The sequence below is a fragment of the Diabrotica undecimpunctata genome, chromosome 7, assembly GCF_040954645.1.
Source record: "Diabrotica undecimpunctata isolate CICGRU chromosome 7, icDiaUnde3, whole genome shotgun sequence".
Classification (NCBI taxonomy): Eukaryota; Metazoa; Arthropoda; class Insecta; order Coleoptera; family Chrysomelidae; genus Diabrotica; species Diabrotica undecimpunctata.
In genome coordinates, this window is record NC_092809.1 from 90615038 (window position 1) to 90759216 (window position 144179).

At 33.2% G+C, this 144179-nt stretch overlaps 5 protein-coding genes across 5 annotated transcripts; 2 read left to right on the forward strand and 3 right to left on the reverse strand.

Annotated features, from left to right (window-relative positions):
- Positions 1–2320: 2320 nt before the first annotated feature.
- On the forward strand, positions 2321–92337 carry LOC140445567 (D-3-phosphoglycerate dehydrogenase). The gene is made up of 5 exons (XM_072537688.1): positions 2321–2615; positions 20384–20535; positions 61552–61771; positions 80644–80776; positions 91890–92337. Exons 1-5 carry the CDS (start codon positions 2487–2489, stop codon positions 92246–92248), a joined length of 993 nt encoding a protein of 330 aa, XP_072393789.1. The 5' UTR covers positions 2321–2486; the 3' UTR covers positions 92249–92337.
- A 4461-nt stretch (positions 92338–96798) lies between these two features.
- LOC140446532 (zinc finger BED domain-containing protein 5-like) lies at positions 96799–100447 on the forward strand. The gene is made up of 2 exons (XM_072539094.1): positions 96799–97590; positions 100136–100447. The coding sequence occupies exons 1-2, from the start codon at positions 96799–96801 to the stop codon at positions 100445–100447; spliced, it is 1104 nt and encodes a 367-aa protein (XP_072395195.1).
- Positions 100448–133196: 32749 nt separating this feature from the next.
- Positions 133197–134177, reverse strand: LOC140446533 (uncharacterized). The gene has a single exon (XM_072539096.1). The coding sequence runs from the start codon at positions 134175–134177 to the stop codon at positions 133197–133199; it is 981 nt and encodes a 326-aa protein (XP_072395197.1).
- Positions 134178–134222: 45 nt separating this feature from the next.
- On the reverse strand, positions 134223–138378 carry LOC140446534 (uncharacterized). Its single transcript, XM_072539097.1, has 3 exons — positions 137927–138378; positions 137544–137872; positions 134223–136828 (listed from the first exon to the last, which is right to left on the reverse strand). Exons 1-3 carry the CDS (start codon positions 138376–138378, stop codon positions 134223–134225), a joined length of 3387 nt encoding a protein of 1128 aa, XP_072395198.1.
- A 4022-nt stretch (positions 138379–142400) lies between these two features.
- Positions 142401–143576, reverse strand: LOC140446535 (uncharacterized). Its single transcript, XM_072539098.1, has one exon. The coding sequence runs from the start codon at positions 143574–143576 to the stop codon at positions 142401–142403; it is 1176 nt and encodes a 391-aa protein (XP_072395199.1).
- Between the last annotated feature and the right edge of the window lie 603 nt (positions 143577–144179).

A 144179-nucleotide genomic window follows, 5' to 3' on the forward strand; every position in this document is an offset into this window, starting at 1 on the left:
TATGTATCTGTCAGTTTTGACAAGACCAGACATTTCATATTCTGTAAGTTATCTCAGTCAATTTAATAATTATCATTCAGAAACGCATTGGAAGCATGTAAAACGAATATTAAAATACTTAAAGGCTACAAAAGAGTATGGATTGAGTTTTTCAAAAAATGATAATTATTTAAAAGGTTATGTAGATGCGAGTTGGGGGAGTAATTCTCATGACAGAAAATCTTATACTGGTTTCTATTTTCAGTTTTCTGGTGGAAATATTGTCTGGGAAAGCAGAAAACAGAATAGTGTTTCTCTGTCAAGCACGGAAGCTGAATATGTAGCAGTATCGGAAGCTGCTAAAGAGGCTATTTTTTTTAAAGAATCTGTTGTATGAAATGTTGGGTATTGATGAAATTGTTATACTATATAATGATAATATGGGAGCTCAGAAACTAGCAATAAATCCTGTATTGAATAGAAGAACAAAACACATTGATATCCGATATCATTTTGTCAAAGAAGCTGTAAACAAAGGTTTGATAAAGCTGGAGTATTTAGACACAGCTAACATGCCAGCTGATCTCTTGACAAAAAGCTTGAGTCCTGTAAAACACAACAAGTTTTTGAAAGAGATTGGTTTAGTTAATGTAGTGTCAGAAATATTTGTTAAATGATATTTTTTAAATTTGTTTATCTAGTGGGAGTGTTGGATATAGATAAATAAATTTAAATATTTTCTAGCAGTGTCATCTATTGGCTACTTTACTAGTTGAATAATGTATCACTTTCCTTTTTTAGAGTAGTAGCAAAATTACAGTCATAGAGTAAACACGTGTTTCATTTTGTTCATCAAATCTCCATTTTTGTTCCAGAACTTTATAATTTCTCAATACAGACAAACGTAGTAGAGGAAGACCACCTACAGTTGGGCTGATGACATTAGGCGTATCATCAAAAATTGACAACAAAGAGCACAAAATCGCAAAGAATGGAGGAGTTTAAGGGAGGCCTATGTCCAGTAGTGAACGTGATAAATGAAGACTGGATGATGATGATTATAATGATGATAATGTTCTTTCTATTTTCACCATAGTTTTGCTATTGGAACACTGTCATATACTATGTTTACATCTATGGTTAGGTGTATGTTCCGGTGTTCACTTTTTTCTCTATTATTTTCTTTAATGTAAATAAATGATCTACACACGAACGTCCTGCTCGAAACCCACTTTGTTCATCGGCTTCTTGTTGCTTATATATACTTTTATATTTTTTTTTTCAATTAAATCTTAACAACTTCGTAGAATCTGCTGAACGTTAACATTACTGCAATTCCCCCATAGTTATAATTAGAAATGATTAGTTAGTGATATGATTAGTTAGAAATGATGAGTTAAAAATAATATTTTCCACTCGTCTGATATCTTTTGCGTGATAATACACTTATAAAACAGGTGTGTTATCCCCGTCAACTTTTCAGATCCAGATTTTATCATTTTGCCTGAGATATTTCCAGACAAACAAGAAAAAGACAGGCAGGCGATTAAGAAAAAAACATCGTAAGGAAGAAGAGCAGTTAACAGGTGGAATAGTATATAGTGGCACTGGTATAAAAAGTATCATACTATGATGCAGAAATCTCCAGATGGACAGAATATGACTAAAAACGACTCACTACTATATATTTAGATGTTTGGCGAAAATCATGTAAAATATCCAGGCGAGAGAGAGTGCAAAACGAAAGAATAACGGAAATTATCGGATTCGATAAGATAATTGTGCAAGACGTTGGGAAGCAACAGTACTGGAATGTAATAGGAACCCACAGACAGAAGCATATGGAAATTATAGTATTGATCAATTCGCCAACGTTTTCGAGGACGTTTAAATTTAGTTTAAAAATGCTTATATTAAGCTTATAAGCTTATATATATATATATATATATATATATATATATATATATATATATATATATATATATATATATATATTACTTATTTTTTTTCTTTCTGCTGTATTGGCTTCGATCTCTCTTGAGTATGTCGTTGGTTTTATCATCTAATCTGTACCTATCCGTAAAACACGTAACTAAAAAGAGTTAGGAAATACAGTCTTATCCATAAATTTTATAAACATCAGTTTCGATAATTCATTTGGTAGAAATTAATTTGTTGCTTATTCTAATAAAAATAGTAATTGCATGAAGATGCCACAAGAAAATAGCTTCAGAACAATATTCATTTGGTAGGCCGACCCTGAATATAGAAATAAATATCATTAAGTCACCAAATCAAGCAAAGATCACTGTATCCAAGTAGCAAGTATATTAGGACAGTGGGGAGAGTTCATCGGTTAAACTTTTATCAACGGACAATTGACATTGAAACAACACTTTCATCGACACAACTGAGGCAACGCGTAAGTGCGTATATCAATAGTATATTAGTATATCAAGACAGTTGTTTCTACAAGTAGAGTCAGCGCATTTAAATAGTCGTCGAAAATGGATATAAAAACTGTTTTAGTAGCAGATGCAGTAGATGCTACTTGTGTTGAACTTTTAAAAAAATACTCAATACAAGTTGTTTGTAAATATAAGTTGCCTAAAGAACAATTAATAGCCGAAATCGCAGTGAGTATTTGGTTTTAAAACTTTTTTTTCTTAATATTAGTGTTTTAGTAGAGGTAAAATCATATTTAACTTATTTATATTACTATAAAAAATTATACAAACGTTTAGAAAATAATTCTAAAGTACTAAGAGAAATTATTCCTCTTTGTATGTACTATTAGTTTGGTTAAAAATAACATAATATAGACTTAGATTCAGCGTAATTACAATTTCTATAATGTTTTTCGAGTTGATGATAATATTCATTAGACACTAATTACTATTTAAATGGGAATAGGCCACAATTAAAGGTTAAAATACGTTTATTGACGTTTCAATTTCCACTTCGGAAATCGTTCTCAAAATAATTGTGGCTTATTCCCATTTAAATAGTAATTAATTTAAAATGCCACAAGAAAATAGCTTCAGAACAATATTCATTAGACACATTTTGTAATTGAGTCATTTAATTTTTATAGTATGTTTAAACAGAAGATGAGATTCTACAATTGTCGTCTAATAAATTTACATTATTAGCCCAGTCTGGTTAAAAAAGGTCGAAAAATTTTTCGCAGATATATGAAGCGTTTAAGACAGATGGGAGTTACTAGATGACGATTAGATGAAAAAGTATTCGTATTTTTACCTTGCGTTTTTTTTTAAACAATAATTTATGGTCACAATTTAATTTTTTGTTTATGTTTTTTCCCTTATATTTTACATAAACAAAATTTATATCATTTTTTTATATCAAGAATATTTTTATTTTCCGGTTGTTTAAATTAAAATTCATAAATAATTTACGGCGATATTGGCAAAAAGGCAGTTTTTTGCACTAAATTTTTAAATTAATAATATATAATAATTAATAAAATTTATTAATTTTTTTATTAACAAAATAAAATGTTATTAACACATTTGAACATCGAGGAATTACCGTATTTAAAATTTGTGCGAAATTTCCCCCCGATTGGTCAACTAGTTTAAAAGTTATTTAATTTGTTTATCCCTGAGGCTAAATATTTAAACTAAATGATGCTAGACACATTTAGCAAATTTCATAGGATTCTTTAAGACTTAAACTATCTCAGAAGTTAAATGCATATTGCATTTTCATCGAAATTATTTACAAAATAAACGTTTGAAAAAGGGGTATGTTTTTTACTTATAAACAATTGTAATAACTTATATATTTGTTAAGCTACAGACTTGTACGTACAAACATTGGATAGCTGGTAAAAAACTCACATTAAAAAAATCTTCTATGGCCAATAGGAACGAAGTTAGGGACTATTTTTTAAAAAATCATATCTTCATTGTTTATAAACATTAAGGAGTGAAATTTGCACAAAATTTGAATGAAAATCTAAACTTTATATTGAAACTTATAGCTATAAAATTCATCCAATTTTTCGAAACTTACGGCCCTTCGAAACGAAAGTACTTTCGAAAGATCGACACAGAAAGGTAGAGGAGATAATTGTTTCAGCTCCATTTTTTTTTTTTTCGAGATCGGAACTTCAAAAAGAAACAGGCATACTAACATATATAGAACAAAAAAGACTAAAGTGGTATGGACATGTAAGAAGAACTAGCGACAGCAGATGGATAAAGGAGCCCCATAGGAAGGAGGAAAAGAGGACGACGCCGAAAATCCTGGAGGAACGAAGTAGACGACGCCATGAGTAAGAGAGGACTAAACGATGGAGAATGGAACAACAGAGAGAGATGGAAACGGTTGAGCGAGGGAAGGCAGTGAATACTGTAGAATCCCTAAATATATATAACTTCAAATTGAAACACGTACGAAAAATTTACATTATCTCGGCTTCTATTGCAGCTAGAAACTTTTTTTTTTAATCTGGGGTAGCTCGTCGAAATATGAATAACTACATAGTTTTCACTGGTTGGGAAATATGGGAAACCTCGGAAAAATTGAGTCCATTTGAAATTCACCGTAAATACTTACTTTTTTAAATTGGGCCGGAATAGTCTGTTGCAGTATTAATAATGATGACATAGTTTTCATTCTGACACCTGAAATTTAATTTATAAAATATATAAGTATTATTACATCATTGATACAAAATGAAAAAAATATATGTTGATTTATATATATACTGCGACAGACTAATCCAGCCAAATTAAAGAAAAAAGTAAGTTTTTACGGTGAGATATGATTTTTTAAAAAATAGTCCCTAACTTCGTTCCTATTGGTCATAGAAAGCTTTTTTAAATGAGAGTTTTTTACCAGCTATCCAATGGTTTTATGTACAACTCTGTAGCGTAGTTTGAAAAATATAGAAGTTATTACAATTGTTTATTAGTAAAAAAGATACTCCTTTTTCAAACGTTTATTTTGTAAGTAATTTCGATGTAAACGGAATATGCGTTTAACTTCTGAGATAGTATAAGTCTTAAAGAATCCTATGAAATTTGATAAATGTGTCTAGCATCATTAATAGAGCCAGTTTAATAGTTTAAATATTAAGCCTCAGGGCTTAAGAAAGGTAAGGCGGCTGGATTTGATAAAATCACAACAGAAATGATTTAAAACATGGGCGACAAGGGCATTGAACTGCTAACAAAAGTATGTAAAATAGGGCATGGAGTGAGAGCCAAATACTAGAAGATTGTGAAGTGGGAGTTATTCTACACATTTTCAAAAAGGAAGACAGACGCAAATGTAGTAACTACAGAGGAATAACACTACTGAGCATCCCATCCAAAGTATATGAGAGAATACTAGAAAAACGTCTTTTACAAGAAGTCGAGTCTACGTCAAGGAGGAGTCCTAGGCCCCATACTGTTTAACATTGTCTTGGATGACATAATTAAAGAAACTAGAGCAGAAACATTGAAATTATATGCCGGACATAGAAATCTAGAAGCAGCGTGGATCTCAGAGTATGCATACGCAGACGATCTAGTGATATTTAGGATAAATGAAGAAGCACCCAATCAAAATTTACAAGTATGGAACGCTGCACTAAATAAACGAAATTTGAGGATAAATAATAAGAAGACGAAAGTAGTGGTAGGTATGTGGAAAAAATAGAAAATAAACGAAGATAACACTTCACGGAAATACACTTGAACAAGTTGATACTTATACTAGAGAACAGAGGAACTGAAGAAACTGAAATAAGTTCCAGAATAGAAAGTGCTGCTCGGATGTACCACGCAATTAAAAGTACGTTTTTGTCGAAAAATGAAGTATCCCAAAAAGCCAAAGTGACCATATACAAGACGGTGTTTGTGCCGATTTTAACTTTTGCTAGTGAAAGTTGGACGCTTACTGATAAATTGAAATCGAAAATACAGAGCATAGAAATGAAGTTTCTTAGAAGAATAATGGGTATAACCAGGTTAGACAGGATTAGATGAGGCAGTCAGAGAACATCTTAAGGTCCTACCGATTATTAAGAAAATTGAAGAGGCTTATCTGAGATGGTATAGAGATGGTTAGAATGAATCAAGAAAGACTAATTAAAAAAGTATGGGAAGCCAGAAGACAAACCAAGAGACCAAGGGGCAGGCCAATGAAGACATGGGATGATAATGTAATCTCAATCCTAGAGACACGAAGAATCAGCAAAGAACAAGCAAGAAACCAAGCAAATAATAAGAAGCAATGGAGAAAAATTGTACTTCATGCAACTAACTAAAGACATTACACCCGACACCTTAGGGTAAATGGATTTAGGATATATATATATATATATATATATATATATATATATATATATATATATATATATATATATATATAATACATGAACAATATATATATATATATACAATAGCACTAAAGGCCTTAGAGGCCCATGGCTTAAAAAGTTTGTTCTTTCTTCATTTTCGCTTTTCTTTATGTACTGAGATCTTCTCTGGCTCGATATGTGATTTTTCTCCATTCCTTCTTGTTATTCATTTTTCTTTTCTGGCCTTGTAGTCCAATTTCTTCCATATCTTTTTCTACCTCCTGATTCCATCTATTTTTTGGCCTTCCTTTTCTCTTTTTTAAAGTTATAGTGTAGTTCATTACCCTTTTTGAAGTCCTCGTGTTCGGCATCCTTTCTAGGTGACGTCGCCATCTTAGTCTCTGTGCCTTTATGACTCCTATTATGTTAGGTTGATTATATAATTTCTTTAACTCATCATTTGATCTTCTTATCCATAAACCGTCCCTTATTATTCCTCCATATATCTTCCTCAGGATTTTCCTTTCCCATATCTCCAGTAAATTTTGTTCATTTTTTGTCATTGTCCATGTCTCACTGCAGTACGTTACTATTGGTTGTATAGTTGTTTTGTATAACTGTATTTTTGCCTTTCTTGATAAAAACTTGCTTTTCAACATTCCACTAAGAGCATGTACACTTCTATTGCCTGCCATTATTCTAGCTTGTATTTCTTCTTTAATGTTAGGTTTGCGTGATATTATTGTACCTAGGTATGTAAATCTTTCTACCATTTCGAATTCGTATGATAATCTTTCTTCTACTTCTACTTTAAACTTTTGTCCATCCCTGAACTGATCATCTGTCCACTGCATACATTTTGTTTTAGTTTCATTTATGTAAAGTCCCATTTTCTTTGCTGTTTTTACTATTCTCTGTACTATCTCCTGTAGCTCTTTTTTTCCTCTTGCCAGCAACACTATATCATCCGCAAATGCCAAAACTTGGTGTCTTTTATGATATAGGAGTCCTTCTCTATTGATTTTCGCTTCTCGCATTATTTTTTCTAGGCATAAATTGAAGAGTAATGATGACAAAGGATCGCCCTGCCTTAATCTCCTTCGTTTACTATAAATTTGTCCGATACATGATTGTTTACTTTGACTCTGTTTTCTGTATTCTCTAAAGTAAGATGTATCATGTTACGCAACTTTCTGCTAACTCCCAGTTCCTCAAGGGTCTCTTTTAATTCCTTCCTTTTTATTCTATCGTATGCTTGCTGGAAGTCGATGAATAGCGCTATCGTTGGTAAGTTGTGTTCATAGCTTTCTGCTTGTAATTCTCTGATTATGAATACTTGGTCCGTTGTGCTTCTCCCTCGTCTAAATCCGCATTGGTATTCGCCTATTATATTTTCAACTTCTTTTTCTAGCTTATCTTTTATGGATTTTGATAGGATTTTATATACGGTATTTAGTAACGCTACTCCTCTGTAATTACTGCATTCTGTTTTGTCTCCTTTTTTGTGTAATGGGCAAATAATGGCTTCCTTCCAATCTTCGGGTATTCGTTCTTTTATCCATATCTCCTTTATGATCTTGTATATCCAATTATTTAGCAGTTTTCCACCATATTTCATCATCTCTGCTGTTATGTTATCGCTTCCAGGGGATTTGTTGTTTTTCAGATTTTTTATGATTTCCTCGATTTGTTCTTTGCTGGGTGGATTATCTTCTATGTCTTCTAAGTGTTCGATTCTTGCTTCTGTTTCCACGTATTCTCTTTGGTTTGACTTATTATTGCCATTTAGTAATTCATCAAAATACTCTTTCCATCTTTCGGCAATTTCTGTTTCCCCGCTTATATTATTTCCTGCTTTGTTTTTGACGAATATGGGTTTTTGTTGGAAACCTTTTTTTTCATTTCTAGCACCTTGATATAGGTTTTTTATTTTTTTATTTCTGTAATTCTCTTCTTTTTCTTTTAGCTTATTTTCTATGTGTTTTCTCTTCTTTTCTCTCAGCACTCTCTTTACTTTTTGTCTTTGCTCCCTATATCTATTCTTTGTCTCTGTTGTTTCTTTCGTGATCATTTCAATCCTTAATGATTTTCTTATTTCTATTTCTTTTTGGCACTCTATGTCGAACCAGTCTTTCCTCTTTTTATTCTCTTGTTTGTTACATTCTTTTGCTGCTTTGTTCATTATTTGCTTTATGTTTTCCCATTTGTTCTCAGTTTGCTCTTCTATTTGTATCTTTTTTAGTTCTCTTTCCATTGTTTCCTCGTATATGTCTTGCTCTTTCTTTGTTGCTAATCGAATTGGGTTATGTATACATTTCTTTTTTTTTATTTTGTTTTTGTTTTCTGGTATCAGTTGCTTAATTTTGATGCCCACCATGTAATGATCTGAGTCGGCGTCTGGTCCTCTGTATGTTCTTATCTTCTTTATACATTGCTGTTCTTCTTTTTCGATGAGCACGTGGTCTATTTGGTTTTTAGTCTTTCTATCTGGCGATATCCAAGTTTCCTTGTGTATTTCTTTTCGTTCGAAATATGTGCTCATTATGATCATATTTTTTTCTCTTGCGAAATCTATCAGGAATTGTCCGTTCTCATTAGTTTCATTGTGTTTACTATATTTTCCTATTGTCGGTCTAAATACTTCTTCCTTCCCTATTTTGGCATTTGCGTCGCCTAGAATAATTTTCATATCATATCTGGGTATATTTTCGATTGTTCTGTTTAATTCATTGTAGAAACATTCTTTGACATCATTATCTTTTTCTTCTGAAGGCGCGTGAATATTTATGAGGGTGATTTTTTGGTATTTTCCCTTGAACCTGATACTACATATGCGGTCTGATACTGGTTTAAACTCTACTAGTGCTTCTTTTAGCTCTTTTCTTATCATAAAACATGTGCCTAACGTTCGATTCTTTCCACCGCTGTTAAAAAACATTGTATCTTCTATTTCTAATATATCATTTCCCAGTTGTTTCGTCTCCTGTAAAGCTACTATGTCAAAATGGAACTTTTCGATTTCTCTCGCTAAGTGTTTAAGTTTGCCTTCTCCATATGTGCCTCTTACATTCCATGTTCCCAAAAGTAAGTGTTCTTTTCGTAATGTTTTCTTGTGTTTTGGTCCCGTTATCATTTTTTTCCTCTTTTTTCCTTTTTTCGTATTATCGCTAACCTTGTTCTGTGCTTGTTTCGTCAACTTTATTCCAGTAGTACATTTAGTTGCTAGTTTTTTGATGTTTTTTTACATATTGCGCCTTCTTTGTCATTCCACTTCCATTCGCTGTTATTCACCCATATTTTTTTTACTCCAATCTTGACTTCATTTCCTTTATTTCTTTCTTCTTGAGCAATGTTTCTAATTGTTTTCTGTATTTCTCGTTCTTTTGTGGTTGCATCTTCGTTGATATATATTTTGTACTCTTTAATTTCTTTTAACTTGTGCTTTTTTTCCATTATTTTTCTTTTTTCTTCCTGGTTTTCCAATTCAATTAGGCATGTTTTTTCGCCTAACTTGTGAGCATTCCTTATTTTAACCTCTACTCCTATATGTTGTTTGATGAAATTATTGATTGTTCCTTTTAACCTTGCTTGCTCATATGTGTCTATCTTTAGGCCGTACATAACTATGTTATTTATTCGTCGGTGTTTTTCCATAACTTCCATGTTTTTTGTTATTTCCCTGAGTTCCTCCTTGATCTCTATATTTTCTTGTTTTAGTTCTGAATTTTCTTTTCTCAGCTCTCTGTTTTCCATTATGAGCTTTTCTATCGTTTCCTTGCATTCTTGTTGATTTCTTTTTATTTCCTTAATATCATCGGTGAGGTGGCTCACCATTATTAGTAATTGATCAATTTTTGTTGCCTCATTTTTTTTCTCTGGAGTTTTTGTTGGTGTTCTCGAAAACTTCTTGCTCTTTCTGAAAATGTTATCTTCTTCCTCGCTGTCTTTATATCTGTCCTTCCTTTTTGCCCCTCCTTCTGAAAGTGTATCATCACTGTCTAAATTTTTCATATATTTTTCCATTTTCCGGCGCCAAACACTGTCTTCCACCTCAACAGTTCAGAGAAGACAGCGTTTACCGTATTTATTTTATGTTTATTAACCGTTGTTATTTTTCTGTGTCTACCCCGAAAGTCTACTCACAACGGCAACGTCGCAATTTCAAAGGTCAGAGTTTCGTTTCTATGCTTTGATGTTAATTAGGCTTATCAATTACAGCGATCTTACTTTTTATAGGGCCTTGGTGTTTTCGGATGTAATTTCACCGATTTTAAAGTTTTTTTTTTTTAGCACTCTCCTTCACTTAATGTCTTATATTGTTCACTGGATATTTTCAATAATTTATTTCCCGTTACAACTCTCAGAAATTGAGTTTATTGCAGACGACAAATAAAATATTTGTTTACGTTTTGGTTACCGTGTTGCCAAGTGAACAATATAATATAATTAAATAAAGTAAATCAAAATAATATTTCCCTATACTGGGATTTAAATTCATTCGTTTTTTACCAATGAACCTTAACGACATAAAGATTCATAAGAACAATGAAGTTGTCAGCGCTTGCGTTCTGGCTAAAACAGAACCTCACTTTTAAACTATCTAAAAATCAAAAATTTAGTTATTGCCGACAATTCAAAGAATTACCTCCTTTCAAATGTAGTTACATTGGGTTTTTCGATTAACCTTGGATAAGCCTTTACGTGTCAAGTTCAAAGCTACCATACATTTCAAACCTTACAAAAAACTTTTTTTGCACATAATAACAAAAAACACCACTATGTTACTAGCTAAGTTTTTTAATATTCTAATTCTACAATTCTAAGTTACGGTAAGATCAATAATGTTTTAATAGATAATATATGGTAGCTAATTATAATTTATTCTCTTTCAGCCCTGAAGAAGCCAAATTAATTCTCTTTGGCGAAAACGTTCGGCGAAACAATTGATACACATTAGAGTCTTTCTTGCAGATTTCCCCAATATTTAAGAGTTTACTATTTAACTAATCTGCAAAGATTAAATTTCTTTTCTCTCTCTCTCTCTATATATATATATATATATATATATATATATATATATATATATATATATATATATATAATATATACATAATAACTTAATACAACGCTTCCTATACACTACTTATATTTTTAATTTATTGATTCTTATAGTTGAAGTCAAGACAAAGATTTAAAAGAAAGTTTTCGACGAACAATAGAAGTGGAGTTTAATTTGTTTAAATTGTAGTAGAAGTTGGGCTACCCCACTTCACTTCCACGCTGACGTTGTGTTGTTTAGCTCGAGAACTGCTGGTGGTCGTGAGGTATAAGGGGTCATTGGAAAAAGGTAGCTCACGAAGTAAATAATAAAGGGTTACGGTTAGAGGGTAAATTGTCAAAAAACCTTATGCTTATAGTGCCTAAACTTATAGCCGCTTATAGAGCGGCTTTAGACACGTATCTTTGCCACTATCCGGCCAATCGTGACGTGTAAGTTATTATATGACAAGATTTATCTAATAGGATACAATGACATAAAAAAATCAAACATAGCGGCATGCCACAAGGACCTTAAGATTATTTTAATTCAAATTAGGCTAAATATTTTTTGAATAAACAATCACAAATTTGGGGATTAATTTTCAAAACTTATTAAAGTTTTTTGTACTGTTAATAGTTCACATAAAAATCAACTTTTGAGCTAAAGAGACAATATCACAAGTTTTATTATTATTAAATGAATGTATTAAATTCAGATTTAATAAAAGATAATGTATACTTAATTAGAGAATTGCTAGAGATAATTGATGTAAATATATTTCTTGTCCGTTTACTGTGCAATCAGTCAAAAAGAAACCATAAACATATTTGTTCACATATCATTGGCGCGAAGAGAAATATTTCAATAAATATTTACTCTACATGAATATTACAACTATCGGTTATTAACTGAAGAATGGTAAATCTAATAGTAATTGCTTCAGGCGTCTCGTTTTTTGACTATTGTCCAACATATTTGGATGGTTCTCTAATCGTTGTAAACATTTATCACTATGTGGTATATACTATCATTTCACTCACAGTTGGCACTTGTAGGTCTTGTAGTAACCTTACAAACCATGGCGTATCAGTTATTGCTCGTAATAACTTGTTTTGAAATCAGTCCATGATTGCTAGGTTGGATTTTGACGCAGTGCCCCACATTTCTATTCCATACGTCCAAATTGGCTTCGTTATGGCATTGTACGCGCTAGTAGTTTGTTTCGCAACGACAACTGGGACTTTTTTTCAAGTAACCAATAATATTTTCTATATGTGTTACCAAATTATTTTCTTTTTTTCCATATATGTGTTTTCCAGGTGAGTCTCTTGTCCATATGTAAGCCTAAATACTTTACAGTATCTACCGTTGGAAGGGGAGCATTGTCGAGTAATATTTCAGGTGAATCACTACGGCATTTAGTGAATACCATGTGGCTTGATTTAGATTTATTGAGTTTTATCTTCTACTTTTTAACCCATTTCTAGACTTTCTTTAAGTTTTCTTGGAGTTGTTTTGCTGCAACAACGGGATCTGAATGTACCGCCGTGTATGGAACTCTCTGCATGAACCGTGTATGGAACTCTCTGCATGAACCCTTCAAGAAGAAATAACAGTCTACAGACTTTGAAGGACACGATCTCTTCGGGTTAATACAACATACAGTAATTCGTACGCCAGTTTCTCGGAAGATCACTTCAAGCATGCTTCTGATAATCTTCCAATCCAGATTTTCTAGTGCATGGCCTATCTTTTGTAAGGCGAAATTCTTGATGTCATAATTGCACACGATTTTCTTCAAATCAGTTAGAGCACGCCATATATCTTCGTAGCTTGCCCTGTCTGTATATGACCTCCTGGCCATCGTGACCCTAAGACCAAGGACCATCTTCTAATCTCAATACCCTTCCAACTTTAGGCTGCTGGTTTTTTAACTTGTCCAAACGACCGAACTTCTTATAAAATACGGATGAGATTTTAGTCATCTTAAGATCTTGGGCAACACAGTGGGCTAGAGATAAGTTATACGGAACACTAAAAAGATCCTGTTGAACTTCTGTCGTCACGCCGAATCAAGCACTCTTTCTCTCTGCTTAATTTGACATAAATTCATTAAAGCTTGGTCGTCGGTCATCTTTGATCTCATGTTGAAGGGTTCGTGCTTCTTCTATTTCATTTGAGCCAGCATACGGTGCAAGACGATTTATGTGAACTACTTTTGGTTTACCTTTCGGCAACTTCTTAATTCGATGTATTACGTCATTTATTCTCTTTTTAATTTCATACGGACCTTCCCATTGTCTTTGCAGTTTAGAAGACAAGGCTCGACGATATTGTGGATTATAAAGCCAAACAAGATCACCTACTTCATAGCTTTCATTCTTGCATCGAGAATCATATTGATCTTTCATTCTGTCACTAGGTAACTGGATGTGTTGTCGGGCAAGTTTATGAATGTTATTCAATCTTAACTTCAGATGGTCGACATAATCTTCGCTTGCAACATGTTCTTCGGAAGGTCTGCAGCCAAACTCTAGGTCGCAGGGCAAACGAACTTTACGACCTAACATCAGGCAGGTTGGAGTCCGGCCTGTAGTTTTATTCACGACCGAGCGGCAGGCCATTAGGAAGAAATGAATGTGCTGGTCCCAATCTCTTTGATGATCTGATACAACTTTGGACAGGTGTTTACCCATCGTTCGGTTCATTCTCTCGACCATTCCATCTGATTGAGGATGCAGGGGTGTCATTCTGGTCTTATTGACACCAATCAATTTACAAACGTTTTGGAAAAGGGTTGACTCGAAGTTTCGCCCTTGGTTGGAGTGGATCTCCAAGGGAACACCAAATCTGCTAAAGAATTATTTAACAAGTACCTCTGCAACGGTAGCAGCTTCTTGATTTGGTATCGCATAGGCCTCAGTCCATTTCATAAAATAATCCATGGCTACCAGGATATATTTATTTCCATCATTTGTGTCTGAAGTTATTTTACCAACTGGACCATTACTGGTTGCACAATTTCACATTTCCGGCACCATCTTCTTACATCATCTTACAGTTCACACAATAGAACCGTTCTCGAACAAAACCGTTCTAATATCAAAGTGTCCCCCTGATGCACCGTCATGCAACTGACGCAATACTTCTGACACTTTACTTTTAGGTACAATCAACTTCTGTACCATCATCGTTCTCAAAGGTTCTATACAGAAGATCATCTTTTAGCACTAGGCAATTCCATTGGCTCCAGTAATACTTGACTTCTGGACTACATGCACTAATGTCTTGCCAAGAAGGTCTTTCACTTCGACGCATTCAATCCAATACTCTTTTTATACATGGATCATCTGCTTGAGCCTCTTGTAGCTGTTGAGGCTGCCATTGATCATTAATGACGGTGGTTCGTCTCGCGGGGCAAAGTCGTTCTTCTAATTTAAAACAGTGATTACAATTTGCACTGTATGGCCGTCTTGACTCAGGTCTTGACTCAGCATCAGCCAGTCATTTAAGTGACTTTTTCCAGCCCTGTGTTCGATTTGTTCTAGCTTTCTGACTGTTGTATTATTTTCTTGCAATTTACGGCGAATGTGACCTACGTCGCCACTATTCCAACATCTGGTTTTGCGTCTCTTCGACATCATGTTACGAACTACTTTCCGTACGATTTTCTAGACGTTTATCGTTTTGTTCGTCGCTCTCTTCAGAGGTTCGTACTCGATAGTACCGTGAAGCTCGACTAGCTGTCTCGTGTTCCAAGGCAATGGCGAGCGCTTCATCTAAAACTTTCGGTCTTGCTAGTCGTAAAGCTTTCTGTAGTTCACTGTCTCTCAATCCATTGATGAAGGTATCTACAGCAATGTCTTCCAAAATGTTGTCTGGTGCCTCTGAATAAGCTAACAGCACTATACGAGCAACATCTGCTTCAAACTCTTGCAAATTTTCACTTGCTCGTTGAATTCTACTTCTTAGTTGCGCCTTGTAGACTTGTTGTAGATGGACATCTCCGTAACGTTTATCTAGTCAAGTGAACAAGGTCTGGTAACATTTTTCTTGACCCTTAGGAATCGATCTTAGGATATCTGCAGCATCACCTCGTAAAGCAGCTAGTCAAGGAAACAGACTTTTCTTGTTCTGTCCAATGATTGGCTGTCGCAATAGCTTTAAATTGTCTAAGGTATATGGACCAAGAAGACTTTTTATCAAATGGTGGCAATTTGAATCTCATATGATGTGTCGTTTCGCCTCTCGGTGATTCTTCTTTCACTACCAGATCTAAGGCTACTATATTAACTGATGGTAGCACTTTTGTATTAGTTATCATGCTCTCTAACTGTTTGATCTTGTCTTCTACTTTATCGAATGTTTTAGAAACTTCTTCAAATTTCTCATTGTTCTTTCTAGAAGTTTCTTCCATCATTTGAGAAACATTTTCAAATTTCTCGTCGAATCTTCTAAAAACATTTTCAAGTTTCTCGTCGTTTTGTCTACCTACTTCTTTAATAATTTGAGACGATTGAAAATGGAATGTCTCTGGGTCATCTTCATTCTTATTAAGAACATTCTTCAGTCGTTCTTGGAGGATTTTCTTGGACCCGCTGCAGTCTTCATCGCGTTCTTCCAGTTACTCACGCAACTGTTTTACTGAAAGTTCTACTAGCTGCATCTTTGGCCAGGCACACACGTATTTTTAAATGTTTTTTTTACAAAGAACACTACCGAACTACGCGGCTGTTCCCGACGAACAATACTTTTCAAAAGTCTTTTTTTATTTAGCAATCCCTGCTGAATTTATTTCTAAATCTCACACCGGACACCAACTGTACCCTTTTTAAATAAAACGAGCGGGTCTTCAGTTTTAAGTACTAAAGAACAAAAAAAAAATGGTCCCAAGAGTGTGCCTCCAAATTTCAAAATCGATGTTTTTAGTATAAAAAAGTGGATATTTTCTGTGGAATTCTTCATATAGCAGTTTCTGAACATGTGATTTATATTGTATATGAGCCCTAACAACTATATATTGGGAAAACTAAAATACATGCATAATTCAGATGAATCACAATATTTTCCTAATATGTTTAAAACTATGTAATGAGTTAATTACTAATAATATAAGTTCAATCAGCACCACAAAACAAAATATACTTACTCTAGCAGAACTTAATAATAAAAAAATGTTTATTTTGTTGGCAACTAAATATTGGGACATAGATGAAAATTTATTTTTAAAACGGTGTAGCATCGCATTTAGACTTTATGATCGCTCTAATTCGCTTAGATATTGACTCGACAAGGATTTGCACTGTTCAGGGGTAAATTTATTCTAAATCTGCTTTATTTTTGGCTTTAAGTTCGTGTTATGTTCGTAATGGGTTGTTCCTTAGTGTTTGTTTCATTTTATGCCATACTATTTTAATGAAATTTAGGTTAGGACTGTTAGAAGGCCAAGAAAGGACATTTATTTGTGGTTTCCAAACTACTTTTTTTGTAGTTTTGGCCGTATCACAGGCCTCTCCGTTATGCTGAAAAATATAGTTCTCACACATTTAATATCCTAAACCTGAAACCGCCATACAATATCAAATTATCACTCCTTTAGGAATGTTCACGGTATGTTTCAAACAGTCCTTATGAAAAACCTTATGCTTAAAATATTCGGGATCAATCGTCTACCGGAAAGTTTAGATTTTGCTCACATGAGCCTGGCTTGCTTTTGTTTTGCTGTTAATAGTGGTTTTACCTGTAATTCAAACTTTTAAAACTTTAATAAAGATATATGTGTCCACCTGCGATAGCATTTCTTTGATACATTTAATCCAGTTTCGCAATTCTATTTAGCTGTAACTTGTCTTAGAGTATTTCTTATAGTTTTGGAGGACTAGGGCATTTATTTTTTTTATCTAAGATACTTCTTATTTTCCCATAATGCTTATTAAGTTTATCCGCCACTTAACGGTTTATTTTATTACGGCAATAATATTTTTAATCACCAACTCACGAATTTTTGAAGTTGTAGAGATACCACTCACCATTGTATTGAAATCTGTAATGCATTTAATTCACTCAATTTGACAAGAAATTAACTGTAGAATATAGTTTGACGTTTTTTTGGAGTGTCCGGCTGCATTGTTTTCGCGCCTACTTCTCTTAATAGTATTTGGTTTTTAGCAGTTACTTCGTACTGTCCCATTATTTAGTTGTCACCAATTTTTACATAAACTGCGAGGCATAAGTTAGGGATACAGCTTTATATTAAATAAATAAGAATACAACAATTATACAACTGTATAAATCAATTTAATCACTTATCTACATCAAGAAATAACTCTAGTTTTTTGTTTTTTTAATTCAAAGAAATAAATAATTAAATTAAATTAAATTTATAAAATGTGTCTAAAAAATCGAAAAATTACTGGACGCTATTTTTTAGCTGGAATATCTGATGAAAGTCAATACAAAAGATATATTATCTCCTGGTTATCGAAACTTTTAGTGCGTTATGACATTTAAGAAAAAAAAAAAGCGACTTTTTCATTCATTTCAATATTGTAAAAAAACTACGCAAATTCTAAAGAAATAGAGAGAACAAAGGTTATTTTCAAATAGTTTGTCAATTCTTAAAATTTTTCTTTGGTCTGATTCTCTTTATAAGGTCTCAAATTTTCATGTTTTTCAAAAAATATAATAATTTTTAATTACTTTACTTACTAATAATTGATGCAGAATAAAGTAAATTATCATTATACAGTGTGTAAAAGCCAAATGGAATAAATTCATTATTTAGGTTACTGTACATATTTATAAAAAATCCCGAAACACGTCAAATTTAAATTATAACTTGACATTCTTTAACGTGAAAATGCAACTCCTACCCCTTAGAATGACAGGTACTACCCCCAATTTTTTAAAATAGGAAGTATAGGCTTGTGATATATCGTTTGAAAGGTCTTTTCTTTCTCCATTCAAAAATGTTGTCGCTTTCAAGTTTATTAAGATTAATTAAGATAAAATAAATTAAAATCATGTGGTTACCGAAATTCGCTAAAATATACTCAAAACTTATTTCCCGTTTAGGTCTTGATAATGAGAAAATAAACAAAAACCATAGCAATGTGGTTTTTAGATGGTAACCATTAAAAAGCTTTAAAGAATTTCCGTGGCAACGTTATTTTAACACGCATTAGTAAATTGTTTTATTTAAGTTGTCAGTATTTTAATTTAAGTAAAAAGTTCGTTCAATTCAATTCTGAAAAATGGTTAGATTACCTAACGGAAATGCATAAAATAACAGTTTTACAAATGATTGGTTACGGAGATAACACCCGAACACAACAGGAAGTAACTCTCCTATTTCATGAGAAATTTCCTAATTTACCGCCTATATCCCAAGGAACAATAAGTAAAATAGAGAAGCAGTTTCGCGAGTTTGGTCATGTGAGGCAGATAAAAAAAGCAGCTGCCAATGCACTGAGTGATGAACTCAAATTAGATGTGTTGCTTGAGTTTCAGGAAAATCTACATACATCGAGTAGACAGGCATCAACTACATTCAATGCTAGCCATACATCGATAGTAAACATATTAAAAGAAAATAAATTGCATCCCTATAAGATGATACCTACTCAGGAGCTCATGGAAGACGATTTTGATAGGAGAACTTTTTTTTGTGAGCAAATGATGGACATGTTGGATAACAATATTATCCAATTAGAAGACGTTATGTTTTCTGATGAGTGTACTTTTTCACTTAACGGTCATGCTAATCGGCAAAATTGCCACTACTGGGCCACGGAAAATCCTCACTGGATGAGAGAAGAACACACTCAATACCCTCAAAAGGTTAATGTTTGGGCAGGGATTGTAGGAAACAATATCATTGGTCCCTTTTTCATTGAGGGCAACTTGAATGGCAACAATTATTTGGCACTACTTCAAAATGATGTCATTCCAACGTTGGCAAATGTATATCCTGATCCAGGAAACCCTCAAGTTCCAGCGAATACGATATGGTTTCAGCAGGATGGAGCACCACCACATTACCAACTTAATGGACGGCAGTACCTCGATACAATATTTCCCAACCGGTGGATAGGGAGGCGAGGATCGATTGAGTGGCCAGTGCGATCACCTGATCTTACATTATTAGATTTCTTTTTATGGGGATATGTGAAGAGCCATGTGTACAAAACTAAACCTTCTGATTTAAATGACTTAAAAGAACGAATAACGCTTGCGATTAGGTCGATCACGCCTGTTATGTTAAATAATGTTAGAAGACAGTTTTATTTGAGATTAGGATGTTGCCAAGACGTTCGCGGTGAACATTTTGAACATCTACTTCATTAACATTCATAGTTCTTTTTCGTGTTCTACATTTTATTACGTTTTGCATTACATTTTAGTTTTTGATTGTATTGTAGCGAATTTCGGTAACCACATGATTTTAATTTATTTTATCTTAATTAATCTTAATAAACTTGAAAGCGACAACATTTTTGAATGGAGAATGAAAAGACCTTTCAAACGATATATCACAAGCCTATACTTCCTATTTTAAAAATTGGGGGTTGTACCTGTCATTCTAAGGGGGTTGAAGGTAGGAGTTGCATTTTCACGTTAAAGAATGTCAAGTTATAATTTAAATTTGACGTGTTTCGGGATTTTTTATAAATATGTACAGTAACCTAAATAATGAATTTATTCCATTTGGCTTTTACACACTGTATTGTCAATATCCCTAACTTAAGCCGCGCAGTATATTTTAATGATCCTTATGACATTAATAGGATATATAAAATATGTGTTATATAAAAAATATTATTTACGTTTTATGATCATTTATCCTTTCAAATATTAGTAATTTAGCACTATTATCATACTTATTAAAAAATAATAATAAATTAACTATCAAACACCTTGTTATACCTATATACCACCTGAATTTGTTATATATTTTAATTTCTCCCATTATATAGTTGTTAGAACTCGTAATCGCTAGCTTGTTCTGCAGGTATATACATTCAATTTACATGACTTCTTATTTTTAGACGTATGACGCTCTTATTGTCCGATCAGATACTAAAGTAACTGCTGAAGTTATACAAGCAGGTAAAAACTTGAAGGTGATTGGACGTGCAGGAGCCGGTGTAGACAATATTGATATTCCCGCTGCTACAGCTAAAAATATTATTGTTCTTAAGTAAGTATTAAAGTAAATATAAAAATAAAACCTTAAATTTTTAAAAGAATTATTTATCATTTGGTGTTTTGGAATCCCAATTGGGAATTACCTATTTGTAAAATACGCCTCCTGAACAGAGTTTAAAAACATTAAATGTTAGAAATATTGTAGCGTCTTTCAATATGGCTAAAACTTTATGGCTAGTATTAAAGAAATAATTACAAAATAAGGAACAACAGAGAAGCTAATCACAAACGTAAATAAAATGATTTTGTTACAATTGCAGTGGAGAATATTGATTTATATATTTCTTTAAAAATCAAAATCATGAGATAAAAATCAATATTAAAAACCAAATATACGAAAGGCAACGAATATCAGCAGTTAAAAAAAATTTAAAAACTTTAAGATTCGTTTAAAGGAAATACACTATATATATATATATATATATATATATATATATATATATATATATATATATATATATATATATATGTATATAACACTATTAATAAGAAAACACATTCTTTTATCTTACATTACCAAACGCATTAGATATTAGATTTGGATTGTGACAGAGAAAAATGAAAAGATCAATATTAGTACAAATTCAGTAAGCAAGACTAAGGAAAATAGCATATGTGGAAATAATACATATGTGGAAATAAATTGAATGTGACAAAAATGGAGGATAGTTCTTATAGTTCAGTTGTCAGAGATTTGATCTCTAAAAACGAGATAAGACAAGAATTTGTACACACACACACGCAGTGATCAACCCTGCCCCTAGGAACATGTGTATACCAATGTAAGAATGGGATCCACATGTCCGAAGATCAAACCGGTCACACCTCGCTAGTCGAAGTGGTACCTATCTGACCCCCAGGCTTTTCCACCACCCCTCCTCATCGTGTGACTTACGTGAGGAGGCTTATGATCTGAAATTTACTTAAGATGCCCTGGGTAATAGGACATCCTCGGTTTTTAGTGAATGTGGTTATGCCACCTAACTGTAGGGGTAGCCACATCTAGGCTTTTCTCCCTATTTACTTTACTGACTCTATTGATTTTACTCTAGCTTTACGTCGGGACTTGAAACCCTAAAAAAAAAAGAAAGAAAAAAGGGCGTGTGTTCCGACCATAGAGCCATCAGCCTGAGCTGGTGACTCTATGTCCGGAAAAGAGTGTGTGCTCGGTCACTCAGCCGCCGATTTGGCAAAATAAATTTTGTTCTCCTCGCCGACTGAGCACCCGAGAGGGGTCCGGCCACCAAGCCCATGTATGCCGCACATGACCTCAGTGCTCGGATTTCGCGAGTAGATCTTTCATTCGATCTGCCTTAAGGGCCTAGTCCGCGGAGAGGTATATAGAAGGCCTGACGGGCCCCTTCTATATTTGCTATATAAGGTAAATTTACGTTAAACGGTTTAATGAAAAGTATGAATATATCAATATGAATTTACGTTATTTAATCAGAAAACACATTTTTTTTGTGGACTTCCTTGGGGCTTCGGGACTATAAAATGCCTGGGCAACAATTCTTTCCTTTTTTCCTTAATCCTATTTGTGTGCGTGTATTGGGGTGTGCATTCCCAAGTGTATAATGCTCTCACACACCCCGGTGTATATTGGACTTATAATTACCTAAAAACCTAAAAAAGAAAAGCGTACCCTCTCGCCAGAGTTTTTTTGGTGTGTTTTCTGATTGACTGCATTTCTTTGTTCGTTCTTCTTGCAACCATCTCATTCTTTATTTATTCGTTCGGGTTCTCCCTATATCGAGCTATCTGTTGTTTTGGTCTTCTGTGTACCGTCCTTGTGTTTTCATTGTAGTTAGTCAGCTCTCTTAACATTCTGCTGGGGTGGTTTCTTAGTCCGTTGAAAATTTTATATGCTCTCTCGTCTAGCGTGCGTAGGATTCTTGTTTGTCCTGAGTGTCTATATACATATCTCAAGGGTACGTACCGTGGTATCTTTTTGATTTTGAGTAGTCCGTATCTTTTTCCTGTTTGTTTTACAGGTGTGTCCCCACGCAGCGGATGCATATGTTAGGACTGGCAGGATAATACTATTCGCAACCCTGATTTTGGTTTTAAATCGTAGTTTACTTTTCCTTCCAATAAGTGTTGAGAGCTGACTTTTCAACGCTTTGGATTTGCGTATTTGCTGATTGTTGTGCTCAGTGAACGTTAGCTTCTTATCTAGATGTACCCCTAGGTATTTAGCCCGATTGGTGGGGTGTTTTCGATTGTAATTTCGCGATTTGGTACACTTCTTCTGTGACTAAACATTACAGCCTGTGTTTTGTCTGGATTTAGGGCTATTTTCCATTTTATGCACCATCTTTGGAATCTGTTAAGTGCTCTTTGCAGATGATTAGCTGCATGATCCGGGTTTCTCCAGCTAAGAGCTATTGCTGTGTCGTCAGCGTAAAGACTTAACAGAGAGCCTGGCTCTTTTGGCGTGTCGGCCGTATAGATGGTGTACAGGTACGGCGACAGCACCGCTCCCTGAGGCACACCCGCCTCCAGGGTCCCGACTTCGGATACGGTTGCCCCTATTCGAACTCTGAACCTTCTGTTGGTAAGTTATGACGCAAGGAGGCATGTCATCGCCTCACTGTAACCAAATTCATTCATTTTATAGATGAGTCCATGGTGCCAGACTCTGTCGAAGGCTTTGCTGACGTCCAGAAAAGCTGTAGCTGTGTACATTTTTTCATTAAATCCTTTGGTGATGAATTCTGTAAGTCGTAGTACCTGTAATTCACAGGAGTGTTTGCTTCTGAACCCGAATTGAGCCTCTGGTATGGTTCCTAGCATTTGTGATTCTTCATTGAGTCTTTTTAGTATAACTCTTTCCGCTATCTTGCTTATAGATGATAATAAGCTGATAGGTCTGTAATTTTGCGGAAATGTGCCGTTTTTACCAGGTTTTGCAATCATTATTACGTGTGCCTCTTTCCACCTATCTGGGAAATATCGTAGTTTTAGCATGTTGTTTATTATGTTAGTGATATAAACAATAGCTTTTGTTGGTAGATTTTTCAGCGCCCTATTTGTGATGTTGTCGGGTCCTGGGGCTTTTTTGGCATTTGTCATTTTTATAAGTTCCTTTATTTCTTCGGGAGATGTATGTGTAATACCTATTCTGCCCTGTTTCCTTCTAAGTCTTCTCGCTGTTCTTTCTACCTCTTCTTCAAAGTCTATGTCATCGTCGGGGTCTTCGTTGTTTCTACACGCCCTTTCTAGTTCGTCCTTCATGACTTCGGCTTTGTCGATTTCCGTATGGACAATCCCGTTTACTCCATGTAGGGGAGGTATGGGTTTCTTGTCTTTTCGAAGGATTTTAGATAACTTCCAGAAGGCGGATTTGTTAGGATTTAGCTCATCGATATAGGAGTCCCAGCTTTCATTTCTATGATTTTGAAGTTGTTTTTTCACTTCCCTGTCTAGCTCATTTGCAATCCTTTTGTCTTCTACCGTTCTTGTGCGGTAGGCTCTTCTTCTTTTCCGGTTTTTCTCTTTGATTAGGTTTTGAAGTTCTATACTTATATCCCTGAATCTTCCTTTTTGTCTTGTGATTGTTTCGGTTTTGGAGCTGGCATCGATAGCATTGTTTATTGCTTGTTCTAGTTTTATTATACTTTCTTCTAGTTCTGTAATATTATAAATTTTTGGGATGTTACCGATGTTCTCGCTCACAATTCTTCTGAAGTTTAGCCAACTTGTCTTCTTTCTGTTGTGGGGCTGCAAATAGTTCAATTCTGTTGCGCCCAGGGTCAGGACGATTAGGTTATGTGTCGAATCGCCTTCATTTAGAGAGTGTATCTCGTATTGTTGACCCACGTTGTGTAGGATTGCAATGTCGAGATACGTAGGGAGTTCTCCGTGGAAACATGTCGGTTCTGTTGGTCCGATGACATATGTGTTCGGTCTGTTCTCGAGATGGTTGCAGAGATATCTTCCATTTCGGTTGGTCGTCCTGTCAAACCAGTTGGGAGATCTAGCATTTAGGTCTCCAATAATTATAGTTGGCTCTTCTGAGTTCAGTATTAGGCTCAAATCTTCGTTGAAAATCGGATCATGTGGTCTAACGTAAGCTGATACTATTTTTAGTGTTTCGTTGTTGGCCTTAAGTCGAATAATTGTGGCTTCCATTGTCACCAGTCCGTCTGGTGTTGGGATGTGCTCGTGTTGGAGTCCCTTTTTGACTAATATAGCTGTTCCTCCTGATAATGCTCTATGATCCGTTCTATAGATATCGTAGCCTGGAAATTTTGTTTTTTTCCTTTCCACTAGTTTGGTTTCTTGAAGGGCTACGATATCGAGCTCTAATCTGTTTATTATTTCATCCAGAAGGTTGATCTTTTTGAATATTCCGCCAGAATTCCATAACCCAATGCGTAGATCTTCGTTTTGGTTTGCTAACATTTTCGGACGGCTTCTCCAAATGCAGTCATCATTTTTGTTGCTTTGTCCATCATGGACATCATTTCCATCATTTTGTTATTATACTCTGTATGGAAGTTTGCGATGAGGGTAGCTGCGTCCTGTACCGACACTTCTTGTGGTTGTGCTGGAGATTCTGAGGTGGTTTCAGCGGATTTTTTCGCTGCCTGTGCGTAGCTGACTCCTTTGTTGATTGGAGCGCTGTTTATGGGTCTTACTACCGGTCTTGTTGGGGCAGGTGTTTTCTTTTTGGGGGCCTTAGAGCATCCTCTATAATTTGCTGTGTGCGCTTCACCACAGTTTGCACATTTGGGGTCGGTTTCCCGGCTTTTCTCACAGTCGTTACTGATGTGGTTTTCTCTACATTTTACACATCTGGATCCGCAATGGCAAGCCTTCGAGCTGTGATAGAACCCTTGACAGTTATAACACTGTAGGGTGTCTTTTGTGATTTTGAATTCATCCTCCACATAGATGCGCATGTAGCATATATCAGATATTTTTTTAATTTTTGCAACGTCTTCCTCTTTGAGGGTGACGATGAAATGTGGCAGTACTTTTTTATCAGATTTTTTAGAGATCATATTAATCACCCTTGTTGCTTCTATTCCTTTAATGTATAGTTCGTCTTTAATTGCTACTGTGCTAGTAGTAGCAGATAGCCCTTTTATGATGACTCTTTTTAGTTTATCGCTATCTGTGGGATATGCGGTGAATTCTACTTTTGGAGTGTGTTCTTCTAGGATGTGTAACATTCCTAGGTAATCTTTTCTAGTTTTTGTGTTAATAACAATAGATCTGCCTGATCGTGCAAACTTATTGACTGATATTATGCCTTGGTTGGCTGCTCTCTGCAGGATTTTTTGGTGTTCTCCTACAGTTTTTAGGATTATCGCCGGTGGTTTCGGCTCTTTTACTATTGGCTCTTTTACTGTAGGCTCCTCGCTTGTTTGCGGTGAGTCTTTTGGTACGTCGTTTTCTTTTTCAACTTGGCTATTTTTGCTCAAGTTATTTTGGGCAGTTTTCTATTTCTGGCTTCTTTCATGAGCCTCTTTCGCAGCCTTGTTAAATTCGTTTTCTTTCCGCTGATTTATTATCTGCGTCTGCTTTTCGGCGACGCCTATTTTTGTTTTCACACTACTGTCTGATTTCTCAGTAGTGGTGCCTGTCTTTTTTCCTTTTTTGTTATGGACTTGTGTCCAAGCTGCAGGTTCTTTGGTTGTTATGATTCTTTCCGGCTCTTTAGGCTTGCCCTTGCTACCGGATGGCTTTGCGGGGGGAGGTGAACCGATTCCTAGTTCAACTAGCTTTACAACGTCGTTATCGAGGGAGGCTTTCCACGGGTCGATCTCCATTATTGACTCTTCTTTCTCCTTGGCTGCTGTTAATGCCATTATATGTTGTACAAGTTTTTGTATCTCCTTGTCCTTTTCCTTATTTTCGTTTCTCAGCTCAGTCATCTGAGCGAGAAGGTCTTGGATTTCTTTATTCGCCTTTTCCTCGCGGATACGGCTTTCTTCTTTTAGAGATTTGATCTGTTCCGTCAGTATATTGACCGACCTTAAAAGCTCATTGGCCTTTTCCCTTTCCGCCATTTCTCTGGCCTTTTTCTTTACTTCTTCGTCTTCCGGAGAGTCTTCTTTGGGCCTTAGCCTTTTCATTTTCTTGCCGATTTCGGGCTCGGCTTCATTTTTGGAGACGTTGTCCACGACGGGTGGTGTCTCTACTACAGTTGGGGGCGGGGCTTCGCGCGATTCTGCGGCTGGGCTCGGCTCTTCGTCGATGGCGTCCATCGTATTAACATCGTAATCGGTGACGATTTCGCTTTTTTCTTCCTCCGACTCGGGCAGATAGGAGTCATCGTCAGAAGATATCACGATTTCTATGTCATCGATCGCGGGATTAGTCGTTAAATTTATTATATAGCTCGACCGAGCTGGCATCAGAGGGGTTTGATGATTTGGCTAAATCATTATCTTCTTCTTCTTGTGTTGTCACCTGCGTGACAACACTTTCTGGGGGGGGGGGGGGATATCACTCATATTGCCGTAAGGCAGTGAACAAATAGTTCATAAGATATAAGAAAATTCTACTTAGACGACTCTGTTTTTTTTTCACCGACTGACCGCTGTCAGTACGGCTTACTGGGTGCCGTCCCAGGTACCTCGCGGTAGTTCACTCCCTGTATTCACAGTGAGGGATCCTCTTCCTGTTTCTCACACCTCAGGAGCAGGGGCCGTTTCTGTCCGACCTTGTCAAATGTCAAGGCCTTACAGTGTCATCCCTGACGACACACTGAGGTGATCCCGAATTCTTCGCAAACGCGAAGCTATTATAGCCTCCGCGAGGAGCCTATAAAAACAGCTCCTCGACGGTTTAACTAGTAACAACCTCGCATCCGCTTTTCGCTAATATGTAGGACAAGTGCCTATGCCACACTCGGTGTCTTACCCACCGGGAGCTGAAAAGCTCCGTTGACAGTAGGTCAGTCGCCCCCACCTAAGCACGCTTCTCTCTTGAGCACGTCCGTACTGTTCGACTGCTCGAGTCGAACTAAGAATTTGTACGTACGCCGTAGAAAAAAGTGTTTCAAACAAGAACCAGCAACATACAAGAAATGTAGCTGAGATAATTTTGAACAAAAATGTTTATTTGCACTTTTTAAGTAGAATGAACCCTTCTCTCAATAATGAACTTCACAATAAAAATTCGATATCTTTTGATCAGAGTGTCATATCGACAAAAATCAAAATTCCTTTTAAAGGTGAAGAGTGCAGCTTTTACCATTCTCATGAGATCTATATAGTTTATTACATACATTGATCTGTCGCTGAGGAATTTCTATTATTACAGCCCAATTTTTAAAACCTTTAACATGAAATTTTAATTTTTAATTTTAGCAACAAATATGAATCATTTGGCATATGCCTAAAAACGCTGTTGTGCCTAAAACAACTTTGACATTACGGCATAAGATGGCATTGAGTGTAAATAATTGTAGCTGAAGTTTTGTAGTTTTGAAAAACGTACTTGTGCAATCGGAAAGAATCGGTTTTAAACGTTTTAGATAGTTTGTAATGCGAGTGTAATTCAGATTTTTTAAGCATATTTCAAATGCCTCATATTTGTTGCTAAAACTTATTTAAATTAAATCAGTTTTATAGATTTTCAAGATTAGACTCTAGCAATGAAAACTAACATAGTGACTGGTCAATGGAACTTATAAATATTATTGATCTCATAAGAATCGTAAAAAATGGCAGAAATCGGGCAACGTTTATATATTGAACAGCTTTATATAAATTTACTTTATTTGTAGAAAAATACAATTATTGCATAAAAAAGCTGCACTCTTCACCTTTAAAACCCATTTTGATTTTTGTCGATAGGACACTCTGATCAAAAGATATCGCATTTTCACCACTGAGTTGATACAAATTTTATTTAAAAAATTGATTTCGCGCGCGTAACTTCAAAATCGCCGGTCACTTCAAACGTTAGCTCTGAGTAAATGGTTTCTACAGAAAAAGTGTTAATACACGTTTTTGTTCAAAATTATCTCAGCTTCAGGCATAATTTATTTGATGATATTATATCCGAAAAGTCAGTCTCCAGATAGCTTATCATGGGACCACCAATCAAAAAATGTGCAGCGGTAAGGGAAAGAAGGTCGTTAGCGTTAGACGACATAGAAGAAATACGACGGAAATTTGTTATCGCCTCCATTTCAATAATTTTTATTTTTCATTAGTTTTTAATTGTTGTTCGTATGTTAACAAAGTATCCTCTACAGAGCGAATTAAATGATTTTTAAAAGACTTAACCTCGGCTTCCCAAATTCCTCAAAATTGGGGCGATTTGGGCGGTATAAAGGTCGGTACACATATACGAGCCAAACGGTATGCATACGGTATGCGAACGCTATATTCGTTAATGTGTACGGCAGAAAAAACCGCTTGCGTACTGTTTCATCGTGACTCGTCGCGAACCAAATTGTTGCGGTTTATTCCACGACTTTAAAGGAAGCTCGTCTTTCAGTTTGGACGGCGCTTACTAGACGCAGCGAACATTTTTATTGTCTAATCAAATCGACATGGTGTGAATGACGTGTTCCTTCCTAGAGAGACGTGAGAAAACAGTAAACTGATTATTGTACATATTTTTATTTTTGTTAAACAAGCAAAAACAGAAACATAAATCAGTACCCAAATTATAAATAAAATGAACCATTTCGCACATGTGTGTTCGTTGTTGGTTTGTCGCTTTCCATGGATCGAGATAAGTATGCGATCAGTACGATGTAGAATATTTTTCAAGGATCTGTACGCGTACGGTACGTATACCGTTTGGCTCGCATATGTGTACCCACCTTTAAATGCCAAGCGAACTTTTCAGCATCCGAGTATTTTTTAATGGCATTTTGATGATCTGACGTGTTAAATAATTCGTGTAGCTCGCGACTAGTTCCACAAAACTGGTAGCGTTATCAGAATATATTTTTCTGTACATTTACCTCTTCTAGCGCAAAAGCGGCGGAAGCTAGCTAAAAAGGCTTCGGTAGTCAAGTCGCTTACTAATTTCAAATGACCGGTCCGTATACGGCGACACGCGACGTATACTTTTAATCGTATACGAGGCGAGGTCTCCCTCTTTCCTTTTACCATGAGATTGCCAGGTTAGGATTTGTTTTGAAAGTCGGTCTTTTGGTATTCTTTGGACATATCCATACCGTATTAGTTGTTTGATACCAATATATTCTACTATGGTATGATTTACTTTCATGATTTCTTTTATTTCACTGTTAGAGACTCTTTTTAACATCGATTTCCTTACCGAACGTCTCCAGAAATCCATTTCCGTTGCCTCAAGTTTTCTCTTGTATCGTTCCTTTATTTGTCACACTTTACTACTGTAGGTGATTACACTTAATTACACTTAATAATTGTGTTATATACAGGGTGGTCCTTAAGTAATTGTACAAAAAGAAATAGTAGATTCTACACTTTAAAATAATACGATTTAAGCCAAATTGCTTTAATAAAATGTTGATATTAAGAAAGATACAGGGTGGTAAAGTGCAAATTTAAAATTTTATTTTTCGCTATAACTTTCATGTTTGTAAACATTTGTGTATAAAAATTTACAGCTATGTACTTTTAAATATGTGAAATTATCCACATATGCCACATATGTGGTATAAATTTGCATTTAACTTTTTTGCTCTTTAAGTTACCTGTATTTGGGATATAAAATATTAAAGATGCATCATTTTAACAAAAAAAAGGTATACTTATTAATAACTTCAAAACTCAACAGTTTTCGAGATAATCGCATTTTACCAAGCAGCTGCATAATTCTGATTTAAGACAATTACTCCAGGCAATGAAGAAAAAATAGACAAAAACATTAATACTTATGAATTTTGGTATAAAATACCTTTAACTAATGTTAATAGTTAACGAAATATTAAATAAAATAAATATATCAGCAGGATAATTAATAATAGGATTTGACAAAAGAACAGAATAATAGGATTTTACATCAAACATTTTACTTTTTATGTTAAATTAAAGTCATAATCAAAACATTTTGTTTACAATCGACATTAAGAAATAGTTAAACTAAATAACATAACTTTTTGTCAAAGTAAGTGTTCGATATGTCCACCATTTTCTTTAATTCATTTGTCAATATATTCCATAAAAGATCGTCTCTTCGTAAAGAAAATCGTAAAGAAACTGCTGCAGTATTTAATTCTTTCCAAAGTTGGTTGCGAATGTTTATGGGATTCTTATAGACACGTTGTTTTAATGCGCCCCATATACCAAAATCAAGCGGATTAAATTCTGGGCTACGTGGTGGCTATAATGGATGAATATATTCTCTTGGATACATATCCAAATCTTATGGTATATTATGGAACTACATCTTATTTGTCGCAGAGGTTAAATAATGTATTAAACTATGATGTATCTCGTTCATTGGTTACTTATATACACACGGAATAATCTATCTATGACATCACTTATTTATATGATTACGTTACAGCTTACGAGTAACTATAATTACATCTCAAACAAATGGACAATTATGATTTACTAACGAACTAATATTATGCTGAACTAAATTGCCTGTGTATTTACTATATTTATAAAAATATCGGGTATTAGGCCAACGATGATGTTTTTGTAAAAATGTTAAGTTTTTAAGGTTAGATTTGTAGCAAAAGTATTATGAAACAAGACACATATGTGTTATTTAATACCTGTGCTCTAGTTTCTATTTGTCCTAATAAAAATGGGCAAACAATTTACGTAATGAATAATAAGTATTTTTTTCGGATTTTTTATGAATTAAATAATTATATCAATATCTCACCACATTGCCAAGGAATATGACTACCACGATCAATCCAACGTTTAGAAAAGTTGTATTTAATTATGTTCTAACTTCCTTCTCTCTAGAATGTGGTGGTGGACCATCTTGCATAACCCACATATTTTGGGTTTTTAGCATTTCACAATAGAAAAAAAGTAATACAACGCCATTATATAAACTTAAGAAGCGATAGAAAAGGGAAATTGTAAACATGATGACGGCCAACGTCGGAATACGGACACGGCACCTAAAGAAGAAGACGAAGAATCTTTTCTCCAATAAAACATTTAGCACCCATAACAAAGCATTTTGTGATGTTACATTATCATCTTTGAGTTGTTTTAATAATAATAAACTATTAATCATGCTTATCTACAGGTATTCAGTGCTTTACCGCACAAATATCAAACTAAGAATTATTATGCAGCTGACTTATAAAATGCGAGTATCTCGAAAACGGTTAAATTTTCAGATTACTAACAGGTATACCTTTTCTTTGTAAAAATAATGTATCTTTAATATTTTTTAACACAAATAGAGCTAACTAAAAGAGCAAAAAAGTAAAGCGCAAATTTATGTCACACATGTAGCATATGTGGCGCCCTCTATTAGTTACATTAAAGTATGTATAAAATTATAATTTATCATACTCAAAAGCATCCACCTGTAAATTTTTGTCCAAAAATATTTACAAACGTAAAAGCTATAGCGAAAAATAAAATTTTAAATTTCCACTTGTACACCCTGTATCTTTCTTAATATCAACATTTTATTAAAGCAAGTTGGCTTAAATCGTAATATTTTAAAGTGCAGAATCTATGGTTTCTGATTGTACAATTACTTAAGGACCACCCTGTATAGTACATTTGTTACTATTTTTTAATGATTGGTCTCAAAGTATATTATTTAAAAGAAATATTGCTTTGATTTCCTGATTGTTTCTTTCTTTTATCGTGTTGTCTACATTCCTTTCTTTTGTGATGATCATACCCAGATACTTTTATATGTGTCGCAATGTCTGATAATTTCTTCGTCTTTCAATGTGAGGTCCTACTGTATTCCACCAACACACATATATAACACATATATTCTCTCTTTCTTATGTATAATATCTAATATAATTTCTTATATATATATATATATATATATATATATATATATATATATATATATATATATATATATATATATATATATATATATATATATATATATATATTATCGAGAAAAGGAGTACGACCGTCAATCCAATATAAACTAAGGAACACTCGAAGAGTGGTGGGTTTTTCGGTCAAAGTGGAGAAATAAAAGACAATGGTGGCTACTTCATCTATTTATTGAAGACGTTTCGCTTCTTAATCAAGAAGCATCATCAGTTCATCTAAAAAGAACAATATGAAAAACCAAACATCCATGGAAAAGTTATTATAAGTGGGTTACCTTAAAAAGATATGTAGCAGTCGAAGATATAAAATGTGTAAAGAAGCTTATGATAATGGACATTAAATATTATGTTGTATAGACAATTAATTGAACTGAATACAGTTTACAAATTAACTCAACTTAGCACAGCATAAAACATGTGGTAATGGTATATGTATATAAAAAATATATGTGAAAAAACTTAAGTAAAAAACATTAATTTATAGAGAACCAAAAAGATCATATGATGCACTTCCAACAGTATATAATTATTTAAATTTGATTTTAACTTTAGGTAACATTATTAAAATTGAATTGTAGATATTTAAAAAATATATATAATGAAGTTACCACTCTTAAGCTTCTCAGTCGCTGTCGGTAAAATGCGACCAGAAATTTAGGTACCACGGAGAACGAGAAAAGACAGCGGCCTTGAGGTCAAAAATGTGACAGAACAGCAAGGCATTTTTTAAAAAGTTAATGTTGTGGCAGAATAGCCAGCAACAGGTGAAGATTGATTCAACCTCCATCAGTCCAAGGTTCATACATTTGGAACTGAGAATAATATAGATTCTATGAATCTATCTTATTATAAAATTTTATTAAATTATTTGAGCAGAAACAATTATTTAAATGTATAAAAGTAACATTGACAAAATAATCAATAAAATGTAAGTTGAATAAATCTAAGTAAGTAAAGTAAGAAACTATTTTATTTTATTTGAAATTATTTAATATGAAAATATGATAGAAAATATGATAGGTTAAATTGGATTCCGTTCATTTGTCCCGCTAGCTTAAAGGTCCTCATTTCTATTCCACTTAATTCAAATATTCGTCACATAATGAATTATATTTGTTTATTTATCATAACAACCTAATTTGTTTATTAATCAACCTATTCTATCTAGGCAGGTTAGATTGTAGTGGTTATTTAATTTATGTTTTTTACTCAGTTAATTTTGTACACTGTGTGTTAAAATTTCACACTATTTATCCCATGTTAAAAATTGAAATCTAATGAGCCATTTTTTGTTGTTAAATGTGATTGTCTTAAATTTACTAAATGTTTTGTTTATTAACTCTGGTTACTAATTAACAAAATCAACTTATACTACCGAGGTCTTTATTAAATGCAGCAATATTTTTTAATATCGCATTGCTGGAATACAATGGTTCAAAGAAACCAAGCTTTTTAAAAGAGTTTGTTTTATACACCCTATTATGAATTAAAATATTTAACAAAATCTTACATCAAAAGTATACATAACCCCTCACGCGCCTTCCCCCCTGAAATATTACCAAATGTATTGAATATAATTTGGATATCACTGATACCGTTATCAACGTCATAATTACCAATACCATAAAATGCTGATTAGTGACGAAATGTTGTTAAAATGTTGAAATACCATTAGATACTAATGTAAAATTATACTGATAACGAAAGTAAATATTAATGTATGTATTATACAGAGATATTATAAATGAGAGAAGATGCGTAAATAATATTCTCTTATCACTATTGGTAATTTCCCCAAATCAGGGGAGAAACCAAACAAGCATCTAAATATATTGCTTTAATATAGGATCGATCAATTTTTCCAATGTGTGACTTTCTCCGAATCAGCGAGTAAAATTTTAATATACAGTCAAAATTTAACGGCAATTTGTACTCTGGAAGGTATACACATGTACTTTGATAGTATATATTATCTTATACATATTCGTGTAATATTTTTGTACTCTGAAAAGTGTACACATGTGCTTCAATAAAGCTTGTAAATTGTTATGGTGAGAAGGAGTATTTAAAATGAGTAATTTTGGGTAAAAAACAGGTTTATTTGACATGTCAAATGATGTTTATGCAATTTTAAAAACATTTTACAAAGAAAAATACTCGTTTAATCTTCTTCATCTAGAAGATAATACAGGTAGAGGTTTTCACTGTTTTCATCATTTGTTTGAGCTCTAGGTACTTATCATAAAAAGTGTTGGCTTCTGGGTTGGTCAAAAATCGTCGTTTAAGATATTGTAGGTTACTGAACTTTTGTTGAGAAATCTGGATTGGATCTTTGTTAAGGTTTTCAAGATTTCCTCTTGATGGAGCAGGATTTTTCTTTGTTTTTTTTTCTGTAGTATACTACAGTATAATAAGTACATATCGCAGAATGTGTTTCAACAAAAAACTTTTGTGAGAAGGACTGCTTCGACTCCTTACGTGTTTCATCGGGTATGTAGAAGGCTGCGTCTCTTCTGGATAGAATGTGAATATTGAAGCTGTATAAACTTAGTTGCCTTCTGTAGTCGACATCATTGGTAGTAATGTTAGAGGTCGGATGATTTTTTGGAAATCCATAGTAATAGCTGCTACTGTGTCTTTCTTTTTACTAATTTTCTTAGATTTATTTTTAACTGAATAAATTTTTTGAGCTTTTGCAAGGTGAAATTTGTATTCTGTTTCCAGGTTATTAAGTTCTTTTTGTCGTATCAATTTTTCTGAAGCAAGGAAAGCGTCGTTGCTTGCTTCTTTTCCAGCTTTCCTAGACTTGAAAGAGTCGTATGTATCTTTTCGAGGAAATCCAAAAGATATGTTGAATTCATTGTTAAATATTGATCGAAATGTGTCGTAGTGCACAGCTTTTTCAGAGTAGGAGTCGTTGTACATCTTGCTCAATTTTGACAAATTAGAGAAAGATTTTATAAAGTTAGTCACCAATATATGATTTTCTTCTAAAAGTTTATGTGGTCGGTTTGAATGTTTTCCCCAATCTTTTGGGCTACAACCATAACTAAAAATAGGGAAATGAAAGCTTTAAAGCAAACAGTTACATTCTTTATGGCCCCATCAACTTTTTCTCTAACTCTATTTAATTTTCTATTTATTACTAAATAATCGGGACGACAGTGACAACTATAGATGCATTGCTGTAACAAACTCAGTTAGTAGAATATACGGTTAAGTGATTAAAGTTAGAACAGAAAATTAATATGAATATATAGAAGCCAGCGGACTTTAGGGCAGGTAAATCAACTAATGACCATTTATTCTGTCTTACGTAAATTAGTGAAAAGAAAGTTGCCGTTAACCAGGAAGTACATTTATTGCATGCAGACTTGAGAAAGATATTTGACAGTATGCCACAAAATAAACTATGGGAAGCATCAGAGAAAACAAATATAAACATGAGTTTAAATACACGGAACCAATCAAATGTATGATGATTCTAAGGAAAGGGTACAAATTAGAAATAGCCTAACTAAGGGATTCCAACCTATCAAGAGTCTTAAAACAAGACTGTTGTCTCTCACCAACATGATTTAAGATTTACCTCGAACAAACTCTAAAACTTTGGAAACGCAAACGCAAAAATATGGGATTGCCGTTAAACAACAAATATATATATATATATATATATATATATATATATATATATATATACATATATATGTATATATATATATATATTTATATATATATATATATAAACTAGGGAACACTCGAAGAGTGGTGGGTTTTTCGGTCAAAGTCGAGAAATAAAAGACAAAGAAGGTGGCTACTTCATCTATTTATTGAAGACGTTTCGCTTCTTAATCAAGAAGCATCATCAGTTCATCTAAAAAGAACAATATGAAAAACCCAACATCCATGGAAAAGTTATTATAAGTGGGTTACCTAAAAAAGATATGTAACAGTCAAAGATATAAAATGTGTAAAGAAGCTTATGATAATGGACATTAAATATTATGTTGTATAGATAATTAATTGAACTGAATACAGTTTACAAATTAACTCAACTTAGCACAGCATAAAACATGTGGTAATGGTACATGTATATAAAAAACATATGTGAAAAAACTTAAGTAAAAAACATTAATTTATAGAGAACCAAAAAGATCTTATGATGCACTTCCAACAGTATATGATTATTTAAATTTGATTTTAACTTTAGGTAACATTATTAAAATTGAATTGTAGATATTTAAAATATATATATAATGAAGTTACCACTCTTAAGCTTCTCAGTCACTGTCGGTAAAATGCGACCAGAAATTTAGGTACCACGCCAAACGAGAAAAGACAGCGGCCTTGAGGTCAAAAATGTGACAGAAAACCTCCATCAGTCCAAGGTTCATACATTTGGAACTGAGAATAATACAGATTCTATGAATCTATCTTATTATAAAATTTTATTAAATTATTTGAACAGAAACAATTACTTAAATATGTAAAAGTAACATTGACAAAATAATCAATAAAATTTAAGTTGAGTAAATCTAAATAAGTAAAGTAAGAAACTATTTTATTTTATTTGAAATTATTTAATATGAAAATATGATAGAAACTACACCTTAGGGGACAATTTTTAAAGTAAACAACATATTAAGCATAATTCTGCAATATTAATGCACGATAAATTTGGCTCAAGTTACTAATACTCGTTCTCTTATTGAGAGCGTTAGGGTGTTTAAGTATTGAACACATTTCCAAAAACTGTTTTTTAACGATATTGTGTTCATTGCCAAGAATCTTAACTTCATTAAAGTCCACTTTGTGTTTAGTATTAATAGCATGCTGGGCAAGAGCACAAGTATGCTTAGATAAGTTGATATCACTGCGGTGTGTCGTAAGAGGCCCTCTCAGTGATCTCCCTGTCTGTTCGATGTAGCATGAGTCACACTCAGCACAAGGTATGTGATAGATGACATTAACTTGTTCCAGAAGGGACAAGGGTGTTTTAGTTTTAGAAACCAAATTCCTGACAGTCTTAGCATTTTTAAACGCAATTTTAACTGGTACATTTTTCTGTTTGTACAGTTAATAAGTTTTTCAGTAACTTGAGGAAAATAAGGTATTATATTACTCATCTCTACCTTATTTTCCTCAAGTTACTGAAAAACTTATTAAAATTAAACTGTACAAACAGAAAAATGTACCCGTTAAAATTGCGGTTAAAAATGCTAAGACTGTCAGGAATTTGTTTTCTAAAACTAAAACACCCTTGTCCCTTCTGGAACAAGTTAATGTCATCTATCACATACCTTGTGCTGAGTGTGACTCATGCTACATCGGGCAGACAGAGAGATCACTGAGAGGGCCTCTTACGACACACCGCAGTGATCTCAACTTATCTAAGCATACTTGAGCTCTTGCCCAACATGCTATTAACCCTAAACACAAAGTGGACTTTAATGAAGTTAAGATTCTTGGCAATGAACGCAATATCGCTAAAAGACAATTTTTGGAAATGTGTTCAATACTTAAACACCCTAACGCTCTCAATAAGAGAACGGACATTAGTAACTTGAGCCAAATTTATCATGGCTTAATATTGCAGAATTAGGCTTAATATGTTGTTTACTTTAAAAATTGTCCCCTAAGGTGTAGTTTCTATCATATTTTCATATTAAATAATTTCAAATAAAATAAAATAGTTTCTTACTTTACTTATTTAGATTTACTCAACTTAAATTTTATTGATTATTTTGTCAATGTTACTTTTACATATTTAAATAATTGTTTCTGCTCAAATAATTTAATAAAATTTTATAATAAGATAGATTCATAGAATCTATATTATTCTCAGTTCCAAATGTATGAACCTTGGACTGATGGAGGTTGAATCAATCTTCCCCTGTTGCTGGCTATTCTGCCACAACTTTTTAAAAAAATGCCTTGCTGTTCTGTCACATTTTTGACCTCAAGGCCGCTGTCTTTTCTCGTTCGGCGTGGTACCTAAATTTCTGGTCGCATTTTACCGACAGCGACTGAGAAGCTTAAGAGTGGTAACTTCATTATATATATTTTTTAAATATCTACAATTCAATTTTAATAATGTTACCTAAAGTTAAAATCAAATTTAAATAATTATATACTGTTAAAAGTGCACCATAAGATCTTTTTGGTTCTATGGTTCTCTATAAATTAATGTTTTTTACTTAAGTTTTTTCACATATATTTTTTATATACATGTAATATTACCACATGTTTTATGCTGTGCTAAGTTGAGTTAATTTGTAAACTGTATTCAGTTCAATTAATTGTCTATACAACATAATATTTAATGTCCATTATCATAAGCTTCTTTACACATTTTATATCTTTGACTGTTACATATCTTTTTTAGGTAACCCACTTATAATAACTTTTCCATGGATGTTTGGTTTTTCATATTGTTCTTTTTAGATGAACTGATGATGCTTCTTGATTAAGAAGCGAAACGTCTTCAATAAATAGATGAAGTAGCCACCTTCTTTATCTTTTATTTCTCCACTTTGACCGAAAAACCCGCCACTCCTCGAGTGTTCCTTAGTTTATATATATATATATATATATATATATATATATATATATATATATAGGTTTCCGCGGGGGCTATATGTGCTGTCACTATTTTTCCGGGTTGACCTTGCCGAAACGTCGCCAAAACAATGGTTTTCAAGAAAACCAGCATTTTACAACGCGGAGTCAAACCCGGAAAAACAGTGACAGCATATATATATATATATATATATATATATATATATATATATATATATATATATATATATATATATATATATATATATATTTATAAATATATATATATACATATATATACATATATATATATATATATATATATATATATATATATATATATATATATATATATATATATATTATTGTGATATTTAAAGTCTTGGTGCGCCAAGCAATAATTAGCTAATTAATTTTTTTGATTAATTAAAATTATTTAAATGATATGATTATGACTTTATCACAATTTTTAATTCTTTTATCTCAGGGTTAAATTCGTGCTTCAATATCTATGCTATTACATATGAAAGGTAAGGTCCAGAGAATACCGGAATAATAAAAAACACATATGATCTAACACTATATATTGAAATAAAAATAATGAAATAATTCACACTCAAACGTTTTCAATAAACAAACCTCATATAAGGATTCTCAAAATTTTGTTATCCGTACGTGAACAATCAAAATTTATGGTACAAACAATATTAATTGAAATCTCAAAATCCCAAACTATTCTAACTCTCCTAATCAAAATATTTATATCCTTTCTAAATTACGTGTAAAAATTGTGTTATCAATAAAAGAAAAAAACTGCAGAAAACAAAAATATCTCTCTCTGATGATGAGTGGTCCAAATCCTTGTTCCTTGTAGACTGTATTATCTCCTCTCAACCGCTCCCTATGTAATCAGCAATCTTACACAGATTGTTGCAAGTATATCGTCCTTAATGATCTCCTTCAAAAGCACAAATCATTCAAATTATGATAGCCTTTCTCCTCTCGATAAACTGAATCTCTCGTTGGCCCGAGTGAAAAATGACTCTTGGAATATCTTCTCTTTACGATAAACTGAATCTCTCGTTGGCCTGAACAGTGACTCTTGGAATATAAGTAGAGAAATATGACTTACAATATTTTGCTGCTTCAGCTTCTGTCAGATACACTAAATCCACAAAAACTCACTAACATTCAACACTACTGCTTGCTACATTTCAGGAACCGCCAGAGAACAATCCCTGTTCCTCTTACAGACTTGGAAACCAACTGATTCTATCTTTTCTCCTCCTCAATCTCGCTAAACTTTTTCCTACATACTTATCCAACCTTTTTCAATCTCCGCCAATCAAAACTCGTCACAATTCCCCCATTTTTTCATTTCGATAACAAACAAATTTTTACCTATAATTATAAAATTTCCTAAAACTTATTTACAAATAATATTTTCTATAATTCTTAAAACTAACAAAAACCACTTTCTAAAATCTCTTCTATTTGTCTCTAATCACTGCATTAATGTATTTTGGAAAACCCCGTTCAATTGTCTTTTTGTTTTCACTTAAAATTATGCGGGTCACTCAAGTATAACAAAGAAATAATTTATGCAAAGCTTACTTTTTGTTTGGTACAGGTAATTCAAGAAATTAATAACTCTCCTTCTTCGAAATGTTTGTTGGATATTATCCTACTTATCTGAATTATTTTAATGTTATTGAATTTTGAAATATTTTTAAACAAACCAATATTTTTCTCGATTTTATATATCATAACAATATATATGTATATATATATATTTATAAATATATATATATATATATATATATATATATATATATATATATATATATATATATAAAAGGGGAGTTGAGGTTAATTGGGTATACAGCTGATTAAAAGCCAAGTGTACTCTGTTTAACAATTCATTATATTTCGCTAATTTTCATTGGCATCATCAGATGAGAGCTACAATTATTTAAAACATGGTAAAATACAATTTAATAATAGTTTGTTGTTTATATACTTACTTAATTGAGGTTAATGGCAGTGCGATTTATTTTAATACCATCAAGTAAAAATTTTTTTGTTGGAATAATGTTGATTGTAGTTGATGTTGATTACAAATTAAAATATAGGAAACAAATACAATTTAAATTAAAAACAGACACAACGTTTAGTTCGGTAAATGTCATTAAGGTTAAGTACTAGAACTATCAAATATCGAATGTTAGTAGAATATACGGTTAAGTGATTAAAGTTGGTTACAAAATGAATTTCTTTATTTAGTAAACTAGTACTTAACCTTTTTTGTATCTTTAAAAGTTCATGTTGTGCTTCTGGTTCTTGTCTTAGCAACAGGTCTTCAACTGGTATAGTTACTTGCTTGAGGTGCGTTGGTTGTAATCCCATTGTTCGACAGTTCAATAAGAATTGTTTTCTATTTCTTAGAAAAATAGAATAGAACAGAATAGAACTCACACATCCTCCCATGGGGGTGCCTATTTTTTGTTTATATATTTTGTTATTAAAGGAGAAGTATGTGTTATTGAATAGGAATCGAATTTTGTACACAAATCAATAAACAAATTAGAACATAAACTTACACTACTTAAAGATAAAATCATTAATAATATAAATGAATACACTTTTAATGAATTTTCTAGCAAACAATTAATTGTATACAACAGACTATATCACAGAATTAAAAGAACACAAATCAATAAATTAGAAAAATTAAAAAATGACTTTGAATCCATACATTTTAACACAAAATCAAGCTGGTTAAAAAACATTAGTAATGTAGATATTCCTAAAGATATTGAAAAATTTTTAGCACTAGGCCCAAAGTTTAGTATTGAACCAAAACTAAATAACGACATTACAATAAAGAACCTACTTGCTGACATTGATTTGGTAGCTTCTTCAATTAAAAACCAACAAACAAAAACAAACACAAGAGCTAGATCCACAAACGTACTCACTAATTACGCTAAACGCAATAAAAAGACTAACAACTACTTTCACTATTTACTAAACAAAACAAAAAAATTTCTCAGAGAACATCCAGAACTTATAGTCACTAGATCTGATAAAGGGAACGTTACTGTAATCATGAAACAAACAGACTACACAGAACTATCACAACAAATCCTTAATGATAATAAAATATATTTAGAATTAAATTCTGATCCTACACTCAAAATACAAAAAGAAAGTAATAATCTAGTACAGAATTTGTTCCATAAGAAAATTATTGACGAACCTACCAAAAAGCAACTAACAAAATATAACAGTAACTCTCCAAAATTCTATGCATTGCCAAAAATACACAAACCGACATTATCAGTAAGACCTATTGTTTCATCAATTAACTCTCCAACTGAAAATATTGCAAACTTTGTAAAAAACATCCTAACTGTATCATATGACTTCGATAATGAGTACTACCTACATAAAGGACTCATTCGACGTAAAAACAACATTTAATGGATTAAAACTTCCTAATGACTACGTCCTTATAAGTCTGGACGTCGTTTCCCTTTTTACTAATATCTATCTAGACGCTTGTCTAAGATCCATAAACAAACATTGGTCCGACATAAGTAAACATTGTAAAATCGATAAAGATAACTTCTTAGCTTTAGTCCGATTCCTATTCAATAACACATACTTCTCCTTTAATAACAAAATATATAAACAAAAAATAGGCACCCCCATGGGAGGATGTGTGAGTTCTATTCTGGCCTCATATGTTATGGATGACCTCTTAGATATACTCATCCCTGTTCTTCCATTTAAAATACCCTTCCTAAAGAAATATGTCGACGATATAATCTTAGCCCTACCAAAAGACATGATTAATGAACTCTTGTACATTTTTAACGACTTCGACCGACATATAAAATTTACAGTTGAAACAGAAGACAAACATCAGTCAATCCCATTCCTTGACACCAAACTAATACGTAACAATAACAACATAATAACAACAGATTGGTTTATAAAACCTATTAGTTCCGGAAGATACATTAACTATTGGTCATATCATAAGCATAGCACAAAAATTAATCTTATAAAACAAATGAAAAACAGAATTTTACAGATTGCAGATCAATCACTCTATTATAAAAACCTAAAAATCCTTCATCAGCTCTTTCTAGACAATTCATACCCAAACACATTACTTACTAAAATACTATTCAACACAACAAATGATACATTATCTGTAACACAAACCATCTCTAACCACACACCACAAAACACTACACCTACACTAGACACAACCCCTAACACTAATTTAACTCCTTTTAAATACTTTAAATTACCCTTCATACAAGACTTAACACCGAAACTTACACGAATTTTCAAATCAGTTGACGACAACATAAAAATCGCTAATTACACAGTGTTAAACATTAATTCGATATTCACCAAACTAAAAGATAAAACACCTACTGATCAATTATCTAATATAGTCTATCGTATCCCGTGCGGAAGTTGTAACAAACAATATATTGGCCAAACCAACAGACACCTAAAAAGTCGCATCACTTCCCACAAGAGTGACAGCAGATTATATCCTGATAGATGTTCCCTTGCAAAACACGTACATGATGAACACCACATAATGAACTACAGTGAAACAAAGATTCTTGCAATGGAAAATAATCTCACTAAAAGACTCTTCCTCGAGATGGCATTTATCACTCAAATGGATAATTTAATAAATAAGAAATCAGATGTTGAACATCTGAGTGAGATTTATGCTTATTTATTACACATCGAAAAACAAACATTATAAATAGACACATATAACTATTAAATAATTAATACAACACATAATGTAATTTCAAAATTTTTTCAACTATAACACACCTTACAGTAAATATTAATCAAATAAACAACTACTACGTCAACACCATGGAACTAATCATCTTCACAAAAGTCAATTAATAACATTCGATATTTGATAGTTCTAGTACTTAACCTTAATGACATTTACCGAACTAAACGTTGTGTCTGTTTTTAATTTAAATTGTATTTGTTTCCTATATTTTAATTTGTAATCAACATCAACTACAATCAACATTATTCCAACAAAAAAATTTTTACTTGATGGTATTAAAATAAATCGCACTGCCATTAACCTCAATTAAGTAAGTATATAAACAACAAACTATTATTAAATTGTATTTTACCATGTTTTAAATAATTGTAGCTCTCATCTGATGATGCCAATGAAAATTGGCGAAATATAATGAATTGTTAAACAGAGTACACTTGGCTTTTAATCAGCTGTATACCCAATTAACCTCAACCCCCCTTTTTCATCTACCAGTTCAGCTGTTATTTTAGAGGACCTATATATATATATATATATATATATATATTTATAAATATATATATATACATATATATACATATATATATATATATATATATATATATATATATATATATATATATATATATATATATATATATATATATATATATATATATTTGTTGTTTAACGGCAATCCCATATTTTTGCGTTTGCGTTTCCAAAGTTTTAGAGTTTGTTCGAGGTAAATCTTAAATAATGTTGGTGTGAGACAACAGTCTTGTTTTAAGACCCTTGATGGGTTGGAATCCCTTAGTTAGGCTATTTCTAATTTGTACCCTTTCCTTAGAATCATCATACATTTGATTGGTTCCTTGTATTTAAACTCATGTTTATATTTGTTTTCTCTGATGCTTCCCATAGTTTATTTTGTGGCATACTGTCAAATATCTTTCTCAAGTCTGCATACAATAAATGTACTTCCTGGTTAACGGCAACTTTCTTTTCACTAATTTACGTGAGACAGAATAAATGGTCATTAGTTGATTTACCTGCCCTAAAGTCCGCTGGCTTCTATATATTCATATTAATTTTCTGTTCTAACTTTAATCACTTAACCGTATATTCTACTAACTGAGTTTGATACAGCAATGCATCTATAGTTGTCACTGTCGTCCCGATTATTTAGTAATAAATAGAAAATTAAATAGAGTTAGAGAAAAAGTTGATGGGGCCATAATGAAGGTAACTGTTTGCTTTAAAGCTTTCATTTCCCTATTTTTAGTTATGGTTGTAGCCCAAAAGATTGGGGAAAACATTCAAACCGACCACATAAACTTTTAGAAGAAAATCATATATTGGTGACTAACTTTATAAAATCTTTCTCTAATTTGTCAAAATTGAGCAAGATGTACAACGACTCCTACTCTGAAAACGCTGTGCACTACGACACATTTCGATCAATATTGAACAATGAATTCAACATATCTTTTGGATTTCCTCGAAAAGATACGTGTAGTACATACGACTCTTTCAAGTCTGGGAAAGCTGGAAAAGAAGCAAGCAACGACGCTTTCCTTGCTTCAGAAAAATTGATACGACAAAAAGAACTCAATAACCTGGAAACAGAATACAAATTTCACCTTGCAAAAGCTCAAAAAATTTATTCAGTTAAAAATAAATCTAAGAAAATTAGTAAAAAGAAAGACACAGTAGCAGCTATTACTATGGATTTCCAAAAAATCATCCGACCTCTAACATTACTACCAATGATGTCGACTACAGAAGGCAACTAAGTTTATACAGCTTCAATATTCACATTCTATCCAGAAGAGACGCAGCCTTCTACATACCCGATGAAACACGTAAGGAGTCGAAGCAGTCCTTATCACAAAAGTTTTTTGTTGAAACAAATTCTGCGATATGCACTTATTATACTGTAGTATACTACAGAAAAAAAAAACAAAGAAAAATCCTGCTCCATCAAGAGGAAATCTTGAAAACCTTAACAAAGATCCAATCCAGATTTCTCAACCCAAGTTCAGTAACCTACAATATCTTAAACGACGATTTTTGACCAACCCAGAAGCCAACACTTTTTATGATAAGTACCTAGAGCTCAAACAAATGATGAAAACAGTGAAAACCTCTACCTGTATTATCTTCTAGATGAAGAAGATTAAACGAGTATTTTTCTTTGTAAAATGTTTTTAAAATTGCATAAACATCATTTGACATGTCAAATAAACCTGTTTTTTACCCAAAATTACTCATTTTAAATACTCCTTCTCACCATAACAATTTACAAGCTTTATTGAAGCACATGTGTACACTTTTCAGAGTACAAAAATATTACACAAATATGTATAAGATAATATATACTATCAAAGTACATGTGTATACCTTCCAGAGTACAAATGGCCGTTAAATTTTGACTGTATATTAAAATTTTACTCCCTGATTCGGAGAAAGTCACACATTGGAAAAATTGATCGATCCTATATTAAAGCAATATATTTAGATGCTTGTTTGGTTTCTCCCCTGATTTGGGGAAATTACCAATAGTGATAAGAGAATATTATTTACGCATCTTCTCTCATTTATAATATCTCTGTATAATACATACATTAATATTTACTTTCGTTATCAGTATAATTTTACATTAGTATCTAATGGTATTTCAACATTTTAACAACATTTCGTCACTAATCAGCATTTTATGGTCTTGGTAATTATGACGTTGATAACGGTATCAGTGATATCCAAATTATATTCAATACATTTGGTAATATTTCTTTTATTTAACTTTAAATTATTTAAACTTTAAAAATATTTAAAGTTTACATAACTCATTCCCAGTTGACAATGCAGAAGGAATTCCAATAAATTAGTACTTTACTATAGGACCTGCATATTTCGGTGTTTATCGCATCTCAGGGGGGAAGGCGCGTGAAGGGTTATGTATGCTTTTGATGTAAGATTTTGTTAAATCTTTTAAATCATAATAGGGTGTTTAAAACAACCTCTTTTAAAAAGCTTGGTTTCTTTGAACCATTGTATTCCAGCAATGCGATATTCAAAAATATTGCTGCATTTAATAAAGACCTCGGTAGTATAAGTTGATTTTGTTAATTAGTAACCAGAGTTAATAAACAAAACATTTAGTAAATTTAAGACAATCACATTTAACAACAAAAAATGGCTCATTAGATTTCAATTTTTAACATGGGATAAATAGTGTGAAATTTTAACACACAGTGTAAAAAATTAACTGAGTAAAAAAAAATAAATTAAAAAACCACTACAATCTAACCTGCCTAGATAGAATAGGTTGATAAATAAACAAATTAGGTTGTTATGATAAATAAACAAATATAATTCATTATGTGACGAATATTTGAATTAAGTGGAATAGAAATGAGGACCTTTAAGCTAGCGGGACAAATGAACGGAATCCAATTTAACCTACGGAATATTTTTTCACCCATTTTTCACAAATTTATTACCACCCTAATAATTTTTCACCCCCAAACCAACCTTAAGAGGAGCGATTCTGCTGGCTTAAGGTTCAAGCTAGCAGAATTCAGAAAAAAAACTTTTTGCCTATGGCATGTTTTTTTACCTATTTTTCACTAATTTAATACCACCCTAATAATTTTTCACCACCATACCACTCTTAAGGGGAGCGATTTTGTTGGCTTACAGTTGAAACTAGCAGAATTCCAAAAAAAAATATTTATGAAATGCCACCGTGCTCTGCTAGGTTTTTATGAATTTAGTAATTTTTCACCTGTTAACTACCCCTTATGAATAGTCAATAGTTCTGTTAGATTAAAATTTAAGGGGAAAAATTCTTTTTTTTTTAAATTCACTCTCCTTTATTTATAACTGAAATAAAAAACTGTTTTTTAAATGTTTACTTAACTTTAACCAATCTGATAATTTTGTACTCATAAACCAATTGCGGCGAATTAAACAAACAATTAATTATTACGAGAATTAATAATAATTAAATTAACACCAACTATATTTTCTTCGATAGCTCTGGCGAGATGAAGAAACTTTTACTCATAGGTGCAAATAATTATTAAAATTTAAATGGTTGCAATAAACAACCAAAAACAATTTACAGGTTCAGGTAAAACTAGGTGAACTTACCGCCAATTACCATGATTTGCACTACTTTACGGAACAACGAACAAAACGAATTCAATATGAGTGCATTGGTTCACTGTCGGGTTGCGACTGTTTCTCTTAACGACTCACGCTCTTCTGAGATGCATTCCCCGAGCGGTACTAAAGGGATCGTAGAAATAAAGGGAGGACAAATGTATTGAATAATTTATACAACTATATTTGAATTTAAACATTCTCCCCCCTTTAAAGGACATAAAGTCTTTAAAAACAAAATGAATTCTAAATACTATCATTACTTAAACAACAAGAAGCAATACTTAATACAAACAATTCCTATATAAATCTTAAACAAATATTCAAAACTAAAATAAAAAAATTAAAATTGTGTTTTCGTCGCGGTTATATTGATAAAAGCCGAACAAAACAAAATTAGTAAAAAATGTTGACCATCTAATCTTCATCTATCGGTAAGGGACAGATTTGGACAAAAGACCGTTTTAAGGTTCCGGTGATCGTACGCACGATAACCACTCGAGCTACACCGTCTCTACCCTCATGCAATTCAACAAGACGCGCGAGAGGCTACTTATACGGAGTCAAATTATCCTCCTTTAAAACAACTAAGGCGCCGAATTTTAGGTACAAAACCAGAATCTAACCATTTGGACTTTTGTTGCAAGGTGAGCAAATATTCCTTTCGGCATCGAGCCAAAAAATCTCTAGGGATGCTTTGTAACAACTGCGATCTGGACAAATGATTGAAAGATACCTCCGAAAAATCAGGTGCAGACAAAGAAGTCAAGGGTTCAAGAGTTAGGAAATGTCCTAGGGTCAGAGCAATGAGATCTTCAATATCATTAGTTAATGGGGTGAGAGGGCGTGAGTTTAAGATGGATTCAATTAAAGTCAAAAAGGTATAAAATTCTTCGTAGGTCAAAATTTGTGCCCCGACTGTACGAGCAATATGTTCCTTCACAGAACGAATTCCGCGTTCATAAATACCGCCAAAATGTGGAGAAGCAGGAGGAGCAAATGAAAATTTAATGTTTTCTTTATCGAGAGCACTCTCCATAAAGCTACTAAGTTGTCGATAAGCACTATGAAAATAAGTGTCATTATCACAAAATACTTGAGATACTCAACCTCTCCGAGCGATAAACCGTTGTAAAGCGGCCAAAAAGACTTCCGCGGTTAAATCACTAGCCAATTGAAGATGTAAAGCCTTTGTAGCGCAACATACAAATACACACAAATAGGCCTTTTGAGTTCTAACTCCCCTATAACGAGACATAGTTATCGAAAACGGTCCACCATAATCTAACCCACAAATCGAAAAAGGTTTAATCGCACCGAGACGAAATTTAGACAAAATACCCATAGGGGATTGTAAGGTTTCGGGAGATTGTTTCTAACATCTAATACATTTGGACAATACTGCATTAACGGCTTGTCTGGAAGACAGTATCCAAAACCTTTGACTAACCAAAAAATGAGTACTCTTAAATCCAGCATGTAAATACTTCTCATGATAATAACGAACTAGAAGAGTAGTAAGGCGAGATTTTTTTGGTAACAAAAACGGGTGTTTTGCTTCATACGATAACGAATACTGAGTTAGACGACCACCTACTTCTTAACACATACTATCATCTAAAAATACTCCCAACTTTTGGAAATGGGTTTAGAAACAAGTTTGATTGAAGATGTTCTTCAAAATACTTTTCCTGTGTAAACCTGACAAGAATAATCAACGAGTCTTCCAATTCTGCGAAAGCCAAGGGTCCTGACCGTTTCTACCTTTTATAACGAGAGTTGTACGTGAATCGCAACAAAAAGCCAAAATTCTTTGGATCGAGGTAAAAGACGATTTATTTTTCAGTAAACAAGACAAAATGTTCCTCACGAGTGGAAACAAATACTAAAGCTTTCTTTATCTCGTCCAAAGAGGATTTTTATCCTGCAATTAAGGAGGAACCTCTGGAAAAATTAATGGAATATTATGCAAAAATCAAGTCTAATTTTGATAAAAAAGCGGCCGGTAGCATGCCTCGCGGAGACCCATCGGCTGCATTATTTCGAGTATCGATATAATACCAAGAATAATTTTGATTATGGGACTGGATATACGAAATGCGACTTGCGATGAAAGTTTTGAATCTCGAGGATGAACTTTTAATCCAGTGCAATACGATTTGAGAATCTAACCAAGCATACACATTTTGAAATATTATATGCTTCCACGACTGTAACATAAACATAAGTTTTACTAAACGAACCGCAGCTAAAAATTCTAATCGAGGTATGATAATCTATTTTATAGGAGCTACTTTCGATTTGGCACACAGTAAATTAAGTTGAACTCGGTTTCGAGTATCAATACTACGAATATAAACGACACAAGCATATCCTTTTTCACTAGCATCGGCAAATTCATGAAACTCTAAGATGGGACATGAGGAAATATTCTAAAAACGAGGAATTTAGAACTGTGAAAGAAGAGATAATTCGCTCTGATATTGCTCCCATACACGAATTATTTCCGATGGAGGGCGATCATCCCATTTAAGACCGGTTGCCCAAAGTTGTTGGATTAAATGTTTAATGAAAAAGGTAATAGGTGTTAAGTAATCACAAGGATCATAAATTCTAGTTAATTCGGACAAAAACGATCTTTTGGTACAAGGGACGTCTTGCAATTTGACTGAAAATTGAAAGACGTCGGACTGTGCAATCCACTGAAAACCAAGGATTTTTAATGAAGGACCATTTGCTTCTGGATCAAAATTAATGGAATGAGGATTAATATGGGATTCAGGAAATGGCGACAATTTGGGTTCATTTCCGTAATTTAAAGCCTCCTAACTTTAACAAAGCGACTAATTCATGTTAACTAAAGTTGTGCTTCTTCGAAAGTCGAAGCACCAAAAACAAAATCATCAATATACGAAGCATGACGAACAAGCGAGACGGCTTTAGGAAAACGAGAGCCTTCATCTAAGACTAATTGTTGGAGGGTTGTTAAAGCGAGATACGGTGAAGGTACTATTCCAAAAGTAGCGGTTAACAAACGATATTCCTGAATATCCTCAAGGCTAGAAAATCTCCATAACACATTTGGATAATCCGTGTGTTCAATAGCGACTAAAATATTGCGATACATCTGACGAATGTCAGCACAGAGCGCAAAACGATTAAGTCTAAAATTCAACAAAACCGAGACTATGTTCTGTTGTAGCTTAGGACCGACTAGTAAATAGTCGTTCAAAGATTTGCCAAGACTGGGACTTTTCTGAGACGCATTATTCACAACTCAAATTTTACTTGAAATACTATCTGGTTTCACAACGCAATGATGTGTAATATACTACTTTCCCTTTTTCTTTTGGGCATTAGGGACTAACTGCATATGACCTAAATCAAGATACTCTTGCATGTAAAAAATATTCCTTTTGCAAATTTGGTTGATGAGATAAGCGCCATTCTAATGATAGCAGTCTATTTAAAGTAATATCATAGCTATCTTGCAAATAAGGTGGCGATTTACGAAAAAGCAAAGACACAACATATTTACCCGAGATGTCCCGAGATTATGCGTTTCCCGATAAATTTTCTCGCACAGAGCGTCTTCAGGTTCTGAAACTGGCTTTTCCGGTATGTTTTTCAGTTCCCAAAATTTCGTTAACGAAGAATCTAGTGGGTCTTCAATAATTGAAAGACAAAGCGAAGCGATGAAAGGTTAGGTGTGCTAGTAGGTCCTAACAAAATATATCCAAAAACGTTATTTAGGGCATCTGGTTGCCCCGCTTTAACTTCAATTTTACCTTCTAACGACACCTTCGAAAATATGCTACAACCAATTAACAAATCAATAGATTGACTACAGTTAAATTAGTTAAATTTGGGATCGGCTAACTTCAAATTTTTAATATAATTCCACGTCGAAATGTCAATTTTGGTGCTAGGCAAATCCGAGCAAATCCGATCTGTAATAATAGCCTCCAAGTGAAACAACGGTGACTCTTGATGACGAAGTTGGATAGAAAAACTTATTTGACCTTGATTCAGTTTCGTTTGCATCGGGTTGAGTCCGTTAACTTCAAATGACCAAGGAGTTTTAGGCCAGCCTAATCTACTGGCAGCTTTTCGACTAATTAACGAACTTATTGAACCCGAATGTAGAAGACATCTCAAGGGCTGTTTACACCCCTTACTATCAATCGCATGAACCAAAACTAGCAGCACAATGTGATATTGGATCGATATTGTGATAGAGGACGACTGACTATTGGAACGATTTCTACCAAAGTGCAACAAACTATTATGAAGATGACTATTACATTTACTACATTTAAAGGCCTTTGGACACGACTTGACAGAATGATTAGCCTGATTAAGACACCTAAATCACGAGAAAGATTCTTTATAAAATTGGTATTGTTCTTCTAGAGATTTTTTCAAAAACAACGAACACTGGTTTAGAAAATGACTTTGTTTACATAAGGCACAGCATATTGACGACGAATTTGTTACAAAGGATGAACTACAATTATGCCTTGACTCATTAGAATATTTTAATTACACTTTGGCTCCGTATAAGTTGGGGCCCGCGACGATTTCTTATATTCACTTAAGCTACTATTCAAATTATCGTAAGCAATGTACTGAGTTTCAATAAACTCTACCAATTTTGAAATGACGGAATTTTATTCAATTTATTTTCTAATTCAAATAACTTTACTGAATCCGCGTCTAGTTTCGACAAAAGTAAATTAAACATAATAAAGTCCCAATGTTCTGTCGGAAGACCTAATGTTTTTAATGCGGCTAAATTTTCTAAAAAGGTGTCTACTAATTTAGCCAGATTTTATGAATTAACGACCGAGATTTTCTGTACGCCCTTGATCGCATCCCAATGCGTTGTCGCACAACACGAACATTTGTGTAGCGTTTAACAATTAGATCGTAAGTAATTTGATAATTATCGCTATTTATTGACAAATTACGAATCAAACTGAGTGGAGTCCCTTCTAAACATCCTTTCAAATACTTAAACTTTTTTACGTCTACTAGGCCTGCGTTGTTATGTACAACCGAGTTATGTAAGTCTAAAAATGTACTAAACTCCTTAAAATCACCCTTAAATTTAGGCAACTCTATTTTAGGCAAGCGAATATTAGATTGTTGAACTACTACCGATCTAAACGGTTCTGGAGTTTTAGATTGTGGCTTAAATAATTCCGCACTAAACAGTTTTATTTTATAAACTTGTTCCAAAAATAATTCCCGAACATTTTCTTCAACCCTCGTATCCGCATTTGGCATAGAAAGAATATTACTAATAATATTTGTGTGATGTTTTAAGAATTTTTTTTTCTTCACGAATTGAATCTAATTCTTCTACTCTAATTTTAAATAAAGGTCGGATTGATAAGTCTGAAAGGGCCTTAAAACCTAAATCGAAAATTACCTGAATGTCATTTAAAGCTGTTTTTCTTAAACACTTGAGTTTCTTATTTTTTTCTTCAAGTGTTTCCATTTTAAATTTCTAACAAATTCCAATTAATATTATACTATATTATACAAACCAAAATATACAAGATTGTGCTTTAAAATCCCAAAATCAACGATTTGAAATTTGATACTTTATTAAAACGACTATCTTTTGATAAACTCCCATAAAGCCCCATAGCCCAGGGGCCGATCAGGGCATTTTTATAAACGATAAAATGTAGGCCTCGGACAGATAGGTATACGTACGTTAAGGAAAGACATCAGGTATTAACAAAGGTGGTTATATTTGTATATTCGTTGTTCTGACGAAAGACAGCAAACAATCGTAAATTTTTTTCTGACTAAAGCAAGAAGATGCAGTATATTATATGGGCTTTCAATGTTTAATCTTAAAAGTTTTCTGAAAAGCTTATTAGATTGAGCTCTATATTTTAAACAATCAAAAAAGATGTGGTCCAGGTCATCGATTTTATTACAGGCTTCACAAAGATCACTCTCAAGTATTTTTATTTTATATAAATGTGCTGGATAACATGCGTGACCAAACTTCATTTTGCTGATAGTAGTTATACTTTTTCGACTGTAATCGTACTCATTGTACCAAGGTTTTCTCCTTAATTTGGTTTCAAGTCTGGTGTAACGTGTTGGATTTCTAAAGCTGTACTCTTGCTATAAATAGGACCATTTCTTCATCATTCTCTGTTTTGCTATGAATATTTGTTCGTCTGTAGGTAATTTATTTGTTCCCCCATTATTATGCTTTCTTTGGCAATTTGATCTGCAATTTCATTGTTTGTTATTTCTGCGTGTGCTTTGACCCAGAAGAATTTTATATATTTATTTTGATCTTGTAAATGTTTGAGTATTGCTTGGATGCTAAAAATAATGTCATTATTTGTGTTTGAGTTTGATTTTAAAATTTTAAGAACGGAAAGTGAATCGAAAAAGATTATAGCATTCTGATTATCTTCCTGGTGAACATATTCTAGTGCTTCTTTAGAATTGCTATTGCCTCGGCTGTGAAAATAGATGTGTTTTTGTTTAACTTATATTTTTTCTGTATACGTTTAGTTATTACAAAAGCGCAACCTGTACCATCGGTGTTTTTTGATCCATCAGTGTATATAGTGACTTAGTTTAGATGTTCCTCTAAAATTTGATTTATGACTATACTATTAAATGATGCTAACTCCGAATAAAGGGGTATATTCACATCACAGGAAACAAAGTTATCAAAGTAGTCGGTCTCTACCTTTGTTTGTGGTTTTAAGGTCACGTTTCTTAATCCATCACAAATAGGAGGAGAGTGTTTATGAATCCAAAAAGGCTTAGTTAGGTCGTATTCGTATAATTTTTTTCTTTAGCGACTTAATAATCATTTTTTCAGCTAAAAATAATCTTCTCAGTTCTAATGGAGGTTCGATTGCTTCAGCTCTTAACGGTTCAACTGGTGTAGATTTCATTGCTCCCAGACATATTCTGAGTGATTTGTTTTGTATAATATCCAGCTTACATAGATTTGTTTTATTGGCTGTTCCATAAAGTGTACAACCATAATCAATTATTGATCTAATGTAAGCTTTACAGAAGATTAGAACTGTTTGAGGTTCTGCACCCCACCAAGTTCGCATAATGGATTTTAAGAAGTTTAGGCCTTTATTGCATTTTGTCTCTATTTGTTCAATATGAAGTTTCCAGGTTAATTTTCTGTCTAATGTGGTTTCTAAGTATTTGACATTAAAAAGTAATGGTGCAAGGACTGATCCTTGTGGCAAACCTAAATTTGCAGTTTGGTATTTTACTGGGCAGCTACCTACAATTAGGTAATTAATGTAATAGACATTATAAAATTATTTCAATTTGAATATTTCTTAACTGGTAATTATTCTGAGATATATAACAATTCCATTGTATTTACTAAAACTCAACTTGATTTCAGTTATTTTATATTCATAAAAGGGGCTCACGATTCGAATTCTCTTAGCCACGTACTCACTACTATAATCAGAGTAAATTTTTTAAAACAGTAAATTAGTTAGCACAGAGTAACATTTCAGAATGTTTTTAATTAGGGTAGTTACGAAAACAATGACTAGGCTGGTAAAATATAGTAACAATCTATCAGAGCAATTTGTATTTCCAAAAAGATTTCGCTAGCGTGAATGCGTAGGTTGTTGAATGTTTCCCATTAACTGCGGCTTAAGGGTCAAAAATTGTGAGGTTGAATAAAATTCAGTAAAGACCTAGCAAGCAATTAGGTCCCTTAAGCTAGCGGGGACACATGAGCGGAATCCAATTTAACCTACGTAATATTTTTTTTATCAATTTTTCACTAATTTATTACCACCCTAATAATTTTTCACCACCAAACCAACCTTAAGGGGAGCGATTCTGCTGGCTTAAGGTTCAAGCTAGCAGAATTCAAAAAAAAACTTTTTGTTGATGGCATATTTTTTCACCAATTTTTCACTAATTTATTACCACCCTAATAATTTTTCACCACCAAAACACCCTTAATGGGAGCGATTCTGCTGGCTTAAGGTTTAAGCTAGCAGAATTCAAAAAAAACTTTTTGTTGATGGCATATTTTTTCACCCTTTTTCACTAATTTATTACCACCCTAATATTTTTTCACCACCAAACCACCCTTAATGGGAACGATTCTGCTGGCTTAAGATTCAAGCTAGCAGAATTCAGAAAAAAAAATTTTTGTTGATGGCATATTTTTTCACTAATTTTTCACTAATTTATTACCACCCTAATAATTTTTCACCACCAAACCACTCTTAATGGGAGCGATTCTGCTGGCTTAAGGTTTAAGCTAGCAGAATTCAAAAAAAAACTTTTTGTTGATGGCATATTTTTTCACCCATTTTTCACTAATTTATTACCACCCTAATATTTTTTCACCATCAAACCACCCTTAAGGGGAGCGATTCTGCTGGCTTACGGTTCGAGCTAGCAGAATTACAAAAATATTTATGATATACCACAGTGTTCTGCTAGGTTTTTACGAATTTATTACAACTTTAGTAATTTTTCACCCTTTACTACCCCTTTAACAAAAATTAAATAAATTTGTTTTTTCAAAAATACTTCAATACATTTACACGGTGTGTGTGTGTGTGTGCGAGTGTGTGTGTGTGTGTGTGTGTGAAAAACACTTCTGTTGTAATAATTGGTATATTTAATTAAAAATTACTACTTACCTATTACTTATTAATTACTTACTAAAAGTACTACAAATTTCACTGAAGATGGACTGATAAGTCCGAAAAAGTTTTGAACTTAATCCTTTAGGATTTTTAAAATTTAATTAAATATACCAATCACAACAGTGTTTTACTTCAATGTTCGAGTTTTTTAACTATATGATATACAGCCAACTCACGGGAATGATCCCTTTTTAAGTTGTAAAATTTTGTTAAAAAATAGGCAATGTACAAAACAACAATATTGCAATGTTTAGCATATAAAAAAGTTGGTGAAGTTGGTGTTTGTGTAAATTCTAGCATTTAAAGATGTAAACTACTTTCCTTATTTGAATTTCTAGTATTTATGGGAATTATCTTCCACACTGACACATGCGGATTTCAAGTTGGAGGGTTATTGGAAAACAGATCCACTATTCAACTTAAAATCTTTTTTGCAGAACATCGGAAGAGATCTTTTTCTTATAATTTTAAGGTGCTTAATCTTCATCCATAATCCATGTTATTCTAGGAATGTTATTCCTGAAGATCGGTTTTATAGAATAAGAACAGTTATAGACTTTTTAATAATAAAATGACTGCTCTGCGTTATCCAGTAAAAGAATTATTGCTAAATGAATCGATGGTACCGTGGAAAGTTAGGCTTAGTTTTAAACAATATACTAAACAAAATACATAAAAGACGATATCAAGGTTAGAATTAATTCGTAAATTAATTTATAAAAAAGCAAAGAAAGACGGAATATCGCACGCGAACATTTATCTATAAATATTTGCTAATAAATCGGACAAACGCGAAACTAAAACGAAAAGATGCAGAGTATGTCCTATCCTAAAAATAAGAAAAAACCCAATTTATGAGTGTGTGGATTGAGCCGAGAAACCAGATCTCTCCGTAGGCGATTCTTTCAAACATTTCCATAAACAAAATAAATAAGTTAATATTTTTTTGTAATAACCTTTAATTTTTACCTAAATTCAACTGACAATGAATGAAAAATCGACAAAGAATTCAAATACAAATATCTTTAAATTTTTAAAATGCTGCTAATATAAATTTATTTTACTACGCAAATAATCTATATCACCTGTTCTGACCAACCGGTAATTTTGGTCTCATTTGAATTTATGTACCTACTTAAAATATTTATATCCTAAAATGTTTTCCAATATAAATTCTTTATGTTATACACCTAATCTTAAAATTATGTTTTGACCAATCGTTAATACTCTTCTTATTTAAATAGTATTAAAATATTAAATACCTAAATTATTTTTTAAATTTTCATCTACCTAATGAATACAAATCTTTTAAAAATAGGTACGCACGGTCCCGACGACCCTCCTTTACAATCAGATAAATAATGTAATAGACGTAATAAAATTATTTCAATTTGAATATTTCTTACCTGGTAATTTATTCTGTGAAATATAAAAATTCCATTGTATTTACTAAAACTCAACTTGATTTCAGTTATTTTATATTCATAAAAGGGACTAACGATTCGATTTCGCTTAGCCATGTAATACGACTTGAATCAGAGTCAATTTTTTAAAACAGGTACAATTTATAGTTTTTGGAATAAAGTGTTTTCATATTTTTAATATTTAAACATTGAAAAAATAAATATTAGTTAGTATAGAATAATATTTGAAAATGTTTTTCAATTAGGGTAGTTGAGAAAAACATGATTAGGCTGGTAAAAATATAGTAAAATTCTAGCAGAGCACTCTTGTGTTTTCAAAAAGATTTTTTATTCACCTAGCGTCAATGTGTATCTTGTTGAATGTTTCCCATTAACTGAGGCTTAGGGGGTCAAAAATTATAAGGGTGGATCAAATTTAGTAAAAACCAGGCAAGCAATTTATATTTTCAGTTACAAGTAGAATACCGTAAAATTATAAAAATAGATTTTTTATCACCTTAAATTTTAACGTTGTAGAATTATTGACTCCTGATAGAGGGTAGTTGAAGGGTGAAAAATTACTAGGATGGTAATGTATTAGTACAAATCTAGCATAATACTGTAGTATCTCATATTTCCGAAAAGATTTGCTTTGCATTCAACCAGCGTAAATGTGTAGATGGTGGAATTGGTGAAGTTGGTTAACATTTAGTAAAAACTAACCAGAGAGTTTCTTATTTTATTTATAAATAGTATTTAGTAAAATTATAAAACAAAACTTTTTCACCTTTAATTTAAACGTAGCAGAACTATTGACTTCCACTAAGGGTTAGTCGAGGGATAAAAAATTACTAAGTTGGTAATAAATTCGTAAAAACTTAGCAAAACACTGTGGTATATCATAAATAATTTTTTTTAATTACGCTGGCTCGAATATTAAGCTAGCAGGAACGTTTCCAAATAAGATTGGTTTAGAGATGGAAACTTATCAGGGTAAAAATACTTTTTTATGTCAGTTATAAGTAGAGGATAGTGAAATTGAAAAAAAAGATTTTTTTCACGTTAAATTTTAACCTAACAGAATAATTGACTTATCACAAGGGGTAGTTTAGGTGTGAAAAATTACTAGGGTGGTAATAAATTAGTAAAAACTTAAAATTAGCAGAATACTAAGGTATTTCAAAAATACGTTTTTTTCCTATTTTGCTGGTTCAAATATTCAGCTAGTAGGAAAGTTTTCGAATAGGTTTATGGGAGCAAAATTATCAGGATGGTCAAAGTTTAGTATAAACTTAACAAAACACTTTTTTATTTCAGTTATAAGTAGTGGAGGGTAAATTTGAAAAAAAAATTTCTCCTTAAATTTTAATCTAACACAATTATTGACTTTTCACAAGGGGTAGTTAAGGGGTGAAAAATTACTAGGATGGTAATAAATTCGTAAAAACCTAGCAAAACACTGTGGTATATTATAAATATGTTTTTTTAATTCTGCTAGCTTGAACCGCAAGACAGCAGAATGGCTCCCCTTAAGGGTGGTTTATTGGTAAAACAATATTAGGGTGGTAATAAATTAGTGAAAAATGGGTGAAAAAATATGCCATCAACAAAAAGTTTGTTTTTTTGAATTCTGCCATCTTGAACCTTAAGCCAGAAGAACCGCTCCCATTAAGGGTGGTTTGGTGGTGAAAAATTATTAGGGTGGTAATAAATTAGTGAAAAATGGGTGAAAAAATATGTCATCAACAAAAAGTTTTTTTTTGAATTCTGCTAGCTTGAACCTTAAGCCAGCAGAATCGCTCCCATTAAGGGAGGTTTGGTGGTGAAAAATTATTAGAGTGGTAATAAATTAGTGAAAAATTGGTGAAAAAATATGCCATCAACAAAAAGTTTTTTTTTTGAATTCTGCTAGCTTGAACCTTAAGCCAGCAGAATCGCTCCCCTTAAGGTTGGTTTGGTGATGAAAAATTATTAGGGTGGTAATAAATTAGTGAAAAATTGGTGAAAAAATATGCCATCAACAAAAAGATTTTTTATTTTATTATTCTGCTACCGTGAACCTTAAGCCAGCAGAATCGCTCCCATTAAGGGTGGTGTGGTGGTGAAAAATTATTAGGGTGGTAATAAATTAGTGAAAAATGGGTGAAAAAATATACCATCAACAAAAAGTTTTTTTTTTGAATTCTGCTAGCTTGAATCTTAAGCCAGCAGAATCGCTCCCCTTAAGGTTGGTTTGGTGGTGAAAAATTATTAGGGTGGTAATAAATTAGTGAAAAATTGGTGAAAAAATATTACGTAGGTTAAATTGGATTCCGCTCATGTGTCCCCGCTAGCTTAAGGGTCCTCAAGCAATTTATACTTTAAGTTACAAGAAGAGTACAGTAAAATTGTAAAAATAGATTTTTTATCACCTTCAATATTAACCCAATAGAATTATTGACTTTTCATAAGGAGGAGTTGAGAGTGTGAGGGGAAATTTATTACCACACTAGTGTGGTAATAAATTCATAAAAATCTAGCAGGGCACTGTGGTATATCATAAATATTATTTTTGGAAATGTACTAGTTTAACCGTAAGCCAGCAAAATTGCTCCTCTTAAGACTAGTTTGGCGGTGAAAAATTATTAGGGTGGTAATAAATCAGTGAAAAATGGGTAAAAAATATGACATCGGCAAAAAGTTTTTTTCTGAATTCTGCTAGTTTGCACCTTAAGCCAGCAGAATCGCTCCCATTAAGGGTGGTTTGGTGGTGAAAAATTATTAGGGTAGTACTAAATTAGTGAAAAATTGGTGAAACAATATTACGTAGATTAAATTGGATTCCGCTCATTTGTCCCCGCTAGCTTAAGGGTCCTATAGAAATGCGAATAGGGTCAGATCAGCCAAAATTGAAGAAACTCACAACTAGTTTACTCTGCATAAAACAATTGTATACTATACGTGAAAGAGAAAATAGAAACAAGGTCTCTGTAAGTAGAGATCATAGGGCGAATAGTCATAATGAGATTTTTCATTCGTTGATTTCCAAAAAAAATTCCAAAAATAAAGTCTATAGAAATACTTACGTTTTTGTTTGGCCAAAATTCTACAAGTCAGAACAGAAGTTTATTTTATACTTTCAGTCTAAATAGAATCATTCCGCTTTATTTTCTACAATGACGCAGCATATTACATGGTCATACTGATATTACAGTATGTTTCCACAATGATAGATTACATACAAAAATGTGTATTAAAAGTCTAGAAAAACAATACATTGAAATATAGAAATAATCGTTAAACAACTTGTAATAAACACTTTTTTAATAACACTACATTTTGAGATACTTGCTTTAAAAAATATGTCTAAATAGCGAAACTTGTTTTATTATTTAACACAATTTTGTTTTAATTCTAGCACACCTGGTGGCAATGCCATTAGTGCTTGCGAGCTCACGTGTTCCTTAATTACAACACTGGCAAGAAATGTAGTTCCTGCAGCTGCATCTCTAAAAGCTGGTAGATGGGACAGGAAACTATATTCAGGACATGAACTGTATGGTAAAACTTTGGGAATTTTGGGACTAGGAAGAATTGGAAAAGAAGTCGCTATTAGAATGCAAGCTTGGGGAATGACGGTAAATAATATACGAAATATTTAATGTATATTTATTTTATATAATGAATATATATCGATGGGTTTTTGACAGAACATCGTAAGCGACAAGAAGCAAATTTTACAGGAATCGATTTTTTTGAATAACTACTTTCTTTTAAACTGAAATTTAATAAAAATTTTACAGTAGGTTTCTACATTCCCAAGAATTGTTTTAAATGTCAAAATTGAGAAAATGGAAAATTAATTGTATTTATTTTGTCGCTTACGATGTTCTGTCAAACAAACTTTTTGCTTAAATTGTAGCTTACGATGCACATACGATGTTTTGTCCATATCGATGGCTTTTTGACAAAACATCGTAAGCGACAATAAAGTATATTATTAATATAAGTTACCTCAAAAGTTATTCAATAATAAACAAAACCGAAAATTCAGAAATTTTATTTTATATAATACTATTAATATTAAGAAATGTGCATTTCTGTTTGTTCTTCGTCTGTTTCTGCTAAGGCATCTGGTACATCTGTTCTTGCTTTTAAAGTTTTATACTCATTTCAGAATCTTTCGGGAATTACACGATTTTCGCAGAGCTTTTTAAGATTATCATATGTTTTATCCGAGATACTTAAAGGGGATGGATATATAATTTTGACCTCTTGCGTTGTATTTCTTGATCTGCCTAAAAAATGTAGTAACAATAGTATTACAAGTTAAAAATAATCACTTTATAAGTCTTACCTTTGGCTATTGGTTTGCTAGAAATCGGCAGAATTACGCATCAGCGGAATCGCAATACGAATATCTTATTTTTATAAAGTCTTCCTCTTCCTTTAAATATGCTACTATTATTTTGCTAATTTGGAAGGCGGGACCATCACTTTTCTTATTAACACTTTTAGGTAAATTATGCGATGCCCTTGTCTTCCAACCTTCAAATCCTAAATGTTTCATAACAATGACCTTGAATGTTCTTGGGCGAATTCTTGCATTGGTAATTAATGTTGGCCATTCGGAAGGTGCCCATACAATACGTTTGCAAATGAATCGTTCTATAGAAGCATGCACTGAGTCTACAAACATATAAGTGTGGCCAGGAAGAAGGAATGTTATTTTAATGTTACATATATTTTTGATGATCTTAAGAATGTATGCAACATGCATAACATGGCTCTATTTTTATTTTGACCAGCACAACTGTCACAATACAAAGCCTCTGTTTTGATATATTTCCTCTCATTAATTTCTTTTGAGTATTTAAAAATAACTGTACTTATTTCATTACAACCACGATTACCATCTGTTTCACCCCAGAGGTAGCAAAAAGCGTCTTTGCTTCCACTTTCATATACAGTTTTGTTGTACATGGCATATTTACGAGAATAATACAAAAGTAAGTTGTCTCCGTAAGGGCTGTTTAAAACTTTTTGAAGATCAAAACTAACATATAAACTAATATCTTGCTTTGAAAGTTTTTGATCTGAAAAAAATTGTGATTTGCATTCATCTTTATCTTTCACATGGTTGTCATGTTTTGCTATTTTTTTTGCTGTAAACGTATCCTTTTTTGACTCATGCTACATATTTGTCCTTCTTTGGTAAATGAAAACCAATATTAAAATCCTTATGAAAAATGTCATGAAATACTTTTAAAGAAACAGTTTTTCTTTGTAGATTACGGTTTTCTTGCTGATCCTTTACGAAAATTCTATATAAAAAAGATACATTTCTTAACTCAGTAGGCAAATATTTTCTAGGTGTACTTGCTCTGCAGTAATGAGAGGTTACTACTGGTAACTGCTTTATAAATTCGTAAACATAATTTTTATCTAGAGCTTTAGTTTTGTGAGCAGGATCATGTCTGCCTCTTTCTTGCTTTTTAGCAAATGTTTCGGCAATTGCATTATCTTTGGTGTATCTTAATGTCATTTGGGATATGCACAATGTTTTTAAAAGGAATTGTTGGCATACTTCAACTTTTGTTCCATCCCATTCAATAAAATATTTAAATTTTCGATTTCTTCTTTATTCAGTGCCTGTTCGCCTTCTTTTAATTGATTTTTCTTTCATACACAGTAAAAGATAATCTCTTTGTTTTTGATAGCTACCCAACCCCCAGTAACATTCAAAGATCTCATGACGTTGTTGTTCAGTGAAATTTTTGGCACATGAGTTTTGACAAGCTTTGGTTTTGCTTGGGTTTTCCTGAACAGATTTTGTGGCAGACTGTGGCAAACACCTTTTTAGCAGACTTGACATGTTTTGTATTGTTATTTTTTTGCTTTTTTACACCAGCATTGCCTACCTTGTCTAAAAATTTATCAGAAATGTCGTGATCGGAATCAAAGCTTGAAAAGAAAAAATCAGAATCCTTGTTTTCTTGAAAATAATAATCGGAGTCAAACCTTTTAATTTTTTTTGATTTCTGGGAATTATTGGCAAAAGCCAGAGATGTTTCCGAATCAGAACTCGAATAATTTACCAAACGTCTTTGTTTAAATCAATTTGATTCAACTGGTAAATATCATATTTTTCAGATAGGGAATTATCATAATCATCTTTATCAGATTGTATTTCAGAAACGATGGCGTTAATACTATCCTCTACAAGAATAATCGGAATGTTAGCAATGTCAACCAACTCTTCTAAATCCAATGGATTACTAGGAGTATATGTGTTATCAAGATGATTAGAAATATTTAAAACAGGGCAATTAGTCTCGATATTTTCAGCAATGGCCGAATTATCATTGTTTTCTAAAGCTTTTGCAACACTGTTCTTTTCAGCATTCTCCAATGTCATTAGGATTTTATAACCTCTTGAAGAATAAGCCATACTTAACCTACAAAAGTGTTGTACAATAACAATCAATAAAATAATAATTATTAAGCATTTAACCCACCAGAATAATAAAAAATGGCACAGAAATAATCTTGTAAATAACCACCATAACAATCATAACGATTAATTTGTAAAGTTTTATGTTGATACACTTTATACACGTGGTTATTACCTACTACTAACCGTTTTAATTTCGGCGAGAACTATTATCAGCAATCCAGAGGCGGGTATCGTAAACGCCTTCCACTCCATCGTATCCGACACGAATTCATGTCGCATAAGATGTTTTGTAGGGATCGACTGGTGCTTACGATAATTTTCGGTTACAATTTCTTAGGACGGCTTATCGAATAGGCGCTTACGATACAAAATAAAACATTATTGTGCTACATCAAGTACATTTAGCTTACGATGTTTTATGAGGACTGATATAGAACAACCCCAACAATCGTATGAGACCAAAAAAGCATTTTATACTTTATTGTCGCTTACGATGTTCTGTTAAAAACCCATCGATATGTAAATAATAAATGAAGAGGAATATTGACATCTCGACAACCTGTCATTTTATTATACTTATTTCGCTATTTTTAGCTCATCAGATAGAACTTGCTGGTAAAGACAAAATAAAGAAATCCCTTCGTATATTGATAATTAATTCAAAATTATCTTTATTACTATCAGATTAGTAGAACTCTTCTTCCTCTAAACATCAAAACCATCTTCACTACCCACTCCAAGTTGTCCAATCTTGTCAGATCCGTAAAAGACCAAATACCTAATGAAGACCATGGTGTCTACGAGATACCTTGTTCTAGTTGCCCACGTACATACATCGGACAGACAAACCCACGAATCCATAACCGTATTCACGAACATTCTATATCTGTCAAACATTCCGATACTACTTTAGCCCTAGTCCAACATCATATTCAAACAGGCCACGAAATAGATTTCGAAAAAGCAAAAACCATCGCCCCCATCCGCTCCTTAAAATCAAGAATCATTCATAAAGCTATCGAAATCGAAAAACGGCCTAACAGCTTAAATCGCGAGATGACGCGAAACTATTGCCGGCAACATGGCGACCCCTGCTTCAGCGACCTCCCGCCCACACCACTCAAGCCACGTCAGTTCAGACCACATCAGCTCACACCGTTCCCGCGCATACAGCGAGTATAAAAGCAGCCACACAGGGTAAGACCGGTTGTCACTCGACACCGAGGAGTAGGCAGATTGAGACCTCAGTGCCGAGAGACAGTTCTTGTATTTATACAGAACACGACACTGGTACGTCTCGAGTGAGAGGAGTAGGCAGATTGAGACCCCGAACTCGAACGGAACCGTATCACTATGGGTGCCGAAACGCCGAGTAATAAATTCTCAACGCGGTTCTTCCCGAGAACTAAGTAATTTTCATATATATATATATATATATATATATATATATATATATATATATATATATATATATATATATACATACATACATACACTCGCGATCATAAAATCCGGTAGCCTTGAAAATTTTAAGTTTCTTGGATATTTTTGCCTCTAGTGCAGTACTAACCTTTTTTTTTGGCTAATGTATTTTTTATTTGTCATCAATGTTTGTTTTGAAAGAAAAAAAAATGGTTTTTTATTGTTTTTATTGAAAAAAACAGAAAACAAATCAAATTGTTGATAAAACAGACATACGAAAAAAAAATGGAAAATACAGAAAGGGGTAAAAAATCAGTGAAATTTCAATGACCAATATCGTGTATTGCCTCTCCTTGCTCTAATAACCTCTTGCAGACGACGGGGCATACTCTCAATTTTTCTCCGGATTACATGTTGTGGTATGTTATTCCACTCTCTCACTAACAGATCCTTAAGCTTCTGTACTTTGTTAGGAGGAGGGGCATGGGTTTGAATACGTTTTTTCAAATCGTCCCAGAGATGTTCGATGTGATTCAGGTCCGGAGACCTAGCTGGCCAGGGTACCCTCGTAATTCCAACTTCGTCCAAGAATTACGTACTGATCCTGGCAACGTGCGGTCGCACGTTGTCCTGCATAAAAACGGCGTTTTCTCCAAGCCCTGCCATGTTGGGCATAACATGTTCTTCCGGAATCTCCGTAATGTACCTTCGTGCAGTTAGGGACCCATTTTCGATGAAGGGTAATTATGTGTGGAAGTCGGAAGATATACCTCCCCAAGCCATGACCGAGCCTCCACCAAATGGCATTCTTGGAGCAATGCAAGCTTGTGAAAATCGTTCACCGGTTCTCCTTCAAACTCTTACACGTCCATCGGATCCAGTTAGACAGAAACGGGATTCATCTGAGAATAACACTTGGCTACAATCGTTAATTCCCCAATGCGCGTATTGTCGAGCAAAAGCTAGTCGTGCAAATCGAGGCACCCGGCGAAGTGGCGGTCCTCTAGCCATTACCCGAGAAGATAGTCAAGAACAAAGTCTTCTTCTGACTGTTGCAACACTAAAATTGCGATTTCGTACTTCCTCTAGACGATTTTGATGCATAACCGCAGTTGAGGTCCGGTTTCGTAAAGCCTGAAACACAAGGAAACGGTCATCTAGTGCCTTGGTCGTTTTTCTTCGTCCAGAGCCAGGTCACCTGGTTAGCAAACTTGCCTCCTGAAAGCGTTGAAGCACTCGTTGAACCGTAGAAAGGCTAACGCCAACAGTTCTTGCGACTTGTCGTTGAGTGTGACCGTCTTCCACAAGTGCAACAATTAGTGCCAATAATGGCACTAATAAACACTAATATTGGCAATAATAAACGTTTGTCCGTTGCATTTAAACAGAAAGACGAAGTACAAACGAGACATTTAAAACAAGCGGAGTTACAGGTAGCGTTCATTTTGGGAAGTGTGCATTTACCGCGAAATCGGCACTATTGGAATTCTTTGTTACAAAGGAAACCGCAACAATTCTCAGAAACATGCATTAGTTTGTATTTGTGTTATTATTTTTTTACGATAAAGCTCGTTAAAAATGAAATATCGGTGATTTTCAAGGTGACCCGGATTTTATGATCGCGAGTGTATATATTATATATATTTATATATATATATATATATATATATATATATATATATATATATATATATATTATATATATATATATTATATATATATATATATATATATATATATATATATATATATATATATATATATATATATTTATATATATATATATATATATATGTATATATATATATATATATATATATATATATACATATATATATATATATATATATATATATATATATGTGTATATATATATATATATATATATATATATATATATATATATATAAGTTATCGACCCATAAATTACGAACTAAGCTTTAATGAGGTAATGACCCAAGTCCAGTGAACTGAAGAACGCTGATTAAGACAACATACGTTCCGAATGTTATACTTTTAATATTATATTTCTTTCTGTATAAAAAATCATATTGTTAGTTAGTCTAGATTCTGCTTTTATCGTAGTAAAACCTATTGTTACTATTTTGTGTTAAATAAATATTTTTTAAAAATATAGTTTTGGAAAACTCAAATATATTTGGCGCAGTCAGATTGGATGGTCAAACGGGCGTTAATGAATATAACTCTCGGTTCGTTTCTACGATTTTTTGACCATTTGAACCATATTCGCGAAGTGAATTCCAGTTGGGCGAATTGAGTAACCTGACGAGAAGATTCGTACTTCTATACCGGAGGGACTTTCAAGTGAATATTGTGAGTGTCTCTAGATCCAGTTCCAAAGCAAGGTATTCCATGGACAAGATCGCTACATTACTGTAAGTGAATTAATGTCATATAGAGAGCCTAATTTAACACTAGATACTGATTATTCAGAGAGTAGTAACTCAGATACAGATTCTGACTCAATTTTAACTAATTTACATTTTAATAGTAATAATAAAATAATTTCAGAAATATTAAAATTAAATAATAAATTTAAAATGGCAGTTCCACAATTAAAGAAAGAATACTTAGATATGATTCCAGATTTTGATGGAAATCATACATTACTTCCTAGATTTTTAGAAATTTGCGAAAAACTTGTAAATAAATTTTATAATGCTGCGGATGTAAATGATTTTCAAAATGAATATTTGATGTCAAGTATAATAGCAAAAATAAAAGGCGAAGCCGCAATTAATATTTCTTCTTGTATTCTTAGAACTTGGCAGGATTTAAAAGATGCTTTGATAAATTCGTATTCAGATAAAAGAGATATTTATACTTTAAGCATAGAAATTTCAGATTTAAAACAAGGCAATGAATCCCCATTCGATTTTTATAACCGAATTCAACACCTATTAAATCATCAAATATCTGTTTTGTCTACAAAAACTGAACATATGGTTGAGATTAATATTCTCGGTAGCTTTTTCCGAAATTTAGCATTAAGAGTACTGTTACGTGGGTTAAAAGAACCTCTTGGAACCCTAATGCGTACAAAGAATCCTCCAGATTTAAATTCTGCATTAGGCATTCTGACAAACGATTTTCAAATATATCTCGAACAAAATAATTCTTCTCACAGTAAAAATCCCAAACTTTATCAAAATAATAATTATTCATCTAGGCCAAAATCCAATTTCCGACAAAACCAACAACTAATACATCAACCTCAAATTCAATACACACAAAGGAATCAATTTTCAACACAGAAAAACCCTATACATCCTCCGAATTCTCAATATATGAGACAATCTTCTTTCCAAAATAATCCTAGTACAAGCAAAAATTCAAATTTTAATGGAAACAATGATGCTTTCAAGCCAAATCCGAATAGAAAATTCCCAAACCCTACTCCAATGAGTACAACAACTAATAATACGTACAGACCAACGCAAAACTTCCAAAATAGGACTCATTTCCGTAACCCCAATAATTTTGAAAGCCAAAATAAAAATATTATCGCGGAAGAACTTTATAATATAGATAATATAGATTGTCCTGAAAGTTCATCCCAAGACCATTTTTTAGAGGAGCTAGCCTCGGAAGAAAACCACAGCATGTAGAATTATTAAACCTAACTAACAAAGAATGCGAATTGCCGTACATAATTTTCCCTGAACATAATTTAAAAGTTTTAATAGATACCGGGAGCACTAAATCTTTTATTACACCAAAAATAGGTGACAAATATTTTAAAAATTCAATATACAAAAAACCATTTCAAATTTCTACTGCTCTTGGAACAACCAAGGAAAATTTCTGTACCGTAATTCCTTCTTCGTCTATATTTAGGCATAAAAAGCCGCTAAAATTAAATTATCATATATTTAAGTTTCACGATTATTTCGATTGCTTATTAGGATTAGATAATTTAAAATTATTACAAGCAAATATTGATTTAGTAAATAATTTACTAAAAACACCTACTTGCTCAATTAAAATTTTCTATTATAGACCGGTCGCTGGCAGCACGAATTGTATAGTAGTGTCTCCACGTTCCGAACAAGTAATTAGGTTAAACATAAAAAATATAGAAAATGGTGACGTAATTGTACCTTATACAAAATTAGGAAAATTAGAAATTCCCCAATGTATTACAAGAGTTGTTAATAATGAAGCCCTATGCACTATTACGAACTCATCAGAGTCCCATTTTAAAGTTGATTTAAGTTTACCAATAGAAGTTGAAAAGTTCGATGAATACGAACAAATAAATCATCCCAATCTTAATTCTATATATACCGAAAAATTTAAATTTGATATTTCGAAAATCCGTACCGAACATATGAATACCGAAGAGCGGAATTCCATTTTAAAACTAATAAGAGAATATTCGGACATTTTTCATATTGAGGGCAACCAATTGTCTTTCACTAATAAAATAAAACATAATATAAAAACTTCTAACGAGATTCCAATATATTCTAAATCATACAGATATCCGGAAATATATCGTAAAGAAGTCCAAAATCAAATTCAAGGCATGTTAGACCAAAATATCATCAGACCGTCTAATTCTCCATGGTCCTCACCGATTTGGGTGGTTCCTAAAAAACTCGATGCCTCCAACAAACCTAAATTTCGCGTTGTAGTTGACTACCGACGTTTAAATGCTATCACTTTAGGAGATAGATATCCACTTCCAAATATTACTGATCTCTTGGACAAATTAGGGCGTTGTCAGTACTTTACCACGCTAGACTTAGCATCTGGGTTTCACCAGATAGAAATGGCAGAAGAAGACATCCCAAAAACCGCTTTCAACACCGAAAACGGGCATTATGAATTTTTAAGGATGCCATTTGGCCTTAGAAATGCCCCAGCTACATTCCAGAGGGTAATGGATAACATTTTGAGAGGCATACAAAACGAAAAATGCCTTGTCTACCTAGATGATATTATAATATTCAGCACTAGCCTCCAAGAACATCTCATAAATTTAAGAGAAGTATTTCAGAGACTACGTGAATTCAACTTTAAGATACAGATGGACAAATCTGAATTTTTAAAAAAAGAAGTGGCCTACTTAGGTCATATTGTCACTCCAGACGGAGTAAAGCCAAACCCAGAAAAAATAAAGGCTATAAAACACTTCCCAATACCTGCTACAACGAAACAATTAAAAGGATTCCTAGGACTATTGGGATATTATCGGAAATTTATTAAAGATTTTTCAAAAATTACAAAACCCTTAACAATGCGACTGAAGAAGAATAACGAAATAAATATTAAAGACGCAGATTATGTTGAATGCTTTAATATTTGTAAAGATCTTCTTACAAATGAACCTATTTTACAGTACCCTGACTTTACGAAACCATTTAATCTGACAACAGATGCGAGTAACTTTGCAATAGGTGCAGTTTTAAGTCAAGGAAAAATAGGTTCTGATCTACCAATTGCTTATGCGAGTAGAACATTGAATGATTCAGAAATAAACTACTCTACGATCGAAAAGGAACTTCTCGCTATAGTTTGGGCTGTTAAATATTTCCGCCCATACATTTTTGGTCGTCGTGTGACTCTCGTGACAGATCACAAGCCTCTTCAATGGCTATTTTCGTTAAAAGATCCTAGCTCAAAATTAGTTCGCTGGAGACTAAAACTCGAAGAGTATGACTATGAGATTGTTTATAAAAAAGGTGCTCTGAACACAAATAGTGATTGTCTATCAAGAATACGATTAAATGCAAATGAAACTCAAGACATAGAACCCGAAACACCTCCAAATTTCTTCGACTATATAGAAAATTTTGATGAAACATTATTAGGAACCCCAAATAATGGAGATTCAGAGTCTTTGATTGTTGAACCCGATGAAATAATAAATGACCAAGATGCCAATGATGAAGATTCCCATGATAGCGACGGTGTTACAATCCATACAAACAAAGAAAATCCGATTACAGGTATACCTATATCAGAAAGCTCGGTAAACACTGGAATGAATCAAATTATCATTTCTCAAGTTAATTACGAACCAGCAGCACCATCTATTATAAAACTTTATGATAAAAAACAAAGAATTCTTGTACAATTCTCAAAAAATAACACTGAACGCGACATAGTTAAATTTGTAAAAGAATATATAGCACCTAAAGTTAAATATCATTTGTACTTCGAAGATCCTATATATGAAATATTTAGTAACGTCATACAAAAATATTTCAAATCTTCGCAATTATCTCTTATTAAATGCACCAAGAAGCTAATTGATATCCCACCAAATGAAATTGAGGAAATAATAAAAAATTATCACGAAGGAAAACAAAACCACAGAGGATTAGATGAAACAGAAAGTAGAATAAAGGCTTTATATTATTGGCCGAATCAAAGAGCATCTATCCAAACCTTCATAAATGATTGTGAAATTTGCCAATTAACAAAGTACGACAGGAAACCTGTCAAACCCATGTTCAATATAACACCTACTGCAACTAAACCCTTCCAAATTGTACACCTAGATTCGATTACGTTGGAAAATACAAAATTTTTAACTATAATAGATTCTTTTTCTAAATATGGTCAACTATACAAAATAAATTCAGCTCAAGGCATTGAAGTAGCGAATGCATTAATCCGATATTTTACTCATCACTGCATACCAGAACAAATAATATCTGATAATGGAACCGAATTAAAAAATTCAGTTGTCAAAGAACTGTTAGAGTTACACAAGGTAAAAGTACATTTTATAAGCTCTCAACATCCAGAGTCTAATGGAATTGCCGAGAGATTTCATTCTACGATCATTGAACACGTTAGATTACTAAATAATCAAAAAGAATATAAAAATGACCATATTGAACATAAAATAAATTATGCCTTACTAGCCTATAATAATAGCATCCATTCAGTAACAAAAATGAAACCATACGAGCTGATTACGGGACATATAGATAATAATTCTCCTTTTGATATCAATATCGAGCAACAAGTTTTAAATAATTATATTTCAAACCATAAAGAAAAGATGAAAATACTTTATTCTAATATCAATAAATCTTTACAAAACGTAAAAGAAAAAGTAATCTCAAAAGCTAACGAAAAACGAGAAGAATTGCCTGAAATAATCCCCACTAAAATATTTGTGCGTAACAGACAATTCCAAGGTAAAACAAAAAATAAATACAATGCTGAAGAAATAAGCAAAATTAATAAAAAAAGGAAAACCGCGAAAATAGTTACTCGACATAAAAATACTGCCGAAAATATCCACTTTTCTAACGTCAAACGACCTAAAAGAAAACCTTACAAATTTTCAGGTTCCTCGCAATCGGATGTGCAGCAATCCAAATAAAAGATGTTACCCATAATCTAGGCATACTACCAATCAAATTGGGACCTGCAAAACTTCAAAAATCTAGCCACACATTTGTCCATTATTACAATTTAAATCCGCTTTTAGAAGAATATGATAGCTTAAATATACAATATGATCACTTGAAAAATAATCTTTCTAATTGTAAATTTTTTAATAACGAAACAAAAAATTATGTTAATCTAGCACAGTACGTCAAAAATAACATTGAGGAACAATTTGAAAATCTAAACATACATACAAAATTGCAAAGAAATAAAAGAGGTATAATCAATGGGTTCGGTTCAATTATTAAAGCTGTAACAGGAAATTTAGATGCCGAAGATGGCGAAAAAATTAACTCAATACTAGAACACTTAAAGACGAATGAAGCAAACTTGCAAAGCCAAATCAATAACCAGTATTCGCTAAGTCACGAAATTATCAATAATTTTAATGAAACAATTCAAAACATACAAGAAAATGAAATTAATTTAAAATCAAAAATTTTGGCAATAGAAAATATAGTAGACTTCCAAACAAATCTTGAAAACGTCAACTATTTAAAAGACATGTTTAACGAAATTATAATAACATACAACCTAATACTCAATACAATGGAAAATGTCCAAAATTCTATTACATTTTGTAAACTAAAAACATTACATCCTAGCATTATTAAGTCCAGTGAATTATATAATGAACTCCAAAAAATTTCATCACATTATAAAACACAACTACCCTTTGAAGTAAAATATGAAAACATTTTAGATTTCGAAGCTATTTTACAAATAACATGTAAAATAGAAAAGAACCAAATACAATATTTTCTTTCAATTCCTATTAATTATGAATCTAATTTCGACCTTTATAAATTATTACCAATCCCAACTAAAAGTAAGTCAGAATTTGTTATCATGTTACCAAACTCAAGATATTTATTAAAAAACGAAAAAATAACAATTCCTCTAAATGACATTTGTACTTATGGTAAGATCTTTCAATGTCCTGGTTATCTCCAAATCAACCACGAGCACTCATGTGAAGATGAAATTCTATTTCATGGCATCTCCACACACTGCCAATACTTAAAAGCGAAAATTCCATTAAACCATATCGAAATTATCCCAGAAATTAACCAATATTTAGCTGTCTTTCCTAAAGAAGAAAAAATACTCATTAAATGTGCAGAAGAGACGCAAATAAAAATCCTAAACGGAATTTATCTCATAGAGAACACACCATGTAAAATTATATTCCAGAATAAAGAGTTAACCTTTCAAGATGTCACATCAGGACAACCAATGATGATAAACGTACCACAATTAAATCTCGACATTCTTAAAATAGCACCAATGGAAATAACGTTAAATTCATTAAAACTTAAAGATATTCCAAATCATGAATTAAGACCCATATTACAAACTACGCCTGTGTATCACATTCCAAGTATTTGGACATCTCTATTGTACATTGGAATAATTATAACAATTATTGTTATATTCAAAAAGAAAATAGCGAAAACAAAGAAAAACAATTCTACAAAGAAGGAAGAAGAAGGGCCAACAATCGAACTTCCACAACAGGCTTCGTTCTAGGAGAGGAGGAGTTATCGACCCATAAATTACGAACTAAGCTTTAATGAGGTAATGACCCAAGTCCAGTGAACTGAAGAACGCTGATTAAGACAACATACGTTCCGAATGTTATACTTTTAATATTATATTTCTTTCTGTATAAAAAATCATATTGTTAGTTAGTCTAGATTCTGCTTTTATCGTAGTAAAACCTATTGTTACTATTTTGTGTTAAATAAATATTTTTTAAAAATATAGTTTTGGAAAACTCAAATATATTTTATATATATGTATATATATATATATATATATATATATATATATATATATATATATATATGTATATATATGTATATGAACGTTCTGTGGAAAACTATTAAAGAACAAATGAACAATGTAACGGAAAAACATCTAAAAGTAACACCTAGAAATAACAAACAGGAATGGATGACAGAAGAGATTTTACAATTAATGAACAAACGAAGAGAATCTAAAGGAAAAAATGACAATAACGGAGAATACAAAAGACTAAATAGAATAATTCGAAAAAAAAATAACCGAAGCAAAGGAGAAATGGCTGGAAACAAAATGCGTGGAAATAGAAGAACTACAACAAAGGCACGATTTTTTTAATTTACATAAAAAGGTAAAAGAGTTTACATCGACTACCAAGAGAACGACTTTTCACACCATGCTGAACACGGATGGCAAACTGTTAGAATCAACGGAAGATAAACTGAAAGAATGGGAAAACTATATTAAAATTCTTTTTCACGACATACGAGAAGAACCAAGATTGGAAAATAACAACAAAGGGCCAACAATTCTGAAATCTGAAATCATAAATGCAATTAATCATCTTAAAACAAATAAAAGCCCAGGTACAGAAGGAATATACCCAGAAACGTTAAAATTAATCATCGAAGAAAATATCGAAATATTTGTCCTTTTATTCAATCGCATTTATGATACAGGTAAAATACCCCAAGATTGGCTGTAGTCAATATTCATCCCACTACCAAAAAAGTCAAACCCACAACACTGCAATGAGTTCCGTCTGATAAGCCTTATGAGTCATGCGGTAAAAGTCCTACTAAAAATCGTACATAATCGTATCTATAGAAAGTGCGAAACAATCATCGGAGACGATCAGTTTGGATTCAGAGCCGGCATGGGAACGAGAGAAGCCCTGTTCAGTTTACTAGTTCTCGCCCAAAAATGCTACGACCAACAGAAAGATATATTTATATGCTTTATAGACTTCGAAAAAGCATTTGATAGAGTAAGACACGACCTACTATTAGAACGTTTGCAAGAAGTCGGTTTAGATGGAAAAGACATCAAATTCTTAAAAAACTTGTACTGGAACGAAAACGCCAGAGTTAGGATCGAAGGTTCCACATCCGCAGAATTAGAAATTAGGAGGGGAGTTAGACAAGGATGTGTTCTGTCGCCTCTGCTGTTTAATCTTTACTCCGAGTTTCTATTTAAAGAAGCATTGGAGGATTCCAAGGATGGAGTCAAGGTGAATGGCGTAAATATCAACAGTATCAGATACGCCGATGATACAGTGTTAATTGCGGATTCCGACTTAGGTCTACAACGACTCATCGACAAGACCAACTCGACCTGTGAGCAATTTGTTATGAAAATAAACATTAAAAAAACCAAAGTGATGTCAATCCGAAAAAACCAAAACGTACCTCAACCTTGCACAATAAATGGGCACATTTTAGAACAGGTCAATAGATTTAAGTACCTGGGATGTTGGATCAATAGCAGCCTAAATCCTGATCTAGAAATAAGATCGAGAATAGAACAGGCCAGAAAATCTTTCGAAAAAATAAAAAAACTTTTGTGATTCTCGAATAAAACTCGAAATTCGACTACGTTTATCAAAATGCTACATCTGGTCGACTCTTCTATATGCAGTTGAAACGTGGACCCTTAAAACATCAACCGTAAATAAATTGGAGGCCTTTGAAATGTGGATCTACCGGAGAATACTCAAAATTTCATAGACATCGCATACCTCAAACGAAGAAGTGCTGCATAGAATAGGCAAGGAAAGAAACTTTTTAACACAGTAAAAGTTAGAAAAACATCATACCTAGGCCACATACTGAGAAATAATAAGTACCAATATGCCCAATAGTGAAAGGAAAAATCGAGGGAAAGAGAGGCCTAGGAAGGAAAAGACTATCGTGGCTCAGAAACATCCGACAATGGACAGGGCTAAATTTTGAACAGCTAATAAGAACAGCTGAAGATAGAGAAGAGTTTAAAATTGTAGTAGCCAACCTCCATTGAGGAGAGGGCACTTTAAGAAGAAGAAGATATATATGTATATATATATATATATATATATATATATATGTATATATAATATATGTATATATATATATATATATATATATATATATATATATATATATATATATATTGATATGATTGGTGTTTAAAGAAAATAATTTATAAGTTATATACTAGATAATTTTAGATATAACAAGTATTTGGTTATTTTAAGAAGTTATATACTAGAGAATTTAATAAAAATATATTTATGTGAGGGCATTTTTAAGAAATTAGCATATAAAAAGTATTTTTTTAGTAATTATGATGTTTAGTAATTATGATATATTTAAGTGAGCCATGTGACTAGGCAACCAGATATACATACTCTGAAGTGACGTTTAAGAATAATTACGAATATATAAGAGGGGTTATAATGATAATATGTTGTTTAAAATGTGTAATTTATTAAATTAAAATGTTTAATTTATATAAGTTACTGATTTAAATGTATACTCTGATCTGAAAAGCCTAAATGCCAACAAAATTCTCGATAGATAAGTAAGGAATTCTCTAGATCACCGGAGATGGCTTTGTTTGCGAAATGGTTTGTTCCAGAAAATTCAGACATGTATTTAATAGAACAAATGGAACATGATTTCTTACCAGATGGTTCTGGAACATCCAAAAAGATATAAATACCCGGTGATTTGGATTCAAGCAGTCAGAAAGTTTAAGTCAAGCATTCAGAAAGTTTAAGTCAAGCAGTCAGAAAGTTTAGTAAGAAGAATTCAAATCAGTTATCAGTTATGAGTTACAGTTACTATGATTGCCAGTTTTTTAGTATGAAAGTTAGTTAGAGTCAGTCAATCAGTTATAATTGTTCAATATAGTGACTTAAATCAAAAGTAAGAAACAGTATAAAGAAAATATTGAAGATTAAAAATTATCTTATGTATAAATGATGATAATGGAAGAAGTATTAATTGAATATTAAAATTAAATAATATATTTGGTGATTGGATATTGGTATATAGAAAAGAAGAATAAATATAAATGCTGTTTGCTGGTTTGCTTGGTGGTTTATAAATGCTGTGAAGAAAAATATCTTAAATTGGTGGAAGCTGATAATTGGAAAAAGTAATTTCACAAAAACAGGGATAACCGAAGCTGAGAAGAAGACATTTGAGTGGTGATTATAATCTATATAGTGGAAAACAGTTCATTTAGGCATTCAGTGACAGAAAGGTACAAAATTTTGTTAATATAATTTAGTTAGTGTCATAACAATTTCAATTTTGAAGATATTTTGTTTAAATTTTACATTGTCTATAGAATTTAATTAGTTTCATAAGAATTTCAATCTAAAGATAGTTTATTTTAAATTTACATTGGCTAGGTTAGATATATATGTGTGTTTCATAATAGATATAATAAAGATAATTTAAAAAAGTACTTACAAACTAATTCTTTGAGAACCGCGATAAAAACCCTATATATTATATTATTAAAAATACTCATTGCTCATCATTCAAACAAACAATACATCATAACAATATATATATATATATATATATATATATATATATATATATATATATATATATATATATATATATATATATATATATATATATGTATATTGCAATAAAGTTATGCATAAAAACTACTCGGTTTTTTTTCCAGTTAACCTATAAAGACTTTTTATAATTGTTCAGTTTTTAATATTTATAATTTCGAGACTTTTAATATTTTTAATTAAAATCCACGAGGAAACTAAGTTCCTGTAGCTGGCTGTATACCATGTATCACAAAAAAAATATTAAAATCCTTTATAAAAGGTATATGTTAAAAACATATACCTTTTATAAAGGATTTTAATAAATTTTTAATTAAATTAAATCATTTTGAATTTTTCTTGTTTCGACATTGAGTCGAATCGAATTGTTTTTTGGTTTATATGTAAATATTTATACTTGAATAACAAAAAAAGGTAAACACGTACAGATGTTTATCAAAGTTCGTTAATTTTTTACATATCGACTTATCTAACAGAACCATTCAGTTTTTGTGAATTTACAGTGTCGGTTAATTTTGGTGTTGGTTGATTGATCCCGTTTGAATTAGCTGAATAAGAAGACACTTTTTATTGCTCAAAATATCTGGGGGGCCTAGAATTCGTCGGGTGTCTCAGCCAAGTGATTTTTAGAGGGGTTCAATTGTAGAGTTTGCGTAAAGTAGTTCTATCGATAAGAAAATTTTCTAGAAAGACCAACACATTCTTACGCAGTATACTGCAGTGAGGTTACTGAGCCAGGGTTTCTGGACGTCACAAAGGGACCACAGAGCGACAAAAACGCCAATTAAGACTTCTGGCGTTAAGAGACTAATTCAGTAACACTTAAGCGATCGCAAATCAGTGGTTCGAAGAACACGGAAGGATGGTTGGTATGCGTACGGTATATCGCCGAATACAACACTTTCGTCTTTTTTCTTATCGTTCACATTGGGTGCTACCTCTCACAGCTGAACATCGACGTGGACGTTTGCTCTGGTGTAGTGAAAGAATTCTATGAGACCGGGAATGGAATCATGTGATCTTTTATTAATGAATCCTGCTTTTGTCTGTGGATGCATGATGGTTGCGCAAGAGTGAGAAGGCGACTTGTTGAAAAACGTGACCTAAAATTTGACAGAGCGGCATGGTTACCACATAGTGGGACTTATGGTATCGGGTGCTATTGCTTATGGTAGCAGATCACCACTTATTTACATCAGAGGTAATATGCCAGCCTGACGATATATTGAGGAAGTAGTGGAGCCTGATTTTATTCCATACATAAACATCATCAAAACCCCTATATTTTAACAAGACAATGCCAGACCGCATATTGCGAGAGAATTGTTAGTCTTCATGGATCAGCACCTCATTAATCACTTACCTTGGCTTCCACGATCGCCTGATCTGTCTCCAATTAAACATGTCTGGGACATAATAGGTCGTAGGCTCTTGAATTTGCAACAACTTTCGTATACTGTAGCAGCTCTTATTCAAGAATGTACAAAATATCAGAAACCTGATATTTTGTACATGGTATTTCTCCATATATGTTTGAAATGATGATCTTCAATTCTTTAATGTTTAATTATATTTATATCCATAAATTGTTTAACTTATATCCGATATCCATTTTCTCTACTAAAATGGATAAAAATACTAGGGAGAATTAGAAATGAAAACAATATTTGGCACTAAAACAGAAATATGTTTTTTTAATTTTAACGGATAAAAATAAGTTACTTAATAAAATAAGTTTACTTAATAAACAATATTACTTTATGATCATGACATGATTTTAAATATAATTAAGATATATTATTTCTTTTTAATTCTAGACAATAGGATATGATCCCATTGTACCAGCACTAGAAGCCAAGAAATTTAATGTGGAGGCTTTGGAACTGGAACAAATTTGGCCTCGAGTAGATTATATTACCGTTCATACTCCTCTTATTCCAGAAACTAGAAGTAAGTTAAAGTAATTATAATTAATTTAGGGCAGTAAAGAAAAGAAAAAAGCTTAAAACGCCTAAACAGATTTTTGAAGGTTCTAAAAGTTATATGAGGGATAGCTAATGGCAAATCATTGATGACTTAGAGCTGATTTTGTTTTTTAAACAATCATAAAAAGTGAAAAAATCTTTTTTTGTATATATTTTATAGAAAAATGGTTCAAATAAAAGTTTTAGATTTTAAAAAGTTTTTTAATTTGCGAGTTTTTAAACTCACACGTAAACATAAATACATAAACAATTATTCCAGACAGTTGCAAAAAACCCTTCTTTTTGTAGTAATTTATAAATGTTAATAACTTTAGAAATCCTAAGATTTCCTACTAAACGAAAATAAATTCAAATTTTTACCACTGCTCTTTCTATAAATTACAAAACAGACTTAAAAGCAAAGGGAATCAAAAATTTGCATTCCACATGTCGTTCATCACGACAAAAATTCTTAGTGAAGTGAACAAACACAGTTGGTTAAATAACCGTTCTCCGGGATAAAATAAACGACAAACAATAAACAAATTGAATAACTTACAAACTATTTGGTCGATCTAGCTGAGATTTAACACTTCAATAACTCATTGATTGTCATCATTTTAAGTAGTTGTATTACATGTCATTATTTAAAAAATAAAGTTATTAACGGCACTATCAATTTTTGCAAAAATCAGGGTTTTTTGCTATTCTCTCGGTTAATCGTTTATGTATTTTAATTTAGAAACTCAAATTAAAATTACAAATTAAAAAAATTTTAAGATCTACAATTTTTTTTTTTAGAGGAAATGTCGCAGCAATCATAGGTTATTAGCTACTCATCATCATCATTTTGGCTTTACAACCCTGTGTGGGTCCTAGCCTCCCCAAGAATTTTTCTCCAGTCGTCCCTATCCATCGCCTTCCTCCGCCAAGCACGTATTTCCATATTTCTCATGTCTTCATCGATGTTATCTAGGAATCTTGTTCTGGGTCTTCCTCTTCTTCTTTGACCAATAGGTCTATCAAGGAGCGTTTTTCTAGCTGGGTCGGTTTGCTCCATCCGCATTACATGGCCTACCCACCTCAGACGTCCTATCTTTATATGTTTTACGATATCTGGTTCCTGGTATATCCTATAGAGTTCGAAGTTGTATCGTCTTCTCCAGACACCATTTTCATTTACCGCTCCATAGATGCGCCTTAGTATTTTTCTTTCGAAACATCCTAACATGTTTTCATTGCTTTTTGTTAAAGTCCAGGTTTCTGAACCATATGTTAGGACTGGGCGTATTATTGTTTTGTAGAGTTTTACTTTTGTATTTCTTGATATAACTGTAGATTTAAAAAGGAGATTAAGCCCAAAATAGCATCTATTAGCCGTGCAAATTCTGCGGTTTATCTCTGCGGTAGTGTCATTTTCAGTATTGACGAGCGTTCCCAGGTATACAAATTCGTTAACTGCTTCGATGACGTCATTTTCTATAACAAGTGGCCGTAGTGTTTGTGGTTGCGTACCTATTTTCATGTATTTTGTTTTGTTGGTGTTTATTATTAAACCCATTTTTGTAGCCGCTTCCTTTAATGCTACGTACGCCTCTCGTGCTGCGTTTTCCGTTCTCCCAACAATATTGATATCATCAGCATATGGTAAGATTTGCACAGATTTGTTATATATTGAACCGGTAGTTGTGATTTGTGACGTACGTATTACTTTTTCCAGAGCTAGATTGAATAGTATACAGGAGAGTGGGTCTCCCTGACGTAGCCCGTTATTTGTTTTAAAAGGTTCAGAGAGTTCCCCCTGGATTCGTACTTTGCATTAAACTTTTTCAAGGGTTAGTTTGGTTAAACTTACCAACTGATTTGGTACTCCTAGGTCTATCATTGCTCTAAACAATTCTCTTCTATTTACAGAGTCGTAGGCTGCCTTATAGTCTATAAATATGTGGTGCGTGTCTACACCGTATTCCAGTGTTTTCTCTAGAATTTGTCTTAGGGTTGAAATATGATGAATTGTTGATTTACCACCTCTGAAACCAGCCTGGTATTATCCTATTATTCGCTCTGCATATGGTGCCATACGATGGCATAGTATATTGGAGAATATTTTATACGCTGCATTTAGGAGCGTAATTCCTCGATAATTAGAGCATTCGAAGATATCACCCTTTTTGTGTATGGTGCAGAGTATTCCAATATTCCAATCATTGGGAAGGGACTTCTGTATCCATATTTCTTTTATGAGCTGCTGTAGGGCTATTATGATATCGTGGCCACCTTCTTTATATAATTCCGCTGGGAGATTATCCATTCCGGGTGATTTGTTTCTGGCTAGTTTGTTTACAGCGTCTTTAACTTCCAGGATCGTTGGTGGATCCTCCTCCCTCTCGTCTGCTCCGCTTACCTCGCAGCTTTCGTCTTCCGGGTTTTCTTCTTCCTCTATATTAAGTATTTGGTTCAAATATTCCGTCCATCGGTTTAGTACGTCTGTTCTTGTTGTTAAGAGACCGCCATTTAAACTTCTACATTGATTTGTGTTTTCCTTAAATTCTTTTCTGTTGATGTTAACTTTCTTATATAATGTTCTGAATTCTTTCTCTCTGTTGAGGTTTTCTATATATTGAAGTTCCTTTTTTAAGTGGTTTCGTTTCTTCATTCTGTGTATTTTCTTTTCTTCTCTTCTCTTTGTCTGGTAATTCTCTATACTTGTTCTAGTTCGGCGGGTAAGCATTTTTGCATAGGCTTCATTTTTTTTCTGTGTTGCGTCTTTGCATTCATCGTCAAACCAGTGATTTTTTCGGGTACAAGTTTCTGTTCCTATTTCATCTTGTGCTGCTGACTCAATATCTTCCCTTATCCTGTTCCAGAATGAGTCTATATCTCTCTGGTCTTCTTCGCCTAGACTTTGATTCCTTAACCTATTGGTAACATTTTCCCAGTACTGTTTTGCAACAGTTGCATCTCTCAGCTTCTGTACATTCCATTTCTTTCTATTTATTTCTTTTTCTTTGTTGGAGTTTGAAATTCTAGCCCTTAGTGTTGAGATCACTAAACAATGGTCTAAGTCTATGTTTGCGCCTCTATAACTTCTGCAGTTTATTATGTCCGTTCCGTGTCTTGAATCTATTAAGATGTGATCAATCTGACTATTAGCTACTACTTAAGATATTTTATGTTATACATTGTCTAGATTTAAGATATTCTCTTAGATTCTCTGTTGGACACATATCACCTAGCATCTTGGATAAATTGTTGGGTAGGCGATAATGAGACCGTTGTTGTTCATAACGTTGGCAGTATATTAATATATACTAATACTTAAAGATGTGTTACATAGTTTGCAATGGGAAGGGTCACTGTTTGTGAAGATGTATGAATGTGTTGCGGCGGTTGTCAGTTCTAAGTCCCAAGGTATTATGTCGTTTTTGATCGAAGTTTAGAATGAGATAGGCACCAATCGCGTTTCCATAAGAACACTTTCGACTTAAGCCATGATTTTAAGTCACTCTTACTATTTCACTATCCTTACTTGTTGCTGCACTCCGCTCACTTTTATCTGCTACTTCGTTACCTTCAATGCCGATGTGTGATGGGATCGATACAAATTTTATTACCTGGTCAATTAGAAGTTTGGATTTAATTTATGGGGTGTTTGGGATATAGATGTTATATGGCTGCGATAGAGCTAAGATAATCGATAAGAATAAGAGTTCGTGGAATATTAGAGAATGTATTTAAATATAGAGCTTGGTATATGGCATTAAGTTCTGACGTGAAGATGGTTGTTTCTGAGTCAATTAGATTTAGATGCGTCTGTGAAGATAGTAATAAAATTTGTATGTGCTTCTAAGAAGTTATTTATTGACTTTTTAATTAAAGTAATGGGAGTACTCCGTTTATCAAATTTAGTAAAAAAAATACACACTCGGATGGCTTTATTAACCATGAGGGAGGACGATCATGGTTTGTTGGGATAACAATTAACAAACCGATGTATAGGGAGTCGAATGCTATCCTCACCCGCTGGTAATAAGGTTTTGCTGTGCGGGGTTTACTATCGTAGAGATGTTGTTACTTTTGTCTAGATGTATTTCGAAATAAAGGGTGGTTTTTATTTGCTTCGATGGATATGAAATGAGTAAGTGTGAGGAGTATACGTTTATGTTGTAAGGATGGTTCTCTATATTCGCTATATAGACTTTCTATTGGAGTGGTGCGAAAACACACCAAGGGCTCTAAAGGCATGGTTATGGATGTGGTCAAGTAGTTTTAACAATTTCTTTTTAACAATTTTTTTGTGTGGTCAATATTTTTAACTGGTTTGGGGGAAAATAGTGGAAGGGGGAGGGAAAGTAATTATTGAATAATCTCGTTTATTATTAAGTTTAAAAGACATGAACACACATAAACAAAAATGGAGAGAATTATATTTTATACAATTTTGATCTTTATTTTTTGCTGAAATTAATATTCAAGGTCCTAAGCCTAATAAAACCTATGCGGTGACGTCATCACACGAACCTATAACTTTAAATATTGGTTTTAGCATAAAAAGGAAACATTAAAATTGTATAAAATATAATTAATTTCCTGCATTTTTGCGATTGTCGTAAAGTTCATAATAAACGAGATAAGTAGATAACTACGCTCCCCATTTTTCACTTTTTCCTCTTAACTCGGAAAATATAGACTGCACGAAAAAAATTATAAAAAAAAAATTGTAGGAAACCGTATTTGCATTAATTTTAGTCCTTACCGTTTTTTTCGAAAAGTTTAAAAACGGTTCTCCTTTAAAATCAAGATGGCGGCTGACACAATGGAGGAGTTTAGTTGCGATTTTAAATTTGCACTACTATTAAAGTGTAGAATAATACAATTTTGGGCAGCTTTCCACGTAAGATCAAATACTATCCCGACTGGATTCAAATGTTATCCCGACTGATTATCTGTATTTGTTGTCTTGTTTACCTTTCCTCTCTAAATCCCTACTGGTAGTCTCCTATTTTAGTTTCAATGTATTTTAAGAATCTTTGTCTGATTAATGATGTCAATATTTTGTAGCAGCTGTTTAACAATCGGTAGTTGTTGCATTGTGTGGTGTCTCCTTTTTTTTTTTAATAGGGAATATCCACCCTGTTTTCCATTCTTCGCGCATTCTTTTTTCTTCCCAAATCCTTACTATTAGGTCGTATATTTTTTGTTGCAGTTCTTCTCTGTCTCGTTTTATTAGATCGTTTATTATTTCATCTGGGTCTGTTGGTTTCTCTTACTTTAGATTTTTTATTACACGTAAAAATCCTCATTTGACGAATTTTCGATTTCGTTTCTTCTGTGCATTCGTCAGTACTTTCTCTAGCCTTAAATAATTCTTCGTAATGTTTCTCCTATATTCTGGCAACAATCTTAACTGTTGGGTTTTTCTTGTTTTGTGATTTTATATATTTATATAGCTTTACATTATCTTACTATTTACTTCCAACTCTTCTATAAGTTCACCAATTCATCTCTTTTTTCAAATTATACAGCATTTTGTCTGAGTATTTCTTTCTTCTCTCATGCTCCTCCAAGTCTTCTTCTCTATCTGTCTTCAGCTATTTTTTATATTTTTTTCCTGTTTGCTGTTTCACAGTCTTCGTCGTACCATTCTGTTTTTCCTTTTTATTTCTTTATATCCTATAACTTCTCTGCTACTATCGAAATGTGACCTTTTATTTCTTTCCACGTTAGGGTTTCCACGTTTCCATATTGTTAGGGTTTGATACTTTTAAATTTGCTTCCAACGTTTAAAATAATTTTCTTAAATAGTATCTGACGATACGTTCTGACATCTTAAATTGTTCTTCTCCACTTTTTTAAAAGCAAAATATGATCTACTTGATTACCCTCAGTTGATCCTGGTATTAGTTATGTTACCTTATGCTCTTTTTTGTGCTTGCAGTGTGTGCTAACACAGTAAAAATTGTGTATTCTTTTTTACTATTGCCCCTTGATCTTTACATGTTATTGTTATTACATTATTACGCTATATATATATATATATATATATATATATATATATATATATATATATATATATATATATTACATATAGTATATATTCATATATATATCATACAAAAATTCGCACCTTAACTGGAGCCAAATATGGTGATATTGCAATTTGCTGCCCGTACCCCGCAGTAACAATTTTTTTCTGTAGGTTGATACCAAAAAACATGTTTTCAGGTGCGAGCCTCAAAAAAAAGGCAAATGTAAGTTTTTTCCAACAATAAACTGATTTGTTCGCTAAAGCTATTTCATTCTTCTAGCGATCTGCCTCGAAAAACGAGTGAAAGAGACTTCTATACTTGGAGTACACGTACATATCAGGTACCAATCGCTTCGTCTTGGTCTCCAGAAGGAACTCTGACCCTTTAAAGAACCAAGAAACACCTGCTCAAAGCGTGGCAAGCGGTTATTCAGTCCCTAAAATCGACGTTTTTTTTTCATTTTTTCGCGATTTTACCCGAAAATAGATTAAAAGATACCTCTATAGTTGGAGCACACGTACATATCAGGTACCAATCGCTTCGTCTTGGTCCTCAGAAGAAACTCTGACCCTTTGAAGAGCCAAGAAACACCTGCTAAAAGCGTGGCAAGCGGTTATTCAGTCACTAAAATCGACGTTTTTTTTCATTTTTTCGCGATTTTACCCGAAAATAGATTAAAAGATACCTCTATAGTTGGAGCACACATACATATTAGGTACCAATCGCTTCGTCTTGGTCCCCAGAATGAACTCTGGCCCTTTGAAGAACCAAAAAAAAAGCTCAAAGCGTGGCAAACGGTTATTTAGTCCCTAAAATCGACGTTTTTTTTCATTTTTTCGCGATTTTACCGGAAAATAGCAAAGGTGTCATCAACCGTAACCAGCAGGTGGGTTTGAGATTTGATGAGGACAGGGCTACTGTTTCGAAATGTTCCATATAGGTATCACCTATTACGGGAGAGAGGGGGGTTCCCATTGGGGCACCTTTTGATTTTGACGATAGAAATGATTTTGAAAAGAAAAATATGTATTAGATATGCAGTGTTTTATAAGAGATAATGTGTCTTTATGGCTAAGTGCTATTATGGCTTGAGGAAACAGATAGCCCAAAAACTACCCAGAAAAATTAAAGTTACCATATATAGAACACTAATAAGGCCAGTGTTAACATACGGGTCAGAAACGTGGTCACTTACACAGAACGACCAAGAATTGCATAAACGTTTCGAGAGAAAAAATTCTAAGGCAAATATATGGAGGAGTCCAAGAACAGGGTTTGTGGCGTAGGCGCTACAACTTTGAGTTATACAGAAGTTTTGGGGAACCTAACGTTGTAAAATGTATTAAATAAGCACGCCTTCGATGGATAGGACATGTAATGCAACGATCAGAAAAAAGGAAGACCAAAACTTAGGTATCAATATAACATAGAGGATGATCTAAAATCCATCGGAGTTAAAGCATGAAGAAGAGTTGCCAGAGACAGGGGCGAATGGAAGATTGTTCTGAAGGAGGCTTTGGCTCATAATGAGCTGTAATGCCACTGATGATGATGAATGTGTCTTGGGGGATTTGATGTTTAGGGTCCAAGATCGAAATGGTTTCATCGATGGGAATGTTGGTGAATAAAGAAACAATGTCAAAACTAACTAGTATATCTGAGGGTGAAATAGAAATGTCTCTCAGAAGATCAATGAAATAAAAAGAGTTTTTGACAAAGGACGAGGCGTTTTCGGCTAATGGTTATAAGGATAAAGCAAGATGTTTTGCCAATTTCTGAGTGGGGCAGTTATATGCACTGACGATGGGTCTTAGGGTGGCATTAGGCTTATGAATTTTTGGAAGGCCATATATCTTTGGAATTCGAGATGATTTTTCTCTGGATATAAGAGATTTTTTGATGTCTGGAGGTAGAGTAGACTTATTTATAATAGATTTGATCGTTTTTTCTAGATATGTGGTGGGATCTTTGGGACGCGTTTGTATTCTGTGGAATTGAGAAGTTCGAACATTTTGTCGAAATAATTAGAAGAGTTGAGAATGACGGTTGCATTACCTTTATTGGCCGGAAGGATGACAATATCAGGGTTGATATAAAGTGCTTTGAGGGCACGTCTTTCTGAAAGACTGATATTTGACGGTGGAGGTTTGAAAGTACGGAGAATTCTGGCGACATCTTATCTGGCAATTTCGGCTTGGTCGAAAGGAAGATGAAAAATAGCTTCTGTTGGGATAGAAAGAGGAGTGACAGAAAAATTGAAGCCTTTTGACAGTAGAGTTTTGGTAGCTTAATCGGATATGTGAATACGAACAGTAGAGGATTGTTGACTCGAAATGGGCTGTGGATTTTGCTGAGAGATAAGTTGGTCCAGTTTGCGTTTCTGGGTTTGGGTTTTGTTGTTACAAATGTGTTAGGCTTTTTGGTGAGAAAGACGTTCGACAGTGTCCCATAATAAAGGATGGATATTGAAAGAGTGGATGTCAATGTAGGTTTTAAAAAGTTGGGAATTTGTTGAATCTAATTTGTGTCAAGTGGAATGAATTGAATTTCTAAGTAGCGAAAAACCAGTTGCAAAAAAGAATTTTGGAAATTGATGAAGATTTAGTGTGATGTTTAATTTGAAGAGATTTCAGAATGACTTGATGGTCACAACATGATTTAAGAAAAGCAAGATCACAAAGAAGACGGTATTTGCATGTTAGAAGACTAGAAAAAGATTTGGTAAGAATGAAAAATTCCTCCCCGTAGAAATGTTCGGATAGATTTCCGCGGTCAGATAAATGAAAATCACTAAGTTCTCGGGAAGAACCGCATTAAGAATTTAATGCTCGACTGCCTACTCCCCGCACTCGTGACGTACCAGTATCGTGTTCTGTATTTCAATTCACAATTCTTAATGCGTTTCTTCGAAACGCATATCCGAACATATAATATATATATATATATATATATATATATATATATATATATATATATATATATGATGTCATCAAAAAATCGCGTCGCTAAAATATAATTGGGCAGGACACATCACCAGATTATCAGACAATCGATGGACAAAACGTATTGTCCAGTGAAGATCAAGACAAGAAGCAATATGAATATATATACATATATATGTATATATGTATATATATATATATATATATATATATATATATATATACCTAGATATTTGAAATAATAATTTGGTTGCAATTGTTAAACTTTGTCAAATGACGCAGTTGAAAAGTGGTGTTTGCAATAAAATGTAAAGCTGGATGTGCTATATCGTCTGCGTACGTTGCATTTGGTGATACTATTGCATGTGACAGAGCAGTTGTATAAATTAGGTAAAGAACAGCTTGCCAGATTATATCGAAAGTTTGTGAAATATTCAAAAAAGCTGCTGGACAATATTTATTTTTGAATAATAAAGAATATGTCTTCTAAAGTTTTATTACGAAAATTACAGGCACGATTAATTTGTTTTGTACTAGCATGTTGCTGTCTAAATCTAAACTGGTGGCTCGGTAATATTTGGCGTTTTAGGAGAATTAGTCGTAATCTATCGACAGCATTGGAAGTAGACTAGTAGATCCTTAAGACTGAACGTTTGCAATAAGTTGGTTTAGATGAGAAGGACATCAAACTACCAAAAATTTGTACTGGAACCAAAACGTCAGTATTGAAGGTTCTACGTCAGCAGAAGTAAAAATTAGGAGAGGAGTTAGACAATGATGTGTTTTGTTATACCTGTTATTTAATTTTTATTCCGAGTTTATATTTAAAGAGGCACTGGAGGATGCCAAGGATGGAGTCAAGTTGAATGGCGTAAAAATCAACAGCATCAGATACGCTGATGATTGCGGATTTTGACTTGAGTCTACAATGACTCATCGATAGTACCAACTCATTCTGTGAGCAGTTTGGTATAATAAACATTAAGAAAACCAAAGTAATGTCAATCCAAAAGAATTAAAATGTACCTGAACATTACACAATAAACGGGCACATTTTAGGACAGGTCAAGAATTTTAAGTATCTGGGATGTTTTAATTCGATATCAGCCTAAATCCTGATCTATAAATAAGATGGAGAATAGAACAGGCAGAACATTTTCGAAAAAATCAAAAGACTGCTATGTGATTCTCGAATAAACCTGGAAATCCGACAAATGTTATCAAAATGTTACGTCTGGACAACTCTTCCATTTGCAGTTGAAAGGTGTACCCTTAAAAATCAACCGGAGATAAATTTAAGGCCTTTAAAATGTGTATCTACCGGAGACTCCTCCAGAATTCATTGATATCGAATACCTTAAACAAAGAAGTGCTGCATAGCATAGGTAAGAAACGAGATCTTCTCAACACAGTGAAAGTTAGAAAAACATCATACCTAGGCCACATACTGAGAAATAATAATTACCATATGCTCAAATAATGGTAAAAAGAAAATCGAGGCAAAGATCAGACTAGGAAGAAAAAGACTATCGCGGGTAAGAAACATCCGACAACGGACAGGGCTAAATTTTGAAAAGCTAATTTTATATGTATATATAATAGTTTATGCAAATCTTTAAAAAAGGAAATATTAGCCAGGTTTCAGTGGTTTTCACGCATCATGGGTGTTGGAGTCGACTCCAACGATAAGTTCTATGTGACTATGTGCTCATTTAGGTCAGACCTACAAAAGATACAAGTTCTTACTTTAGTCTCTGGTACTTCCAAAATTAGTTCTCTAACACTTAGTCCTCGTATCTCACATACATTTATATACGGCTCTGGAATAAGCACCATATCAATGTTCTTAGCTGTTTTTTGTACTACAAATTGATCTGTACTATCCTAAATTTTGCACTTATTAATTTTTTCATCCCCTATAGGACATGGGGAACAAAAGAACTTGTGTAAAACAACAGTTATTTCACTGTATATCATAAAAACAAAAGGCCTTGTCTTTATGGCTACATATGACGGCTTCTGCAATGAAAACTTGCCATAATCTTAATTGCTTTTACTTTCAGTTTCTTGCATTATTTAATATATTATTATCAGAATTATTATATTATTAAACTAATTATTGTTTTAGATTTAATTTCTGAAGCCGTACTTAACAAATGTAAGAAAGGAGTAAAGATTGTTAACGTAGCAAGAGGAGGTATCATTAATGAATTAGATCTTCTAAAGGCTTTAAAATCAGGACAGTGTGGAGGGGCAGCTTTAGATGTATTTGAACAAGAGCCTCCTAAAGATCCTGTTACTTTAAACTTGATCCAACACGAAAAAGTTGTAGCTACTCCTCACTTAGGTGCTAGTACTGATGAAGCGCAAATTAGAGTGGCGGTAGAAATTTCAGAACAAATCATTGCATTAACCGGAAGAAGTAAAGAATATACATCTACACCAGGAGTGGTAAATAGAAGTGTTTTGGTAAATTTATCAAAGTGATTTTGAATATCATATGAACAATACATAAACCAACATCTAAATACATTTTTCTTTATTTTGTTAATGTTTAAAATAAAATTATAAACATACCAATTGTTTTTTTTTTAAATTATTTATATAAAAAAAATTTTGTAGTTTGTATATGATACCTTTAATTTAAAACAGAACAGATGTAGAACTAGTCTTCCCGATCTTATTGGCGCTTGCAGAATCGGCACTTGTGCTCTTTGGATAGTCTTCTCGAGAGGTCGTCGGCATTCCCATGAGTCTTCCCGCTCCGTTACGAATGTTAAAATCGTAGGTGTGAGTTTTTCCAGGCATCGAGTTATCTGGCCTTCAGGTGTTCTAAAATTGAGAAGCCATTATAAGTTGGAATTATTGTCTGTTCTTACCAAGAATCTTCTGCCATAAAAGAACAAATGGCAGTGTTCTGTTTCTTTGACGACCGTCAATAATTCTTTCTTGTGACACAGTAGTTTCTTTCTGCTTATCCCAGAGTTTTGCTCAGTATTCAATGGACAGTGAACAGGTGTGTATCGATATCGATAATCTATGAGTATAGATGTTATAGTTATAGTAGATGTTATAAGCGGGTTTTGGCTCACGTTTCATGATGGCGACCAGAACGCAAGCTTACGTAAGCGGGTTCTGGATCACTTTTTAAGATGGCGGCTGTGACATCAGAAGAATGCAAGCTTACGTGTCCTTCTGTCTCTAGGCCACGCCCTCGGCCAATGGTGACGTAGGAACACTCCCTCGTGTCTCTAGGCCACGCACTCGACCAATGGTGGCGTAGGAACACCTCCTCGTGTCTCGAGGTCACGCCTCTCGACCACTGGTGGCATAGGAACGCCCACAAGTAAACACCTGACCAATGGTGACATAGGAACGCCCCTTGTAACGTTGGAACGTACCTTCGACCAATGGTGGCATAGAAACACCCCCTCGTGACGTTTTCACGTCAAATGTCACGTCCTGCGTCGAATGTCTCGTGTTGCGTCGAATGTCACGTCATTTACGTCATTTAAAGTGATATTTCACGTCAAATGTCACGTCCTGCGTCGAATGTCACGTCACTCACGTCATTTAACGTGACATTTCACGTCCTGCATCGAATGTCACGTGTTGCGTCGAATGTCACGTCTTGCGTCGAATGTCACGTCATTCACGTCATTTAACGTGACATTTCACATCAAATGTCACGTCCTGCGTATAATGTCACGTGTTGCGTAGAATGTCAGGTCATTCACGTCATTTAACGTGATATTTCACGTCAAATGTCACGTCGTGCGTCTAATGTCACGTACTGCGTCGAATGTCACGTCCTGCGTCGAATGTCACGTCCTGCGTCGAATGTCACGTCATTCACGTCATTTAACGTAACATTTCACGTCAAATGTCACGTCCTGCGTCGAAAAGAAGAAGAATTGACGCCATCTTCACGTTTGAGGGATGACATACGAAAAGAAGAAGAATTAAGACCGACGTCCAATGAGAATGATGTGCATCTACTAATGGTGGAGGCACCCCACAATATTAACGAAAAGACGCCTCTCATTCCCCCCAATAATAACGAAGATACGATATTAACGAAAAAATTCCCAAACGCCCCTTCATTCCCCCAATAATAACGAAGATACGCCATTAACGAAAGACGGTAATACTAAGGGTAACAGGGGACGGTAAATACAAGTTCAAATGTGAAATATTTGTTATGTATGACTTCCTACTCACTATATAATGCTCTAAAAATGACGGATTCTATATTTTAATGCATATTTTTTCTATAATTCTCGTTTAAAAATTGCGTGTTTTGACATCAATTTTCAAATATTTCGATTTTGATTGTGCTGTTGTTAATGTCATGTCACTTTTCTACCAATGTTGCCATATTTTCAAAAAATATTGTTTCTTGCAAAATTTTGTAAAAATATAAATATGTACAAGAAAATGTTATTTTGTAAAAGAGAAAATATTTTGTGTTTCGTTGCATTGAATTAGGTTTGATCAGATTATGTTTTGTCATTAAGATATGTTAAGAAGATATGCGTGTTTTATCGCTACCGAGAAAAAAGAATATATTTTGTTTTTCATCAGTTATTAACTGTTTATATGGCAGTTTAGATTGCGTTGAGTTAGGTTTGATCAGGTTATGTTTTGTCATTAAGATATGTTAAGAACATATGCGCGTTTTATCGCTACCGAGATAAAAGAAAATATTTTGTTTTCCATCAGTTATTAACTTGTTTATATGGCAGTTTAAATTGTGTTGAGAGTTTAGATTGCATTTTGTCATTAAAATATTATGTTAGGAAGGTCGGTGGGTTTTATGGCTAGAAGGGGTCCAGACACGGGAGAAATTTTAGGTCGAATATTTTCAGTATCTGAGTGTAACGGACCGGTTCAATGTCGGCCTTACCACCCTCTTCTTATCGCCCTCTTCGATTTATAAAACAAATAGGTCTTTTCAATTTCCAGTTTTCAAGCAACTTTTGGTTTCCTGTTTGCAGTGTTGTCGACTAATTGATAAAGTATAAGAAATATTTTTATTTCGCAGTTCATTATATATTATTTTTATTTCGTATTTCATCGTATGCTAGCTTGTTTTTTTTTATTAAATAATTATTTTGATTAGATTGGGTTAGTTTAAGTGTTATCAAAGAATGTAGAGGCATATTATTATTATTTGTATTAGTGTATTATTTTTTTTTTGGCTATTTATTAACGAGAATAAAGTGTGTCGAACTTTGGCAATAGTGTGACAACTGCGAAAACAGCTATTTTGGTGTTGTTGCCAAATCAATTTTAAAAGAATATTACGTAGGGAAACAGGGATTATTTATTTTAACGTGCCAGCTTGTAAATATATTAAAATAGTATTAAGGTTTTATTTCTACATGTTTCTTGAATACCACGTAATAAATAATATTTATAAAAATATTTAAACTTGGCAACATTCTAATACACCCTCTGGACTATTCCAAAAAATTTAGGTGGGTCTTTTATACATCATTTGTTCTTGGTAAAGTTCAGTTGTGTTTTTTCCTAACAAAGAACTAGTTGCACCTCGTGTGAAATTTCATACAATGATAGTGTTCGCATGGATTGTAGAAAAATTTGTATCCACCGGCAGATTAAGGGTAAGTAGTAACATAAAGACTATTATCTACTATTATTTTAAATTTTTATATATTCTTATTTCAAATTCTTATATATTCTTATTTCAAATTCTACAATGTATTATTTCAAATATGTTACACATTTTTACTCCATACAAAGCAATTAGAAACGTGGCAACATTGGGAATGAATGTCAAATTATAATTATTACGCAGATGCGCAGAGTTCTTTTCACAATTTTAATAAATTATGACTTTTTGTAAAAATTTTTACTATTTTTACACGGTGTGGCACGGTGGTGTCTTAGAAGTGGCACGCGAGGACTTTTTGGAAAAAAAAATTAACTTTGTAAAAAATTAAAAATTCGTCTTTTATTCTACGCCACTCTTTTATTGTACGCCACTGCCTCGCACTAGACACGTTCACGTTATTCATCGTTTTGTCGATTGTCGATACTCGGTTGACTCAGTTCTCAGTTGATTCTCAACTTTTGTACCAGACGCTTCAAGTCTGTTTGCCTTGTGAGATAGTGTTTATACATTTTATTTCCTTTTAAAACAATTATTTTCGAAATGACAACGGATAAGCCATCAACTTCAAAAGCCTTCCAAAACAACACTTCCAAGCCTTGCTGTTTGATATGTGGAATTTGTGTGGCAGTGTCAAAAAAATTTAATCTGGAGCGCCAATATAGGCAAGTTCATGGCGATTTCACCAACAATTATCCTGTCGGATCACGCCTACTGAACAAATTCCCTTCGTTGGCTCAGTGAAGATGTTCGTTCTGTTGTAATGGAAACACCAAATAATAGTAGCAGAGTTTATTGTTGAGACGTACACTATGGGTGTAGACCCGGGATTACTTTGAGTAGAGACTGATGAAGTTGATCGTTGAAGACTATATGTTCGTTGAGTGAATATTGATTGAATGCTTCTCTAGTCAAGAGATATTAGTTTTATATAAATTCTATTTGGGTCAGTATTTTTCGCGTACCTAGCGTGATATGTGTATTTAATTTATGTAAATTGTTTAACTTTGTCAGTACTTTTGACTGATGTCCAAATTATTATTTATAATTGACCAAATGTGTATGTAACCTAATTAACTACGTGTGTGTATTTAATAACAAATAGATTCATTCGGTCTACTGGGTGATAAAATTATACTGTCCAATTTCGGATATGAATTATGAAGATTTGATATTGGACACCTACGAACCAAATTCATCACCAAGAAAAAAAAAATCTTTTGCCGCGCAACAATCTTTGTTCCAAAAAAGAAGTAATGAAATGGAAACAATGGTGAAGACTTAATATGAACTCTCGCTGTTATTAGCACGCAAGAAAAAGCCATATTCCGACGAAGAAGAGATAATTAAAAATAGTTTACTAATATTCGCTCAAAATGTCGGTGATTCAAACATAAAACATATGGTGGACCAAATCGCTTTGTCCAGAAACACCGTCATGCGCCGAATTGATGATATGAGCCAGGATGTTGAAACACAAATTATCGGTGGACTACGAGACTGCAAATATTTTTCATTGGCTTTGCCGGTGAATGCGCAGTTGAGCATATTTGTAAGCTTCGTGACAGATAGTTTCGATGTTGTGGAGGAGCTATTAGATTTGCGCCAATTGGGCTCCACAACAGGACAGGATGTCTTAGATCAAGTGAAAAATGTTATGGAAGGTAGCAAAGTGGAGTGGTCGAAATTGGAGTCGGTTTGTACAGATGGAGCGCCTTCCGTGGTTGATAGAATCAAAGGATTTGCAACGCTACTTGAAAACTTTTTAGGAAGAAATGTTTTCAAATTCCATTGTATAATCCACCAAGAAGCGTTATGTGCCAAGGACCTCGATCTATCCTCAGTGATTGAGCCTGTATCGCGGTGTATCAATAAAATACATGCTCGAGCTAGTAATCGACGACGATTCCGTGAACTTTTTCAGGAAGAAACGGAGGAGGCAGGTGAATTACTCCTTTATTGCAGTGTTCGATGGTTGTCCAAAGGGAATGCACTGGCAAGATTTTGGAATTTGAAAGAGTGTGTTTTGCAATTTTTGGAGGAGAATGAGGAATTGCCAAACGAGTGCTCTCTGTTGAAAAATGAAGACTGGCTATGGGATTTAGCTTTCCTTGCGGACATAATGGGACATTTGAACATATTAAATTTGATATTACAAGGAAAATATTGTATTTTTCCAACCTTAGTTAGCCACGTAAGCTCGTTCAAAAACAAATGATCACTTTTTTATTCAGATTTATTTGAAAAAAAACTCACTCATTTTAAATTCATGAAGGAATTAGCCATCAAATTAAAGAATGTTCCAAATTACGACAAGTTTAAAAATTTAATGTCAAGTCTTTAAAGCTCATTTATTACGAGATTTCAGGATTTCCAGGAGGAAAATAAAAATATTAAACTTTTCACAAATCCTTTTTCCATATCCCTTAAAGACGTTGAAAATTATCCGCCGGAATTCCAAATGGAAATAATAGATTTGCAAAGTAATATTTTGTTGAAAATAAACATAACGAGCTTGTTTCAAGTACAAGTAATTCAAATTATATTGAATTTTGGAAATACGTTTCCACAGCTGATTTTCCATATCTTCACAATTTTGCTTTGTGGTATTGTTGTCGTTTCGGTTCGACGTATATTTGTGAAGAAATGTTTTCAATTATGAATGTTATTAAATCACAATATCGTTCAAAATTAACCAATAATCATTTGAAAAATCTAATTTTATTAGCTGTAACAAAAATTGATCCCAACATTCAAGATCTAATTAAGAAAATTCAGATTCACAAGCCACATTCCAGTAATAAACAATCTCGAGTGGTTGATAATTATATTTTTTTGACTTTTTCTTCTCATTGCGCCGTCTCCTTTCGAAGGTTGGCGATCCAAATGGCAATTGTAGTTTTGGAAACTGCTTTTTTTACTATTTAAAATAAAAATGGTCGTAGAGAAAGTATAGTATTCTGCTCGCATGTAATGGCTATTACTCACTCTGATGAATTACGATACTCGCTTTCGCTCGTGTCGCAAACTTCATCATCGTGAGTAATAGCCATCATTATATGCTCGTGGAATAATATACTATTGTAGCTACATATATTTTTTGGTATTTCATACAAATTCCACCTACCTATTGAATTTTTTGTTAGAAAATTTTTGGTGGCACGACTAACTTTTCAGAAACAGATAGTGGCACACTGTTAAGAAAGTTTGGCCACTTTTGGTTTAAGCCATAAATATATTTTTATATTTTTATATTTTTATATTTTTATATTTTTATATTTTTATATTTTTATATTTTTATATTTTTATATTTTTATATTTTTATATTTTTATATTTTTATATTTTTATATTTTTATATTTTTATATTTTTATATTTTTATATTTTTATATTTTTATATTTTTATATTTTTATATTTTTATATTTTTATATTTTTATATTTTTATATTTTTATATTTTTATATTTTTATATTTTTATATTTTTATATTTTTATATTTTTATATTTTTATATTTTTATATTTTTATATTTTTATATTTTTATATTTTTATATTTTTATATTTTTATATTTTTATATTTTTATATTTTTATATTTTTATATTTTTATATTTTTATATTTTTATATTTTTATATTTTCATATTTTTATATTTTTATATTTTTATATTTTTATATTTTTATATTTTTATATTTTTATATTTTTATATTTTTATATTTTTATATTTTTATAACATTTCTTACAGTAATTTCCTATTTTTTACGATTTTTTTTCATTATTTTAATGTTTTTTAGGAATTTGTTTAGTTTTAATACCTTAAATTACCAAAAAATAGCATTTTTTTTTTTCATTTTTTTGGCTAAGACCAAAAAAAAATTGCAAAAATAGCGATTCCCCGATTTCCTTGATTTTTACCGAAAAAACTCCCAAACGCCCCCCCATTCCCCCAATAATAACGAAGATACGCCTCAACGTACACCAATGGCGACAGCTGAAAAGAAGACGAATTGACAGCCGAATCAACGTTGACAGACAAAGAGAAGAAGTGTGTAATTTTTAATCAACCTCGTATATATTTTATCCACAACGAATAGCGTAATAGCAAAAATTCGTTTATTTTTCAATTTATATTTTACGAGTAACCTCGTATATATAATTAAACTTATATACGTACACATTCTACCATCGCAAAATAAAAAATATAACGCGAACGTCGCCGGATGTTATTACATTCCAATCGTTCGTTCACACTTCGGCGTTTTCACAGTCGAGCATATCCTGCACACGTGAAACAAGAATCAGCTTGTTATTAATAGTATGCAGTCCTCAGTAATTTCCGGTCGAGTTACGTCATACCAGTCTTCCTATTTAATGAAGGACTACATTCTGTTATACTCACAGTTTTCAGTTAACCTTTGTGAAAGCGTGTTCGTTTTGTGCTACAAGAAAAATTTGTGCTACAAATAAAAAATCAAAAATAGTAAGTACTATTTTTGAAAAAAAGGTAGATGACTCGTATTTGATTTTATACACCATCTATTATCCATCATTCTTTCTAAGTTTATCATATTGTTTATTAATTTCGGTATTATTTAAAACATGTAATATTATTTGTAAATAATGTTTAATTTTCTTGTAGCATTAAGTTCTCGTTTTGAAAGTAGAACAGTGCATTTCACAAATAGAGTAATTGTGGATTAAAAAAACATTTCGGTGGCAAATTAAGAAAATGTATATTGTTGCAGATGGATCTAAAAAAGATTAATGCATCCTCTCTGCTTACAGAGAAGAAAATCAAGCCAATAATTAAAATAAAGGAGCTGACACGAGGTACACCTTTCAAAATTATAGCTGTTATTGTGGTAAAGGGTAAATATGGAGAAGCAGTTTTACTGGAATTAAAGGAGAAAGTGGTATTCCTGCCAAACCGCGTTCCGAAGAACTACGTTCCATTCATACCAAAATTTTCCAGTCAAAAGTATTCTGTAGTGTTTCAAGGATTGGTGGACATTGGGACAACGCAGTCAGCAGCGAACTTCGAGATTATTGAGCATTAAAAAAAATAATGGTGAGTTTTTCATTTATTGATTTTTATGGCTTTTTACTTAATTATGAGTAACATCGGTGATCTCAGTAGTGACAAGCTGTACAACATTTAATTAAAGCGCGATATATTTTGTTTCAAAATTATATAGCGCGAGAAGCGAATATTTATTTAAAACACATCAAAAGACATTTGACTTTGTTTACTAAAGCGATTCGGTGTGGTGACTTAGAATTAGCTAAATTACGACAACTACAGACAAACGCAGGTCATTTAAAGACAATTAAATTGGAAATTCAAAATTCTGGTCTTCGCGTGGGTGTCGGAATTACTAAACACCGTCGGGTTAAGTGGGAAGATGTAAATTCTGCATTCGCGAGTAGAGTCAGAACGGGTATAATTATTAATCTACGACACAAAGATTTAATGCAATTTTTCGTAGACTGTTTTAAGTTATTTAAAATTTGAGTTAAAAATATTTTAAAAAAATTAAACATGATAAAATGTAATATGACATTATGTGGAGAATTTATTATAAAATCAAATGAAGGTGATAATAACGAATTTAAATATTTTAATACCAAGAATAAAGTCATAGACGCAGGAACGGACTTGGTTTTTGGTATCACACTCAGTTGATAAATTAATGTCTAAGCTATCGGAATTTGAAGAAAAGGGATCAGGGTGGGCTTTGAAAATAATTGTTTCTCTCATAGAAGTCAATATAAATAAATATGAAATGGGAAATGGAGCATCATCCTTTATTAAATTACCGGAACCAATTGAAAAAAAGCATGCTTGCATAAACGTAAAAAATAATGATAAGGCATGCTTCTTTTAGAGTATCGTTTAGGCGATTTATCCAGCTAAATGCAATTCAGATCGTACTCTATCCACATTATGCGACTGTCTTAAATATCGATGGGCTAGAGACACCTATGATTATTAAGGGTATTTTAAAGTTTGAAAAGTTAAATAATATTTCTGTAAATGTTTACGGGTTAGAAATAATCGTTGCTAAAGAGATAACATTTTACGTAACAGCACCGGTAAGGCTCTGCAAAACCAAATCAACTAAACATGTAAATTTATTGATTGTACAGGATAAATATTTTCCAAAATTAAATGACTACGAAGCACCAATGGCTCACGATGAATCTGTAGAAATTAAATATCATTATTGTATTATTAAAGATATGGCTCGACTTATGTCCAGTCAATTAAATAATCATAAAAGTAAAAAATTTTTATGTAATAGGTGAATTATTTTAGCAGTTTTGACAGATTAAACAATCATTTAAAATATTGTGAGAAAATCATCGAATGTAAAGTTTCGTTTCCATCATATCAACATGTTGAATTTAAAAATCATATTTATAAACATACGACTCCTTTTGTTGTCTATGCCGATTTTGAGTCAATGTTACACAAAGTTAAACACACTCCGTTAAAATGCAAAACAATTAAATATCAGCAGCATAAGGCCTTTAGTGCAGCTTATTACGTAAAATTTTCTTACGATGAATCTCTGTCGTTTTACCGAAGTTACGCAGGTGAAGATTGCATGGATTGTTTTGTCACGGAAATGTCTGAGTTGGCGCTATTTATGCAAGGAAAAATTAAAGATATTGTACCTATGATTGCTCCACCTAGTATTAATGATGCATCTAATTGTCACATTTGCGAAAAAATGATTTCAGATAAGGATGTAATTGTTCGTGATCATGATCATTTTACCGGAGATTTTCGAGGATTTGCACACCAACTGTGCAATTTAAATTTCAAAAAACTTTTTATCGTCCCAATTCTTCTCCATAGCCTCAGTGGTTATGATTCATATATGATGATTAGAAATCTAGCGAAAAAGGGTAGTATCAGCCTACAGCCAATAAACAAAGAAAAGTATATTTCATTTACAATAAACAATTCCGAATCCAGCATAAGGTTGAGATTTGTTGATTCACTGAGATTTTTAAATTCATCATTGGACAAGTTGGTTGAAACATTATAACCTGAGGATTTAAGATATTTAGCTGGTGAATTTCCAAACGCGAGTACCGAGCAAATGGAATTATTGAAAAGAAAAGGCATATTCCCATATAAATATATTTATTCTTTCAATAAATTGAATGAAACGCAACTACCATCAATTGATAAATTTTACAGCTCGTTATTAGGTGAACACATCTCCAAAAATATGTATCAACATGCACAAACTGTTTGGAATTCATTCGGTATTAAAAATATTTTGGAATATAGCATGTTGTACATGAAGACAGATATTATGTTACTGACATGCATCTTTGAAAATTTTCGACAAAAATTGTCGAGCTACATACGGTCTTGATTCTGCTTGGTATTATACCATGTCGGGGTTTTCATGGAATACAATGCTCAAGTATACTGGATGTAAACTTGAATTGCTGCGGGATATCGATAAAATCATGTTTATTGAGAAAGCTATCCGAGGTCATATAAGTCAAGTAAGTAACCGATACTCTGAGGCTAATAACCAATACATGTGTAATTACGATTCATCAAAGCCTAGTAAATATTTGCTATATTTAGATGTCAACAATTTATATGGTTGGGCAATGTCTCAATTCTTACCATATGGGGGTTTCGAGTGAGTAGACACTAATATTGACGTTCTTAGCATTCCTGACGACGCGGATATGGGGTACATACTCCAAGTGGATCTGGAATACTCAGAACACTTGCATGACTCACATCGAGATTTACCGTTTTGTTGCGAACATCGTGTTCCACCAAGAAGTAAACTACCAAAACTTATGACCACCCTGTACTACAAAAAAGAATACACTTTGCACTATAGCAATCTAAAATAAGCTTTGAATGTAGGACTCAAACTGACAAAAATCCATAAAGTGCTAAAGTTTAAGCAGAGAACGTGGCTTAATCCGTACATCGATCTTAACACCAGATTGCGAACCGCAGCAACTACAGCATTAGAAAAAGACCTGTACAAATTGGCAAACAATGTCATCTTTCGTAAAACGATGGAAAACATTAAGAAACATCGCATTGTGAAACTTGTATCTAAATGGGATGGAAGCTATGGGGCAAAAAATTTGATTGCTAGCCCAAGATTTCATAGTAGTACCGTGTTTAATAAAAATATAATGGCAATTGAATTTAACAAAACAGAGCTTATTTTCAATAAACCATTGTACATCGGCATGTCTATTTTAGATATATCCAAAGTATGTATGTGCGATTTTCATTATAACTTTGTCTTGCCATATATGGGAGTTGAAAATTGTAAGCTGATGTATGGGGACACTGCTCTATGAAATAAAATGTGATGACGTTTACAGAGATGTTATTAAAGCAAATTTATCTAAATTCGATACATCAGACTATTCTGAGAATAATATTTATGGAATACCTCAAGTCAATAAAAAAGTTCTCGGAATGATGAAAAATGAGACAAACGGTCGCATTATCACTCATTTTGTTGGACTTAGATCTAAAATGAAGGGCCACGGGAAAGAACGATCAGACTCACATTTTGTTCATTTTGTACAAATCGAATTTTAAAGTTTCAAGTCGTTTATTTTGGTTCAGAAAAATTAAATACAAAATGTTTAGTTATCAGTTTATTACTATATGACTTTTTAATACAAAAATGAAAAAAAAATAGTTTGCTAATTATATATGTACTTGAAATCTTCAAATTTTTAATTAAGGAACTGGACTCTGATCTATTTTGCGCGTTAAATGTCGATTGGTGGATCGTCGGCAAATTCCACATCACTACCTTCATTCGTACCGGCATCGGAAACTAGTCCTTGGTAAAAGGAATGCGCTTCAGAGTTTGTCAGGAATTGGGTTAGGTGCAATAAATCGTGCAACTTAGCAGTCTTAATAGGCAGAGGTTCATTATATAGCTTCTTTAGTGGAACAGGTTTCAATTTTCTCTTACGTGCCTGATTTTTTGAGGGAACTAACACGGCTGTAAGATATAGGCCAAAATAGTGGTCTTTGTGTAACACAAACCGTGGGTGGTTTTTTTCTATTTTTAAAATCCTGATAGGCCTAGTCGCCGTAGGACATTTTGGCACATAAAGATGGGACAAATACTCGGTCCATGTCTGAAAGTTAACTTCATCTGCACAGTTTATTACCTTGAATGGTGATGGCTTAATGCGACTATTCTTTAATACATCTCTCCAGTCGTCCGGTATTTCCGTATACGATTTGGAATTCACCAAACTCATGTCCTTGTCACATTCTAGGTAAGCATGTCCACGAATAGGAAATATTACTTTCACTAGGTCGAATCGATTAAGCTTGTGCACTACATGGTGGAGAAAGCGAATTACGGTAAAATTTTTGTTTTGTCCGCCGCACGAATCACAAAAAATTATCAGATGGCGTATGTTTGAGTCCAAAATATGCAAAATAAAATGTTCCAACATCGAACAAACATCATCGGCACCCTTTCGGGCAACACTTTCGTCGTACGTATAAAACACTGAAGTTGCATCTGACAGTACATGAATATTAAATGATATGAAGTTGAGTTGTCGGCGATAGTAAACATCAGATGTTGATATGTTGGGAGTGGGGAGGTTCTTTTGGTAATCCATCGTTATGGCTTCCATTGTTTCGTTTTTTTGTGATTTTTTTCTATATATTTTTTTCATGGTGTAAAACTTTTCGCTTTTCCGTAAATGGATTGTCTTTTCACGCATTAGTGTCTGCAGTGTTGTTGTCAATGATGTTTTGTTTTCTGCATCAGTGCAGTTAGCAATTTTATCCGTCGTAATGGCAATGTTAGCTTTGAAAGTGTCGCAAGAGCTACATGTATCTTTACGTGGGTAGCCGAATGATATGTTGAAATCACCCACAAATATCTCACGAAATGTAGTGTAGCCTATTTTATTATTATTGTGTGATTCATTAAACATTCGATGAAGTTTGGCTGTATTAAGTTCTGCAGGTAAATATATTTTACTAGTATCATGCAAAGAATAATGGGATTTCCTACCTTTCAGGGACTGTATAAAGCTCATTACCATTGTTCTTGTTTCATCGGTCAACTTATTATGTCTGTTTTTATGACCGCCTCGTCCATCTTCTTTAGCATCGCCAAATTCAAGTAAATTTTTCTTTATGGTTTGAACACGGCGATTAGTGATGCCGTGTAAAGATAAAAACGCTTTATGGCAAACAACAGTATCTTGTAACGAGCCACTCACATTTACCCGAACTCTATAGCTATAGGAAGATTGATTAAAATTTGCTTCAGCTTCAGGGTTTTGGCTTCTCCGTCTACCAACAGGTATAACCGTGACAAGACCTGTTAAATATTTGTTTTGAACATTGTAGTCCCCTAACTCATTAAAATGAGAAATTAATCGTTGTCTTTCATTCAAAGGGATGACTTGAAAACAGTTGTAACGAATACACTTACAGTCTTCCCCGACCTCGTGAGTGGTGACACGTAATTTTTTCATTACATCACTCATTTTGCCGGTTTTTCTCCGCTTTTTGACATCTCCTGGCTGATTATTTTCATTAGATATATCACTATCACTAAGATCACTTGACATTATGAATTTTCGCAAAAACAAACTAATAAAAACTATAAAACGGCAGCAGCTCTCTTAGCGATAACAGAATAAAACTGACGCTAAGATGCAAACGACAGTCTACGTTTAGTTACAAGGTCGTCGGAATCTGATCGTTATTAGCCGTCAGCGCGAGGAACCTGATCGTTCTTTTCCGTTGGCTTATATCTTTCCCCTTTAATATCTTCTGTACGGTGATCGTTATTGTACAAATGAAACCATGCTTGGGTTCTTTCCAAGATAAGCTAAAATATGGCGCCAATATCTAAATTCCGACCAAAAATGGAGTCTGATCGTTCTTTCCCGTGGCCCTTCAAATGTATTCGTTCAAGATCAGTCCGAGGGATCAGGATCGAAAGGCATGGTGGGATAAATACAAGAATAATAAAGATGATGCAATATTGAAAAAATTGTAAATAATTTAGATGTCACAAAAAAATCTAAGTAAATATTCAACGGTAAAAAATGGCATTACTTTTAATGATTGGGTTAAGTGTATAAACGAATTTACAACTAACAGCGTCTCCCAATCAACGTTTCGTTCCTACGCCCATGATCTCTTTACAATAACACAAGAAAAAATTGCATTAAGTCCGTACGATGATAAACGTTACTTTCAACAAAATTCTCATGACACGTTACCTTGGGGCCATTATGAAACCACAATGATTGAGTAAAACAATAAACAAATTATTAAATGAAAACATAACCAACTTTTACAATTTTCACTGTTAACTGAAAACCTATGTACTTTTAAAGAATCGTGTAAAATAAATGCTGTAATTTTAAGTACAAAATAAAAACTTTCAAAATATGCATTTTTTGCAAATTGGTTCCTAAAGTCTCAGCTTGTCTTTCACAGGTTGTAACATGCATATTAACAATAAAACGAACTAAAAGTTTTTTCAAATATTTTATTCAAAAACACTATTATTTAAATCTATAATTACATCTTCTCTTCAATATTCTCTTAATGCTAAACTTGTAATATTGGTATTACAAGAAGACTCACAAAATGAATATAATATAAAATGTCTATTGGTTTTAAACCGTTTTTAAATGAAGTAGCAATTTTTAGCGCATTACAATAGTAATTTGAAAATTCAAGTCCTTCTCGCTTCCTTCAATAAGATTCTTGACAGCTTCTTCAAATAACTGTAAAGTAACACCCAATTTATTAGCGAATAACCACTTGAGCTGATCTGTAGCTTGAGTTTCAACGGTTAAAAATTCACAATACTCTGGAGGTTCATCTTCGCAATAGCATTGTAGAGGCATCTGGAAGAACAGATTATATTTACGATTAAGTTTATCCATGAATTGTAACCAATCACATACACTAAACGATATTTCATTATTCTAACAGCAAATTTAACCACAGGTTCAAATAATCGAGCTGAACTTATTCCAACTAAAACTCTTAAATTTCCAAAATGATACAGTGTATTAATCAACATCGTTTCACTTTTGGCTTTTACTTCAACACTGTTCATGGTAGTACGTTTTTCACAAAATAAAGACGTGGTCATGACAAACTTTTAATTTATATATTCTAACCTCTCACACTGCTATTTGTATTTGAGTGCAAATTTTAACGTAAAGAGTTGTCCGTTTAGTACGTTAAAAAGCGATCGAAAAACGTATGAGTAGAAATAAAAGACATTTTAATATATAATAATATTTGTTATTGCATAAAATCATTTACAACTTTAATTTTATAATAATGTAAGTATTCTCTTAAAGCCTGACTTAACAAAGTGTCTGTGGAAATGCTACAAACCGCAGTTAAAGCTTCAGGTGGTCCATATAAACTACTTCTGCTACAAAAGTTTGATTTTATCAAATCAATGACATTTCTATAATATTCATGAAAATTTAGGTTATTCAATAAAGATACACGATAAGACACCAGACTGCTGTTTACATCTAGGATTTGGTTGATATCACTTTCATCTAGATAGTATTCTACGCCATGTTTTTCAACAACGATAAATTTTGTTACATCATACACTATTTCTTTAATTTTACAATAGTTTCCACACTAAAACGCGGTAGGATTGTAATCATCTTGAGCTTTCTGCTGCGTACTTGGAGAAAAACGTGCATGGTCTTCGGTATTCTAATGGAGATGTCGAATATTTCAAAATAATAAAATACTAGAATCCAAGTTGTTGTATGCTGCCGACTACATTTACGTTCGAGGAGAACAAAAAGCAGATTTTTTAAAACAGAAGTGTCGCATGATTGGCGTATTTCCCGTAATCACTGATGTTTGCAAGTTTGATGGTTCACTTTACGCTAATTACGATACATTAATCCCAATTGTCAGCGGTATTGCAATTAATTTCTTCTAAATATTGTAAATTTTTATTTTAAAGTCAGTTGAAATTATATTAAATAAAGTGCTGTTACTCTGTTAGTTGTACCTTTAAAAGGGCCTTTTTAAAAAGTACCTTCGGGAGTGACAACCCTTAGGTGGCGCAGTCAGTAGGATTAGAGGGAGAGTCTCCAGAAGCTCCTCGTCGTTTGAAACGTTTATTCGCTACCGAACCCAAATCCAGGAAAACTGCAGCTGTTTAACCCACGGATTCTAGGCAAATTGGCACAGAAACTAATTTATGAAGAAATCTAAAAAGAAACTTAAAGAAGAAAAGAAACTTGTACCAAAAAGGAACCTGTAAGAAAATTTCATCTTATTTATAATTCTAATATCATTTCACAAGTATTATCTTTTAGAATAAGCGATTCACTTTCAACAATTTTTGAATCTAATATAGAATCTAGTGAAAATATTAAACCAGATTTACATTTAGTTGACAATAATCATATTTTTAATTCCACAAATTCGTTTGAAATACCTTCTATAATTATTACACCAGCATCCATTTTAAATAATTCTAATATGGCCCCCATTTTTGATCTTAATAAAGACCTTTCTATCGTACCAGAGTACGACGGCAATCCAAATGAACTCCAAAATTTTATTGATGTTATTTCCATGCTTCTAAAGCATTTATGGGATCATGCAAATCCCGAAAATTTTCAAAATCATATGCTTACCTGAGGAATTATGAACAAAATTAAAGGAAGAGCCAGAGAAATTATTTCTGAATACGGCTGTAAAGACTGACCTTCAATTAAATCAATTCTTGTCCAAAATTTTGCAGACCAACGTAACGAAAACTCATTAACTAGAGATTTAGTTGATCTTCGCCAAGCTCCAAACGAAAACCTTCATCAATTTCACGAAAAAGTTATGAGTCTTTTAAATACTATTTCAAATCATATTAAATTACACACAGAAAACGGGGAAGTTAAAAGAAGTAAATAGAATTTTTCCAACAACAAGCTCTAGCCACATTTTTGGCTGGCCTAAGAGAACCCCTAGGATCATAAATTCGATCCATGAGACTACCGAATCTCGCTCATCTCGAAAACTCATAATTATTCCTTATCATCTTATAATAAACCATCTGCGACTTCACAAACACAGAGACCCAATTTAACTCTTACACCCGCTACTATACGATGGCAGCCTGAGGTGCCCAAGCCCCAATGGCCACAGCCATTCTTTAGACCAAATCAAATGCCCTTGCAACAACAACCATTCAATAATAGTCCAAGAGGGACATTTCAACCCCCTAGATTCCAACAAAATCATCAAATAACTCCATATGCACAAAATTCTAGGGCTAATCAACCCAATTTTCATAAATCGGTTCCATCTCAATCATATAAGCCAACACCTATGAGTGTATCTACACGTCAAACCGGCTTCAATAGACCCCAATCTTAAAGAAACTTCCACTTTCAACAAACAGCCAGCCCCCGATTTACCGTAGAAGAACTCTTTAATATCGAACAAGAGGAAAATAATTACGATGAGGATATAGACAATGACACATACCCAGATTACCCTTATTATGAACAAGAAAGCCAAGAATATGAGGAAGATGTAAATTTTCAAACGTTTCAAGATGAAAAAGAAGAAACGTAGTAGAATTGCATTTCTATGCTTACTTACATTAAATCTTTCCTTAATCCTGATATAGTCAATAAATTCTACAAGAATAATATTAAATATGAACCATTTATCGTTACATCAATTTTTCAGAATCATTCACAAGATTATTGTGTAGAAATTCCAATTTTTCCCGAATTTAACTCCGATATTAACATAAAATTTTATCTTTTCAAATTTCACAAGACATTTGACGGTCTTATCGGCCTCGATAATCTTAAAGTCCTAAAAGCAAATCTCGATTTTACCCAAGCCACTCTTACTACAGAGTCTCCTAAGAGAAACTCTCACCGTTCTTCTTCTTCTTCAGTGCCTTATCCGGTCCGGATATTGGCGATCATCAAGGCTATCATGGTTTTGTTGACTGCTCTGCGAAACAGCTCCGCTGAGGTCATCCCAAACCATTGTCGGAGATTTTTCAACCACGAGATACGACGGCGTCCCGGTCCTCTTCTGCCAAATACTTTACCCTTCATAACAAGTTGAAGAATTCGATATTTTTCTTCGTTCCGCATCACGTGGCCGAGGTACTCAAGCTTACGTTGTTTAATTAAATTAAGCACTTCTTTTTCTTTTGTCATGCGCTGTAGGACCTCAACGTTGGTGACATGGTCCACATAAGATATTTTTAGTATCCTTCTGTATATCATCTCACCGTTGCCTGTAATCAACTCGCCTGGACCGAGCTAGTCAATAACACCGATGAATACATCCAAGTAGCATTAACTGATCCTATCAAAAGTCAACCCATAAATCTCGAGGAATATCTGATATATATATATATATATATATATATATATATATATATATATATATATATATATATATATATATTCCTCGTCTGACATATACATATATATATATATATATATATATATATATATATATATGTCAGATATCATATCTAAGACGACTGTGCAGGAAGTCTGCAGAGATATTTCATAATCCAGACGATCCTTTAACATTTACTAACCAAATAAAACACCATACGGACCAAAGACGAAGTTCCAGTTTATACCAAGCCATATCGGTATCCACACATCCATAAAGAAGAAGTACGTAAGCAGATCACTTCGATGATTGATCAAAAAATTATCAGACCGAGTCAATCACCCTGGTTATCTCCAATTTGGGTCGTTCCAAAGAAACCAGATGCCTCAGGAAAAATTAAATGGAGCATAATTGTCGACTACCGGAAGGTGAACGAGAAAACCATCGATGACCGATATCCAATTCCAAATATAACAGACATTCTGGACAAACTAGGACACTGCCAATACTTTTCAACCCTAGATCTAGCCAGCGGATTCCATCAAATTGAAATGGCCGAAGAAGATATCCAGAAGACTGCATTTAACGTTGAAAATGGCCACTATGAATACCTGAGAATGTCGTTCGGACTCAAAAATGCACCCTCAACATTTCAGAGAGTAATGGAGAACGTACTAAAAGGGCTTATAGGAGAAATATGTCTGGTCTACATGGACGACATTATTGTAGTTTCAACTTCTCTTCAAGAACACATGGTAAATCTTAAGAAGATTTTTGAAAGATTAAGAGAAACAAGATTTAAGATACAAGTTGACAAATATGAATTCCTTAAGAAAAATGTCGATTTTCTAGGCCACGTCGTAACCTGCGAGGGAATTAAACCAAATCCGACTAAGATTAGAGCCATCGTAGACTATCCTATACCAAAAATAACAAAAGAAATTCGAGGATTTTTAGGATTACTTGGTTACTATAGAAAATTCATAAAGGACTTGGCCAAAATTACAAAACCACTTACCATATGTCTTAAAAAGGATGCAAAAACACACCAAAGAATCCTTAAACTATATCAAAACCTGTAAAAGCTTATTGATTAATGAACCACTTCTGCAATATCCAGACTTCACTAAACCCTTGAACCTTACGACTGATGCAAGCAACTTATATAGGTTGGACGCTATAGGAGCCATCCTATCACAAGGTCCAATAGGAAACGATAATCCAGAACTTTAAATGAAACTGAACTGAAATAGTCGACTATCGAAAAGGAGATGTTAGCAATTTTGTGGGCCACTAAATACTTCCGCCCATACCTTTTCGGACGAAAATTCAAAATTTTATCCGACCATCGACCACTACAATGGCTATTTTCACTTAAAGACCCAAACTCAAAGCTTGTCAGATGGAGATTAAAGCTGGAGGAATTTGACTACGAAGTAATATATAAAACAGGCAAATCCAACACCAACGCTGATGCTTTATATCGTGTCGAAATTCACATGAAAGAATTAAACAGTGTAGACGAGAATATGAAAGAAATAATTAAAGTCCTCTCAAACGAAGCTGACGATGATATCTCTATGAATAATCACCCCAGTTCCTTATCCGATCTAGAAGAATTTCTAACCGACCGAGCCGAAGAGTCTCAACAAATTTTGAATCCGTCAACCCCTTTAGGCGACTTAGACAAAATCATCAAAAAAAATCAAACTGCAACGTTAACTCCCGAAGAAATGAAGATAATAGACGAAATCCTACATGAAGACAGCAAACATCTAAAGCTCAGCCATCAAACTCCCACTACCTACAAGAAGATAACGACACAGATGTAACCAAACATTCCACGGTAGAAAATCCAATAATGGGAATTCCAATTAGCGATAAACCACTAAATTGTTACAATAATCAAATAATTTTCAAGATACTAAATTACAGCCCGGCGAAACCAATTATAGAGCAGTGTTTTGTAACAAAGAAGAGAATGTATGTCCAATTGGGAAAAAATGATCTTCACAACGACATTTTCCAGTTTTTTAAGAAGTATATAGATCCGAGAAAGAAATACGCCATTCTGTTCGAGAATGATGAACTCTACAAATCCCTATGCAACATTCTACGAGACACTTTTAAAATTCCGCATTCGATCTTGTCAAATGCAACAGCCTCCTAGAAGATATAAACAACACAGAGAGACAAAAAGAAATTATAGAGAACTACCATCAAGGGAAGACTAACCACAGAGGAATTAACGAAACCGAAGCTCAAATAAGAAAACGCTACTACTGGCCTACGCTAAAGAAAGACATCGAAGAAGATATCAACCTTTGTGATACGTGCCAAGCTAACACGTATGACAGAAATCCAATTAAGCCGAAATTTATGGTAACACCAACTCCAACGAAACCGTTAGAAATCGTTCATATGGGCACACTCCAAGCTAATGGACAAAAATTCCTTACAATAATTTATGCATTCTCGAAATATGGCCAAGCATATCTCATAGAAGGATCCAACGCAATAAATGTCCTTAATGCCTTCATGCTCTTTATAACCCACCATGGACTCCCACACATGATAATCGTAGATAGTAGAACCGAACTTCAGAACGGCCTTGTTCAGGAATTTGTCGATACACACAAAATTTCGATTCACTACACAACACCAGATAATCCACAGTCGAACGGAATGATAGAACGTTTTCACTCTACATTTTTGGAACACCTACGAATACTTAGAGAAAAAAGGAGGACTCTGGGTATCAAAAAACACATGTTATATGCTATTTTAGGATACAACAATTCCATTCATTCATCAACTAAACAAAAGCCAATCGAAATTCTCAATGGTCATATCGATCCTCAGGATCCATTTGACATCGATATTAACAGAACCCTAATAAGTAACTATACACAGAGCCACAGATTAAAGACAAAAGAAATCTACAGTGAAATAAACAAAAAGCTACAAGAAATCAAACAGAAAAATATTTAAAAAATAAATCAAAAAAGACGAACACCAATAACTTATAAACCCATCACAAAAGTTTACACTAGAAAAACAGTAAAAAGAAACAAACTTCTTTCGAGATTTTCTTCCCATATTGTGAAAAATAATAATCTCGTAACAATAGACAGTCAAGATACGTCGATACACAAAAAGAACACTAAACACCAGCCAAAGACTAACGCTAAAACTGCTTTACAGATGTACCTTAGTAGCAGCCCAACAAGTTCAAATTCAAAACCTGAAGAGCAATCCAGAAATCCTCCCAGTTATACTTGGACAAGCGAGGATACAGATCAGCACTCATGACTTCATCCACTATTTCCATCTAGAACCCATCGCAGAAGAGATTGAATCCATGGAATCTCAGAATATCACCACCAACAGAGCAATAGAAAATGGAGTTAGTCAACCATATTTTGACAGCCTACAAAAAAACTTTGATAAAACTGTACAGTACCTCCTTCGAACAGCAAAAGAGAAACTAGACACTTCTTCTTCTTCTGGTTCCTATCCGTTTCGGATGTTGGAAATCATATTGGCAATCATGACCTTGCTCGCTGCGGCTCGAAACAGCTCCGTTGAGGTTTTCTTAAACCATGTTCTTAAATTCCGCAGCCATGATATTCTCCTTCTACCGGGTCCTCGCTTACCTTTGACTTTACCTTGCAATATAGACTGCAGCAGGGAGTAACGGTGCTGATTTCTCATAACGTGTCCCAGATATTGCAATTTTATGCGTTTGATCGTAAACACAATCTCTGGTTCCTTCTTCATTTTTTCTAGAACTTCCTTGTTCGTGATCCTTGCTGTCCATGATATTCTCAGCATTCTTCTATAAAGCCACATCTCAAATGCTTCAAGTTTTTTAATAGTGGTGTCTGTAAGCGTCCATGCCTCCGCCCCGTACAACAACACAGAGAAAACATAGCATCTCAAATGTCTCATTTTTGTATCCAGGGATATGTTGTGACTTTTGAAGATGGCGCTCATTTTGTTAAAGACCGTTCTTGCCTTTCCTATGCGGCACTTTATTTCCTGTACATTGCTCCACTGTTCGTTTATAATAGTTCCCAGGTAGCAATACTGTTTTACTCGCTCTATCTGCGTCCCATTAATGTATAGATGAGCCCCATTTATATTCTCCTTGCTGACAATCATTTGTTTGGTTTTGTGGGTATTAATGTTTAGTCCGTACTGTTGACTGTACTCGTTTATTCTGTCCATTAGCCTCTGAAGTCCCTCTAAACTATCTGCTATCACCATGGTGTCGTCGGCATATCTAACATTGTTTACTCTTTCACCATTTAGAAGGATGCCTTCGTCTATTCCGTAAAGAGCCTCGTTAAAAAATTTTTCTGAGTACATATTAAACTAGACACAATATATCCAAAATCCAGAAGCAAAAGAGGACTTATAAACGGATTGGGAAGTGTAATAAAATCCATTTCTGGTAATCTAGATCAAGAAGATGCTGAAAGATACAATGCCGCCATTAAGTCACTTGAAAATAACCAACAGAATATTACTACCAACATCAATAACCAACTCAGTCTCAATAAAAGGATAATGACAAATTTTAACCAAACAATTTCATTACTTACACACAACCAAGAAATCATAGCTGAAGAGACAAACAAAATTAGCTTAGAGATGATCAATTCGTTTTAGATTTTAATGATTTTATGCAAGTTCGAAATATCCTTGACCAGATAAATCTAAATTTACAAACAATTATACAAATACTGGATGATCTACAAACAACAATTATATTTGCAAGAATCAAAACTTTACACAACAGTCTCATCAAACCTGAAGAAATAAAATGGACCGTGCAAAAGATGCTTGAACAGCACCCTGCATCACAGATTCCCTATATTCAAGAAGAAGACAACCAAATACTATGAAATCATAGACATTGATGGTTATTACACGAATGACACCCTTGTTTTTATTGTACATTTTCCTATCCTTCATTCTAAGTCGTTCACATACTTCCATTTATACTCACTCCCAACTAATAATCACACAATAATCATTCCACCTGGTCCATACCTAGTCCACAACTCAGACCTTTTTTAATATACGGACGTACCATGCAAAAGAAGCGAATCCAAATCATTCATCTATCCTGAGAAATTTCCACAAGAGAATGACCACACTAATGACTGCATCGTCCAAATTCTCCAGTTAATCAATGATGCTGCCCAATGCCAAAGTGTTCCCGTTACTGTCACTACAACGATCATTCAAAAAGTATCCGATGCACACTACATTGCCGTTTTTCCAAAGGCTATGAAAGTATCTACCCATTGCACCACCACTGAAATAGAAGTACTCGAAGGGATCTATCTAATTTAGTTACCGCCAGGATGCGAACTACGAACCAATAATGAAGTTTACACGAATTCCAAAACAACAATTAAAGAAGAACCACTAACATTACCAAAAGTCAAGACCACCACTATTCTGAAGAACCATCCAATAGTCACCCTAAAATTGGCCATGTCGCCAATAGCAAAATTTGGGCTTTACGATTGGTCAAATTGCAACCTTAATTGCAGCCAATGGTATTGCTCTAAATTCCAGCTCAATTCCGGATTTATCATTGGTCAAATGGCAACATAATTGCAGCCAATGGTATTGCCCGAAATTGAGCATTGGCTATCGTGCAAGCTCCAATGGCAGAGCGCCATGGAGCAGTTGACCTAATTATTTACGTATAAATATAGGTGCACGATGGCCAACAATTCGTTCTGGTCAGAACAGGGTCCGCAGAATCAGCCTTCTTGGCAATAGAGACCTTCTGGTTGATTAAGTTCCTAGAAACTCTGCTTTTATTTACACCTAACCGCTATCCTTTTTATTTCAGGATTTTCCTAAGTTCTCTACCGAGACTTAGTTTGATTTTGTATTTAAATCGTATTTCTTTCAGTGTTTTGACTTGGGATATTTCTCGTGAAATATTTTATTTCGAATTAAATCGTCTTTTTGACTTAGATGAATTTTTGATATTTTTCTGTATTAATAACTTAGGGAAATTTTAATTATTTGCTTATTTCTTTCAGGATTTTTCTAAGTTCTTAAACGAACTTAGAATAGGTTCTTATATGATTTATTTGATATTTCAGGGAATTTTAACTTGGCAAATTATTGGTATTTTTAACTTCTCTTTTAGATAATTTCACCTTTTTATTAATTTGGTGTTTTTCGACTTTGGATAATTTTATAAAGATTATTTCTCTTTCAGATACTCTAAGTTTCTGAGCGGAACTTAGACGAATTTTATAATATTTTATTTCTTTCAGCGACTAAGGATATTTTTCTAATATTTACTCTCTTTCAGGGACTTTGAAATATTACTAATATTTTTCTCTTTTAGGGTATAAAAATAACATTTTTCTAACATTTTATTTACCTTTTAGGCTTTGTAATATTTCGGTATAAAAATAACTTTAGTTATTTTTATACTTATGAGTATTTTTCTACATTTCAGGTCTCATCGACTTTTTTCATCGAAATTTTCGATAGTCGAAAAGACAGTTAAGATTTGATTTCACGTACAGGGCGCCTGCGCATCTGCTTATACGTATTTCGGCCTAATAGGCCTCATCAGAACGGCTTTCGCAGTCGCTCTAAACGTGAAAATAAATCTTTTCTGTCTTAGGAAGCAATTCTAACATGGCTTCGTATAGACGCAAATAGCGACATCTGATAATAAAATCCGTAAACTAATTTTCGAAACCAAATTCAGAATTTCGCTTTAATCTGTGCCTTCTAAGAATTGCAAGGCAAAACAGACGTTGATAAAGATGTTATTAGAGACATGGGGAATCTAAAAATTGCATTCCACAACATATCTTCTCAACTAAGCAATCGGAATATCGGAATAAAAAGGAAAAGACAGTTAAGATTTGATTTCACGTACAGGGCGCCTGCGCATTCGCTTATACGTATTTCGGCCTAATAGGCCTCATCAAATAGGAATTTGGTTTCGAAAATTAACTTACGGATTTTATTACCAGATGTCGCAATTTGCGTTTATACGAAGCCATGTTAGAGTTGCTTTCTATGAACCTATCACCATTCTGATGAGGCCTATTAGACCGAAATACGTATAAGCGGATCCGCAGGCGCCCTGTACATAAAATCAAATCTTAACTGCCTTTTCCTTTTTATTCCGATATACTCTGTACGAGTACAAGAAACCAATTCGCTAAGAATTTTGCTTAGTTGAGGAGATATGTTGTGGAATGCAATTTTTAGATTCCCCATGTCTCTAATAACATCTTTATCAACGTCTGTCTTGCCTTGCAATTCTTAGAAGACACACATTAAAGCGAAATTCTGAATTTGGTTTCGAAAATTAGTTTATGGATTATATTATCAGATGTCGATATTTGCGTCTATACAAAGCCATGTTAAAGTTGCTTCCTAAGACAGAAAAGATTTATTTTCACGTTCAGAGCGACTGCGAAAGCCGATCTGATGAGGCCTATTAGGCCGAAATACGTATAAAGCGGATGCGCAGGCGCCCTGTACGTGAAATCAAATCTTAACTGTCTTTTCCTTTTTAATTTCATTTTGTTTATTTTCTATAGAGATTATGTGTGATTTTAATAAATCTAAGTCAGTATCGTCAGAATTTCCAGTCACGTATTTGATGGCTGTACCTAGAAAATTAAAAAGTCCACGTTTCTGTTTTCAAGTGATTTTGTGTAGATCGTCTTTCGTTTGTTCTTGTATGTGGGTGTATCGGGAATACAGTAGCGAGAGAGCTGCATTTTTGAAGTGATATCTGAAAAAGCTTGTCGAACTAGCATCAATAGTGTCGGATAGTTTGTCTAGTGGTATGTGAAGAAAGTGTCTGTGGTAGTGGGAGATTTCTCTCGATTTGCCTATCTCTTCAGCGTAATAACCGTTATTCGGAATCTTGTGTGCTTGAATTGGAGTGCTTGTTACATTTTGTTTATCTGTTTTACCGACAATTTTTGTTTTGTCTTGTTTTTCTGGATAAATAGGGGAGAAAGGGCTTGTAATTTAGACTTATGTTTTTTTTTAGAGACATATAGAGATTTTGTGAGGTCTATTACCGGAATACCTTCGGCATTTTCGTTTTGTCTATCTAAGAGTTGTTGTCTCTTTTGTTTTTGTTTATTATATAGTTCTGCAATAAAGGGTTGAAGTTCTTCTTCATGTCTTTGATTATATGTTTCATGTATCGGAAGATCAAAGTCGAAATGTATTTCTTTTGCATATTGTCCGTACAAAATTGAAAAAGGGGAATGAATAGTAATTGTAGGAAATATGAAGACGAATTGGTAAATTTATAATTGAATTTCAAATAATATGGTTCTACAAGTTATGCACAAACTCGCTTACCTTAAATTGGTGTTCTTTAGGATTTGGTTAATTATGCAGATCCAAATGTGACTACTTAATTCATCACTGCTCAATCCCTTCAATGGATTCCTTCCATGAAATTCCTGTTGGACGCGAGACGATACCGCCAGATACGTAAGGTCTCGAATGCTTAACCATTTTCTTTGAAGGTTAAAAGCGAAGTCGTACCTTGTCGGTTAAAATCTACTCATTGGAGCATGCCCATTTGGATATATGAGCGATTTGTGTGCGTTGAAGTAAAATCATATTATATCGCCGTTTGAATGAAATGCGACCAATAAGCACATAAGGTTATTCTGCATCATTTCAAGGAAATATAATTATTAAAGATCTAAAACTTATTCTACCCGAAGTGAATTAAGTATTATAATAATATTCAATATAAAATAAAGAAGTAAGGATTCCCGAACATTCACCCCGCCAAAACGAATGTTTTCAAAGTTAGAGAAAGAGAAAAAAAATAAAACAAACAAAACTTAAACCTAATTAAAAAAAAAGGTAGTTACCCTAATTGCTGCAAAGAGGACAAATCTTGACCACCGGTCTTTTCATCGTGCCGCGAGAAGTTTTGACTTCGACAACGCGAATTACATCATCCTGTCCCGGAAAGACGTTAACAATACGACCAAGTTCCCATTGCAAAGGAGCTTGCTGATCATTCTTATTAATTACCAGATACCCTTTAGAAACCGGAGGAGACTGTTTTGTCCACTTGTGTCTTTGTTGAAGAGTATTAATATACTCTAAAGACCAACGTTTCCAGAAATCGCTTTGTAACCAACGAACGTAACCAATGACTTAATTTGTTAAAACTTAAATGATCTAAATTGCGTTCAGGAATCGGATTATTTAACGACTCGAAAACCAAAAAATGTCCAGGCGTAAGTGGCTGCAGATCATTCGGAGCTGTGCTAATGAGACACTAGGGACAAGAATTAAGGATAGCCTCGATTTGTGTTAGAACTGTATAGAATTCTTCAAATGTTAGGATTTGATTTCCCATAACTCGATAAAAATATGATTTAAATGACTTGACGCCAGCCTCGGCCAATCCATTCAAATGAGGAGAAGCGGGAGCAATAAAATTCCAATAAATGTCTAATTTATGTCTAATGGCCTGCGTATTTATTCCAATAAATGTCTAAGGACCTGCGTTGCGCAAGCGGTAGGATGCTTGCCTCGCATGCCGGTGGTCCGGAGTTCGAATCCTACCGCCGGCAAGAACTAGATATTTTTAAAAATGTCTATAGGCCCCAGGTCGACTCAGCCTGAATAAAATGAGTACCTTGGTAAAACCAGGGGTAATAATAGGCGGTTGAAGCGTAGCACTGGCCATGTTACCTTCCTTGTATACCGTAGGCCCTAGATATAGCAGACTACCCTGCTATACTCCCAAAGTCGCGAGCGGTATAAAACGGGAGACTATTATTATTATTTTGAGCAAGTTCTATCAATTGGTTATTAGCACCCTTAAAATTAGTGCCCTGATCACTAACAATATGATTGCACCTGCCCCTTCGAGCAATGAAGCGCCAAAAAGCTGCTAAGAAGGACTCTGAACTAAGATCAGATGTGGCCTCCAGATGAATAGCCTTAGTAGCGGTACAAACGAATAAACAGACAATAGAGTGAGTCTTTAATGGAGCAACCTTGCACTTAGCGCTAACCAAAAAAGTTTTGATATTACCCGTGGTTTCTTCAATTCGAAAGTAAGCAACACTGGCATAACCTACTTGAGAGGCGTCACAAAAACCATGTAACTCGATGCGAGATATATCTTTCGAACCCAAATAACGAGCAATTTTAATATCAGCGAGATTTGGTAACTCAGTTTTAAATTTTGTCCAAATTTCGGTAATCTCGTCAGATAATATTTCATCCCAAGGGACCTTGAGCTCCCACAATCTTTGTAGCAGACGTTTTACAAGCAGAAGACAGGGTGAAACAAATCTGAGAGGATCAAAAATCCTACTAATTTCAAACAAAATGTGTCTCTTGGTACAAGAGCGATCAAAAGGGACATAGGAATAGGAAATTATATCTGATGTAGGGTCCCATTTTAATCCCAAAAGTTTGATGAATGAAGGTTCGTCCTTATCAAAACTATAAGATGAGTTCTGACAATCAAAGGCAGAAATATGGGTAATTAGATCAGGGTGATTACTAGCTCATTTTCCAAGTTCAAAACCTCCTCTTTTCATAACTGCGATTAATTCAGATTGAAGAGTCAAAGCTGAGTTTATATCATTAGCCCCCAGTAAACCATCGTCCATATAAAATTGAGTTCTTAATGTTTCAGCTTCATGAGGAAATTATGTTCTTCAGAAGCTGCGAGTTCATACAAGCTACGTAGTGCCAAGATATACCATATGTCACAGTGCGTAAATGATACTCCTGAAGAGGTTCAGAAATGTAGAAACGCCATAAAATACGTTGATAATTCCAATAGTCGGAAATCACATTGATTTGCCTGTACATTTGCTTAATATCGCAAACAAAGACATAGGCATAAAATCGAAATCTAAGTAAAAGACTAGCAATGTTTTTCTGAAGCTTTGGACTTACAAGTAAGGTGTCATTTAGAGACACACCGTTTATGTCACGCAAACTTGCATCAAAGACTACCCTTATTTTAGATACAATCTCGGATTCGGAAATTTGTTCCTTAAATATAGCATGATGGGCTATATAATAGGCCGAAGGAGAATGGTTATGCTCTGTAAGAATGAGAGACATGTGACCCTTATCTAAATAATCTTGCATGAAATCACAATATTTTGAGCGTAAATCCGGAATTTTTCTAAACCGATTTTCAAGCATCGAAAAACGTCGATAGGCTTGAGAAGTATCAAGAAATTTAGGTTTTTCTTGACGAAAAGGTAACGGGACAAAAAATCGACCTGTAGAATCTCTGACAGTTAAAGACTTATATATTTCTTCACATTTTTTATCTTCAGGGGAAAAAGGTAATGATTTGGAAATCTCCTCAAGCTCCCAAAATTTTCTTAATTGCATCTCGATGTTTGTTTCAAGAGACATATGACAATTAATATGAGTATTCGTAGAAGAATCATTAGGGAGGCAATTTATTTTACCTTGAAGAATGTATCCAAAAACAGTTTCTAATGCCACTGGTTGATTTGGATTTCCAAAAATTCTACCCAATTTTAAAATAAACGGAGTAAGTTCTGCACCAATTAACAAGTCTATAGGACCAGGTATGTGGAATTTAGGATCTGCTAATTTTAAGGTTTGAAAATTTGTCAACTCAGAAGGATTAATTTGGAATTTTGGCTGATTTGAACATACTTTAGGAAGAACAATAGCTTTAAATGAAAATGTTGGATCGATGAACCGTGTCCACACGGTTTCATTGTGCACTGCACTATACCACTGTTTGCAGTCAATGATATTCCATTGAGACCTTCAACAGGAATCGAAAAATTTCTTTTTGAAAGTCCAAGACGTTGAACACAAGATTCAGAAATAAAACTCGCCATAGAACCGGTATTAAGTAGAATGCGGATTGTGGTAAAGTTACCTCGAATATCCTTTATTTCAGCTTCACAGGTTGACAATAAAATAGTTGATTGAGGAAGTGATGAGGTGCTTGTAATACAGTCAGAATTGATGTAACTATTTACAAGGGTATTGGTAATAGAAGAACTAGTAGCCGGGTTGCAACCAACTAACGCCTCCACAGAGGGATTGGAATAAGTAACCTGAACGTTTGAATTCTGCTCAGAAGCTGTATGGTTCGATTTTTTATCAAAGTGCAATGTAGTATGGAAATTTTCAAACACGACATTTATGAGTTGATCCACAATTCCTCATAGAGTGCGGCGAAACTAAACAATTAACGCAAAGTTTATGTTGTTTAGCAATAGAAAACCTCTCTCGAGGGGATTTAGAAAGAAATATTCCACACTTATATAAGGCTTGAGGCGAAGAACATAAGATGCACTTAAACTGTTCCACTGTATTTGGGCTGGATTCCACCAGAAAACTAGATAAGGATTTTTTATTGTCAAACTGTTTTATTGGACTCTTTGGATTATATGAATTAGATGAAGAAGCAGTATATTGAACAGACTCCAGTGCGATGCATTGCCTATCTAAAAACGACATTAATTGCCTATAAGTTGGTAATTCCTGGCTAAGGATCTGTTCCAGCTCAAAATCGGTTCTGGTTTTTGAATCTAATTTATTAAGGAGCATGTTAAATAGTAAAGAATCCCAATGATCTACAGGCAGCTTCATTACCCTGAGAGCAGCCACATTTTCCGAAAAGATACTTAAAAGTTTTCTAGTTCAAAAGAATTTGCCTTTGAAATTGAGGAAGCATTAAAAATTTCATTGTAATAATGACTAGCTAAGATACGTATATTTTGATATCGTTTTTCCGGTTTTTTATATGCCACAATATAATTGCACTCAGTAAGAGGAATATCTTTGATTAAACCTAGGTGTTCTTTACCCAAAGAAGTAAGAAGATACTGAAACTTTTCAACATTAGATATATCAGTATTATTGTCGATTAGACTATTAAACAGATCATAAAAAGTAGGAAAATTCTTATAATTGCCTTCGAAACGAGGTAAGGAAAGTTTTGGAAGGTATACGACACTTCTACGGTTAAAAGAATTAGGATTATCTACAGTAGACATGTTTGCCGATTGAGGAGATCAGTCATTCAATAAAAAATCATGTTTTAGTGATAAAACTCCATAAAAGGCTTTATCAACATTTAATCTCATCTCATCATAGGAAGAAAATTCATCATCATTGATTAACGAAATGACAGTGTTATGATTACTTTGAAATTCATTATAAGTGCCATCAATAGCATTTGCTCTAGCAAGAAATAGAGGTTTTAAAGACTCGTCATTAGCAACACTAATACCACATTCATAAGTTTCCTGTAATCTTTTAAAAGCGGTAGTTCGCTTTAAATTGGTTTTTGTTAATTTATCAGACATTTTAAGTTAATTTATCAAATATTCTAATAAAATTACTTGTCACGTAATTGATTTGTCACAATAAAACAAATTTAAGTTTGAACCCAAGTAATATATTATAATTAGCAAATAAAAAAATTAAGTAATCAAAGACACAAGTGGTATCAAATAATAAACGTCAATTAAATAATTGTTGTTTTGTTATAAATAAGCGGATAATAACAAGTATATTTTTCCATCGTCAATTTGCCAAGCGTCGGCTTTTGAGATTCTTTGATGCCAATGCCGACCATTGGCGTGGAAATTAAGAAAAGGGATCAGTTATCAAACGCATATTTCAAGAAAAATCATATAATTTTTATTAATTTTTACATAATTATATTCAGGAAAATTTCTCAATTTTTGGACAGAAATTGTTTAAACAATTTTTTAAACAAATTCAAAATATCACCTTTTGTGCTCCAAAAAATATTTTTTAGGTTTTTGGGTGATTCTAAATAAGATCTATGTCATTTTTCTCAAAAGTTAATAGTTTTGGAGATATAGGCGATTTAAAATCCGAAAAATACGATACCTAATATGCATTTTCGAGGCTTGAAAAATATGTAAATGAGTATTTTTGAGATTCAAGAGTATCTAAACTAAAGTATCAACATTGATTTTGGTGAGAAATCGGAGCAATATTTTCCGTAGCAGAAAAAGGTGATCTTTTGAATTTGAATTGTTTCCGGCAAAAATGTCCGGCACCCTTCAACCTTCGATTTGTTTAAACGGGGCATTTTTGAATAGGACTCTTCAAAGGACAGAATCAGTTTTTTTTCAAATGGGAGCGGGCTCACAACATCGAATAAATAACAAATTAATTCTTTCAAATTAAAGCTTGTTAATTTTAGTGATTTATAAGAATATTGGACTTATTATTTAGTTTTTACATAAACCATAATATTTTTTTACAATTATCTGTAAATAATGGCTCATTCTGTCAGAAAATTTTAAAAGATTGTCTATCCAGCAATTAAGATAGTCAACTGAAATTTAATTTTTAAACACGGCCTACTGTTAATGCACAAACAGGGTGAATCTTCAATATTTTGCTTCGACTTAGAGATATCTGAAAAAGTTATTCGGAAAAGATGTTCCAAATATTATTATAACCCCACATAACAAAGTTTTATGTCAAAATTCGCACTTTTCCTTTTTTCATTAATTGAAGAGCTTATTTCCAAAGTGTCTTAAATCCAAAATTTCGATTTTTTTAATTTTCTTTTTTTAAACTTTATAGATTTCTTCAAGTCTAGAATAAAGTTATATATACCAAAACAACTTCTTATTTACCATTTAAAAGTGCATATGAAAATTGTAAAATTGTATAATTTGTATGTTAAATTTGTATGAAAATCCTTAAATTCATGGATTTCATTATATGGATTTAAGACACTTTGGAAATAAGCTCTTCAATTGTAGTCAGGATTCTAAAACGGACAGTTGGCTGTCCCGAGATGCATCTTTAGACAGCCAATTGTAGATTTAGGATCGAGATTACAAATAATACTGAAAAACTAAAATTGCGAATTTTGTCATGAAATTTGGTATGTGCGGTTACAATAAGTGGAACAACTTTTCCAAATAAGTTTTTCCGATTTCTCTAACGCGAAGCAAAATATAGAAAATTTACCCTGTTTGTGGATTCGCAGTAAGCCGCGTTTAAAATTTAAATTTCAGATGACTATCTTAAAAAAATGTGAACTATCAACATGTATGACTGTGCAAAATGTCAAATATGTATGTATTTTTGTAGCTGATATAATAGAGGTGTCTTCATCTTAAATGCGACACACTGTATAATAATGAATACTAGTGTTTAAGATGCATCGCGATAGCTGTAAAGAAATTAATTAGAAGGACTGAAAAGAATCGTCAGAGTCTTCTGAAGTCGAATCGTTCCCAGGTTGGATAACTATTGGTGCTATTGCCGGTAAAACAGGATATTCGTTTTCTATTTTTACAACATGAGCTTCGCAATTTTTCCACACATCGCTATTAATGCCACTAATTATTTCTCGAATATTCTCAATGGCCATTGCGCTTAATGTTGGTGACTGATTATATTTTCGCAATCGTTTTTTTACGGTACCCCAAACCATTTCAATTGGATTAAAAATGCAATAGTATGAGGGTAATCGCAAAAGAGTATGGCCGTGCCTGCTGCAAATGGTGTCAATAACGTATTCGTTTTTAAAATTCCGACTTTTGATCATTCTAATTAATTCTTTCTTTACTGGAATCTTTTTAGGAACAGTGATGTTTTTAAGTTGCATAAATTTTAAAATTTCGTCCTTTTTCGTGTTATTATTAGGTATTTTATTTAATATGCGGGAATGATCCGACGCATTATCCATAACAATCACTGAATTCGGCGGAATATATAATTATATTCAGGGAAATCTCTTAATTTTTCACGAATCAGTTCTAAAGTAGGCACTCTATTTTCTTTGTAAAAATTGTAAACTGTTCGCTGAATAACGTCTTTTGCAGCAGTGTCAATCCTACCCAATTTTTTATTTGGTCGCTTTCGTTTTAAGGAATGATCTGTAACTGTGAATAATTTAATAATTGTATATATCGTCTTATACCCGATTTTTTTAATACATGAATTCTCGAAACAATTGCATTATCAATTGTAAACTGTTCGCTGAATAACGTCTTTTGCAGCAGTGTCAATCCTACCCAATTTTTTATTTGGTCGCTTTCGTTTTAAGGAATGATCTGTAACTGTGCCTAATTTAATAATTGTATATATCGTCTTATACCCGATTTTTTTAATACATGAATTCTCGAAACAATTGCATTATCAGCCATCCCAATATTTTCTTTTTTCAAACACTCATACATATTTAAAACTATTCTTTGGGATTGTACGTGCAAATCTTTATTTTTTAATTCGGAGTTGTCATTAACATAATTGTCATTATTTATTGATAACACAGAAGTTGATGCATCTTAAAAAATGCCATCCTAGAAAAATATAATATTACTTATAACTTATATTACTTATACCTTATAATAAGCCTCCGCCTCTGCAAAAGGAAATATTTTAGGGTGTCACATAGCCAGACAAACAGGTGTTCATTAGAATTTACGGCTTTGCACTTCGCTGTTGCCATAATGCATGAGTTTAAAATTAGTGAATATAACCTTAATACCATTATTAATATATCTGCAATTTTTCATGTTTCCAGGTAAGGTATAAAATCAATGAAATTTGGAAAAAAATAATACAATTCTTGAAACCGTTTTTGAGAACTTGGATTCTTAAAAGTTGTCTGATTTCTTAAAAGTCGATCATTATATCTATAAAAGTATTACCGCTAAATTCACCAACAGGGCAACGTCGAACGTTCAAATTCTCTCCAGACTACAATGTTGCCAATATTCGAAAATTACTTAGAATATAAGTAATATATACAAAGTTCACGGTTGCTTTAATTCATTAGTGAAGAGTCCATGAAAATATTAGTACCTAGTTAATTAATTTATATATATATATATATATATATATATATATATATATATATATATATATATATATATATATTTTGAGAATATGTTCATATTATTTTTTAAGAGTGTCGTTCGTTGACTAGCAATTGAATAATAACGAATAGAGAATAGAGAATATTTTTTAAATATAACCTTAGGAATTTTAGGAAATATGTCTGACAACCTTGATTTGAAAGGCGGTCTCTTTGATACCAGAATGAGACATGTTTATGTTGGAAAATTATTAGTGGATGTACTATAACTTTATTTACCTAATAAATTAAAAATAAATAATAAACTAACCTAATTAACACGATCCCAACAAAGTAAAAGCATTGTGTAAAAGTAACCGATAATAATAATTAACTATAAGAATAGAAGAGCAAAGAGAGACAGACCGCTGCGTACCGTTCAATTTCTCGATTCAAAAATACGTTTGAGAATTTACGTTCCACAATCGACTCGTTTCAGTATTGTCCAGTTTTTTTTTTTTAATACAAAAAAAGCCTGCTAATATAAAAAGACAATATGGTTACCTTTATTGAAGTTTATAAATCGCGTGTTGAATGAAATGCGACCAATAAGCACATAAGGTTATTCTGCATCATTTCAAGGAAATTTATTAAAGATCTAAAACTTATTCTACCCGAAATAAATTAAGTATTATAATAATATTCAATATAAAATAAAGAAATAAGAATTCCCGAACAGGGAATAATCTGTGGAACTGTGGATTGATTGGTTGTAAATGAGAATGGCATGTGTTAGAATGTCATCTAACGAATCATTTGGGTTTTGGGCTTGTAAGGTCCTAAGTTTTTCGATAAGAGTTGAATGAAAACGCTCTACAGGAGAGTTTGAGGAGGAATTGTTTACTGTTTTTTTGGATAATTGTGGTGAGAAAAGTAGTGTCTCAATTTATTTAGTATGTAAATGCATGTTTTGTCGGTGAGCTTATAGCACTAACCGTATTTAGAAAAGGAATCTATTATTGTGAGATACAGGTTTTTATTGCAGTGAAATAGATCGGTATGTAATATATTAAAAGGTTTTATTAAATTGGGGAAGTTTGTAAGGACGTCGTTCGTATTTATTTTTTAGGCAAATTTCACATTTATTGATAAAATTCGAAATAGTAGTTGTCTGCATTGAGGGCCAATAAAATTTTTGTTTTCAGTGTTTGTACGTTTCAATTATTCCGTTGTGGTTTTCTACGTGATATTTCTTTATACACTCTATTTGATTGATTTGATTGAGTTGATTTTTCTCTCTATGCCCTGAAGTAGTATATTGCAAAATAAATATATGCTTTGACTGTGGAATTTATTTTTTCTTTACAATAGTTACAGATAAAAGGTCTAAATTTGTGAGGGATTGTCATTGCAAATTTTTAGTTTGGTCTAAGGATATTTTGGAAAGTATTCGCTATTTCTGTTTTCCAATTATTTGTCAAAGTGACAGTGTAACGGTGTTTGTTAAAAATTCTTTTGTATTTTATTTCAAAATTATTTGACTCTGGTTTAAAAATAATTTGGTTTGAGGATAAATTAATTGGTTCAGGTGAAATCTCTATTCCTGTGATAGGGTTCTCAACTGATGTATGTTGTGTGTTAGTACTGTTTTGTAAGTTGTCAAATTCGGCAAGGAAATCGTCAATGTCAAAATTGTCTGGTGGTTCAGCACATTCTGAACTAGAGCTTAGGGCATTTATTTGGACTCGGCTAAGAGCATCAGGTACTTGATTCTCTTTGCCTTTTTTATATTTGACTTCAAAATCATATTCTTCTAGTTTAAGTCTCCATCGGGCTAATCTAGAAGTGGGGTCTTTAATTTTGTAGATCCATACGAGAGGATTGTGATCTGTTTCTACAGTGAACTTTTGATTGTATAGATACATACGGAAGTGTTTACACGAATCTAGTATGGCTAAAAGTTCTTTTCCGATCGTGGAGTAGTTTTGTTATGCGGAATTAAGAGTTAGAGAATAGTAGGCAATAGGTGGTTGTCTTGAGATAATACTGATCCTATAGCTATATTAGAGGCGTCTGTAGTCAGTACAAAACGCTTTTCGAAGTCTGGATATTGTAGAACTGGGGAATTAGTTAACAATTGTTTGCATTTTGCAAAACATTCCAAATAATTTGGATTGGTAGGGTCAATAGTTGCTCCATTTCGAGTACATTTCGAAAATGGGGACGTTATTTTTGCAAAGTTGGGTATGAATCTTCGGTAGTAACCGATTAATCCAAGAAATGATTTAATTTCTTTTACTGTTTTTGGTAGAGGGTATTTTTGTATCGTTTCTATTTTCGCTGGGTTAGGTTTGATTCCTTCGGTTGTCACTACGTGACCTAAAATAAAACTTCTTTTGTGAGGAACTCGGATTTGTCTAACTGAATTTTTAAATTATTTTTTCTGAAAGTGTCAAAAATAGTTGCAATATGAACTAAGTATTCCTGCAGTAACTTAGAAAAAATAATGACATCGTCCATGTAGATGAAGCAAAATTTATGAATAAAGGTCCTAAGAATATTGTCCATTAACTTTTCGAATGTCGCTGGGCTATTCTTTAAACCAAAGGGCATACGTAAAAATTCAAAGTGAGCATGCGGTACTGAAAAGGCTGTTTTTCGAATAGAATCCGGATGAACTTCAATCTGATGGAAACCTTGAGCTAAATCTAATGTTGTGAAATAACTGGTTTTTCCTAAGTTATTCAGTATCTCATCTATCTGAGGAAGTGGGTAACCATCACTTTCAGTATGATCATTGAGCTCCCTGTAGTCAATTACTAACCTAAATTTTTTCTGACCTGAGGCATCAGTTTTTTTGGTACTATCCAAACTGGAGCTGAGTAGGGTGAAATTGACGGTCGAATTATCTTATTATCTAATAAATTATTTATTTGTTTTTTGATTTCTTCCTGCATTGCTTTGGGATGCCGAAATCCCTTTACATAAATCGGATTTTCGTCCTTCGTTTTGATTTCGTGTCTAACAGTTGACGTAAAAGTTAAATTTTTGTTTTCGTCGTAAAATACATCCTTATATTTCTTACAAAGATTTATAATTTTATACTTTTCTTCGTTGTTTAAGTGCGAAGTTCGTATTTTATTTTCATTAAAATGTGTGGGAGTTTTTGCGATTTCGTAATTACAAAAGTTCTCGACTTCAATTCTTTTATCAAATTTCATTGGAAATGCTAGGTCTATAATTTCTATGAAACCATTTTTTGCAACGTGAATGGAATTGGGAATTTTAAAACCTTGAAATTGTCTTTCACGCAATATAACTTCGCCGTTATAAATGTTTACGGGAATTTTCTAATATAATGTTTGGAATGGAATGCTGACATGAAGATTCTCAAAGGTTAAAATATGATTTGCGTAGTTAATAGTGGCATTGAACCTCTTTAAGTCGTAATTACCTAGTAGGATTTCAAAGTGCTGACTGAAGTGGGCGATTTTTACGTCGAATGTTTGAGGAATTCCATATTCTAGAAATAGTGGCGTCTTAATGTTTAATTCATGTTTAGAAGTAATTTTCATTGATGTTAGCGAAAAAGGTTTTCGATAAATATGTTTTTTATCAAATAGACTAAGAGCTCGCGGATTTATAATTGAATGGGATCCGCCGGTGTCAATCAAAATGCGTAGATGTGTTTTGGGTGTGACGAAGCAGGGTAACCCAGGGGAACTTTATATATTACGTAGGTTTATACAGGGAGTGGATGCTCGTCTAACGGAATGGCTTGAAAATCCTGGTGATTTTCATCAGTTAAATAGGGCTCTAGTCCGGGATAATAATTTTCGAAATCGGTTTTAAAATATTGGATATCATTCGAGTCTATATTACAATTGTGGCTTCTATTAGTTGTGATTGTCATGGGCTGATGGTTTCTGGTTGTGGTAGTTTGAACACCGCTCATTGGAGTGGCAAAATTTGGTTGGGGTCGAGGAGCTTTGTATTTGTTTAATCTTTGTTGGGCATTTTTCGGGACATTGTTCCCTTTATAATTTCGTTGGAAAGATTGATTTTGTTTGTAAGACCCGAAGTTTTGTCTTTGAGAAAAATTGTAGTTCTGTTGTGGACTGAAGTTAAAGTTAGGCTCTGTGTTACGGAAAGGTGTGTTATGAGTCGAAGGTCTCGCATAGTTTGAGTGCGTAGGTTGTAAGTTTGAGTGTGTGGGTTGGAAGTTTGTGGATCTTTGATTATTTGAAGATTGATAGGGTTTATTTTTCATTGGGGGCTTTTTGTTTTGTTGACTCTTAAGGAAGTTCATGTATTGTTGCTGATATTTGTGGTTATCGTATGCAATACACATTTGGAGGACTTCCTCTAGGGAATTTAGTTTAAAATGCAATAAGTATTCGCAATAAGGCTCATTGATTCCAGTACAGAAGGTCTTAAGGGCAATGTTTTTAAAGTATGGGGTCTTGAAAGTTACTGTTGCAAGATTGTCGTTTAGGGTGATGTGTTGGAATAAGTCATTCAGATTTTTAGTTATTCTTTGATGATAAGTGTCGTAGGATTCGCTATGTTTTTGGACAGTGGTGGATAATTGTGTTACTAATATGTCTTCGGAACGTCTGTCTCCGTATTTGGTTAATAAAGCTGGACGAATCTCTATCCAATTGGTTTTATCAGAATAATTTAGGAAATTTCTAGGATCTCCTTTAATTCGAGATACGATGTGGGAATTTAAGATAAACTCTTGGGATGGATTTAAGTCTTGGGTGCCTAAGAAAACTATTAAATTATTTACTGCTTTGATAAAGGTGGAGAGGTTGTCTCCAGAAGAGAATTCGGGCAGAGTTAAGCAAAGGCTAGCAATATCGTTATTGGTTATCGGCATTTTGGAATGTAATTTAGATGCAGGCTTAGATTTAGAGGTTTGTAGATTTTTTTTATTTTCAAATTCAAATCATCGAATAGTAAACTTAAATTTTCTATACTATTTTGGGAAATCATTCAATGTACTCATAAAATATATGCAAACATGTAAAATATAAATGCAAATATATATATATAAAAATTCGTAGAAGTAAAAATGTTTCAAATAATATAAAATGCTCAAACAATTGTTTGTTTTGTTCTTTTTCTTAGATATGATCTGATGATTTATCTATTCGTAATGTGAAAAATTCTTATAATAAAATTATACAAAATGAATTTCAAGATCTGACTTTTTTATTCTCCCTTGACACACACAGAGATGATACAGATAAATTATTAGTTGCTATTGGCAACCTTGACATTTCCCCTTTTTAATAATTATGCAGCCACTATCTTGAACATGCCCCCCACCTTGAAAGGATCGCTTTCAATTCAACAGGTAAGCAAGTAAATGAGGAAATGCATTACATGCAATAAAAAATAAACAAATACATCTTCAATAATTATTATAAACTTTTAAGTTTAAAAATCAAACAAATGTTCTTTAACTAAGACGCATTAACAGTTCTAGAACTTAAGACGTGATTGCACCTTCACTTTGATCACTAGGAACCGGAAGTGGACAAATGTTTGTAACAGCTCGCTTTATAAGTCCTTTTGAAGTTCTTATGGTAACCACTCGTGTAACTCCATCAGCGCCGGGATGCAAAACTTCTACGCGCCCAAGACACCAGTTTAAAGGAGGTAAATTTCTTTCTTTGATGAGGACGAGTGTGTCAGTCTGAATTTTAGATTGGTTGACTTTCCATTTCTTCCGTTCTTGCAATTCGGAGATGTATTCCAGAGACCAACGTTTCCAAAAATGACGGCGAAGTTGCTGCAACTGCTGGAATCTAGACAAACTGGTAATGGATGAGTTTGATAGATTTATTTCTGGAACAAAATCCATGGCTCTTCCAATGAGGAAGTGAGCTGGTGTCAAAGGCAAAAGATCAGAAGGGTTAGAAGACAAGGCACTCAAAGGACGAGAATTTAATACTCCTTCAATCTGAGTTAGTAATGTAACAAATCTTTCATAATCTAATTTCGTATCTGTCATAACTCGTTTGAGGTTAGCCTTCACCGATTTGACTCCAGCCTCCCAGAGACCGCCAAAATGAGGAGAATGAGCCGGTATGAACTTCCAATTTATATCAGATTTAGCACACATATCAGGGAATTTATTACCATTGGTTTTCAAAAATTTACCCAATTCCAACAAAGAATTGTTGGCACCCACAAATGTGGTTCCGTTATCACTCATCATCTGACATGGTTTGCCCCTTCTAGCTATAAATCGTTTTATTGCCGCCATAAAGGCTTCGGTGGAAAGATCCGTTACCACCTCTAAATGAATGGCCTTTGTCGATAGGCAAACAAATAAACTAATATAACCTTTATATGAAGAAGCACCCCTATGACGACTAGTTCTGAGGGCAAATGGACCAGCATAATCAACTCCTGTAACAGCAAATGGAAATGAGGGGGTGGCTCTTGATTGGGGAAGATCTCCCATGATGGGATTAACTTGATCGGGATTGAAGCGAAAGCAACGCAAGCCTTAGCGAACCGTTCTCCTAGCCAATGATTTTCCATGTAAAGGCCAATATTTCTCACGCACGTGAGCTAGGAGATGTTGAGGTCCTGCATGGCACAGCTTGAAATGCTCTTGACGGAAAAATAGAATAGTAAACTTATGATTAGATTGAATTAGAATAGGATGTTTCTTTTGATAAGAAAAGTTTGAATTACTTAATCTACCACCGACCCTGAGTAATCCTTCTGGATCTAAAAAGGGATTAAGTGATAAGATTCTGCTTTTAGAAGAAACTGCATTACCTCTTCTTAAGCACTGAATCTCAGATGGGAAACCTTCAGCTTGTACCAACTTAACTAGAGTAAGGGTAGAATTGTTAATCTCCTGCGTGGTTAAATGCCCCAAAACACGAGTGGCCTTGTTCTTTCGTTGAGAATTGTAGTAGAAACGCAAAGAGTAAGCCACTGACCTTACCAAGGTTGAAAAACTCAAATATTTTTCAAAATCAAATAATGGAGTAGACGAAACTATCATAAATTGGTTGCTAATAGTTTTAAACTCTGGAAGTTTTTCTTTACCAAAAGATACTTGAACTGACCAAGTTTCAGGAGAATCTAGCAAGAATGATGGGCCGTGCCACCAAAATGAACAAGAGCTTAGAACCTGAGGTTCAATTCCTCGAGAGAGTAAATCAGCAGGGTTACAATCCGTAGGTACATGTCTCCAATTTTCGGGATCTGTGTTGGACTGAATTTCTGAAACACGATTACCAACGAAAGTTTTTAGTACATGTGACGAAGTTTTTATCCAGCCCAAGGTAATGGTTGAGTCAGACCACAGAAAAATCTTATTGAACTGAATATTCAAAGAAGTAATAACCATTTTAGAAAGACGTGATAAGATCAAAGCTCCGCTAAGTTCCAGGCGAGGTATGCTCAGCTTCTTTACAGGTGCTACTTTGCTTTTAGCACAAAGTAAATTTATAAAAATGTTACCCTTTTTATCAACACTGCGAATATATATGGCTGCGCCATAAGCAACTTCGCTTGCGTCACAGAATCCGTGCATTTCAATAAGAACAGAATTAGGGAGAACTACATTTCTTTGAATTTGCAATTTATTCAACTCATGCAACTGATCTCTGAAAGATAACCACTCAGACTGAATATGCAATGGCACTCCTTCATCCCAGTCTAACTTCTCTAACCAAAGGAGTTGCATAAGGATTTTGACTTTAATGATTGATGGACTTAAGAGACCTAAAGGGTCGAATATTTGAGCAATACCAGAAAGTATTGATCTTTTAGTGATAATTTTGGGAGTAACATTTGAATCAATAGAATAGGACAATGAATCTAAACTAGGGCACCATTGTAACCCAAGTGTCTTTGTGTTTTCATTGGCACCAAAAAGGAAGGGAGTGTCTAATGAAATAGATTCCTGGATGGACTTAAGAAATGAAGAATTGTTTGAGGTCCACTTTCTAAGTGGAAAGCAACCTTTTGAAAGAATTTCAGAGACTTGTTTACAATTAAGGATTAAGTCCTCTAACGTATCAGAACCAGTTAACAAGTCGTCAACATAGAAGTCTTCAGCTATGATTTTAGAAGCTTGAGGGAATGTATCAGAATGCTCTAATGATAGCTGATAGAGACATCTAGTGGCTAGATAACTACTTGACGTAGAGCCATAAGTAACTGTATTTAATTCATATGAATGAAGAGGATCTTTCGGATGATTTCTCCATAAGATTCTTTGGAGACACCGTTGAGTATCATCAATAAGAATTTGGCGGTACATTTTGGCAATGTCCGCAGATGCAACAAATGGATACCTTCTAAATCTCAACAGGATAGATATCAAATCATTCTGCATGATGGGACCTACCATCTGAAGATCGTTGAGCGAATGACCAGATGATGACGGACAGGAACCATCGAACACTACTCTGAGTTTTGTAGTGAGACTGTCCTGCTTCATCACCCCGTGATGAGGAAAGTAATAACTATGTACTGGCAAAGTACAATCAGTAACTCTTGACATGTGGCCTAAAGACAAGTATTCCTCCATAAATGCAACATACTGCTCCTTCATGATAGGATCATTAAGAAGCCTTTTTTCTAAGCTATAGAACCTTCTTTGAGCTATTGATCTGGATTCTCCCAAAGAGTCAACCTGTGACTTAAAAGGAATGGACACAATGAACCGACCATCCAAATTTCTCCTAAAGGTTGATTTGAAGTGCTCCTCGCACAATAACTCTTCTGGAGACTGAAGTTTAGTACCTGAGCACTCCTCAATCTCCCAAAGCCTAGAAAGGTCGTCAGTTTCGATATTGTGTGATAATCCACATATGGTAGATTGCTGACTATTCACCCTGGTATTTATTAAAGGACCAGAAATGATCCACCCTAATCTAGTTTTCTGAAGTATGGGTTTTTCAGGACCTAACTTGACCTGACCCACACATAGCAGGTCCCAAAAAATACTAGCACTGATCAGAATATTTACTTCCGAAGGAGTATGAAAATTTGGGTCTGATAAACGAATATTTGCAGGTATGGGCAACGAAGATGCATCAATTTGACAAACTGGAAGTTGTCCACATATTTGTGGAATGATTAAACACTCTAGGGGGAAAGAATATATAGATTGTAAAGAGTTAATAACAACATTACATTTGTGATCTATTTTAGAAGAAACATGAGCGATACCCACTACAGAAATGTTAACCTGCTCCCTTGAAATACCCAGCAAATCAACTAAACTTGATGTGATAAAATTAGATTAAGCTCCACTATCTAAAAGAGCTCTACAATTATGAGCAACCCCTAAATGGTCACGAACTTGGACAACAACCGTTGATAGAAGGATTTGTTGATTTTGAGAAGTATTAGAAAGTGTCTGAGGGCTACTCTGAGAAGCAACTACTTGATCATTAAACTGAGACAATGGATTTAGTGGATTTTCAATAAATTCATGGAGAAGAGTATGATGTTTCTGGTTACATTTCTTACATTCGCCATATTTGCACGTAGCTTGTTGATGTCCAGAATGCAGACAATTCAAGCATAATTTAAATCTACGTACTTTATTGATACGGGCAGGAATGTCTAATGAATGAAATTGACTACAGTGAACCAGGTTTGTGTTGCTGGTTGCATAAAGGACAAGAAAGAAAAGAAGATTTTGTACTTACAAGAGCCTTAGTACTGTTGTGTCTGAATTTGACATGATTATTGACAGAAGTCCCTTGAATATTGGGTTTATTTAGATTATATCTTTCTAGAGTATCTGCCTTCGTTTTTAGGAAATATATGAGGTCCGAAACTTGACTGACTTTACCATTGTTGGCCTTCTCCCATTCTTTCACAGATTCAGAATCTAATTTTTCCAAAAGAATATATTTGAGAAGGGCATCCCAATGTTCGACTGATTGTTTTAATGCCTCCAAAGCTCTAAGATTGCTACAAAATTTATCAATTAAATTTCTGATTGAAAATGAACCTTCTTTATTGATTGCCTTTAAATTGAAGATGGCTTTAATATGGTTATGCAACAACAATTCCTTGTTAGAATATCTCTCAACCAAAAGATTCCATGTAACAGTAAAATTAGAAGCAGAGAGAGGTATAGAAGCAATGACTCTCTCAGCAGAACCTGTTATGCATGCTCTTAAATAATATAATTTTTGTATTTCAGATATACTATTATTTTTTATAACTAACGAATCAAATAAGTCATGAAAATCTAACCATTCTTCTATGTTGCCACTGAATTTTGGCAATTCAATAGAAGGAAGTTTTATATTGGAGGTTGTATATGTATGATTGGATGCAAAATGTTCACTAGTAGGACTAGATGTACTGGAGGCACTAGCTGAGGTTGTTGTCAACAGTTGTTTTGCCTTAATTATAACTGAATAAAATGAGGTTTCGAACGTTTCTCTGTAATTTATTTCTTCCTCAGTTATTGCGTCCAGTAAACTTTCTATTTTTAATTGGGTTTCTTGATATTGAGTATGAATACTATTCGCGTTTTCGATGCGCAATTCAATTTCAGCGCGAGTTGGCTCATTCATCTCACCTTGGGTTGAGTCCCTATCAATGAATTTAATAAATGAGGTTAATCGCGCTTTAAGAGATGCTCTTATCTTTTTTAACGTAAGCAAATCCCCCATTTTAATTCAAATTTAAATGTTTTAACTATTATGTGTTAAAGTAAACTAACAATGAACAATAAATTTCAAGATTGAAGAAGTCTAAGTTAGGAAATTGAAATGAAAGGCAGATAAGTAAGAAACAAAAGCTCACTTCCCTGATTTTTGATAATTCGATGTCCCGTCCAGTGAAATCGTCAGTATGTGTTCAATCGGATTGTATACTTGACTTGAAGCCTGGGGCAAAGGAGCACTCGATGTATTTCTGCGACTGTCTCGTTCAACGTTGTCGGCTGATCTTGTAGGTTGTATGGCGTGGAATAGCACAAATATCCGGCTCGAAGGACCAATGTTTGTTTTGTTCTTTTTTTTAGATATGATCTGATGATTTATCTATTCGTAATGTGAAAAATTCTTATAATAAAATTATACAAAATGAATTTCAAGATCTGACTTTTTTATTCTCCCTTGACACACACAGAGATGATACAGATAAATTATTAGTTGCTATTGACAACCTTGACATTTCCCCTTTTTAATAATTATGCAGCCACTATCTTGAACACAATGGTAAAGAAAGGAAAAAACTTACGCAAGGATCGTGTTTGATTTTAAATACATTTTTCTCTTGGTTCTTCAGGATTAAATCGAACTATTCTAGACCAGGAAACGATTAAGTTTCTGTATGAAAAATCCTGTGGTTCGCAGAGACAGAAATGTTTCTGCTACGTTGATTTCTCAAAAAAATCTTTATTTCGAAAATTAAGTTACAATTTTTGAATATTTTACAAACTACTACATTTGATGATTTAAAATTGACTATTGAAACATAAAAATTACAATAATAATAAAAATATTGATTATATATATATATATATATATATATATATATATATATATATATATATACATATACATTTATACATATATATATATATATATATATATATATATATATTTATATATATATATATTTATATATATATATATATATATATATATATATATATATATATATATATATATATATATATATGTTCCTAGAGCGTTGAGCTAGGAATTGAATACTAAATAAGGCTTCTCTTATTGCGAACCTCCACGAAATCCAAATTCCCATAGGATTCAATTTTTTATAAATTCTACTAATAATCACCTTTAAAAATATTTTTAAAACATGGCTTATTAGCCAATTATCAATGTGATAAACGTAGATTTCAGCCATCAATTGTAATTTTTCCGCTTTGGTAAATCAGATTATAATAAACGTAAAAGCTGTGTGTGTGTGTTTTCTTTTATGGCACTGGAACTAAGCCAATTAGCCAGAACAAATGTGTAAAGCGTAAAAGCTATTACTGGAGCATACTGAAGTGGATGAGATCAAAAACTGCTAAAAATGAATTGCTTAAACTACACACAACTAGAAAAGTACATCGAACTAAGGGTAAATAATGTGTGGGTAAATAATATAGTGTAATTCCAGATGAAACTGATAAACAAGGAAAAACCACAAATATTAGAAGACGCAAATAAAACATCGATTGGAATAAAAGGCTGGATACATTGAGCGAAAAAAGAGTGCACATCGCGTGAATCCAAAAGAACAAACATTGGATGTCAAGGAAAACCTTAGAATTAGCGGGAAAAAGGAGAGTTATGCTAAAATATACCACAAAAACAGAAAACAACACTCAAGAAAATAGGGAAGCTAAGAAGGAAAATAATTATCTAATATAAATATAGGTTATAATACAAGATCTCACTACAAAATCACTACGTTCTTAACGTAGTTAACCAAACTCACATTTTTTCATACATTTAAAATTAGCAGAATACATTGATTTGATAATAGGTTGCTAGGCAAAAATGGTCGCATATATACTGCGCGGCATAAGTAGCGGATATTGTCAATATAATGGTTATGGTACCTACTACATTATGCATCAATTATTTGTAAGTAAACAATTCAAAATTACTATACTTTAAAAAAAAAAACGTGAAAATTAGAGACCTTATAAAGAGAATCAGAGTAGATATTCTATACCATTCCTGGTGCAAAATGTGGTGGGGGAAACCGGTTTTAATCAAGGTCAATCAAGTTCAAGGTCACGCGAAGGTTACGTTCAAGGTGACGTAAAGGTCAAATTAAAGGTCCTATTAAAATCAAGTTCAAGGTCACGAGAAGATCAAGATCAAGGTCATGTGAATGTCAAGGCCGCGTAAAGGTCAAGGCCACGCAAAGGTTAAGGTCGAGGTCAAGGTCAAATTAAAGGCCCTGTTAAGGTCAAGTTCAAGGTCAAGTTCAAGGTCACGTGAATGACATTAAAGGTCATGTCATGATCTAGTTCCAAGTCAGGGTGACAGTCAAGGTTAGGATAGGTTATTAGTATAATAAAACTCTTTTTAAAAAAATAATACCTTCTTAATTATTGATTACACTGTTATACATGTTTTTTAAATTTTCAAGCGCAGACTTACATAAATGACAACTGGATTGGGCCGGTGCTGTACCTTCAAGTTCTGTTCTCCACTCGGGACGATTAAAATGTACAAAACATGGCAGACGAGTCTGAACTTCAAAATCTTGAACTGCTTTTGTGGGTAATTTATACCAAGATCGAAGTAATTCCAACGGTTCCACACATTTTCTAAAGTATGGTAGGGTAAAGTTTTCTAATTCTGCTTCAGTAAACTTGTACAAAGGTTTTCTCGGATGTTGAGCCATTAATTTAGCTTTGTGACAACACTCCATTGCTATTAACCTGTTAATGTTCTTAAACATCAAATGTACTTACTTTTTATTTATGTAAATCAAGGTCACCTCTACTCAGCAACTAAGGCATGCGCAGTGTTTAAAATGTAAACTACATAAATTAAGGATTGTAAAAGTGATCTTTAGTAACATTTAGTTCGTCGTAATATAAGTTAAACAGTAAATAATTTTCAGTAGATTAGTAAAATTTTGTTCGTCGTGAGATCAGAAAGGTAATAAATATTTTTCAATCAATATTGTTGCTAACATTATTAATTTTAGACTTTAGTCATGGATGCGTGTTTAGATGGTACAAAAACTCTCAACTTAGCTGAAGCTGTCCGAAATTTGCAGTGGGTTTTTAATGAAAAGGCATACGATTTTGAATACGAAGCTGAACGAGCTACCATAACGCTAAGCATAAGCATAAGCATAAGCTAATCTAGGGCTGACCGATTTTTTACATCAACTCAAAGATGTTCTACCCAAACACTGTTTTGAAGATGAGGGGGTAGATACTGTAAATTAATGTAAATACAATAAATAATATATTTTATTTTGTAGTTTTCATTCCAACACAACATATCGTTTAAACAAGAATTGGAGGAATTTATGAAAAAAATTAAAGAACTAAAAGAAAAAATAAAACAATTCGAAAACAAGCAAATAATGTTTAAATCATTTAGTAAACTACACTTAAGTAAATTTCGCAGAAAAATTAAACCGTATACTATGTAATTTTTGTTTGAATAAATGATTTTAGTACTAATTGGTTGTTTGTTTTACAATATTTATAACTAAGAAATAAAACAAAAATAATGTAATATATATTTTTATTTTTGCATTAAAAAAGTATTATACAACCAAAATACATTAGATAAAGCACAAATACATTTTTCACTATTATGATAAAAACAAGCAGGTTCCTTAACTTCTAATGATGGTTGTTCATCCAATTCGTATAAAGGAACAGTAATGTATTTTTTTAAATAATTTTTCTTTTCCAAACCTTTGACGTAAACTGCATTAGCGTTTTGTGTAATATCCTTTAAAATATTTGCCAAATGATAAAGGGGTGTAAAACCAAAATTCCAATCAATGCAGTGATGATTTCTTGTTAACCAAGTTGCCTGTCTGTGTAAATCGGAAGACAACATTCTAATGGGAAACGGAGACTTGAATACATAATGACAAATTTGTGTTCCATTAAAAGCAGCAAGTTCTTTCACTACAAATTTGTTATTTTCTATCTTAAACCCTTTTATTGCTGTCTCACAATTTTAGTTAAAGGATTTTAAGAGAATTCTTTTTCATGTAATATCAAGCAATAAGCGGAAACATTGTTTCCTACAGATTTACTAGTTTCAAATTCTATTCTCAAAACAACAGAGCCACTTTGAATTATTTCTTTTTGTCTTGAACAATCAGTATGTACTATAGGGGCATTCTTTTTAAATTCTTCTGGACTAAATATTGGTTGATTAGTTTGAATATGATAATAAGATTCTTGGAAATTGGCAAACATCTCATACAACGTTGCAAAACGGTTGGTGTCAAAATCTAAGTTGAGATCTTGATAAGGATATCGCTCCGAATTAAGAAACATACGGATATTTGTTAGATTGCAGTGATCAAATTTACTCATATCTTTCAGCATTTTTCCTTTTCGACCATCATGGAAAGCTACTACAATGTGTCGAGGACTTTCTAGCTTTGTAGTTGTTTTTACTGGCCAAGTATGACGTGTTGAATTATTTAAAGTGGGATACTCAACCAATTCCCAACTTCTAAATTTAATAGGTAGTTCTACGTTACTAGGAACTATTTTGTTTAATCGCAATTGTTCGTTAATATTGGGTAAAATATGAGGTACATTCCAATATAGTTTATTAATTGCAATTTTTGGTTTTTCTGCTTCATCTGTAGCAATAATAGCATCAATATCATCTTTATCTCGTATTAAGACTAATTCTTGTCTCATGTTTATTATAATTTTTTGAAAATCTTCGAAAAATCCGGACCAAATTTTTAACGGTATGCATACGTTAAAATTCCCATGGTTATCAATTACCAGTTTATCACCTTTTGGAAACCATCCAGCATTTTGTAAGAGTTTACTTTGATTTTCATTAAGAGACAAATAATTTTTCAAAGTCGAAATTAAACCAATATTTCGTACAGAATCAATTATAACACCGTTTAACTCATACCTTAATTCTCTAAATAAATATGATATACCGTTATTAATAAATTGAAATTTTGTTGGAACTTGATTTTTATCGGTTAACATTTGACCTTCAATGTAAATATAACTGTTACATGGTAAAGTATAGGCGTCTAGATCTTGGATAGGAATTCTAATTTCATCATTATAGTTTAAATTTGATGTATATGGTTGATAAGTGTGATACTGATAATCTTCAATAGTTGTATCGCTAAAAGGTTGACCCAACACATGTAACATTTCCATTATATTAAAACTTGATAACCAAGTGATTTCAAAAATTTACGATTTTGAGATGTTAACAGCTTAGATGTTATCCTTCTACTAATTGTTTTAATGAGATGACGTCTTTTATAGGAATGTTTGGGATAATTACTTTGATGAAACTGCAAAACCATTTTACTCAATTTTTTTAAGATGTAGCCGAACAGTAATTGTCTCTTTATTAAAATTAACTAAATTTCCTTGTTGATCTAAAACTCGAACAGTTATGTTGCTTATCGTCTTGTTGCTTACAGGATAATACAAGATGGTTAACGGTTGCTCGACTATTTTATACCCATTAGGAACTTGAGAAAAAAATTGATAAATAATATGCACAGCCTTTCCATTTAAGAAAGATCCAACAGCAATATTACAATCAATACAGATAGTATTAACTTTTAAAATATTTACCACATTCGTGGATATATGAAGTTTATTTGGTGTTAGTTTCTCTTTCGAAACCTAGTAAACTTCCTATAGAATTATCAACATCAAAATTAATCCAATCACTACTTTTAATACTAATTCTATTTGTATTTATATCGGGTTTCATACTAATTATGCTAGCGGTTTGAATCATTTCAT

Bases quoted from the DNA above. Each gene is read 5' to 3' on its own strand.
- LOC140445567 (XM_072537688.1), top strand. From the start codon at position 2,487: ATGGATATAAAAACTGTTTTAGTAGCAGATGCAGTAGATGCTACTTGT. The intron at 20,536-61,551 runs GTAAGTATTAAA...TTTTAATTCTAG, and splicing joins AAAAATATTATTGTTCTTAA to CACACCTGGTGGCAATGCCA. The intron at 61,772-80,643 runs GTAAATAATATA...TTTTAATTCTAG, and splicing joins TGCAAGCTTGGGGAATGACG to ACAATAGGATATGATCCCAT.
- LOC140446534 (XM_072539097.1), bottom strand. From the start codon at position 138,378: ATGGGGGATTTGCTTACGTTAAAAAAGATAAGAGCATCTCTTAAAGCG. The intron at 137,873-137,926 runs GTTAGTTATAAA...ATATTATTTAAG, and splicing joins TTTCATGACTTATTTGATTC to AGCATGCATAACAGGTTCTG. The intron at 136,829-137,543 runs GTAAAGTCAGTC...CTTTCCCCCTAG, and splicing joins ATGGGAGAAGGCCAACAATG to AGTGTTTAATCATTCCACAA.
- LOC140446532 (XM_072539094.1), top strand. From the start codon at position 96,799: ATGGTGGACCAAATCGCTTTGTCCAGAAACACCGTCATGCGCCGAATT. The intron at 97,591-100,135 runs GTAAGCTCGTTC...ATATTGTTGCAG, and splicing joins TTCCAACCTTAGTTAGCCAC to ATGGATCTAAAAAAGATTAA.
- LOC140446535 (XM_072539098.1), bottom strand. From the start codon at position 143,576: ATGGAAATGTTACATGTGTTGGGTCAACCTTTTAGCGATACAACTATT.
- LOC140446533 (XM_072539096.1), bottom strand. From the start codon at position 134,177: ATGGGAGATCTTCCCCAATCAAGAGCCACCCCCTCATTTCCATTTGCT.